The 144,179-nt window shown below is 39.4% G+C and overlaps 1 protein-coding gene across 1 annotated transcript; it reads left to right on the plus strand.

Annotated features, from left to right (window-relative positions):
* Nucleotides 1-13,794: 13,794 nt before the first annotated feature.
* On the plus strand, nucleotides 13,795-86,867 carry EPM2A (EPM2A glucan phosphatase, laforin; the record flags this gene model as incomplete). The annotated part of the gene is made up of 4 exons (XM_084229066.1): nucleotides 13,795-14,095; nucleotides 39,821-39,995; nucleotides 79,080-79,321; nucleotides 86,590-86,867. The coding sequence occupies 4 exons, from the start codon at nucleotides 13,795-13,797 to the stop codon at nucleotides 86,865-86,867; spliced, it is 996 nt and encodes a 331-aa protein (XP_084085192.1).
* Nucleotides 86,868-144,179: the final 57,312 nt, after the last annotated feature.

Genomic DNA, 144,179 nt, shown 5'->3' on the forward strand with positions numbered 1-144,179 from the left:
AGAGATATAAGAAGGACAAGTCCTTGTGTTCTTTAAACTGTTATAGGGGACACTAATCCATGCTATTCTGTTCAGGATGAGAATGTGTCTTCTGAAGTGTACTGCCTGAAGTGAAGCTGTTTTCAATAATACCCACCATTTCCTCCCAACTTTTATGCCACTAAGATTTTACTCCATATATTAGTGAAAGTTCTCCAGAGAAATAGAATCAATAAACACCACTTACACACACACACACACACACACACACATGTACACTCACCCAGAGATATATTATAAGGAGTTGGTTCACATAATCATGTAGTTTGAGAAGTTCAGTATTCTACCATTTGCAAGCTGGAAACCCAAGACACCCAGTAGTATGATGCAGCTCACATCTAAGGTCTGAGATCTATGAGCACCAAGGGCAGGAGATTATGTCCCAGCTCAAAGCAAACAGTCAGGAAGAAACAAACCTCTTTCTTTACATTTTGTTCTGTTCAGGTCCTTGATGAATTAGATGATGCAGACTGACGAAGAGTCTGGGCAATAGAGCAGGACAATATAATTTACTTAGTCCACTAATCAATCGCTAATCTCATCTGGAGACATTCTCAGACACATCTAGAAATATTGTTTAATCTGGGCACCACATGGTGATTCATAAAGCTAACTTTCACATTCTATAGGTCAAGGAAACCATTAAGTTTTACCTGCTCTACCAGCTTCTAGGTACATGCATTCTGATTACAGACTCAAGGACTGGGGAAACCACAATGGATGGTGTAATGGATCCACTGGCCCACTGTGAAATGAACATGGACCAGGACTCTATCTGTCAACTGCCCTCCAAATGACCCTTTATTAAGGGTTGTCCGTGATATTTTGTGTAGCTGATAGTTTCAAGTCAAATCCTAAGAGCTGCTAAAGGATTTAGGTATTCTCCTTCTGACACCACACAATTATTTTTGCATGTACTTTTTAGAAAGATTTGGAGATAAATTTCTTATGATACTGAAAGTCCTTCCTTGAGGGTATTTACCTTTCCTTTACTGGTAATATATTCTCGTCAATGTGCTATGTAAGTTGTTCTCTTCCAGAATCTATATTTCTCATTGACAATGTTAAGTTCAGTTCACAGCAGTCTCTTCCACCATGAGTCCTGGTCTCAAAAAAGAGCTGCTCCAGACAGTCTTAAAAGTGATGGTGGGATGGTATAGTAACAGACAGCTGAAGAGGAGTGACTCTATACCCCTAAATCATACACAATTTTGAAAACACTGTTACAGCTTATAACACAATTAGATCTTAAATTTGAATTTAGCAGAGTCTGCCCTCTGTAGGCAGTGAGGGTCTCTTTCATGCTATTATGGAAATCTGATTTTCGCAAACTGCAGTGAATTGAATTATGTCTGTAAAGATATAATCAAGTCCTCACCTGTAGTATCTGTGAATGTGACCTTACTTGGATTTGAGTCTTTGCAGATGTAATTAAATTAAAATGAGGTCATACTGGATTTGGTGGGTCCTAAATCCAATGATTAGAGTCTTTACGAGAGGAGGGAGACAGAGATTTAGAGACACAGACAGACACAGATTGAAGAGGGGCAAGTGATAATAGAGGCAGAAATTGGAGTAATGCAAGCCAAGGATGCGAGCCAGCAATTTCTGGTAACCTCCAGAATCTAAGAAGATACAGAGGACTGATTAGACTTTATTATGGGAACCATTAGAAACTAATATACAATTCTAACTTCATAATTTTATAATACTGTTTCCCCTGTCTTCAAATGATAGAATTACTATCTAGTGTAAGGACCTAGTCTACCCCTAGTGAGAGTCAGTAACTGTGATATGTACACCAAGAGAGGTGTTCTTGTTGCCCTGGGACTTCTCCAAGATCGGAAACCCATCCTGAAGATCTGCTCACAAAAGCAGCTTATAATATCAATTATCGTAGTTCAGAGTCCCCCAGAAAACGACTATGAAATAAGGACTTGAGTGCCTTTAGTTTATTTGGCAGGTAAAAGAGTAAGGTAGAGGAGCAGGGAATACGTAGGGGAATAAGGAAGGTTAAGGAAGTCAGCTACCGTTGTGCTAACTGGAGAGTCATCCCACCGAGCAAACTCAAGGAGCCAAATTGGAACAGCCCTCTTACTGTTAGCCCACTGGAGGGACAATGGAGCTAGTGCATCTGTCCCGGTTCTCATTAGTCTTCATTTGAGGATGCTCCTGGCTATTTCCCCCCCACCCCCCTGTACTTCTGGCAGTAAGTGAAAGGAAAGAAGTTAGGTGCTGAAGCTGGCATGTGCTTCATAGGAATATGGGTGGAACACCAATAACCTCTGCCATATGAAATTATATTATGGATATGTACGTAAGAAATAAAACTCCAAAGAGAAGGAACTGATTATCACAAAATGAGTCTTTTCAGTGTTCTTGAATAGATATTAATATGAATTATTTACCTAGCTCTAATAGTTTGGATTTGCACAAGCAGTTTTTACATTGGCATCTCAAACCATTGAAGCATTAATTATATTTTAAAGATTAATGACCATGTTGTTGATTATCCAATTTACTTATGAACACATGCCAGCTAGGCAATCTGCAGCTTAGCTAAGAAATAAAGCAGTCTGACCTTTAAGACCTTGTGTTTTAAACATAGACTTCACTGCTTATTCTTATGGCCATACCTCTGCTTAGTTTATGACAGTTATTTCTGAAATCTGAAAATATCAGTCTTATATTCCATGTTATCGATAGGTAGATCCCTTCATTTCTATTGTAACCCTTATTATGAAGGGAGCATTTTCTAAACTAAATTTGCTAAGGAGGTTTGCCTTGGCAGACCTTCTCTCTTAATGAAAATGTAACATTTTAGATACATAGTTTGTTGTTGAAAACAACCCAACTATTGTTAAAAAGTACTTATTTACTTATTTGCTTTTTGTTGGGGTAACCTTGATTTACAACATTGTATATGATTCAGAGGTCTCATGTACTAGGATCACACACCTTCAAATGTATGTTACCAAATCACACCCACTCCCAAGGTACTCTTAACAATGATGATTATTATAATGATGATATTTGCATAGTGTTTATTATCCGCCAGACACTGTTTTAAACACTTTGCCCTAAGCATCTCACTTAATCTTCACATTAACTCAGTGAAGTGGGTTTATTTTTGAGCCTTTTCCCAGGTCATAGATGACCATCTGTAGAATAGTGAATGCTTTATGTGGAAGTGGAATGAGAACTCTGTTGGTCATTGGATCTCGGCAGATGAGCTAGCAAAATAACCAGATGCTTATTCTGAAGGAATTTGAACAAAAACATTCAAGAGAAAGTTAGGCATAGCAAGAGCAGTGCAAAGAGAAAGAGAATAACCGGATTTGTATTGCAATGTCAGAACACCCACCTGAGATCAAAGCTTTGCCAGCATCTCAGTGGGCAATTATTAGTGTACTTATTGAGACCCCAAAACATTATTCAGATCTACTAAAGCAACTGTTACACTTTAAACAATGTTTTTGTTCTTTGTGAAGTAAAGATAGATAGTTATCTCTGTTTCTTGGGAGGGGGTTTCCTCTCAAGTGAAGGTGTTATGAGCAAGTCATCCTTTGGCAAGAGGGGTAAGGAAGAGATTCCTTACCTCAATCCCCACTAACCACCAGGTCCTTGGAGGATGGCAGGCAAGAAGCCTTTTATTTTTTTAAAGATTTATTTATTTATGCATTCAAGAACTGGGGTAGAGGCCAGAGGTATGTGTGTGGGGGGTTAAGAAGATTCCCCAGAGACAGTGTGGGGAACAGAACAGGCAGACTGATTGGAATACACTGCTGAGGGGAGCAGCGGGCGAGGCAGGAGAGGTCTGCTGCGCCACGTGTACGTGGAGGTCCAGGCAAGAAACCTTTTGCTTGGAAGGTAAAGTGACATATAATGAGCATGATGAATTTCCAACTACACATGAGTTGACTTGGGAAGAAGGTATCTTAATAAATTCCTCTGCTCTGAAAGATTTTAAGATTGTCTTCGAAAACTATCTCAGGCCAGGACAATAGAATTTCTTGGAACATCCCAAGGAAAAGAGGGAGGTTTAAAATGTTGATGATACATGAACCGTTACCTCAAAATATAGCAGAAGATTGAGATACCCTATAATTATAATGTCCACAAAATGAAAATATCATTGATGTTTATTTTCTTGAAGCAAATCACTCTCCCAGTGATGGATTGTTTGTTTTGATGGGTTAATTATTGACAGCTGAGGTTATGGCACAGTCCTTTAAGAAAAGGAGTGAGGATGAGTAGCATGAAAATGGGAAGGGTGTCTCCAGGTAATCCTTCGTATTTTGAGAATATAGATTTGTAGATGAAAACAAATAAATGGAAAACTTAAAAAGTAGTGTTAGGAGAGTCTCAATTTCCCCATATATCAAAGAGACTGGAACACAGAGATGTTTCTGATTTTTAAAAAGCTGCATTTCCAAATGCATAGTTTTTTCTTTGGATTTTTTTTAAACTCAGGGCAATATGGTAGACTAACTATATTAAAATGACTGAATATTAAAGGCATTAATCTTATTAAATTATGTTTGCATTTATTATATAAGGAACTTCTAAATTGAATGATAGAATCAATTGCTCTCCATTTGGAACATACAAAGTTAATTAAGCCACAGATTTATTTTTTTTTCAAGTGAATTTAGCGACCTTCTAATGACTATGTCAGAGCTGGACTTTTATTGAAAATTCAAGACTCTGGAAAATCAATCCTTTCCTCAAAGTGATAGTAAATCACATCTTTTAAAAAGAATGTCACTGCATTCCAAAGAGCTTTACTTTAAACAGCAAGCCCTCCTTCAGAAAGTTTGATAATGAATGATATTTTGTTAAATATATATTTGCCTTGCTGTGGTTAATACTGTTTGCCTGGTAAAGTTGTGCTGGCATCTCACATGCTCATTGCTGAGAGAATTGAGCAAGTATACACCAATTTGCAGTGCAGTAATTTATGCTGCCATTTAAAAGCATCACTTAACTCATATCTTCACATTTAATTAAGATGAATGAAATTTTGATTTTAATAAATTTGGTATTCTCTCATTGGACATTAAACATTCAAGACTTTTTTTTTTTTTTTTTTTTGTGGGACCCTCGCCGGCAGCCGGGGATCGAACCGGCTCTGCAGAGGCTGCGGGCAGCCTCACAGCCCAGTGCTCAACCGCTGCGCCACCAGGGGAGGCCCAACATTCAAGACATTTTTTTTTTAATTTTTTAGTCTCCATTTCTTCTTTATAAAACTATCATATCTTCTTGTGTCTTTACCCATTATTTTTATTACAAATTGTGATATGTGTAACATATAAGTTAAAGTGTATAATTAGTACATGTATATTTGAATAAAATGAAATATGTTTGTTGTATAATTATCTTTTAAAAGGCAATTTCTGCAATCTTTATCTTTTTTTTACTCTGCAATTACTTGACCTTAAGCACTGAGAATTTCTGCCTCTTTGTTTTTGTTGATGCAATTCCCAGACTTCATATATACCCATGTCCCCTCACCTCTACTTCTTTCTTTCTTGCTCTCTATCTTAGGTTCTGGTTGCAAGTCCTCCTCACCTGAGACAAGACCCAACCTGTGCAGATTCTGGGTGTTTGAGTCCTCTCCTGACCTTTATAGCGCCTGCCTCTAGCTCTCAGCCATTGCTCTGTGACAAGATATTTAGAATTGTTCGATTAAAAAATATAATGTTTGGAGGCCTCCTTGGTGGCCTGCGGTTAAGTCTTAGCACTGTTACCGCTGTGGCCTGAGTTGGATTCCTGGCCAGGGAGCCACCCACATGGTGCAGCAGACCTCTCCTGTCTCGCTTGCTGCTCCCCTCAGCAGTGGATTTCAGTCGATCTGCCTATTCAGCTCCCCACTCTGCCTCTGGTGAGTCCTCTCACTCCCCATACCTCTGGCCTATACCCCAATTCTTCTGTGCAAAAATAAAATAAATTAATTAATATTTATACTGTAGTTCAACTTTTCATGTGTGTTTTAAGATTAAATTACAGCAATCGCATCATAAACTTTGGAGGGCAATGATCATTTCTTAAATCTGTTTGTGAGTTCCAAATCATCTGACCCAATGCTATAGACTGCAGAGAATTAGTGTATTGATTATCTAATGTGAATTAGTTGTCATTTTTGAAGGATTTGAAAAAATGAGAAGGTTGTTCTTCCCACCCCCACTATAAAATGCAAATTAGTACCCTAGTGTATGCTAAAGGGAGCAAATTCTCCTCTTCTAGATTCTTATGAATCAGGTTTGTGTGCATTTGCCTTTCAAACTCAGGAGTTCAAAATTCAAATGACTACCGGGGGCCACACTAACTGGGGTAATAGTCCACTTGCGCTATTTTGGTATCAGTTTATTGAGGTGTATGTAATTCTTATTCATAATATCATACAAGGCTTTCATTTAAAGTGGACCAGTCAGGGCCTCCCCGGTGGCGCAGCGGTTGAGCGCTGGGTTGCGAAGCTGCCCGCGGCCTCTGCAGCGCCGGTTCGATCCCCGGCTGCTCCCCGGCCACCGGAGGAGGGTCCCACATGGCATGCAGACCTCTCCTGCTGCCCGCTGCTCCCCTCAGCAGTGTACTTCGGTCCTTCTGCCTGCTCTGCTCCCCGCTCTGGTGAATTCTCTCACCCTCCCGCACTTCTGACTGTACCCAGTGCTTGTATAAATAAATCTTAAAAAAAAAATAAATAAAGTGGACCAGTCAATGTTTTTTTGTGTATTTCTACCACAATCACTTTTAGGATAATTTCAACCCATCTCCCCCAAATCTCATATCTTTTCTCAGTGATTCCTTGTTTTTCTCCAATGTCCCCCCTCTTTCCAATATGAGGCAACCATGAAACTACTTCTAATATAGATTTGTTTATTCTGGACATTTTATACAAACGCTGTCCTACACTATGTAATCTCTTGTGACTGGCTTCTTACATTCAGCACAGTGTTTTCGAGGTACTTCATTCTTTTTATCACCAAATAATATTTTATTATGTGGCTATACCACGTTTTGTTGACTCCATCATCAACTGATAGACTTTTGGGTTGTTTCCAAATTTGGCTATTCTGAATAATGTTGCTATGAATAGTCATGTACAAGTTTTTATATGGACATAGGTTTTCATTTCTCATGGAGAAGTAGAAATTTCTCTACTTGACCAGATGACCATCTGTCAACTTGATTTCCAAAGTGGCTGCATTCTTTTGCATACTTCCTCACCAACAATAAATGAGTGTTCCAACATTTCCACATCCCTGCTACTTTCTTTTTAATGTTCCTAGAAAAATTAACAGACAACATAAACACTAGGAGTACAAGGATAAATAGTGACTTGGCTTCAATTTCTGGTGACAACTGGGGCACAGTGAAGACTGGAGAGTCAGGAGTTTAAGCCATGCAGAGGGGAGGCAGCCTCTACTCAGCTCCAGCCCATCATGGCCCTTTTTGCCATAGCTCTGATTCTTCAAGACCACGCAAAACTTAGGACATCTATGTGAAATTTTCCGACTATTATATTTTGGCAGCTAATTAAAAGCTCATGCATCGTCCGGTGTGATCTGTTCTGTGCCCTCTAATGTAGGAAACTTGTGACTCCTACGATCACACACTAATTATATCACAGCCAGGGCTTGCTTTTCTCAGAGGGAGCAGTGATTGCTGATGTTACAAAGTCTGTCCAGTAGAACCCCTCCGCTCTCTTATCTTTTTCTCTTCCTTGGGGGGCTTTGTAAATTCTACAAGACCCCTTTTATGTGGTGGCATGGAGCATAGCACCTTACTCCATTTGGCTACATTTCTACCTGAAATGGAAGTGAAAAGTGGCAAGTTAGGTTAAAAAAACTGTTTGTCTCCACATAACCTGCTCTTGGCTCCTTTTAAGGAAAGAAGCATTGGGATTAGGATTTGTTTCATCTGTCAGAGTTCACTGAGCTATGCCAAAGGCTGGAGTTTCTGGTGAAGTTATTGCAGAGTGCAGTCTGCAGAGTGCAGAATCCCCCACAGGGCGGACTCCCCCCACACAGACAATATCATCAGAGAGAACCTACAGACATCTAGGATACTCTACCAAATGTAGATGCATCTGTATTTGTCCAAACTGATGTGTGTGTGTCTCTCTCTGTCTAGATAGATAGACAGACAGACAGACAGACAGACAGACAGATAGATCTCCTACTTAGAGTTTCAATTTTACTAAAGATCTGTCCCAATGAGTAAAAAATATTGAGATTTGCCAAATTGTCTCTAACAATTGCCATTATTTTTTCTTTTTACACATTTGGACACAGACTTTTATATAATGCTTTTGTGGGAATTGAAAAGTTTGCCTCTGGGAGAAGGAAGTATTGAAATATGTCACTCCTGGGCACTTTCAGCCCCCATGGCTTTATATAGATTACTCCCATTGACTAGGTTTATTAAGGAGCAAGCGTTTTATGAGAAGAAAAGAAGTATGCAAAGCAAAGGGCTTTGCAATTGGAGCCTGGGTTGAGTTTCAGCCCCACTAATCCCTGCAGCCCTGTGCTTCTGTGCAATGCCTGGAGTTGCACAACCAGATGCCGAGTCCTTGACTATTGAGAGGTTATTGGGTGTTTTGGGGTGCAGATCCTGGTGCTGTCATTTATTAGCTGCATAACTTTAAGCAGGTCAGTTACTGTTTCAAAACTTGGGTCATTCTGTGCGAGAGATCATAACTATGTCATGAGAATGTGAAAGGGATAAATAAGATTGGTATGTAAGACACCCAGCCAAGTGCCTAGTTCCTGGTAGGAAGGAACTCAATAAATGGGGGTTATTTTACATTATTTTATGTTGTCAAGTATCCCAAACTTAGAACTAAGGTGCAAGATTGACTGCATGTCCTGCAAGCTGAACCAGTGCCCACCAGGCCTTTAGAGAATTATTTAATTCTCTACAAGATTATTCTTCTCTTTGTTTATCTTATGATTCACTATTGGCTAGAGTCCAACCCCCAAAGTTATGTATTAAATCTTGTGACTGTTTATTTGTTAAAGATGCAAATGACAACTGTCTGATAGAATAGATAAACCCAAAGGTTACTGTTTCATTGTCCAGTTAGAAATTAATCAGCTTTGTTTTAAACTAGTAAACTATATTTTTCAGTGTATCTTACATGGTATCTTTAATTTGTTTTGAACCATCTTTACCATTCTGTGGGTTCTGTCATTAATACGTGAGGGTAATTTTGAAAACTTATACTTGACATTCTCCAAAGTGTTCACCTCAGTAAGTCTCTGTCTTTGCATAACTAGCTGGTTCCACTGCTGAAAATATGAGTTTATCTCCTCCTCCTAAACAATTTCTGCATTTCCAAGGAAACCCAGAGTCCCTAGTAAGAACTAGAGATTCAGGGGAAGCCTAGGGTCTTTATTTAGTTCCTGCTTTATCCTTTCATTTCCCCATTGAAGCAAATAGGATTTCACCACAGGCTTCTCTTTTTCAGTTACTACCAACCTTACCTTCATCGTTAGGATCTTCTTCTTTGGCCAGCTGATAGTGAAGTAAAAGCTTTCAAACCAACTTTCTGCCTGCCCTGATCTCCCTATTTCCCCATAAGCACCCTAAACTGTTTCATGTTTTAACTATTTTTAACATAAACACATATAATGGTGAGGAAATATTAGTAAAGAGATGTACAATTACAGAGTATTTCAATTCTGAATAAGTACTTGTTAGATTTCCACTTGCCCACACATAATCCTCTACTTCATTTAAGTATAAATGATCCAGCTCTGCTTTCAGTTAACCTCTTTTCTTTTTCTCAGCCACTTTGAAAGATCCCTTGGGAGTTTTGAATCATCCCTTCCAGCCACTATTCTTTATTCCTAGGGGTTGAGTTAGCAAGTCCTCTACCCAATTAGAAAAAGGTGTTAACTACCTGCCATTCAAGTTACCCCAGACCTAGGAGGATCTTTTTACATCTGAAGGAAGCTCTAAACTGGTGTCTCTAACTTCAAGGGCCAGCCACCTGGGTTGGCCTTTTTCTTCCCTAGGAAAAGTCACTTGAGGTCACCCCCTAACAACCCGGGTTTGAACCCATGTTACGCAGAGATTCCTGGTTGAGAGGTGAGTTTTACCATGCTGAGAGTGGGGTGGGATGTGCTAGGGAAAGTGTGGCTCAATATCAGTATATTTTAAACAGGCCCATGTTTCACTGTTAACTTTATACTGGGAACATTTTTTAAAAATACTATTTTTATAGTGTAAATTACAGAGAACAAACATGCTAAAACTGGTAGTTGTTCATTCACTGAAAACATAGTGCTTCTCTATAGTGGGATGGGGTGGGAAGGGAATTCTTGGAATCTCCTGGAGATAGGAGATTTGGGTATGTTTCCAAAAAAAGACATGCATTTTTTAAATAGTTGAGAAATGTTGTGGGATTTTTGAACAAAGCTTTAATAAAACTCAAATTGTTTTATCGTTCCAGATTCTCAAAAGATTTCAAGTATCCTAACCTACAATTTTTCCACCCAGAAAAATGTTAGCTAAAATATGCCAACTTTCTAATTTTTTTTCAAATTTTCTCTGAAATGTTATGTTAGTATTTGTTTTGTTTTTAAGCTACACATTTGGAAATAGTATATGGGACACGTTAACTCTTAGAGATGTTTGACAAATAATAAACTATTATTTGAACTATGTGGATGAAATACAGTGATTGTGTGTCTACATGCACAATATTATAAGGAAAGATTTATACTAACTCATTGAATAGTGAAAGTTTGTTTCAGAAAACATAAATCAGAGATTTAAAAGTTTTGAAGACCTCAGGGGACTTCAGAAAGGATTTACAGTAGAATTGGGTCCTGAAACTCTAAATTGGAAGTTATCATTCATTCTTCAAGAAGTATTGTAGTGATCTATAAGATAGTACTATAGAAGTGAAATGTAATAACAACAAATTGGTTTGCTTTTAAAAAATTCTCAAAATTATGTTACTCTGTAGAGTTGATTCTTGTGCTAAATTAATCTTACCCTCAGAGACTCAAAAATCTGAGCTCAAATGGATTTCACAAATAATCCCTCTTAATAAGGACCATGATTCTTTGAAGTGTACAAAAAATGTACATGGAGAATTCAACTCGGAAAAAGAGCTGGAAATAACAGAGCCAGTAATTGGTAAAATCCTTCACTTTGGCCTCTTAAATCTATGTTTCCACCTCCATCAAGACAGGCTTGGAAGGGCAGAAAAATGACTATTGGGTTGTCTGAAAAGTCATGACATATTTTTTCTGTGTTTTTCAAGCAAAAATGCATCATGACTTTTCCAAAAACCCAATATTTTCTAGAACCTGAAGTCAAAACCATTTTAAATACTAAGGTAGTTTTCTCTTCATAGACTCATTGATCAGCTCAGAATGCCACTTGTGATTCATCTATTTCATCTCTAAGTATGAAGTTAGTTACAGAAATAACTGTAGAGAGCTCATTTTTTATTATGAGCTAATGTATAGTAATTTATTTAAATATGCTTGGATTCAAATGAATTTAGAAATCACATTAGCTACACCTATTTTTAGGTATGTATCAATCTCTGTGATTTTTGTAAGTTGAACGGATGTCTTTTAGCATTGGCCTCGCCCCTTCCTTGCTATGGGCGATTCACTGTACTTGTCTGTTTCCTCACCTATCAAAATGGGTATGTTATAGGACCTACCTCAGAGGATTGGTGGAAGAATTAAGTGAGATAATATGACAATGAAAGTCATATATTCGCAAATAATAAGGGCTCAATGACTGATAGAATTTTCATGATTAATAGGTTCAAATGATTGACCATCTGTGGCTGAGGTTTGGAAATACATCCACCAAAATTCAGAATTTTGGTGTTGCTCATTTTTCCAATTGCATTTTACTTGGCGCACAATGTATTAGTCATCGAAATTGTGCCACATTTAAGTCCTTATTTGGGGGTCTAGTGGGGGATGCCTCCAATTGTTAAACTCACTTAGCTTTATGCAGAGAGAAGAGGAAAATAATGTCTGTTGAATAAATATATTGTTTTTGATTTTTTGGTGATTGTTTCACGGACAGAACTCACTTTGGAGTTGCTGGTGGGAACAATGCTGCCTGGACAACATACAACACAGACACAGTGGCCAAAGAGAAGAAAATCCTGAACTCTCAGCTCCAGGGTCCTTACATGGTCAAATGACTGTTTTCCTAAAATTGCTCTCAGAATGTTTTGTAACAGCAACTTGAACAAACCGGACTCACATGCCACTGTGATTTAACGTCTGTTTTTGCGACTGAATCAGCAGTGTTTGGCCAGCCTTGCTGTCTTCACATTTTTCTTTGTGTTTATTCTTAATCTTAGCAACTAACCAAACACTGAGTGGAATATCAATATTTAAGAGTAAAATGTATTATGTTTACTAGTTGTTCCACTGAGAGAGTGAATTTGTATAGTTCATACTGTGTACTTTTTTTACTTGAGATATTTTGAATAAAAGAAATTTTGGCTTTCCCTTTATGATTTACAATACTTTCAAATACTGGTATAAATGTGTCTTTCTGTCTTTAGCTCACATAAGAGGTAGATATGTGAAGTACTTAATAAAATACAAATATAAAAACAGAACAATTATACCAAAGTACCAAAAAGCAACAAACATGTAAACAGGCCAGCTAGTTTTCTTATGGAGTGACAAAAATTAAAGCCACCCCTCCCCATGTAGTTTTCTTCTGACGAAATAGTTAAAAGGTGTTTCTACACACAATATTGTACGTTGAAAAGTGATTCCTACTAAAAACACATTTTAAGCAAAAGGATTTAATTTGACACCATTTAAAGTATTATGAAACTGTACCTTCATAATGACAGAATTTTTGTTTTGTTTTATTTTGGGAATAACCTGACGTATTTACTCCAAACCTCTTTTGTACATCGAAAAAAATTTTTATTTGGGAAAAAAAGGTCATTTCAGGCATTGACTGGCCCTAGTACTGAAAAAGTATTAAAGTATTTTTGCATTTGCTCTGGGTTTTTTTTTTTTTAAAGATTTATTTATTTATGCATACAAGAACTGGGGTACAGGCCAGAGGTGTGGGGGCGGTGAGAGGATTCACCAGAAACAGAGTGGGGAGCAGAACAGGCAGAATGACTGAAATACACTGCCGAGGAGAGCAGCAGGAGAGCCAGGAGAGGTCTGCTGTGCCATGTGGGTAGTTCCCTGGCCGGCTGGGGCTCGAACTTGTGCTGCAGAGGCAGCGGACAGCTTCCTAGGTTTCGCCTTAACCCCTTGCGCCCCCAGGGAGGCCCTGCTCTGGCTTCTGAACCTTAGAGTGGGCAGCGTTTTTAGAGATCATTGTGTTATGGCCTCATTTTACAGGTAAAGATCCTGAGGCCGGAGAGAGGGAATAACCTGGTTAAGGAGCTTCCCGGGCTCACTGCTGCCGAGGCTGCTCTCCGCAGGCCATTCCCTCCTTCCACCCTCCCAACATAATTTCCAGGGGCTCTTAGAAAGCAACACGGCTGGAAAAATCGCGGGGCTCGGGAGCTGCTTAAATGCCCGCCCCAACAGTCTCCCCTTTCGGCGCGCGGAGCCCGGCCGGGCCGCGGGGGAGGCGCTGGGGCTGCGCCCCCGGGGCCTGGGGCCTGGCCTGGCGACGCCCCGGCTCGGCCGCGTGATCGGCTCCCGGAGGGGCCGCGCGCACGTGTCCCCGCCGGCTCCAGCCCCGGCCCCGGCCCCGGCCTGCGTCCAGTCGCCGCGTCCGCCCGCCGCCATGCGGTTCCGCTTCGGGGTGGTGGTGCCGCCCGCCGGGGCCGGGCCCGGGCCGGAGCTGCTCGTCGTGGGGTCGCGCCCCGAGCTGGGGGCCTGGGAGCCGCGCGGCGCCGTGCGCATGAGGCCGGCGGGCACGGCGGCGGGCCCCGGGGCGCTGGCGCTGCAGGAGCCGGGCCTGTGGCTCGGGGAGGTGGAGCTGACGGCCGGAGAGGCGGCGCAGGACGGGGCGGAGCCGGGCCGCGTGGACACCTTCTGGTACAAGTTCCTCAAGAGGGAGCCGGGAGGAGAGCTCGCCTGGGAAGGTACTGGGCGCCCCAGAACCAAGCCAGCCGGGCCCCTTGGCGGCCGGGCTCTTCCCGGGTGCTTGTCCCGTCTCCCTGAGCTGACCTTGCTCCGTTGGCCAAACTGTCTCCTGCTCCCAGATCCCTGGATGCGGGCTCTTGGCCCCACCCTTGCGTCTTTGGAGACTCCCAGTGCCCTCCCATTTGGGGTTGTTTCCTGAGCGGCACCCTGAGTGTCCTCACTGCTCTCTATCCCTCACCTGACACCCTCCCATCCCCATTTCATGGTTTTACTCCTTAATTCTGCCTTAAGTGTTATTGTGCCCTGGTTTTCTTGCTCTTGTTAACTGCACATAGCCTTGAAGGTGCAGTGTAATAGATAATCAAAGTAAGGACTCAAACCCAAGTAGCCGTCCAGCGCAGTGCACTGTCAGAGCTGTTCCAATAAACGCCAAGTTTGAATTTTGTTTATTCAGGTAGGCACAATGAGGCATTGATATTAACAATGTAGTGATTCTTGGCAGGTGAGCTTCTGGTTCTAAGTTGTTCTGACCTAAGAACAACGATGCAGGATTTATTCTCTCCCTTTGAATGAATGCCCTGCAAAGATGCAAAGTCCGGGTTCCCGTAGTTAAGTCTTTATCTGGCTCCTTGGACATCGGTGAGTGTGAAAAGACTGATTACCTGCAGGCAGTAGATTTCTGCAGACAGGATGGGGCCTGTGAAGATGATTCTGCTCAGAGGTGGGGCCCACAGACAGTTCTACAATATGTTCCTCCACACCCTAGCTCCCTAAAAAAAATGATCTAACCAGAGAAGCCAGCCTCTTTGCTAAACCTAGACTGCAACATGCTTATCACTGCGTTTTTTAAAAAGATATATTTATTTATGCATACAAGACTTGGGGTACAAGCTAGAGATGTGTGGGGTGAGAGGATTCACCAGAGACAGAGTGGGGAACAGAACAGGCAGACTGACTGAAGTACACTGCTGAGGGGAGCAGTGGGCGAGACAGGAGAGGTCTGCTGTGCCATGTGGGTAGCTCCCTGGCCAAGGGCATCAAACTTCTGCTGCAGAGGCTGTGGATAGCTTCTTAGGTTGAATCTTAACTTCCCCCTGTACCACCTGGGAGGCCCCTAATCACTGTGTTTTTAAAATATTTTTTATTACTCAGATTTGAGCATGAGCTAATGGAAAGACATTGTTTTTATTTGGATTTTTCTAAATCCAATCTTATCTAATTGGCAATTGAGGCCTTGTCTGATTTCTTAAAATACTGAAACAATACATGCTGGTTGTAAAAATAAAACCAGAGAAATATACAAAGTAAAAACAGTGTTGCCACCAATGCATCTCAGTGCCCAGTGTTGTGGCCTGGCCTGAACAAGGGACACTGGTGACCTTTGCCTTGATCTTTAACCTGGCACTTTAGTTAACTGTGTCACATTCCTCAGAGCGGTGGTTGCTTAATGCTTAACAGGATATTTTGTTCCTTCTGAGGATGCTGATGACATCAGTGCATGATGAACATCCGCAGGGCATTTTAAAACAGAAGAGAGCAACTGTTCCAGGAATGTCATTGATCATCCTGTGACTGACTGCCCCTGACTGCAGGTGCCCTCCCAAAGCCAAGAATGAAGAGACCATCCCCACACCCTTCACTCCTCACATTCCTTTCTTTCCTGTACAACCTCCCTTTACTCACCACTCCAAAAGATGAATTCTTTATAATGGTAACTGCTGCCACCCTCCATGCTGGTGCCATTCAATATAAGGCAACTTTTGTGGAAACAATTTCATGGGCCAGAGTCTGGCTTTTTGAGCTTGAGTAATATTCCCTTCGGTAGCAGTACACCTAATTAGGTTGGTAACAGTGTATGTGTGTGAATACTCTATATCACAAATTATATAATAAATTATTCTGTATCTTGCTGTTTCTTGCTTAATAATATGCTGTGGGAACCTCTTAATGCAACCATAGCATAAAGCAGATATATTTTATTTTTTGAATGGCAACAAGATGTTTGGCATCGATGAAGGTGCATTTAAGGTTACTTTTCCTCTACTATAAACAGCAATGGCTTAATTGAAAACCATCTGTACTTACCTTTGCACATTTGGGAGTATTTCTGTAGAGTAGATTTTGAAAAGTGAAACTGTTAAAGCGTAGCCATATTTTACAATTCAATGAGAACTGCCAAATTATACCCTGAAAAGGTTATACCAATGTGAGCTCCTGCCAATGAGGTGTGAATTTAGACAGCCCTTTTTTTAAATGAAGTATGGGTGGATTGGAGTATGTATGACTCAATGATTGTTTAAAGCTTTAGAAATGAATATCTCTTTAGAAGTTTATGTGACAAAGATGGGTCATTTAGTCCAAAATGATGTGGAAACAAAGAATCAGAAAAGCTGAGTATTCTGGAATAGGTTTATATATCACCCTTGTGCCTTTTTTTTGTACCTGACTAGGTGTTGTGGTCTGGCAGCATTTATTGTCCCTTTGTATTACCATGCCAGAACTGAAAGGCGCCCTTCTTTGTAGGATACTATATTACTAATAGTGTGATAAAAGTTTTTGTAATGCAACGATGTCTGACAACTTTTACAAAAACTAAAATGGTTAACACTTCCCTGCCTCTATTTTAAGTTTTCCTGAGTGCTTTTCAAAAATTTTAATATTTGCTTATATTTGCTATTTCTTAATGTATCAGCCATAACTTTCCCATTTTTAGGCTTTCTAGGTTACCATGTAAGTTATATATTGATTTACATATGAAATTATTACATTACACATTATTATATTTGATATGGAACATTTCATATTAAAATTAGGCAGTATCTCTTGATAGCTGCTATATACCCATAAAATTAAATATTATGTCTTCTGTGAAATATGAGGAAGTTGTCTTAATTTCATTATATCTTTCCTCTCAGTATAATGACAAAAACACAGTGACTTAACTATAGGTTGAGTTATTTAGTATGTATTTTTTCCTGAATAGAGTTGCCTTTCAATTTTTTTTTAGCTCCAGTTCTGTTGGGTGGGTTTATAGCTATCTCAGGATCTGTTCTGCCTAGATCTCTAGCCATTAGCCCACACTAGGAACTTTCCCAGGAAAATCTTTCTCTGATGTGTGTAGAACACTGTCATTTCATGTCAGGGATGGTGTGGGATGGAAGTAGCTGGGTTGTGATTTGTTTATTTGTTAGGTCTTCTCTTAAAAGTTGTTTTTTCAGAAGTCTTCCCTAACTACTGCCTTATTCTTTTTCATAGCACCTTTTTCTTCCCTTATACCTCTTACTACAGTTTAAAATTTCTTTAGTTGTATTTGCTTAGACTCTTAGATTGCAAGTAATAGAAACTGAGTGTGAGCCAATTTTTAAAAGCTGTTTTTAACTTATATAACCAAACTAAACGAAGCATGGATGCTAACCTATATTTTCTCACTTGTTTTCTAGATCTGTCTCTTTTTCCCCTAGGGTTTGCTTTGTTCATGTATTACCTTCATTTTCTTAAGCTAACTGACTACCAGGATATACTTTCCACAGGGAATTCCAGGTTTATCTATTGTACTTAAAGTCAGAGAAGAAAAAACATTTTCCCCTGTGAGCTCTAGTTAGAAAAATTTGGAGGAAGGACGGCGTTCACCACACTTGAACCATCATTGTTGCCTGGGAGGTACATGTACAATGATGAAAATTCTTGGAGTAGGAGGGGGACACTTCCTCCCCCCAAAGTATCTACTTCTTCAGAAACAGAATGCATCAGGCTGCAAGTTAACAGGAAATAACACAGACATTGATTAAACAAATGAGGGTTACTTTTTCAGCTATAAAATGTTCATAGGTAGGTGGTATGGGTGTCAGCTCACAGCTCTTGGATGTTAAGTGAACGCCACTGAATATTCTTGCCCTCAGAGCAACAAAGTGGCTGCAGTTCTAATCATCACATCTGTGTTCTGTGGACTGAGGGAGGAGAGAGGAGGTTAGAAGGGTCAGCCATGGGTCTTTTCTTTTACTGGAAAGTAAAAACCTTTATCTCAAACACATACACATGCTTATATTTCTTTCCAGGTTTAGAATTGACGAAAGCTATGGTGCTGGACTACCTTTACTGCAGATGAGACTGGGAATTTGATTGGGATTATGTTGAATCTATAGATCGAGTTCAGAAGAATTGACATATTGTTAATATTGAATTGTTCAGTGTATACACATGGAATATAATTTCTATTTAATTACATCTTCTTTCATTTCTTTCATTCATTGTTTTCTCCTACAAAACCTATAAATATTTTGTTAGATTAGGAGCTCCGGTGACTCAGTCGGTTTAGAGCATGGTACTTACACATATTTTGTTAGATTTACACAAAAAGGTCTTTGGGTGCTATTTTAAAGTGTATATCTGATTTTTTAATTTTTAAATTTCAATTGTTTATTGCTGGTATGTAGGAAAGAATTTGACTTTTGTATCTGTTTGTTTTTGGATGCCACACATAATAGGTTTACATTGTTTCAAAAAATTTTGGCGATTAGATTTTGAATTTTATCTTGAATGTTTATAAGGGCAGGTCTATAGTACCTTTTACTGTAGGGCTAGGTGAGCTCCACAAGCAAGAACTCATCACTCCCTCTGGTTGAAACTCCACTGTTTCTAGCTCAGTGTGAACTCTGTCAATTCTTTGGCTTACAATTTTCAGAAATTGTTCTGACTTTTTGAGCATCTTTTTGCCTGTCAAATTCCACCTTATGAATTCTAAGGTCGATATGTAGCCAAAGAGGTTAGGAGACCTTTGTGCTGGTTTATCGACCTTTTTATCGGCATGGTTTTCTCATTAGGGATTTGGCTCTCAAACTTCTAGTCTTTTTTTTTTTTTTTCCTGTCCAAATTTGGATTTCTGTTTCCTCAATCACTGAGAACACTGGGCTGGATTTAGGTCCCATCCCAGTGTCTTGGTTCAGAAATTACCTACAGACAGAAATATAGGGATTCACTTTGCACACATTGTTTGATTTCCTTCTCAAAGGGATTATAGTCCTGCAGTGCCTTTTGTTCAATGTCTAAAGACATTTGTTTCATATATTTTGACATTTTCCTAGATATTGCTTTCATAGGCAGAAGAAGCCTCTGGCTCATTTTTTAAAAGTTTGCAGGTAGATATTTTTCCAGCATAATTATGTCAAATAATGGTTCCTTATTTTGTTGTTTAATGCATTTCTAATATTTTTCTGTGTATGTGTTTATATAATATAAATATATGTACACACGTATATATGTTAGACTGTAGTTTAACCTGTATTCTTCTTATTAGAATTAAATTATTTTCTCGGGGAGTGTCTGTTTTGTGCTTATAATTCTTAACTCTTTTTTTTTTTTTAAAGATTTATTTATGTATGCATACAAGAGCTGGGGTACAGGCTAGAGATGCAGGGGGTGAGAGGATTCACCAGAGACAGAGTGGGGAACAGAACAGGCAGACTGACTCAAATACACTGCTGAGGGGATCGGCGGGTGAGGCAGGAGTGGTCTGCTGTGCCATGTGGCTTGCTCCCTGGCTGTCCGGGGATTGAACTTGTGCTGCAGAGGCTGTGGATTGCTTCATAGTGCAGTGCTTAACCCCTTGCACCACCAGGGAGGCCCCGATTCTTAACTCTTTAATTAGTATTTTGTCCCTACTCGGCAACACACTGGATCAGTTAGAATTCTAAAATCTAGAATTCTGGAAGTTAGAATTCTAAAATCAAAGTATTGTCAGAGTTGGTTTCTTCAGAGGGCTGTGAGGGAAGCAGATGTTGCAGGCCTCTCTCCGTGGCTTGTAGATGGCTGACTTTCCCTACATCTTCACATCATCATCCCTCTGTGTGTGTCTCTATCCAAATTTCCTCTTGTATTTATAAGGACACCAGTTATATTGGATTAGGGTCCACCCTAATGATCCCATTTTAACTTGATTGCTATTATCAAAACCCTTTTTCTAAATAAGGTCACCTTGGAAGATAGGATTTCAATATATGAATTTTGGGGAACACAAATCATCCTATAACAGATAGTAAATCTTCTTTAACATTTCATTTATCAAGTTGTTCTTAATCTCCTAAATTATTAGAGAGGCTATCAGTTGTCTCTGGGTGGAAAAACTTGCCCTATACCTACTTCACTGTGGTCTGTAGTCTAGCTAAAAGACATCTATTTGAATGGCAATACAATATGGTATGTAAGAATAACAAGTTTTTAAATAGGATAAACCCAGATTGGCCCCCCAGTTTTGTCTGATTGGACATACAGATTTGTATGACCTTATTCAAACTGCTACTTCCCATGAATTTGTTTCTTCCCTTTTTTTTTTTTTTTTTTTGACAAAGGGTTGCTTTATGGTCACATTTGTTTTGTGGTGAGGACTAGTTTATAAATTAGAACAAATGAGAAGGTATAACTTTAAGATAGACATTAATTTACAGCAGTTGAATTACCTTTGTCTTTCCATTTTTGCTAAGGTGAAGTTTATTGATTTTATTGATTTTGGTGGAACAGTTTTACCTAATATTGAACTAGTCCATACACTGACCCCAAATGGCACCAATATTGTCAATATATTCTACACCAGGCTGCAGTGTCCAGAGTTACCCATTTCTACTTGTGCTTTTACTCAGACTGTCCTTTGCCTTGTGAAGACTGGCACTGGAGTGGAGGATACTTGGACAATGACTGCATAAGATAAAACATCTACATTGCAGCCAGATTTTGTGAATACATTTCACTCAATTTTATTATTTTATTTTTATATAATGTATTTGTATAGAAGTAACAACCATAATTTCAAACTTGACTTATGTCTAAGTGTTCATACCTCTGTTGAATGATACAGGGATCTAATAAAAATATATACTTGTCATAGGTGCTCAGTAAACATTTGCTGAAAAAAATATTCAGACTTTTGCCGTATACAATCAGTGTTTTGTTTCATAGGCTGACCAATGTAGAACAGGGTTCACTTCCCCGTCTCCCCAAATAATGCACTCAATTTTAATTGCATAAACTTTGAGCAGAAGAAAGGTCCTTTGTTTCATCCAGTATGAGGTGTGAGTGTTTCAAGTATGTAACTATACTTACTGCACTCAAATGAGCAGTCACAAGAATCAAGAAGGGAATATACATAGGAGGACCTGGTTGAGAGTTAGATGAGAACAACTTAATGAGTAGTTATGAATCCACAAGTACAGAGAATATTGAAGAGTGATGTATGACGTGGTTAAGGAAGAAAGAAATCTTCATTTGACAACAGTTTATTACTGTTGAATGAAAAATTCTAACTACAAATTACAATAAATGAAATTTTACTGTCTCTTGATCAGCTGAAATTATCCCAAGAAACCTCATTTATGTTGAGCCATAACATCATTAAATTAAACCTCCTTGTTTCATGATGGGAAGAGGTTAAGTGGATAAACTGAGCTCATACATGGCTGTGCACGCAAACTTGGATAGAAAGTGGGTGTCATGAGCTAGCACTTTTCCTTCCATACCATATCCATCACCTTTAGCACATATATACACCACGCTGAGCTCTGGGACAACATGGATGAGAAGGAATTGATGGTGGCTGTGTAAAATTCATAATACTCTGTATCATCAGAGAGAAGGGAATTGTTAGAGAAAATGGGGAAAAGGTGGAGAGATGGGTTGACACAATTCCACATGGTTCTTTCTTTTGACTTTCTGTTAGATCCTCTCCCTGCCTCTTTTTCTTCAGAGTATTCTTTTAATGGGCTGTTTCAGCCCAAATAATCCTAAGTTTTTTTTTTAATTTTTTAAAGATTTATTTATTTTTATACAAGAGCTGGCGTACAGGCCATAGGCGCAGGCACCAGAGACAGAGCAGGGAGCAGAACAGGCAGACGACAGAAATACACTGCTGAGGGGAGCAGCGGGCACGACAGGAGAGGTCTGCTGCGCCATGTGGGATTCTCGCCCGAAGGGATCAAATCCTCACTGCAGAGGCTGCGGACAGTTCACAGCGCCGGTGCTCAACCTGCTGCGCCACAGGGGAGGCCCCCAAATAATCCTAAGTTTCGAGGACACTAACAAAAGGTATTTAAATTAAAATAAAATGTGTGTTTTCTCCCATATCAAAATAAATTATACCAGACTAAGATAATCCAAGCATAAATATTTCTGCGGTTTCTCATTCTGTATCCTCCAGTATCTGATCGTTCATTATTTGCAAGAGTTAAAGGGAACCTAAATGAAAAGTGCTTATTGCTTTTAGATGACTTGCTCATGTCCCCTCAAAATAGAATGAAGTTCTAGCATTAGGGAATATTAAAAAAATATTGTTGTATGCTTATGTGGAGAAGAGGGAGAAAAGTTGTGGAGTGCTTTTTTTCTCCAAAGGTGATAGAGCCACACTGTGATCTTAGAAATGTTCCTATAATAAATTGAATAAGACATTAGTTTAAACCAGTAGAACATATTTTATAATGTGTTTAGAGAAATAAAATGCTATGGTAGAGATTTTATACTTTGTTAGATATGTTTCATTATGTAAAGGTAATTCTCATGAATTTTCGGGAGGTAAGAGTGAATGAGGAAAAGTTTTATGAATTGGAATTGTAGAAGCCAGAGAATGGATACATGAATGAGATGAGAGAATTCTGAAGGAATGCAACTTTCTGTGAAATAGATGGTTGGGTTGGCAGGTCAGGTCTGATTAACCTGGGACTCCAGTTGGTGTCAGACATGGTTCTACGTATTGGTACCAGCCTTGGTACCAGAACTTCCTGTAGGAGTAAGCTCATTAAGTGCCCTGTTATTTCAAGAACCATCATTAGTTTTGTATCCCATTAGCTGAAACTTTTTCTGTCTTCTGCTCTGAGGGTAGTATGTTAGGCTGTGGACAGCTAGTTCAGCTCTGAAGCACAGCCTATATACACTGGAGCGAAAAGCTTAGCATTTTTAATTCCATGACCTTCATGTTTTTAAATGTTAAATTATAATGCCACATTAACATAGAGCTCTATCCTGAATTTTAGCCACTTAAGTTCGCGAGAATCAGAGGAATGATTGGTTACTATGAAATAATTTTCTTTTTCAGTTCAGTTGTAAAAGCCTATACTATTTCCATGAGCAATGGGAATTTTTATCATCCCTTTGACTGTTATTGCCAGAATTTCTGAACATAATATTTGTAGATTTTATATACCTTTAATAAAAGTTATTATTACATTTAAATTCATGTCTTCTATCATATATTACCAATATTAACTTCTTTAATCAAAATCTCGATTAGCTATCCAAAACAGCTCCAGAAAATTCAGACTCCCACACAGGAAAAATGATATGTGAGTATTCCGATATTATTTCCATGATCTTAGATTCTGAGCTATTCTAATATAGTCTACTGAATTCTGAAGTTGTACAAATGTTGAATGAAGCACAGAAAGACATTGATTGATTTAAAGTGTTCCTTTGGCACTTACTAGTTCAGAATAATTATGAGGAAGAATTAATATACATGAACTTTTTTTTGCAAATGAAAGTAAAAATTGTATTAAAATATCGATAAGATTTTCTTATCGGCTTATTGATGTTTACTATTTTTTTGATCATATCTCACATTTTACTTGTAATAAAATATTACACAAAAATATTTAGAAAAGTACTTTACTTCAGTTGTATATAATTTTTTGCAGAGACTTCATTCTTTACTTACCTAACAGGTTTAGAAATTTGAGTCAGAAGTTTTCATTTGCTAACGTTGTCTTTTAAATGTGTTTGAAGAGGTTTTATTATTTCTCAGCGAGATGTACTTAGAATTCATTAGTGAATCAATCTAATTAGGTGTGAGAAACATAGAGCAATGTAATGCAAATCAAACTTTAAAAAAGAACCCCCCTAGCCTGCTATCACAAAAGGGGAAAAGGTCATGGAAATAAAATGTATTAATTTCATTAAAATTCAAATTTTAGCATCGCTTAAAATCTTATTTTTGTAAGTAACCTTTAATAAAGGACCTCTTTGACTTTCCCTCCCTCAATCAGAGGGAAAACAGAACTGTTAGAAATCACAATCAGTATTTGATTCATTTGTTCAACTGATTTAACAAATTATTTTAAGATTCAGTCATCTACTTGTAATTACGACAGGTGCTAGGGTACAAAGATGAAAAATTCACAGTCCTTGAATTGCGAGATTTATAATCTAGCTGGAGAAAAAAGGTCATAATCTAGTAAGGGCTCTAGTGAATGTCTGGAAATCTGTGTGCAGTGTAGTGGGAGTGAGGGCCAGCCCAGAGGGGAATTCAGAAAGGGGAGAGGAGCTGGGAAGGATTTACAGAGGGCATAGTATTTTGATCTTGGTATTTAAAGAAGAGAAGAATTTTCCTTTATTTATTCTATCTCTGTAAATTATGGGACTAAAAACACAATTATTCTAAAAAACATCTATGTGACATGAATCCAAGAGGAAATTCGTGTACTGACTTTTAAAGTCCACGAGTGACAGGTGGTTTTATTAATGTTATTACTGAAGCCAGGGTCTAGCTGCCCACTGCTTAAAAGTCAAAACTCAAGAATCAAGAATTGGGAGAAGAAAGCAGGTGTAATCAGGAGCTGGCAACCAGAGGACGTGACACAATACACTCTCAGGCCATCATCCTGATTAAGAAAGGGAGTGAATTTACATAGGTTCTGGGAACCAGGGTGAAGACCACTGGGAGAAATTATGTAGTTGAAATATTTCAATTCTACTTGCCTCTCTCCTCCTCCTTTTTCTAGTTTTCGTCCTCCTGCCTTTGATACAGTTGGTTCCTCCGGACCTCAGTGGCCTCCTTGAGCTACCTGCTTTGTGTCCCTTCTCTAGGTAACCCTTCCTCCACACTGCTACCAAAACTATCGCCCTGAAACACAGATAGGATGTCACATGCATGATTAAAAATTCTTTGGTGATTTCTTGTTTCCCTTAAATAAGTCTCAACATCTTAGTATGACCTTTCAGGTCTGGCCATTATAAACTTTTGCCTGTACTTCTGCCGTTCTCTAAAAGCAATCACATCACAGCCACCTAGACTCTTATTTCCCCCCAACATCTCCTGCAACCTTTTTAGTACTGTGCCTTTAAAAGCAATCTGCAAAACCATGGCAGTCTTAGATCTGCAGTGAAATATGCAAATTGCAGTCATGCATCACATTCTGAAGGGGTGCATTCCGAGAAATGAGTCATTAGGCAATTTTGTCATTGTGTGAAGGTAAGAGAGCTAACAGGAAATTCAGCATTGTTGTTGGGTCCAGCCTTTTCTTTCAACATCACAGCAGACTTTTGGTTTGCGTTGTGATCATAACGATGCTAAGCAGGATGCAGCTCCATATCTGGTCTTCAATCTGGGTCATTAGATGTTTCTTCATATCTGATGTAGGCTCTTCTCAATTTTTTGTTAATCTTGTTATTATCAGTGAAGCAGATCCTTTAACGGCTTCTGTTACTTTGTTCTTGTTCTTTAACATAGTAGCTCTATTGAAAGAGGACATGGCTGGCTTGGGAGCAATAACCATCATGGAGTTTCCATTTTTGTAGTCCTTAGTCACTTTTAATTTTGTTTTTATATCAGCATTTCAATGTGACCGCTTCCTGGCAAAATTAGAAGTGGATTTCATATGCTTAGGAGGATGATGAACAAAGATGAAATCAAACACAAAGGAAAATAATGCTATTAAGAGATGCTGTAGACACAAGATATACGAACATAAAATCCAACCATGTTGTAATGAATGACTTCAACATCACGAGGCAGTGGGAATTTGGGGGACCACTGTTGCATATGTGGTCCACCAGCATGCCATTATATGGCATAAGACTGAATTCCATTTGCTCTGGTGTAATAATGTAATAATATGCAAAAAAATCAGAGGTGGCTTCTTCAAATAGTTTGTTATACAATTCTTAAACACAACAAATGATTACATAATACAGAATTATTTAATGTATCTGAAAATACATAATAACACATAACACACACATGGACAGACACATCTTTTTGGATTGGGGATCTGGGGGCCTCGTATCTTAATCTCTATGGGATGTCTGCCAGGGTCCATTCATGGCATAGTAGGTAAGATTGTGATCTTTACCCTCTGGAAACTGCCTAGGCTGTCTGTATTGATTTGATGCAGTGTGAAGACTTTCATTAGAGCTCTGGTCAGACTTAACCTTCTATCATTAGCAAAACTAAGGAACAATTATACACCCCTTCAGTTGGAGTTATGAAAATAGCGTGTGATTTAATGCACTCACATATTTTGGTTATCTTTGTGATAGGTGCAAATGTTGACTCTTATGTCCCCACTCACCTGTGGGTTTTGTATACATGTAAGTAATATAAAGAAATGCTGGTTTATTGGTTCTAGATGTAATTTGTGCACCTCTAACTCTGGCCCCCACCCACCTGGCTAAAGTCCTGTGTATATGTGCATTAAGCAGCGTTGCCAGCTAGTCTGATAAGATGTGGTATCTCTCACTGGACACAGCAGCTCCTGATTTTGCACTGATAACTGCTGTGTTCACAACTGGCAGAATCGTGATTCATGTTTATAAACATTCTAAATGCCTTTTCGCGAAGTGTCTAATATATACTCATTTTTGTCTCTTAGGTAAGAGTCTGCTAGCCTTCTGTGATAATCCTTTCTTTTAATTCTTAGTAAAATTCTTGAATTTCCATCCCACATACCAAGGGATCTGACTTCTTTCTTCTAAGTTACCCAGAACCACTTTTCCTATGTAAAAGTTGGGGTGTGGCAGGCTATCATTCTTTACCAACATCCACATCCTCTCCCCAGGGAGGAATGTTCTTTAGGCTATTGAAGAAATGTGTCTTTATCACAAGGTTTGTTTTGGCCAATAAAACGCTAGAGGAAGTGTGTGTCACTTCCCATTGTTTTGCCTCACTCTCTTTTTTCTCGCCAAGAGAAGGTCATGATTGACAAGCTGAAGAGCCTTGACCCAAATAATGAATTCGACGTGAGCTAATTCATGTCACTAACAATTTGGGCTTGTTTGTTATCATTCAGGACCTAAAACAATGCCTGGCATTTGTCAGGTGTTCGTGAAACACTTCATGAAATGCACTTTTGGGTGCTTCAAAATGGAATATTTATACATTTTGTCTTCTCATCTTTAGTGTATTTCTGGGCTTGTGAGTTTGTAACACAGAATAGAGAGGCAACATTATCTTAGCGCCACAACTTTTCTAAAAAACATTTGAGGAAAAACATTATTGGAATTAAAACAGACATGTAATTGTAGAGAATAGAACACAAACATCACAAGAATTTTTAAAGGAAAAATAGAGTATTCCAAAATTTTTATGACAGAAGGGTACTGCTTCAAGCTATGCTCCCAAGACCCTTGGAAATGTTTGAGAGGAGTTGATAGTTCTCCGGGTCTTGCTGGGGCAAGAGTAGCAGTGTCACAGAGCCTTAGAGGATGACACGTGGTGTGGGCTGCAGTGGAAGGCCAGCCAGCCACCCTGGTTTCCAGAGCTTGCTTTGCAGTTAAATAGGAATGGAATTCTGTCAAGTCATTTAAAGTACTAGTATCTGAGACTCAGGAAAAAAATGTCCTCATGTGTCTGCTCTCTGTCCCACTGGATTTTTGGGGAATAATGTAAATGGAAAGTACTTTGAAAATGATTAAGCTCTACTGTTCCAATTGATAAGTAAGATACAAGTCTTGCCATCTTTGCAAGTTTGAAGATTTTATTTGTAATTCCACTGGGTGGCAGCATTTCCTTTATACTGTAGTTTTACAGTTTTTATATAAACTCATAGAATATAATTAATCACCATCATCTCATCCTTTCCCACCCATCTCTTTCCTCGTTCCCATCCTACGTACTCCTTTGCTCCCTGGCCCATTCTGAGAAACTGTTCACATTCACTTGCAAAAGATCTGATGACATAAATGTATAGACAGCCTCCCTAAGATTTTGCAATTTAGCTAGAACTTCTGTATCATTTGGGAAGAAGTCTTAGATAACTTATTATGCATAGATGTGAGAAGATTATTTTGATGTAAATAGTTAAAATCAGTTAAAATCTCCTATAAAAATTGGCTTTTCTTGGTGAATTTTTTAGAATAAACTCATATATACATTTTAAATAATGACTGCTTATTTTTTCCTAAGTATCATGAGATCATAAAGTTGTTATGTTGAATCTCTTGATGTCTAGCATATGTTTGAGAAATAATTTATCAAGTTCCATATCAGTTTGCTTTGAGTCAGGATTTCTTAAAGAAATAATTTAACAAGATGAGTTAAATAAGAGAAGTACATTTGTAGAGCTTAGTATGAGAGTTCTTGCTGACTTCTGTTGACATTAAGTCTTCAGATAAGTGATGTTGTAGTTTTATTAGTCTTGTCTCATAACAAGAAAAAAAATTCTGTGGTAGCATAAGAAATTGCTAGTTTTGACTTGTAAGGAGATCATCAATGCAATTTATAAACTGTCATAATCACCACATTCTAGACAAGTGGAAGGAGCACTTTGAATATCAGGCAGTTCAAAAGATGGTCATAAAATTTGATGTACATAGAGAATCAATTTTTATTTTATTTTTATTTTTTCGAGAATCAATTTTTAAATGATACAATTTTTGAGAAAAATTTTCATTGTTTTGTACCAAGTTTATCTTTGCTGTTTCAGGGAGGAAAAGTAGAAAAAGTTAAAAAAAAGTTAAAAAAAAGAAAAGAGTGATGCCTAATATTGAATCAAAAACTTCTTATCTTCCTCTTACGGTCATCAATATGAACCCCATCTCCTCTCTTCTGATATGTGGAATCATGAAAAGCAGCACCTATGCTATTTTGCATGAGTTGTCACTGATTTTTAGAGGGACTCCTGGCCCACATAAAATTAAAAACAAAACAAAACTGACATTTTTGTCATTGCATATTTTTGAAGTAGGTTTAAAAATTGAATTAGACATTTTACCTTTTTAAATATCAATCCTCATTTGTACAAGGGGAAAATGTAGTAACAATAGAGGTTTTTAGAAGACACTGTGCAGTTCTTCATGCACAAGGTAGCAAGTATCTGTCTGACTAACAGTAGTTAATGAATTCATTGCAAGTTGAACAACTAAACCTGAAGTGGTCTGATTGATAGGCCAGCACAAACCTGAGGGTGAGTGCAAATGGCATGTCCAGTGCTTTATTCCAGGTCCTTTCCTGCTAACTCTTTTTATTAATGATTTAGGAAGCATGCTTATCAAATTTGCTGATGAAAATAAACTGAGAGAGATTTTGTTTGAGAGAAGCTGTATTCCAAATATTAGGTCTCCAAAAGAGGAACAAACCTATGAGAAGAAATTAATAAGTCCACTTATATTTGCATTAATACATTATTTTATAACAATAGTGAGCAAGAAAATACATATAGAAAATAATATAAACATCAGCTTTGAGTACAGTTCAAATGAAAAATATTTGGGAGTTCCAATTAGTTTTAGTTTTTAAAAAGGAGCAGTTAGCATGGTTTGGGCAGAGATTGGTCAGAATTTGTAAAGTAGGTGAGTTGCTGGAAAAATCAGTGGTCTTATGTTTGAAACATTTTAGCTCTTGTGGAATTACTATTATTGTGATGTTGGCTCAAAACAAGTACAAAGCTGTTGTTAAAAAATTATGTTCATTTTAATGGTATGTCTGTTTTGAAAGTCAGTGTTCAGGTTTGTAACTTTCAGGCTAGAAGAACTGGGAGAGATGCAAGAGAAGAATAGTAGTTGTTATTGAGTTGTTGTTGGACACCCACTGTGGTTGGTCCTGTGTTAAATCCTTTAAATGGATTATCTAATTGAATTCCCTCACAACAACCCTGTGAGGTAGAGCAAACCATGGTCTGTTTTTCACAAACGAGAAGGCAGAGGCACAGATTGCTTAAATGACTTTCTCATTACTAATAACAAACAGCAAATAGTGTAACTTGGGCCCGAGTCTGAGCCTGGATCTTGAGCCCATGCACTTAATTACTATAATACACTTGCTTCTAGGGGAAGAGGACTATGGAGCCAACAGAGGTGAGCCTCAGCACAGAGTGACCACTATCATTAAGTGCTCAGGCAGGTGAAAAAAGATGGAAAGTGAATCTGGCAGTAGATGACCTCATTTAGAGTATTTGCTTCAGTGGAGTGTTGAGGGCAGATGCCAAATTATTGCACACTGAAGAACGAATAGGGAAATGAGCGCTCAGGGAGGAGAAGACTAGTTAGAAGAAAGATGAGGATATAAAAGATGATGGTAGAGCAGAGACAACAAGAAAACTGAAAGGAGAAGGACTGGGGAGGTTGAAGACTGGAAATAGAAGGAGTGATTCTGAGAGAAAAGAGCTTGTACAAGCCAAACACAATCAAGAACTGGACAAATTACCTGCACTCTCTTTTGGTAATTTTCAAGTATATTAAAGTGATTTCAACTTGCCTGTTGATTTATTTAAATAAAAACAATTTGCAATTAAAAATTTAATGCATTGGGGCTTTTGAATTAAATCAGGTAGGATATGATTCCTAAAGAAATGTGGATTATCTTCCAAAATGGTTTGCTGGATAAAGATGGTGTCCTGAAACCACTACCAGTTTCCATCAGTCGCCTAATTAATATTTGTTTCTACCAACATTGTCCAGCTTACAGAATCTAGATTTGCTTGGTAACAGTGGCATGAATCACTCTGACCAGTGCTGGGAATCTCGGTCCTCAAGGATGCCAAGGGTCTGAAGATGCCCATGTCAACCAGTGCAGGCTAACGAGATGTAAGAAGCCTTTTGGGTGAGGTTCCCAGGAAGCATTCACTTTCTCATGAAAAGGAATGTGGACTCCTCACACTTCTTCATGACATTGGTCCAGACATGAAGCTTGGCAGTCACCTCTGAAAGTGAGGTGACAAAATGACAAGTCAATATGTGAAGGATGGATCACACATTCATTAATTTAATGAAACAGAAATGTTTCATTAAAACTTTCAGTTCATTTTCTAAAAGACCCAGCAGAAGACATATTTTACCCCAAAACATTTATCTACTATGAACCTGCTAAGGTACAAGTCTGCTGAGTTGGTTGGGTTTAGGATGGGTGTTAAGAGTGAAGTAACCCAAATGTTCATCGAGTACCTTGGCGAAATATGATTATTCTGTGTTTTTTTGCATCTAAATGTTGAACATTCTTGAGCTATGGCTATGAAGGAAGTTATCTTCTTGTTTATGTATTTATTTATTTATTTATTTATTTTAAAGATTTATTTATTTATACAAGAACCGGGGTACAGGCCAGATGCATGGGAGGGCGAGAGGATTCACCAGAGATAGCAGGGAACAGAACAGGCAGACTGACAAAATACACTGCTGAGGGGAGCAGCAGGAGAGACAGGAGAGGTCTGACGCGCCATGTAGGTCCCTCACTGGCCGGCTGATATCGAACCGGCGCTGCAGAGGCCGCGGACAGCCTCACAGCGCGGCTCAACCACCTGCACCACCAGGGGAGGCCCAGAAGTTATCTACTTCTGTCCCAGCATTCTTTGACTTAAGGACAGTGATGGGTGACATGGCAGCTAACTTCATGGGCTCACTGTTTTTCACATGAAGTAGTAAAACCTGGCTAGAAACATTTGTCTTATACACTGAATCCAATACTAATATAGATGCTGTATCTTTTTATGCTGTGACTTGGCTTCGTGTTCAGACAATGAAACATAATGAAATTCCTCATCAATTCTGGGAGTGCTGTGGAGAGAAAATAATGGCCTGCCAATTTAACAATGAAAGTCTAGTTACTACTATAAAAATTGTTTAAATGACAGGAAAATCAACAGTAAAAATCATTAGGGTAATTAAATAAAAAATTTGTCAACACATACACAAACATCTCTGCAGGTGACAGAGTAAGTAAATGCAGTATCTAGCACATATATCTAACTATGCAGACCATTAATGTGCTGATCATCTTGTTTAATCCCATGAGTCAAGGCATAATTAGCTACCAAAATCTTTGATCACTTAAAATCAGGTGGTCAAATCTTTTGGCTTCACTCTAGATTATTATCACATTGCATGAATTATTAATGACTTAGTCTTATTGCTTTGAATCAAGCCTATTAAGAACAATCTAAGACTCAGATTTTCTCTACAAATTATATAACGAGAGCTCTGTTATTGCATTTCATTTCAAATGTAAGTATCATTATCTGATAATGCCATTGTTTCGGATGTTACTCAAGAGAATTTTCAATCTTTGAGATTCTTCCCATTTTGAGAAGTATGCATCATCATGAATCACTAATTATTGTAAATCTTCTGCATTTAAAAGAAATCTCAGTTTTTAAATGATGGGTAGGGAAGTGGTTGTTCTATTCTGTTTTCCAAGTCATGAAATCCAGTTGTTTTATGGTGCTTGCATTAGAATTTGGTAAGTAACGTGGACCACCTCATGAGTCCATATTATGTTGTCACTCTACCAACTGAAATAGATTTATTTTTACCATCCACGTCCTGCTATGAATCATAGTCATTCATACATTGTTGTGCTCTTTGTTATGTATCTAAAGCATAGCCTGTTGTCTTTCGCAGCTTGAGACCTATCCTCTCCATCACAAATGCCTTCTCTGTAATTTTGTCTCACACGGATGCAGCTGTCTCCATTTCCAATCTTTAAATCTGTGTACACACCACAAATCTATCATAGTTTTTTTTTTTTTTTCCTGGTGAGTCAATTGTTTCCTAAATGCATCTCAACATAACATTCCAGTCTTTATTTAACATGGCATTGGAGGTGAATCCTTTTTGCTATCCTTGAATATTCTCTTCATGCATCAATATCTTATAAGTTTTAAACTTATCCTCATCAGTTAGTTTAGTTTTGTCTCTTTGATCAATTGCTTCGTGTAGCCTTTGTGTAATCGACACTGGCCCATTCATTTCGGGAATCATGTTTCATATTTTATCTATCTCATATTAGTGCAGAACTGGATACATAGTGAGTTCCCAGTCAAACTTTGTTATTAACAGAATTAAACTCTATAATATTTTGTACCTATGATTGTATTAGTCTGCTCAGGTTGCTATAACAAAATACCATAGACTGGGTAGTTTGAAATGACAGAAATACAGCAGATTTGGTTCTGGTGAGGACTTTTTGCCTGGCTTGCTGATTGGCTGCCTTCTTATGTGCTCACATGGCCTTTCCTCTGTGCATGCAAAGACAGACAACTGTGTGACTCTTCCCCTTCTTATAAGGATACCAGTTCTATTGGATAAGGGCCACACCATTAAGATGATTTCACTTAATCTTAATTGCCTCCCCAAAAGACTGTCTTCAAATATAGTCACTTTGGGGGTTACAGTTTCAATGTAGAAATTTGAGGTGACCATAATTTAATTTGTACAATGAGATAATAAATGACTAGTAAATCTTTTAAGAAAGGAACTACTGAATTTTCCTCTTCTCACAATTTTTTTTTCTATTATATTTCCTCAACCTGGCTTTAAGCTTCCATTTCATCCACATCTTTCTCTAATCATGGGATTTTCCTTCTACTATTTTTTTGCTTTGTATGATTTGGTAGGTGCTAATTAAGTCTTTTCTTAAAATTCTGAGCTGGAACTGATCTAGGCTCTTGAGGGAGTTTTACCTGAAAGATTCCTCTGGAGGCTTAGTGGAGAGGGAATCCAATGCTAAGCTTTATTAATCACTTCTGCTTTTTCTTTTCTTTTCTTTTCTTTTCTTTTTTTTTTTTTTTGCACACCCAGGCTTACTTTTACACTAGCTGCTATGTCAAAGACTTTTGCTGATTGTCTCATAGAGTTGGAAACATATGTGAATGACTTTAGGTCTGATTAGTAATGTCAGCAAATGAGGCCAGACCAAAGGCATGAATGAGCCCACTGACTTGTGATTTATCACATTATTGTCTTAGGCTGAGTGTATCATTTATATCTAAAAGGGTTGGACATGTTCACATGTACTCCAGATGTACAGGAAGGATGATGCTGGACATCCCTTGTTTCAACTTACTATTTGCATAAAAGCAGTAATAACCAATAGTAGTTTTTACCCTGAAAGATAACCACACACATATGTATGCATGAGTGCACACTCACACGTATACATGGTTATGCATGTGTACACACTCACACATACACATAGGTATGCATGAGTGCACACACATATACACCCCTACCAGATGTTTGATTCATTACTATAATCACCATGTTGTATTTAATATTTCCTTTGTGATCCTCCAAACTCTAGCCTCCTTTATAAATAGTATTTTCCTATTACAGAAAATCCTTATTATCTCTAAATCTGATTCCTGTTTTCATCATTGTTAAGTGGATTACTTGTTTATCTTTGTAGGCATTATTATTTGAAAAAAATAATAATAAATTCCTGATTTGCTGGGTTTTTCTTTTTTATATTCGATTTTTTCTAGGTGTCACATCAGCTGTAACTCTAAGTGTAGCACTCTTAACTATATTGAAACTCCTATTATTTTAATACAGGATTGTTATGCAGCAACTGATCTTTTGTTTGCCTACCTATCTGAGTTAGCACAGAGCTTTCTTCATAACCCCAGGAAGTCACTGATTTTTACTAGCCTTATTTTATTACTTTTGCCATTAGGATGAAATATCTATTTACACTTAAAATTTGTGCATTCCTTCAAATAAGTAAAAATTTTGTAAATAAAAATAGTCTCTATTAAGACACATCCTCTGTCTTGTATTATTCATCATTTTCTTGTTAGATTCCATCTTTTCTTCTTTAACACTTTATTCTGTTACGTATGTGTAGCTTCTGAAGGCTTGTGAAGATTGCAATTGCATAGGTTATATTGTAACTGTGCCCTTCTTTCTTGTGGTTGCTCTATTTCCAGTCCTTGTTCCTATGGTTTGGAAAAGGAGAACCCTCTCTAAGATGCTGTGTGTCAGGGAAGGTTTGCATCTTCATGGTTGTCCTTGGCTTTTTTCTCCTGCCTCTGCTCTGCTCAGTAGACATGCCTTCTTGTGACTTTGCTTTGGCTCTTCTGTTCTATATAAAGTCAACATAGGCAAAGAGTTTAGTTTTTGAAACAGTTTTCAGTAGTATAGCATCTTCTCTCAACCTAAGAAATATATGTGAGCGAGCTGGTTATATTTAAATTTAAAGGGTGAGGGAGGATTATTAGTGAAGGGGAAGCAACTTCAAATTAAATACTGAAATGCTTGCCTCTCTCTGCTCTTTGGTGTTCCCAAGACCAGGGTGTCTTGACTATCCGCTTGACCTTATCAGTCTTCCATCTGGACCTTTCTCCTTCCCCTCTTTTTTTCCATTTCAGTTTTCTTCGCCTCAGTTTCCACACCCCTTTCTCACACATCTCCTTCCTCAGTTGCATCTGAGTCCTCTATTCCATGATGCAGGATAGTTCACCTCTTTCCCTCCATTTGCATATTGCAGTTGATCAAAGTACCCCGTTGGGACAAGATCCACTCTCTCAAAGAGGCAGTTGGTTGAACAAAAAGATTTTTTGTTTTTGTGGGTTTTTTTTGGCCAGTAAAACAGAATATTAAAATGCCAAAGAGTTTGTAAGGATGGCAACTGTATGCATCAGTAGCTTCTGAAGTAGTAACAGATGGGGCACAAGAGAGACCCGATTTGGATGAATTACTACCTAAAATTAGAGATTAATGTGTTATGTTCAGAATTTATTTTCATGTGCTAGAAATAAACACCATAAAGTAACTAAACTCCAAAGAGGATATATTTAAATAAAATAACATGAATAATAAGTCCAATTTTAATTTTAAAGTAGACTACACAATCTTATAGATACTTCTTATCCAGTATAATTTCAAAAATTTATTAAAAATAAACTAATTTGACCTAAACTTGAAAATTTATAAAATAATTTCATAATTATATTAAAAATAAGTGTCAGTTCTGATTTTTTTTATTAATTTATTTATTTATACAAGCACTGGGTACAGTCAGAAGTGCAGGAGGGTGAGAGGATTCACCAGAGACAGAGCAGGGAACAGAACAGGCAGACTGAGGAAATACACTGCTGAAGGGAGCAGTGGGCGTGGCAGGAGAGGTCTGCTGTGCCATGTGGGACCCTCGCCAGCTGGCCAGGATCAAACCAGTGCTGCAGAGGCTGCGGGCAGCTTCGCAGCCCAGCACTCAACCTCTGAGTGCACCACCAGGGGAGGCCCGAGTTCTGATTTTTTTAACTTTCAAGATTTCTTCCTCCTTTGGCTTTAGCTGAAGTGGCAGAAAGTAGGCCTTTTATTCCTTCACACTTACTCACTTTATTTTAACTTATTTATCTTACCTTGATGATCAAATGGTGTAATGGTCACATGAATGCTAAAGGAAAGAGGTGCTTATCTTTCACTGAAGCAATCCTTTTGTGTTATACCAATAACTCAAATTAGCTCATCCCACCTTTGTGAGTGGTTTGTATTAATGCTAATTAATACAAATTAATTTGTATTTTGAATTAATGCTGATGAATAACTGGCAATGGCCAGCTCCAATCTGATCTGGTTAGATAATTGGCTCCTCCTTGCCCTCTCCACTCCACCATAACCTTGTCTGAACATAGCCAGATGAGTCTTTCATGAGGTAGGTGAGAATTGGAAAAGTCAATTCAACTTCTGGGTGTAAAGGATCACTGTGGTAGTAAATAACGTGTTATATATTGTCCCCTTAGGGTGGCTCTGGGAACAGAAGTGTATCAGAAAGCTACAAATTTTCCATTCTGTTTGAGAAAAACCCACAAGACTTATTTCTTAATCAAACATTTTACTTTACGGTAATGTTATATTTCTATGCAATTTTAAGAGACATTATGGAATGATTTTGTGCAAGTTTTATTGTTTCCCTCAATAGTGACATTTCATTACCCCAAGGATCTCCTATGTTGATTTTTTCAAGTCATACCCACTTTTCTTCTTCCCCCAAACCCTCAGCTCTTGGCAACCATTGAAATCTATTCTCTATCCATATATATGTATATATATGTTCATATATGAGAATATATTCTCTATCAATCATCCATTCATCTATCTACCTACCTACCTCTCTATCCATTTTCATTTTAATAACATTTTATAAATGGAATCATACAGTATATAGTTTTAGGGGTTTCACATTTTTTCACTAAACTTAATTGCTTGACGATTCTTCCAGGCCATTGCATGTAGTTATAGTTCATTTTTTTATTATGGCTAGATTGGGGTAAGGATGTATGTAGGGTAAGGTAAAGTATCAGGCTTTTCTGTCCTCATGCCATTAGGATTGATGATGGATCCCTGTGGTCCTGAATACATGCCTGATGGAGGTTACCTGGAGTGGGGTGTGGGCATGCGTTAGTGGGTGCACCTGGGCTGAGAGACTGGGCTTATAAGGGTGGTGTCATGGGGACGCCAGCAGAAGCAGAACCACAGGAGAAGCAGAGAGAACACCGGAGAGCCCAGAGTGAAGACTTGCTCCTGGCCCCCCAGCACCCCTGCCTGCTGTGTACCTGGTAAATCCCAATAAAAGCCTGGAAAGCCACTGAGGGCTCCAGGACTCTCTCCTCTTTTACTCCGTCTGCTCGGTTCATAGAAAACCTGCCCTTTGTCATTCCTGCCCTTACAATGTACTACAATGTCTTAAGCCATTCACCCATTGAAAGGCATCTGGGTATTTTCTAGATTTGGACTATACTTAATAAAGCCACTACACAAATTCTACAAGTTTTTGTGGGAATAGAATTTTAGGTTCTCCAGGATAAATGTCAGGAGCACAAATCGGGGTGTATGGTACTGCAAGTTCAGTATTTTTAAAAACCTGCTAAACACTTTCCCAGAGTGACTGGACCATTTCACATTTGCATCAGCTATGTGTGAATGATTCAGTTTCTCTATATCCTCACATCCAGCATTTGGTGTGGTCATTTTTTTTTTTTTTTTTGGCTCCACTTGCATGGGTGTAGTGCTAATTCATTGTGGTTTTAATTTGTATTTCCCTAAGTCTAGTAATGTTGAACATCTTTTCATGCCACCTGTATGTCCTCTATGCTGAAATGTCACTTTGTTTTTCACCCCCATTCTAATTAAATTGTTTAATTTTTGTTGAGTTTTGAGAGTTCTTTAATATTCTGTATACCACTGTTGAATATATAGTTTGCCCAAATCATCAACCATCTTAGCTAGATTTCGTGGATACTTACTGCAGTTTCTACATCAGCACTTGCTGCTTCATCTGGCATGTTTATGTTATGGAGACCTTTTCTTTCATTAAGCCTCAAAACACAACTTCTGCTAACTTCAAACATTTCTTTGCAGCTTCCTACCTTCTCTTGGCCTTCAGAGAATTGAAGAGAGTTAGGAACTTGCTCTGGTTTAGACTTTGACTTAAGCAAATATGGTTGGCCTGATCTATCCAGACCACTAGAAATTTCTCCATTATCAGCAACAAGACTGTTTCATTTCAACAAGACTTATCATTTGTGTGTTCACTGCAGCGGCACTTTTGTAACTAATTTGGCTAGCTAGCACAAGAGGCCTATTTAGGACTTTTCCAGCAAAAGAGAAGTCAAAGGCTGACTTCAAAGCCTCAAAATTCAGGCTAGTGCATCTGGTCACTCTTAGCTGAAGCCATGTTCATTTGTATGTCTTTCTCACTAAGCTTCATCTGTAACACTATCAATTTTCCGATTTTCCAGGAATGCAGCTGGACCCAGTTAATGGTTAGGGGGGTTGGGGAAGAGGGAACAAAGGGTAGAGTTTAATTCCACCTATTTCTAATTTTTAATCTAGGGGAGTTTTTATGTTGCAAAATACAGGGGATCTGGCTACATAATGACAATACATAGATTAGGCGATTTAAGGAAAGGAATGATTTTAAGTGAGTGGTTTCCTAAGGACTAATAAAAGTAATGTATGAATTATAGTTTCCATAGAAATAGAGGATTAGTCTACTAGTGTAGTTGCTGGGAGAATTGTGATGTAGGCAAATCGTGTTGTCAGTGGCCTGTCCTTCTGTTTCTCTTTTGCGCCACTCCCTGGAAAGAGGATTGTGTGTCTTGTGCTTGTGAAGTAGGCAGAAAAGCACAGGAAGGTATCAGGTGCCTGACAGGTGGGGGATGAAGAATATCAAGTTACTAATAGCTCTCTACTTACTAGTTCTGTGACCTTGGGCAAGCTGGTTGATCTCTGATACTTAGTTTCCCATCTAAAAACAAAACTATCCACTGATTTACATGCAAAATAGATTGAATGCAGATCATTTGTTTTATTATTTATTACTGTGTTTATTTTTTAAAAGTTATTGTTTGAACTTAAACTAAAATACTTTATTACTGATTTGGTGATAAATGTGCACACCAGAAAAGTCAAAGTTGCAGGGACATTAATGATTGACCATGGCGGTTTATCAGACTGCAAATTAATTCACAATGGATTCTGAGGACACTAGAAGAACCATAAACTTTTGAGTGTTGTGGTGCTTTTGGAAATCTCCCCTTGCTTAAATGAAGAAAAGAACTCCATGACATTCATAACCAACTCTAAAAATTCCTACTGCTTTCCCTTCCACGCTAGCCTAATTTTTGTTCATACTGAAATGTGTAGATGAAGCAGCTTTGTATTTATTTTCATCTTACTATTAATTTTGCATCAGCTACTTTTTGGCCAGTTAAGCAAAACATTGATTTAATTGCTCTGTTTGTCATTGCTTCTCATTCTAGGCAATGGGCCTCACCACGACCGTTGCTGTACTTATAATGAAAACAACTTTGTGGATGGTGTTTATTGTCTCCCAATAGGACACTGGATCGAGGCCACTGGGCACACTGATGAGATGAAGCACACAACAGACTTCTATTTTAATATTGCAGGCCACCAAGCCATGCATTATTCAAGGTAAAAATAGTGTCGTATTTATAGGCATAGAAGTAGGACAAGAGGTAGCATTAGGATAACGGAAGTATTTACTGTGTGCAAAACTGCAGTGTCTCCCTTGGGAGGGGTGCTAGACCTGCAGGGTTTTGAGAATAATTAGTGAATCACTATGTGGGTTTTTCTGGTTCTAGAAGTGAATGATCCTTTTCACAAAATTTTTCCCTAAAATACATACCCTGGGATCAACATGTTTTGACCAGACAGTAGAAAATCGATCTTTACATTTACATAGTAGATTAAAACTAAAATCTAGACTAAAATAACCAAGATCAGCATTTTTATCTATCTCTTAGACTACACTGACCAATAATGAAACAAAATTAATGTCTTCTTATAATACCTTACCTAGGTATCATAACATAAATGTGTGAAAATCAAGACATAAAAATTATGTTGGATATGATCATTTGCTCTATTTTTTATAATTGTGCTCATTTTCATTTATTTGTTTACTATTATACCAGCAATATATGATTGGATAAAAATTTAGACACTTAAGAGGATGCTAAGTGAAAATTAAGACTCACTACACTTTCTGTCTTCCCACTTATTAAAATCAGTTCTTTTAGTTTTGGGGGGGTTAAACCCAAATCTTAAATGATATACATATATTTTATTTGCTAATATATCAATTAAAAATACTCACAGGTTCTCCTGTATGACATGAGAGAAATTTAGCTGACTTACACTGTTCTCTCCTTCCATTCTCCATCATGTTCATTTAAAAAATATTCTCTTTTATTTCTTGATCCATAAATTTTTGACAGTGTCTCTTGATTTCCTGCTATGTAAGATAAGATCTTTATTGCCCCTGTGTTTTCCTCCAGTTCTACCTCTGCCTATTAACTTCTATTTTAAAAGTACTTTTACATTTTCAATGTTTATAGATGATACATTTAATTGAATGGATATGAACAAATTTTTCATACTTGGATGATTTAAAATTTATAACCAATACCCAAATTTAAAATACTTTGTAATATTTATTTACTGGAGAACATACAGTTTGTACCATAGACAAAGAGATACATTTTTATTTTCTTAAAAATTATATTGCTTTGAATTAGAGATTTAATTAATACTAACAAGGTTGGCAGGGGTGGGAGATATTGAGAATACTTATCATAGTGTTAGGGAATTAATATTCTTCTTGGACAAACTTTTTTTTTTTTGACAAACTTTTCTTATAAATTCGTGCGATATATTAGCCTTGAAGTGGACTGTATGCAGAGAATGAGGACTTAAGCCTGGCTTAAGTCCATGTATTAATGGTTTTGCTATTTACTGAGACGGGGAAGCTAGGAGATGACAGATTTGGAGTAGGGATTGAGATAAAATTCTATTTTAAACATACTGTACTTGAAATGTGTATTAGATGGCAGGAAGGGAGTCAATTTGATATGTAGAGTTTTGGGGAAAAGGGTGGAAATGGAAAGATAAAGTTGGGGTTATCATGTCTGATGCCATTCTGATGAGTCTAGGCGATATCATTTAGAAATCAATGAGTAACAGAAGAGACAAGGAGGAGGGAAAATGCTGAGCCTGTGGGCCCATGAAGTTTAGCGATCCAGAGTAAAGAATAAGGAGCACATATCCAGATGCACTGGCATGTAGTGAGGATGGCTTATGGATTCCTTTTATTTTTTCTGAACCATGTTTGCTGAACTCTCTTATATGAAGAGTCACGACTTGAGCTCTAGGGATTTTCTTCTACTATTTGATTATTTCTTTCCTTTCATTGTCTTTGTTCTATCATTAATGACACTCCCTTAGATAGATTTAGGACTTCTTGAATTTATACCCATATTTTATTTATTTATTATTTTTTAAATTTTTTAAAAATTTTTTTAAAATTTTTAAAATTTAAATTTTTTTATTTAAATTTTATTTTTATATTCCCCATACAATTACAACCCCCTTATTTTGACCCCAATCCCTCCTTTCCCCGCCCCCCACCCCCCATAGAGTATCTCTGGTTCATAGTTGTTTGTTGATTTTGATATTTTCTTTCTTATAGTTATTCTTTTTTCCTGGTCCTTTATTTAAGTTTTCTAGATTCCTGCTATGAGTGAGACCATCCGGTATTTTTCTTTTTCTTTCTGGCTTATTTTGCTGAGCATGATCTCTTCCAGCTCCATCCATGTTGCTGCAAATTGCATGTGTTTATCTTTTTTTGAATGCTGAGTAATATTCCGTGGTGTATATGTACCACATCTTCTTGATCCAGTCATCTATTTTTGGGCATTTGGGTTGTTTCCAAGGCTTAGCTATGGTAAATAGTGCTGCTATAAACAAAGGGGTGCAGGTGCTCTTTGGAATTGATGTTTCTGTGTCCTTTGGTATACCCATATTTTAACTTATAAAAATATTTTTTATCTCCTAGTTTTATTGCTTCACTTTATGAGCAACTTCATTTTTTCTTTTTGTTTTGTAATTGTATGCTTTTCATATATTCTTGATTATTCTGTCATTTCTTTTTTTGTAGACTTGCTCTGGTTTAGAAATGGATATAATTTTGAGTCTTTCTTAGACTGTTAATGAGAATTATTTTAAAGTTCTTTTCTCTTCTGGAACTCTTTTTAAATATTTTATTTTATTATTATTTTTAAATTTTATTTATTTTTTAAAGATTTATTTATTTATACAAGAACTGGGTACAGGCCAGATGTGCAGGAGGATGAGAGGATTCCCCAGAGACAGAGCAGGGAACAGAACAGGCAGACTGAGGAAATACACTGCAAGGGGAGCAGCGGGCGAGACAGGAGAGGTCTGCCTTGCCATGTGGGCATCTCCGTGGCTGGTGGGGATTGAACCGGCACTACAGAGGCTGCAGACAACTTCACAGTACTGTGCTCAACTGCCTGTGCCACCAGGGAGGCCCTTTTCTGGAACTCTTCTTGTTTAGTTGTTCTCTATTCATTCTGATCTTTCTATTTTGTATTGTTAATTTCTTTAATTAACTGGTCATTCTTTTTTTTTTTTTTTTTTTTGACTTATTTTTTTTTTTTAATTTTTTTCTTTTATAGAGGCATGTTTTTTTTTTTTTTTTTATTTATTTATTTGCTCGTTTGTTTCGTTTATACATGCACTGGGCACAGTCAGAAGCGCGGGAGGGTGAGAGAATTCACCAGAGCCAGAGCAGGGAGCAGAACAGGCAGAAGGACCGAAGTACACTGCTGAGGGGAGCAGCGGGCGGCAGGAGAGGTCTGCGCGCCATGTGGGACCCTCCTCCGGTGGCCGGGGAGCAGCCGGGGATCGAACCGGCGCCGCAGAGTCCGCAGGCAGCTTCGCAACCCAGCGCTCAACCGCTGCGCCACCAGGGAGGCCCTAACTGGTCATTCTTAACTCATTTATTTTATGGATAGTAGGTACACATATACCTTTAGTTATTTCAGCACAGCTTCCCTTTTAATTCCAGCTACAAGTAAGTCTAAATTGAAACTGGACAAGATAATGTGAATTCAGTTGAAAAGAATTAAAATTCATGTATTTCATTATTAAATTGAGAACATGTAATTGCTATGGTGGTCATGTTCCCTTGACTATGGATAATGCTAAAATCACTTGTGAATTTATCTGATCTGCTAAAATAGATACACCATGATAGATTATATCCTTGAGTATATATAATAATACAGATATCTAACTCACCTAATAATTTGTAATTTGTATCACTCTTTAGTAGGCCTGCACCTTTTTTTTTTTATGATGGCATAAATCTTATCAGAAATGAGTTGTCATTAAGTTTTCTTCATGATAATGCTGTCAAAAATATAAATATCTAACAATTAAAATTAATTTAATATGGCAAATTCAGTGAGAATTGTGTGGATTGCTCTGGGTGGCTCTGAATTCAGTGCTGAACAATTAGAGATGGAGTGGCAGCATCCCTGCCCTCAGGATCTCTCATGTTCTTATGCAAGATAAGCACATAGACAGCTGTAGTGTAGTGAGATAATTTCTGTAACAAGTTTGCACATTCAGTATAACAGGGACAGGAGGAGAAGTCTCTGATTCAAGGACATCTTTATGAATAGAACTTGAACAGAAATATGAAGGTTTGTTTTTTTTTTTTCTTTCCTAGGAGGGCATTTGGAATGCCCAAAAGTCCAGGTAAGGAGAATGGCATGTGCAAATATAAGGGAGTCTTAAGGAGCAAAGAGAAACTGATCAAATAACTTGATTCATACACAATAATTTTGAGAGTAAAAAGAAGCAATTTCAATAATTGGAATGCATGTAATACAATGGATGTAAAAACAGGACTGTTCTGGGGATACTAGACCATATGATAACCTACAGAATGAATCATATAGAAGAGAACATGCTCATACATCTCAACATTTGGAACTAGAGAGATAAGCAGATACACATTCTGCCCCAGTGGAGGGACAATGGAGACCCTTTAGTAGAAATTCATATCCATTACTTGGTGGGACCATGTTGAAGAGTTTTTGTGGCACATTTTGGTTTAAAATTTTATTCAAAGTATAGATGCTTATGTTTAAGGAATCTAGTGTTGTTGTTTTTTAATGAAAAAGAGAAGTTTACTGGCTCCCTTTACCCCTTGGGTCTTTCCGTGGCAATTCACATTCAATGAAAGTTGATTTTTTGCTATAATAGTAAGATTTTATTGCTTCTTCTGGGTTTTAGTTACAGTTATTGTCCATTGGCTTCATATCATGAAATATGTAGAACTAGATTTTTTTCCCCCTTGTCCCCCCACAAGCCTCAGTGACATCCCATCTGTCATTCAATCCTCCCAAGATAGTTGATGAGGTCTGCATTCCACAGGTTCATTCATATGGCTCCTGGTCCTTTATATTTGAATTGGCCTTTCTTGCCACCTCTTTAGAAGCCTGTAGATCTTTTCATTTAAAAAAGTATGAAATTTCATGAAGGTTCAGTCTTGGTGTGGGTCTTTTTATCCATTTGCCAAGGTCTCAGTGAGCAGACTTTTTAATTCTGCAAACTCAGGTACTTCTTTCAAAGTAAATTTCTTGAATTATTTCTCTGATGATTTCATTCCTCTCCTTTCTTTCTGGAATGCCTAGTATTTAAATATTGGAACCCTGGTCCAAATCTTTTATATCTTTGACTTTTCTTCCACCCAGCTTACTTTATCACCCAATAGTACTATTTAATTTTACATTCGGTTACCCCTCTTTATGTCCTTGGAGCTCTTCCTTTAATTCTGATTATCTCCAAGTACAGATTCATTTAACTTTCTCCAGAGAATAAACTTCCAGTTTTTGTCAGGATTGGGGAAGGGAAAGTTTCCTACCTAATAAGGATGGGGAAAATGAATCTGAGGATCTGGCTGCTTTTCAAACAGACTAGCAACCACTTTTCATTATTTCCTTCACCCACATCCAGAAGTACCTGACAACATCAGTTGGGGTTCTGTAGTACAATTCCAGACTGTCCTTAGTTTTTACTATTCCTGGTTTTAAGATTTAGCTTTATTCAGGTATGTCAAATTATTAGCAACCAATTGCTTTCCAACTCCCTCAAATTTTACTGTAACCTTTCCTCCTGTTTGCTGATTTCTTGTGATTTTGTGTGTTTAACTTTTTATAAAGTCTTTTTATGTTAATGAAGTTTGGTGGAAAGGTCAAATTAGATGTGTGGAATCAATCAGCCTGCAATAAAATTAAAGTTAAATAAGATATTCAAAGCATCTAACATTAAATTTGATAAAAAATTCAATAAATATTAAATTCATGCAGTATTTCTCATATTTAAATTATATTCTGTCCCCCTGACCCAAATAAGGTTCTGCTATGCTAGAATGAGATTTAAAAAATCCCAACATGCTCTTCCATATTCAGACTGTACTTGGAACTAAACTAAATCTCCCTCATCAATAGATTTTTTTTTAAAGGTTTATTTATGCATACAAGAGCTGGGGTACAGGCCAGAGATGGGGGTGGTGGTGGTGAGAGGATTCACCAGAGACAGAGTGGGGAACAGAACAGACAGACTGACTGAAATACACTGCTGGGGGGAGCAGCGGGCAAGGCAGGAGAGGTCTGCTTCACCATGTGTGTTTTTCCCTGGCCAGCCAGGGATTGAACTCGTGCTGCAGAGCCTGCAGATTGCTTCATAGTCTGGTGCTTAACTCCTTGCACCACCAGGGAGGCCCTCAATAGATTTTTTTTAATATAAAAGAATGAATGTTTGCATTAAAGACACAGATGACTAATTTAATGAGACTTTAGTTGAAAAGTACTGTAATTTCTGTATCTTAAAAAGGCTTATTGCCAATTAAACACAGTCAAGAGACATCAGTTAGACTCTATGAACATCATACTTTACACTTCAAAAATGTTACAATTTAGAAGAAAATATATTGTATAAGCACACTTATACTTTGTAGTCACTTTGGCTTATCAAGGAAAGATGTAATAATTTTCAAAACTCAAAATAATTTTAAATGCTGCAGAACAATAATTTTGTACATTTTAAAACATTGTTTTAGCTACACAGTTTCTAAAATGAATGAAATTAATTACTTTGGAGAGAGAGCGAGCAATTTGGGTATCCACCCATGTCTTTCATTTACCATTGGGTAACCTTGGAACAATCCCATATCAGTTCTGGATTTCAATTTTCCACTTTGCAAAGTGAGCTGGTTGAACTAGATGGCTACAAAAGACAGTTTTTGAAATAATCAAGGATTAAAGTTAATTTTTAAAAAGTAAGGTTTAAGTAATATTTTCCCAATATGTTATATTGATTTAACAGTGAATGCACTATTTCAGCCTCTTGGTTTCAGAATCAGGGAAAATTGCCTACAACCTCATGCTAACTGTGTTGGCTTATTTCCCTCATTTTTGTAGTCCACATGTACATTCAGCCCATCTTGACAGATGCTATAATTGAAAATACACATATTTTATAGTCAGTATACAAATAATCTTTGATAAGTTTATATATAAGCTTCTTATATTATGCTGTTTTCCCATTGCTCGTATTTATAACAAAATTTTGACAAGAAATAGCTTTTGGAGTAAATAAAAAATAGCCACAAAATTTTGTGTGCAGCAGGACCTAATTATATTGACCTACTTCTGTAGTTCACAATCAAGACATTATTGGGCAAAGGAAGAATCTAATTTCAATTGGTATTTACAGCTGATTGAATGATTTGACATTTTTCTAAGCAGTAAAACCAAGATTATAATTGTCCATGCTAGAGTAGGAAAGAAAATAGCATAATTCTCCTTCTTGGTGAGTTCTTCTGATTAGGCAGTGATTTTTATCGAGTGTTAACTGAGTATATGAGATTCTTGAAAAGTTTCTTTTCCCTATATAAATATCCCTATATAAATAATGCTGTTCCTAGTTTATAAAATAAAATTAATGGATGATGTCTTTTCCTTATGATAATATTCTTATATGGACATATACTAAAATGGATTATATATTTTATATATTATTAAAATTATTGGGATTTATTTAAAAATCATATAAAACATTAGTGATAGATATTAGTATCCTAATGGTAATATGAACTAATGCAAATATGCCCCTTTCATTCTTATTTCACAGAAATCATTTAAAACACTTTTGCTAACATTATGAAGAAAGCAGTTTTGCTGAAAGTGTTGTTTTTGAATTAGTACAGTTATAAAGGAAGCATCTGGATGCTGTGCTGCCTTGTGTATTATCAACAGTATTGTTGTTTAAATTATAATTGAAATATATGGTCACAGGTGGATGAGCAGAAAGTTTACTTGAGAGGATGTGGTTGTCAGATCTCAGGTTGCGTCTACAGAATGGTAGGAAAGAAGAGAGAACAGTCCATTATATAAATCAAGTAAATTGGATTCCTATGTCATTATGGGGGTAACATGCAATTTTGCTATAAAAATAAAGGTTTTTACAACAAAAGAGAACAGAGAAATGGATAAATACATGGTGGAGGATGAGAATTACGAGATGGGTGCAATGATAATATCTTAATGGTAATAAAATGACCACACAGAGTGGAGAAAAATCAATGACTAAGAGAACACAGGGGAGTAGTGTGAGGAAGATGGCACTGAATCCAGGACAGACAGTGCCTCCATGGCCCCTGGCAGAAGGCCCAGTGCTGGGCATGGGGGCAGCTATGTCAGTGTAGTGCCCACTGTCTCTGTGACATCGAAGAAGGGGCATCAGTAGAGAGAGGGCCTGAGGTGTCAGTGGGGTATAGACAGCTGACTAATGGAAGGTAAACATTCTGGCTCCTGACCTCTCTGGATTCTGACCAGATTCTCCCAATTCCATTATTACAGTGGTCATGACAACTGAAGAAGTTGTTGTCTCATTTTAAATGACTACAGAAGACAGGATGTTTTAGACCAGCTAAGTAGCCTATTTCTATGGTTTTTTGTAGGATGCTAGTCAGACCAGAAAGCAGACTAAGTGGCACACTAGATGGAGTCTTGGTAGGTCTGGAATTATAGACCAGGTTTTCCGTGGCTAGAATTAATTTCCCTGTGCTAGCCTTCATGGAAGGTCCACTGCAGGAAGCCCTGTGGTTCTGTTTGTTAGTGAATGCATCAGAGGACATTTCTGTCTTGCTTTCAGAGGGTGACTATATTTACATCACTTTGCCGGTTATTGGTTATGGTTGGCTTCAGCTGTCTAGTTTCTTAGATCACAGCCTCATCTTTGGCTTATCAGAATGGAAAGATGGAGGAGGGAGCAATTTAGAAACAACCGTCCCCATCCTCATCATGCATACTATTTATGAGGATCGATTTTACTGTGGGCTATTTCTGTATTGTAAAGGTCTGCGATGACTTTTTCTGAAAAGTAAGATCTTTATTTCATGCTTTGATAAATTGTATGACATCTTTCACATCCTTTTTATCCTAAACCCTTTTAATTGTTCTCTTTGAATGTCATGAAGTCTTCTTGTCCTGATAAATGAATGAACAGTGATGAAAATATTAACTTAATTGATTAGTATATGTAAACATTATTCTGAAACACACACACAGATGACATATACTGTATACTCCATTTTATAATGAAGGATTGTTTTCTGCCTACAGGCCCCATGGTGGGTTTGACCCAGTGCTGGGGCAGGATTCTAGAGCACAGGCTAATGAAAGCAGGGAGTAAATTTTAGATGTACAGAATTTATTGGGCAAGTAAAAGCACAGTGATGCTTTGTAACCACCAACTACTTCTGACCCTGAGAGAAAGGGAGTCTTCCATAGCATCCCTCATCTTACAAAAGAGCAACATGGGAAGCGAAGCTGCCAGCAGGAATCAAAGCCACAGCAGTCCTGCTCTGAGCTTGCACATGACTTACTCTCGGATTCTTCACCATGTGCCTCTATTTCCTCTTCAGCCAGAGCCTCTACTTTCTTACATCAGTACTTTGTGCCATCAACTTCTGATCAAAGCAGACATCTGATTAAAACAGATGACAAAAAGCTCAGCCTATTTTCACTAGTCAAATTTTAAATTTCATTTAGTCCATGTAAGTCTGCATAAGTTGAATTCATTATAAGAAGGACCTAAAACCTTTTTCTCTCTCCCGAGACCTTTGTGTCAATTTTTGAAAAGTGACAATTATTCAGGCATTTGCCTTATAGTTGAACTTGCCTCATTATCCTTTCTTGCCATATAATTGTGAACATTTTATATTTGCTTTCTTTCTCCTTTCTTTAGATGGTGCATTCTGTCCCAACACCCCATTCTTCTATGAGATACCTCTGATTGTCCTGCTTTGTTTTTCTGAAATAACCATAATCCTCTTACTTTTGTTGCTGGTGTTTATCTTGCTATGCCCACTCCTCAAATGTGTGGCTCCTACTTGCCAGAGTGAATAGGCACATTTATGTAGAAGGAAGCATTAATAAGGGGATCTTCCCATATCAACTAAGTCATATTGATTTTCTACTGCTTCTCCAGCTAAGTTATGCTAGGAGTGACTCCTCTTGCTAAGTTTTATGGAAACTTAACACATTAAGCCCCAAAGCTTAGAGACATGCTATATGGGAAGTCACCAGATAATTTATTTAAATAGTGACCTCTCCAAGAAGTTGAGTTTATGCCCAGGTTTTTTTCTGTTTTGGTCTCATTTTAGGAGGGAAGAGAAATCTAAAGCTAAAATTAGTGATCAACCAGGAATAAAAATTGAGTCTCTCAAAAATGATGAATTGATAAGAGGTATGCTATGTTACAAAACTAGCAGGTCAGTGCAAAGCATCAGGAACCAGTCTGTTATACATAATGAAATATACCTGCATCTATAAAGCTACATGTATGTCTATAGCTGGTTATTCTTCATATCCTAGAAAAATTAGAAAGGAAGAAAAAAAGAGGAAGGATGAAGTAGAAAATGGAAGGGAAGGAACATATACTTCTCTTCTGTAATTGGCTACTTTTTCTGCAGCTCCTCTGTGATAGCAGGTGGTAAAATGGGTTATTTTTTAAATCCCATTTCTTTCTGACTCATTCTCTGTCTCTTAAGAGTTCACTCTGAATAATCTGTTGTTTTTGATGTTACCAGAGTTTTGGAAATAGGGCTTCTTGTGTCTCATTGCTTATAGCCATGTTGAATTTTTATTACTTTGGATCTTTTTGAAAAAAAAAAAAAAAAAAAAAACCCAGGGATGCAGTGAAAGGGAAAGAAGCATTCTGAGACATCAGGTTGGCAGAATTTATTAGCAGCCTTCAGCCAGAATAATAGCTATTTACAGATGACAGGGTTTCATGAATTATCCTTTAATTCAGGACATTTAAGTCAGATATTGTTAAGTCAAAGCAAGTAAAATGGACAGTACAGGTGGATCAGAGAAGTTGAAATTCAAGTATTCAGTTGATTATAGAAATTGAGTTGGCCATAATATTGGATTGAAGTCCACATCTAAACACATATTTAAAGCATTTTCTACTTTCTATTCTTAATATGGCCATCAGTGACTTCGACCTCTCTTCATTCCATCTTTGCTTAACTACTGGGTTGTCAAAAGTCATGACTTATTTTTTGTCTTTTCTAGGCAAAAGTGCATCATGGCTTTTCCGACAATCCAATACTTTTTGAGCACCTGCTTTTTGCCAAGCTCTAGATAGGAGGGATACAAAGTCAAACAAGACCTCATGTCTCTCCTTGAGAAACTAATAGCCCCAGAATATAGACAAATAAAATATATGCTACTGTGAAAATCTTAATACAAGTAAGTTACTCTTTATTTACCTATATTTTCAATTTATCTTCTTTATACATATACATATATATTTATTTATACAATAGCTGGAGTACAGGTCAGAGGCACAGGAGGGTGAGAGGATTCACCAGAGACAGAGTGGGGAGCAGAACAGGCAGACAGACTGAAAGCACTGCTGAGGGGAGCAGCTGGAGAGGGCTCGCACACCATGTGGGAATCTCCCTAGCTGGCTGGGAATCGAACCCGCACTGCAGAGGGTTTGGACAGCTTCATAGCGTTGTGCTCAACCTGTTGCGCCACCAGGGAGGCCCCTCAATTTATCTTCTTTAAGTGGTCTTGAGTGGAGGAAGGTCTTGAATTCCTGTTGAAATATCTAGGTTTAAACTGTGATTTACTTATAAAATTTACTTAACATACAATTTTCAGTACCAACTTTTTTAATAAGGGGAGAGACCATGGCTATTTAAATTTTTATGAAATAAGGAAATTCATAAAAGTTTTACTTGCCTCATATTCTTATTTTCTCATTTTAATAAGTCTTTTCAGTAATTATAATATTGAAGTACAGGAAAAATTGGGTAATGTACCATGAAATTGTGCTTTAGACTTTTATCATTATTAAATAAAAATCTCATATAGATCTGAGTACAAGACCTTTGTCTTACACAAGTACAGTACATAAGATTTTATAGTTGTTTATGTAAAACCTAACCCCCTGCCCTCAAAACTTGCCCCCCAACTTAATCCAAGTAGTAAAAACTGCCTTGCTATAATGTGGCAAGTCAGGTTGGGTGGAAATCTATTTGGTGGACATTATAATCTTTTGGATTGACATGAACTTAAAATTTTTATAGATATTTTACCCACAATATAATAACTGCTAAGAAACTTCCTATAGGAATCTTTTTTTAGTTTGTAAGTCAAGTGACTGATATTCCATTCCATCTCCTTTGGGACCAGGAGTGACTTAAGGCCTTGCCTGTTGTTTAATCTTCAATCATACATGTCACAGTAATGAGGTTTATAACCCCAAGATATAGCTTCTTGACATATTATTTAAGCTGAAGAAAATTGAGAAATAGCCTGTGTAGGCAGTGCTTTCTCATTGTACTCTGAAGCAGGCAGTAAGATCTTCATGTGAGAGAGGTGCTATACCCAGAGGCCAGGGGCATTCTAATCTCTGAAGATGGAGGAACACGCCTTGCCAAATTTCCTGAGCTCATATCCTTTTGTTCTGTCATTCTACACCCCCCACCCCCAGACATTCTGTTCATCATTAAACTAGTATAAAGCATTCAGTTTTTACTCCTTTCTGTCCTCATTCCTTTATGAAATGTAAAACTTTTATTAAATAAAGTTGTGTGCTTTTCTCTTGCTAATATGTCTTTTGTCAGTCAAATTTATAGGATTTCAGGCAATCTAGAAAGATAGTATGAAAATGAATTTTTTTCTTCCACAAATCTGAAATTCTTTGCTGGAATTTGTATAAACCTAGAAACAAGTATTTCTGAACACAATAGGAAAGTGGATATTAAAAAATTTTCATTGTATGAAGAACTCTAATCCATTGGCAAGATTAACAGTTGACATTAATTTCATTAAAAATCAAAATCACCTTTGGGTTTGAAACTTAGAAGAGTGTTGTGGTTTTCACTCTCTTTTAACTTATAAAAGAGAAGTAGATTTTTCTACGTATCTGGGTTTCTGTAATAACCTTGTAAGGTGTGTGACATCCCAGAGTGGATTTTTTAAATTATCCATGAATTGAATTTAAATTTAAATGAAAGCCACATAACTTCTACCTGGAATTCAGTTGACTATGCTGTTATAGAGTAAGACTAAAAAACAAACAAACAAACAAACAAACAAAAACCAAAAAAAAAAAAACCCACCTTAATTTAAATGAGAAGAGTAGGAAAGACACCTGCTGGTATTTCTGCTTTTAGAAATAAAATTAAGGAACAACTAACTCTCTAACAGAAACTATCCCAGAATCTGAGGAGTTGCAATGAGAAGGAAAAATGAGTTTAGGAACAAAAGTCCTCTTTTGTGCTGTAAATGGGTGAATCCCAACTACAGATTTTCATTAAAAATAAGAAGCGTATAAATTTTTAAAATGCTATGGAGTGCAGTGCAGGCCAGTCACTTGATGGAACACATCTGTAAATAAAATGCAAAATAAAGACGGTAAACTGACTGCACATTTGGGAAATGCAGATGGTATTCACTACCCAACTTTGACTTAAAGTATTTTGTCTTGTTGACTCGACTAATTTCTTCAGCTTATTCAAAGATGTCTGTCATGGGCTGCTTTCTTGCTAGTGCAAATAGGTTATTTTTGAAAATGAAAATATTAAATATAGAGTAAAGGCAGCTAGTCTACTGAGAAAACTTCAGAAAATGAGGTTTTACTCCAGACTGGAAGAGCAGACTGTCCTATGATATGCTGAGCTGATGGGCATTCGGAGTCCTCAGTGCAGGCAGAGTTGAAGGGCATATAGCCAGGTGCATCACCTGAGAAGCTGGGTGTCTGAGGTCAGCAGGCTCTGAGGCCAGAGTGTATATCTTTTGCTGTTTCAGGCATGAAATGATAATCTTTTGATTAGACCATGAAATTGCTCCTTAAAATGAACTTGAAAATATTAACAAAATGCTGCTCCTTGTTCCTATATTTTGTTTTTTTTTTTTTTTTTTTTTTTTTTAATAAATTTTATTGTTATATTCCCCATACAATTGCAGCCCCCCATTCTGACCCCAATCCCTCCCCTCCCGCCCCCGCCCCCCTAAAAGTGTCTCTGGTTCATAGTTTTTTGTTGATTTTGATTTTCACTTTCTTATAATTATTCATTTTCCTGGTCCATTATTTAAGTTTTCTAGATTCCTGCTATGAGTGAGACCATCCGGTATTTTTCTTTTTCTTTTTGGCTTATTTCGCTGAGCATGATCCCTTCCAGCGCCATCCATGTTGCAGCAAATTGCATGTGTTTATCTTTTTTGAATGCTGAGTAATATTCCATGGTATATATGTACCACATCTTCTTGATCCAGTCATCTATTTTTGGGCATTTGGGTTGTTTCCAAAGCTTAGCTATTGTAAACAGTGCTGCTATAAACATAGGGGTGCAGGTGCTCTTTGGAATTGATGTTTCTGTGTCCTTTGGGTAAATACCTAGGAGTGGAATTGCTGGGTCATATGGAAGCTCTATGTTTAGTAGGTCCAGAAATCTCCACACAGCTTTCCACAGTGGTTGGACCAGTTTGCACTCCCACCAACAGTGCAGAAGAGTTCCTTTTTCTCCACACCCTCGCCAACATTTGTTGTTGCTAGTTTTTTTAATATGTGCCATTCTCACTGGTGTAAGATGGAATCTCATGGTAGTTTTGATTTGCATTTCCCTGATGACAAGTGATGTTGAACATTTTTTCATATGCCTGTTGGCCATTTGCATTTCCTCTTCAGAGAAGTTTCTTTTAAGCTCTTCTGCCCATTTTTTGACTGGATTATTTTCTTTGTTGCTGTTGAGTCTCATCAGCTCTTTGCAGATTTTTGTGATCAGTCCTTTATCATTAGTGTTGGGTGCAAAAATGTTCTCCCAGTTGGTGGGGTTTCTCTTTGTTTTTGTTATTGTCTCTTTTGCTGTGCAAAAGCTCTTTAATTTGATATAGTCCCAGCTGTTTATCTTTGCCTTCACTATCACTGCTTTGGGTGATGTGTCTGTAAAGATGTCTTTGATGTGCAAATCACGTAGTGTTTTGCCTATATTTCCTTCTATATATTTTATGGTTTCAGGTCTTATGTCTAGTTCTTTAATCCATTTTGAGTTGATTTTTGTGTATGGTGTGAGGTGGTGGTCAAGCTTCATTCTTTTGCATGTAGCGACCCAGTTTTCCCAGCACCATTTATTGAACAAACTTTCTTTGCTCCAATGCATAGTCTTTGCTCCTTTGTCAAAGATTAGTTGACCATAAATCTGTGGGTTTATTTCTGGATTTTCTATTCGATTCCATTGGTCTGTATGTCTGTTCTTGTTCCAATACCATGCAGTTTTGATGATTATGGCTTTGTAGTATAGTTTGAAGTCTGGGAGTCTGATGCCTCCATTCCCTTCTTTTTTTTTCAGGAGAGCTTTGGCTATTCGGGGTTTTTTGTGATTCCATATGAATTTCATCAATAATTGTTCTATTTCTTTGAAGAATGACATTGAAATTTTGATTGGAATAGCATTGAATCTGTATATTGCTTTTGGAAGGATGGCCATTTTAATAATGTTTATTCTTCCAATCCATGAGCAGGGGATGTCTCTCCATTTCTTTGTGTCTTCTTCTATTTCTTTTAACAGTGTTTTATAGTTTTCTTTGTATAGGTCCTTTACCTCTTTTGTTAGATTTATTCCCAAATATTTGATTTTTTTTGTTTCAATAACAAAAGGGATGGTCTTTTTGATTTCTTCTTCTTCAGATTTATTGTTTGTGTATAGGAAGGCTACTGACTTTTGCGTGTTGATTTTGTATCCTGCCACTTTACTGAACTGATTGATGAGTTGAATTAGCTTTTCTGTGGAGTTTTTGGGGTTCTCTATGTATAATATCATATCGTCTGCAAATAGTGATAGTTTGACTTCTTCTTTTCCTATTTGGATTCCTTGGATGTCTTTCTCTTGTCTTATTGCCCTGGCTAGGACTTCCAGTATTATATTGAAAAGCAATGGTGAGAGTGGACATCCTTGTCTTGTTCCAGATCTTAATGGAATTGCTTTCAGCTTTTCACCATTGAGAATGATACTGGCTGTTGGCTTGTCATAGATGGCCTTTATGATGTTGAGGTATGTTCCTTGTATCCCAAGAACTTCAAGGGCTTTTATCATGAATGGGTGTTGCACTTTGTCGAAAGCTTTCTCAGCATCTATTGATATTATCATATGGTTTTTATATTTCTTTTTGTTGATGTGTTGGATAACGTTGATTGATTTTCGGATGTTAAACCATCCTTGTGCCCCTGGAATGAATCCAACTTGGTCGTGGTGAATTATCTTATGGATACATTGTTGGATTCTGATAGCTAAAATTTTATTGAGGATTTTTGCATCAGTGTTCATTAGGGAGATTGGCCTGTAGTTTTCCTTTTTTGTGTTGTCCTTGTTCGGTTTTGGTATTAGTGTAATGTTGGCTTCATAGAACGTGTTTGGTATTGTCCCTTCCTTCTCAATTTTTTGGAAGAGTTTGTGAAGGATAGGCACTAATTCGTCTCTGAATGTTTGGTAGAATTCATTTGTAAATCCATCAGGTCCTGGGCTTTTGTTTTTGGGGAGGTTTTTGATTACCATTTCAATTTCGCTAATTGTAATTGGTCTGTTTAGGTGTTCTATTTCTTCTTTATCTAGCTTTGGGTGATTGTAGAGTTGTAGGAATTTGTCCATCTCCTCTAGATTGTTAAACTTGTTTCCATATAACTGTTCATAGTAGTTACTGATTATTCTTTTGATTTCTGCTGTGTCCGTTGTGATTTCTCCTCTTTCATTGATGATCCTGTTTATTTGTGCTTTCTCCCTTTTTTCCTTTGTGAGCCTGGCTAGGGGTTTGTCTATTTTATTGATTTTTTCAAAGAACCAGCTCTTGGTTTCATTGATCTTTTGGATTGTTTTTTTAGTTTCAATTTCATTTATTTCTGCTTTGGTTTTTATTATTTCTTTTCTTCTACTGGTTTTGGGGTTTTCTTGTTGTTCTTTTTCTAGATCTTTGAGCTTCGAGATTAGGTTGTTTCTTTGCGTTCTTTCTTGTTTCTTGATGTGAGCTTCTATTGCTATATATTTTCCTCTTATTACTGCTTTTGCTGCATCCCATACATTTAGGATATTGGTGTCCTCCTTGTCGTTCAATTCAAAAAATTTTTTAATTTCTTCTTTGATCTCCTCATTAGTCCAATGGTCTTCCAGTAGTGTGGTTTTTAATCTCCATGAGGTAGGAAAGTTCCTTGCCTTCTTTTTATGGTTTATTTCTAGTTTGATGCCTTCATGGTCAGAAAAGATGGTTGATATGATTTCAATCTTGGTGTATCTGTTGATGTTTGTCTTGTGCCCCAGTATGTGATCGATCCTGGAGAATGATCCGTGTGCGCTTGAGAAAAATGTGTACTCCGTTTTTTGGGAGTTTAGTGTTCTATAGATGTCTGTTAAGCCCAATTGCTCTAGGTCTTTATTTAGAGCTTTGGTTTCTTTACTTATTTTTTGTCTTGTTGATCTATCCATTGTTGATAGTGGTGTGTTGAAGTCTCCCACTACGTATGTGTTTTCTCTGATGTCTGTTTTCAGAGAGGACAACAGTTGTCTGATATATTTTGGTGCTCCTTCGTTTGGTGAGTATATGTTAATGAGTGTTATTTCTTCTTGAAGTATTGTCCCCTTGATCATAATGTAGTGACCATTGGGGTCTCTTTTTATCTTTTTGAGTTTGAAATCTGTTTTATCTGATATAAGTATAGCTGTTCCTGCTTTCTTTTTTGGCCCATTTGCTTGTAGGATTGTTTTCCATCCTTTGACTTTGAGCCTATTTTTATCTTTTGTAGCTAAATGTGTTTCCTGGAGACAGCAAAAGGTTGGGTTTTGTTTCTTAATCCAGGCTGCAACTCTGTGTCTTTTTATTGAAGAGTTTAGTCCATTTACATTTAGAGTTAATATTGATATGTTAACATCTGTATTTGCCATTGTGTTTGTCTTTCCTTTGATTTTATTTATTTATTCTTTTAATAACTTTTTTTTTTTTTGGCCTTCTTTCATTGTTATTCGTCGCTCTGAGGTTCTGGCTTTAGGACTCCTTGTAGTATTTTTTGGAGTGGGGGTTTAGTTGCAATGAAATTCCGGAGTTTCTGTTTGTCTGGGAAGGTCCATATTCTTTCTTCAAAGAGGAAGGAGAGCTTTGCAGGATAGAGTATTCTTGGTTGGCATCTCTTTTCTTGGAGTCTGTTGACTATGTCCCTCCACTCTCTCCTTGCCCGTAGTGTTTCTTCGGAGAAGTCTGATGTCAGCCTGATTGGTTTTCCTTTGAATGTCATCTGTTTCTTCCCTCTTGCCAGCTTCATTATTTTTTCCTTGTCCTGGATTCTTGGGAGCTTTACTATTATGTGTCTTGCTGTATTTTTCCTTTCGTCGTGGAAGTTTGGTGTTCTTCTTGCTTCTTGTATATCAATTTTCAGCTCCTTCTTCACATTTGGGAAGTTCTCTTCAATTATCTCTTTGAATATTTTCTCTGTTCCTACATCTCTCTCCTCTCCTTCTGGTATTCCTATAACTCTTATATTTCCTTTCCTCATGGAGTCAGATAGTTCCCGAAGTCTTTCTTCGTTCTTTTTCCTTCGTACTTCTCTTTCCTTCTCTGTTTTGGTTCTTTTTATTTCTGTGTCTTCAAGACTACTTATTCGTTCTTCCATTTCATCTATTCTGCTTTCATTGCTTTTCCCAGAATTCTTTAGTTCTTCCATTAATTCTTTGATCTCCTGCATTTCTTTTACTTCCCTCTTTAGGGACTCAATTTCTTTCTTCTGACCATTGTTTTCCCTCTCTAGGGACTCAATTGCATTCTTCTGATCGTTGATTATTTTTCCCTTATCATTGTTTTCCTTTATGACTTCTGTCAGTTTTTTAATCACGGCAATTTTAAATTCTCTTTCTGGAAGGCTCAGAAATTCTTCCAAGTTATTGTCGTTGCAATCTGGGGGCTGGCTTTCTTTTTGTGGTGTGCTTTTTCTCTGGAGAGTTGCTAGGTTGCGTGTGGTTCTTCTCCTCCCTACTGTCTGTTTTCTAATTTGCCGTATGCGTTGGGACACTGTGTTGTTGGGACTGGCCGGCATCTTGGGTGGGCTTCTCTGTTCCCCTCTGGTTCTTCCAGGAGTCATCTGTCAGTTTCAAGCAGCCTTTACTGGAGAAAGGTCCCTGTTCTAAAATGCCGATGTGGGGACACACTCCCCTGTGCGCCTGGTCTGCCCCGGCGGTGGGTTCCTGCTCCCCTCTGGGCTTGGACTGCAGGCCAGAGGGGGTCTGGCGTGGGCGAACTTCCCCCGCTCACCTCTGGCTCCTGGGGAAGCCTTCTGCAGGTAGTCTTTACTGAAGAAATGTCCCTGTTCTAAAATGGTGATGTGGGACACACTCCCTGCGCTTCTGGTCTCAGGCACACTATTCTGCGCGCCTGGTCTGCCCCGGCTGTGGGTGCTCGCTCTCCCTGTGGGCTCAGACTACTTGTTCAGAAGGGGCCCGGTGTGGGCTAACTCCCCAGCTGGCCACTAGCTCCTTCAGTAGCCTGTGCTGGGGTCAAGTCGCTAGGTGGCACCAGAGATCTCTCCTAGAGCCCTTGGGGAGCTGATTTTCCACGCCGTGGGACAGGGAGCAGAGCGGGGATGGTAGGGTACACCTCAACGGCTTTGGGGTGCTGTGTCTGCCTTGTGCCCCACCGTCGTGGGGAACCCACGCCCCTAATTTCGTGCCCCGGGTCTCAGTTCCAAAGCCCTCAGTTCCAGGACGCGGGCTGTAGCCCAGATCAGTGGCGCGGGAATGGTGCCTTTTGAATCCCGCTCCCCTGCCTGGGCGCCTTGTTCCTGCTCACTCAGGGGGGGCCTCTGCCCGGGTCTCAGTTCCAAAGCCCTCAGTTCCAGGACGCGGGCTGTAGCCCAGATCAGTGGCGCGGGAATGGCGCCTTTTGAATCCCGCTCCCCTGCCTGGGCACCTTGTTCCTGCTCACTCAGGGAGGGCCTCCGCCGTCTCCCCGCAAGCCTAGGTCGTAGGCGCAGGGCCCTGGGCAGCTGCAATCCGAGCGCCGCTTTCGCGCAAGCTTACCGGGCGGCCGGGGCTGTGTGCTGGTGCTGGTCTCCTCCTGGTGGGCGGGGCTCTCTTTAATGGCGCGTGGAGCTCACCTCCGCGGCGGATCCTGCAGGGTTCGCCTCAGCTCCCGTTCACGGGGTGTGGTGGCTGAAATAGTTCCTTTCCACTCACAGTCCCACTTGCTGCGTCCGTTTTTCTTGTTGGCCGTTTTGTTGTTTCCCTCGGCTCTGCCGGTCGGAGAGTGCCGCCTCTGTGGGCGGGGGAGGGGAGCAGGGTTCTGCGCTTCCCTCCCTTCTCATCCTCTTTTATGGCAACTTTCTTCTTCGGGCAGTTTGCTGGAGTCGTCCGTTTATCTTCCGTGTCCCAGTTCTCACTGGGACCTGCCGCTTTTCCTCCCTATTAACTTTTTTTAATGGGAGATCTTACTCGCAGCGTCTCCTCGCCGCCATGTTGCTCCGCCCTCCTGTTCCTATATTTTGAATAGGAACCTTCCCTATAGCAACCTGAAGCTCCATGTGACCAGACAGATTGTTATAAAAACACTAATTCTATTGAAAGTCAGTCATGATTATGGAGCAAGTGGTTAAGAGAAGCTAGCATAGAAAGAGAAGGAAAAAATGGAAGAAAAGGACTAGAAAAGAATACAAAGGAGAAAAAGCAAAGGTCCGGAAGAAAAACCAAACACATCCTAATGTTGAGAGTAAGTCCTGTCAGATAGGAGACATTGCTTTTGTAAAAATAAATTACAATGAAGAAAAAAAATTACAATGTATGTCTGGAAAGAAAAACATCAGAAAGAATACATTTCTCAAATTAAAAAAAAGGTGGCGTATACTCTTCTTAATTGTAATTTCTCACACTTCAAGTCTTTTTGTTGAATGTAAACCTATTATAGATATTCTCTCTCCCCTGGTTATTCGGGAGGCTTTTAGAGATACTAGACAGTCCTGTGGGAGGCGTTCTGTATGAGAAGTCTACATTTTGCTCTTCTAGAGTTGCAAGACATACATACCCTATGTCTCCATGCCTCTGTTTCTGCCTGTATATTAACAAGTCCATGAACCCACCCAAGTAGGCAATTTAGCTATATAAGTCCATTTAGCTATATAAGTTAGATAGTTGTCCTTGTAATAACTAGAAAGGAAGAGCCGGAATGCCATCAAGAGCCTGTAGTTCTATTTTGGACTTAGGTGCTGGCTGTATGAATATATTCAGTTTACTTAGCAGCAGTATTTACTGGACAGCAATTTATTGAGCAGCACAATATATGTATGTTCTAAATCTGTTTAACAGAAAGTTTTTAAAAGCTTAAGTTCTCATTCTTGAACATATTTTTTTTTAACAAATGAAAACGTACAAAAATCCTAATGTGTTTCAAAGAGAAACAACCAAAATACTTTGTTGGAACATTTTCCTCCAACGGTTTCCAACAGAAAATGAGATTTCCAATAATGGCAAACAAAAAACAATGGTAAAATATAGTTAAAGACAAAAAAAAATTTCTTTAAAGACCATTGACTTATTTTCCCATAAATCTTCCATGGTTTTGGTTTAGGTCTTCTGTACTGTACTTATTTTACTTGTTGACGTTCATCTGAAGAATGCAGCGAGGCCAAATGATTGCATTTGTGAAAGTGCTTTTTGATATTTCTTAAAATATGATGGAAAAGCCAAAGCGATAGTAGTATAGCATACACCATAAAGGGAACGGATAAAGCCTCTTAGAAGTATATTTGAAGTTTTAGGGTCCTAGTCACAAAACAGAATTATTTAGAAATTCAATAAAGCAGTGGGACCATCTTCATTTTATGAATCAAAACTATAATGCTGATCATTTGCTTTTAATATCAGTAAGAAGAGGGTGGGTAGAATTTTCACATGCATAATTATGTTTGAGACAATAACCTTTTCTGTATATGCTCTTTATCCCATTTTGGACAATAACTAAGTTAGGAGATTTTTTGTTAATGCACCTGAATCACCGACGAGGAGTCTTAATGCAGCGATGCTGGTCTCTGTGGTGGACTCCAGGATCTGGTGGCATTCTCAGCTATAGCCAAACTTCCTCTTCTCTGTGGTTGTTTTACATTCAGGATCATTCTTCTCTCTTTATGTAAATATAGAAGAACACACTACATAATTCCTGGTTCTCCTTGCTGGATAGGGAAGGTGGCTAGCTCATTAATACGTCACTCACTATTTCTGGTTGCACAAATGCTGTGCATTGCGAGGCGGAGGAAAATGCTCCCAGGAAAGCTGCTTTCCATCGATAGAAACAGGTGTTCTCTTGTTCTTGTCAAGTCAGCTCCCTTCTGAGAATCTCAGATAAGTGGTCCAAATTACATCTAAGAGGAAAATTCACCAGAGCATAATTACTTTCCATCAGGGTGCCACAAAGAAGGAAAAAAAAAGAACACTGGAAGTATATTGTCATCTACTTAATCACCATCATTCAAAAAAGCTGATGTGAAATTCCTTACTTCAAGACAAATCGTATAGCTTTGGTGACAAATTAGGCATATTTTCTAAACACTAAATTATATTTCTTCTAATTCACATTTGGCTAAGAAAAGCTGACTAGTCTTTGTAGCAATGGACTCTAAGAGATAAGGTTTGCAGCTGCCATTTCAAACAGTGCATTTTGTCTATTCTTCAATAGCTTCTTCCTGTGTTTCTATTCATATTGAATGAATCCCCTTCTTTATCTCTTTTGGTAAGCTAAATTTTGTCAGGATTGCTATCTCTGCAGGAATCAGGCATTTTCCTTACATTACCTTGCCTCTCTTCTCCCTTCCCCCCAGTCCCTACCCGAGAGCTAAACTTGTGGAAAACAATGGATTATTACTGTAGATAGAAATAGTAAAGCTTAGCCTCATGATAAACAATTGTCTAGCTCAGTGCATAAGACATCATTGCCATCAGATTTTATGGTGTATTTCTCTGCATTTACAAAAAGCACTAGAACTGGAAAATGTCACTTGAGGTATAAATGCAAAATCTGAGACCAATAAAACTAGATGTGACTATAAACTCAACCACTGATTAAATATGGGGAGGTTGCTTAAATAAAATATGCTATATATTGACCTAGCTATCTTATATCTTAGAATATCCCAGGATTGTACCTGGTTCATGTCAGTCATTATAAAGGAAATAGAATATTTCTGGGAGCTGTGTAGACTTTTGGGGATTTGATGTACAAGTGCTGATCCTACATCTACATCAGCACCTTTACCTGGGGCCCAGGCCTTCAGTTTGCCTCATGTGTTCCTAGTTCCCCATCCGCTGCTTTCCCTCTGTGACCCTCCTGTTTATCCTTCCAGCCTTATCATGGAGAGCCTGCTACCCTGATAGCTGCTCTTTGCATTCCACATTTGTTTTTCCTTTTTCCCTTCAGTCCACTGACCAGTGGGATAGACATGCCCAATCACAGAATAAAACTTGCCTGGATGATGATGTTACTATGGGATGGACTTCCTAGCACATTATATATCTAAGGCAATGATCAACAAACCTGTCCTGTAAAGGGTTGGACAAAGTATGTTTTAGGCTTTATGGGTATATGGTCTCTGTTGCAGCTACTCAGCTCTTGCACTGTGGCGGTGTTCCTGAAAACTTTATTTACAGAAACAGATATGGGGCCGGATTTGGCCCAGGAGCCAGTTTTCTGACCCTCTAAGAGGTCAAGATGAATGTTGGAGTTTGAAGGACCATAGCCATCATGAAGCCCAGCTCTCCCCACAGGGTGGGCCACAGAGAACTGTTTCCCCATAATCAAGGTTAACTGATGAAATATGTTTTTGAAATGCTGTGTGACTTGTCCCTACTCCATGGCTCACTACCACATGGGCATTCTAGGGGCTTTGACTTATTGAGGAAAGTGTTATTAGTAATCGCAACAGTGATAACTAGTACTGTAATAGTGTTAGCTATGTATCAAGAACTATTCAAATGCTTTTACCATATTTTCTCACTTAATATCACAACTCCATAACGTTGGCAGTTTTATTGATGTCACCTATAATCAGTGAAACTGAATCACAAAGAGGTGACTCAACCTGCCCAATGTGAGGTAATTATTGGAGCTGGGGTTCCCAATGGGGGCAGCCTGGCCCCAGGTCTGTGTCCTTAGCAGCCCTCCACCCCCAGGTAAATCCAGGACACCTCTGGGAAAGCCCATGAGCTGGAATGTACTTTTTCAATCCATTGTCTCAGTTTACACATTAGAAGGTGAGGTCTAGAGAGACTCCAGTCTTTGCAAAGGTCAAAAGTGTAATTAATAACTATGATAAGTCTACAAATCAATTAAATCACTACCTGGTACTTGAAGAAATGCTTCATTTAATCTTTTATAAAGACAGAAAATCCTTAAAAAATGATTAATTACCTCTAGTTTCATTTTTAAATTCAGGTTTTTATAACTAGTTTCATTTCAGTGGGGTGAATATACAGTTTGATTTTTAAAAGGGAGAATTATTTTCACCTTTAAAAATCTGCTAGGCAATCCCCTGTCAAGGGAAGGATGATGAATCTTTATCTCCACTTCTGATCTCTCTCTCTAAGTCAGTGACTTCCAATCCTCTTTAGAATCACTTGGAGTGCTTGGAAAAAAAATGATTGTCAGGCCACCCTGCCACCTCAGAAATTCTGTTTTAATTGAGGCTCTGGCATAAGTGTTTCTAAAGATATCACCAAGAAATTCTAGTGTGCAGCCAGGGTCAGGAGCCACTGCTCCAGAATCAGATTTGTTATTGTCTGCTAAATGTATCCACCGGCTTCAACAGCTAGCATTTAAAATACTACATGGCATGAAATGAAACTTATGGCTATGGTCCACAGGTTGTAATTAATAAAAATGTGATCACATTCCAAGCATGAGTGGAACTTTATTATTGCAGATAAATTGTCCCAGAGGCTATAATATTCAATCAGTTTTATGTGAGTAGGACCTTTGATTTGACATGCATAGTTGCAGAACCAGGCTGACCAAAAAAACAAGCAAGCAAGCAAGCAACCTCAGGGATTTTGATAGGTCTCTGCAAATGTATAGGCTGAAATCGAGCTGGCCTCTGCCTTTTGTGTGGCCTTTAATGCCTGACATTTTTTTTTTTTTAAGATTTATTTATTTATTTATGCAAGCACTGGGTACAGTCAGAAGCACAGGAGGGTGAGAGAATTCACCAGAGCCAGAACAGGGAGCAGAACAGGCAGACTGATGAAGTACACTGCTGAGGGGAGCAGCGGGCACAGCAGGAGATGTCTGCGCACCATGTGGGACCCTTGCTGGCGGCCGGGGATCGAACTGGTGCTGCTGAGGCTGCGGGCAGCTTCGCAGCCCAGCGCTCAACCGCTGCTCCACTGGGGAGGCCCTGCCTGACACTTTAGGTAGAAGAAACAAGTATTTTCAAGGACTAGGTTTTGTCACCACCTTCACCTACTTACAAAATATTATAACCATTTATAATAGAATTTAGAAAATGAAATCATGCAAAGGAGAAGAATTTGGGATAAAAATAACCACAGATGAGAAGGAGTGGAATAGAAAACCAGGGACTTGAGACGGTCTAATTACTACTATTGAACTCTAAATTTGTCTCTAAATTCTCTGGCAGTTAAGGCAAAAAAAGGAAACACGTTGAATTACATAGCTTTATGTTCTGGCTAAAAACAGTTTTCACATTTATCTAGCAGAGAAAATTGTTATTTTTGAACTATTTTTAACCAGTAATTTAACACATATATCTTTGGGACAACACAGTTGAAAGATCTTTCCCACAGTTTCCCAAAAGTCGTAGAATTGGTGGTAGTTGAATGAACCATTATATAGTTGAATGAACCAAATATCTTGAGTTAGTGAATTCATTTCTCTAGTTTTTCGTTCACTCATTCATTTACTCATTCAATGACCTTTTTTTTTCCTGGTAACTTTTTAAAATTGAGGTGACATTAGTTTAAAATATTGATATGGCTTAGGGGTGTAGGTTCACACCTCCTTGGATGTATGTTACCACATCACACCCTCTGAAGCCTCATAATCCTCCACCATTCATTTATTAATCCTCCTCCCTCTTGTGTCCTACTCCCCATGCTCTCCCTCCAAGGACCTCAATTCTAAAGTCATATTTCTAAATGATACATTTGTTTTTAAGTCTAACCTGATGCTGGATCTGCTGGTAATTTGGGTACTGTGGTGATCAGTAAGACATCACTGTTAGTCCCTAGGAACTCAAGGTTACAAAGGAGGAAATGCTCAGGAAAACCACTGTTTCACATTGAGAAAGGATAGGACCTAAAATAAGGTATGTGGTCATTCATCTATACCTTTGAGAAAGATGACATGTTATAGGAACACAAAGAAAAAGGAGCCAAAAGATTTGGGGCATCAGGAAAGACTGGGTGTGTTTAATTGGATAGATGAGCCATGAGAATGAATTCCAAGAGGAAAACCTCTCTTGTGCTTCAGGAGAGATATAAATATCTCCCCTAAATTGGAGGGCAGGGTTAATCTAGGATATGGGGTTAGAGAAGATGTAGGGCCAAATCCTAAAGGGTCAGGCCAAAGTCTTGAAAATTCTTTTTTTTTTTAAAGTAAGTGATCTATGTATATTTTACATTATTAGGCTTGAGAATTCATATAAAATTGATAGGTAGTCACTTTTTGGAGAGACACATGATCATATTTGTGCTTTAGAAAGATCACTCTAGCTAAAGTGTGGAAGGGAGACAGACTGGGAGGGCACTTAGGCCACTGGTGTAGTTCACTTTTTGAGTGCTGAAGATCTGAAGGAAAATAATGGTTAAAGAGAACGGGGCAGAGATTGACTTCCATGACTGGCTTAGTGACTTTGGACAAAGTGGGAAGTTACATTTCCTATTTAGGCGACTGGGAAGCTTGTGGCACAATTCATGCAGATGGAGAGCAATAAAGAGACTTAGTTTGTGGGTTGGGATCAAAGTGGAAGATGGTGAATATGACTTCACTTGAATCTTAAGGAGTAGTGAGCAGAGACTTCTATCAGAGCAGTGAAGTCTGAACTGAAAGGAATAGATTAAGAAGTTATGAGCATGCATGGCCATTATAGATGCCAGTGTATATTAGTGAAGTAACTAAGAGTGTATAAATTGAAGAGAGGTCAGAAAAGGCTGGAAAGGACATGGGGTTTATGAAGGAGAAAGAAGCATGCTAAGAATATACTAAGAGTATATGGTGTAATGGAAGTGCTCAACAGAATACTTGCTACCACCCAGAGATGTAATTTGCCACAGAGCTAGAAAGTGTCCATTAAACTGTCACTGTGAAATGTCAATTGCACCAGATACGACATTATAGGTGTTGTTTCTCTGGCTGCTGAACTGAAGTCTCTTAACGGAAGGCTTTGCATATAGCTTATGTTGTTTCAGGGACAGATGATTTAGATATCAGATGTGTTTCAAATCTGGGAGACCCAAACATAACTCCATCTACTTAAATGCAGTTGTGAAGACAGAATAAGTTTCTTCAAAGGCACATGTTGAGTTACTCCATTCTCTCTACCTGTAGTCCAGCCTGATTCTAAGTCATAACTATCCCATGAGTCCTCTCTTTTTCTATATCTTCTGTTGTACCTCCTGCCTAATCCATTTTCTATGAAATAGCAAGAGTCCCCTTTTAAAATTCTAAAATAAGTCAGTACAACTCCTCTATTCAGAAATTCATCATTATGTCTGCAATGGTTTTTTGTTATTATATAACTTCCCTACCACATCAGCTAAGGCCTGGCTTGGGCTTCTCAGGCTTTCTCATGACACATATACAGTCCTTGTTTGCCTCACTCCACATCTCTAGGTTTCTCTTTAAAAGTACACCTCACCTCTTCTCCACACGAGACTATTACACATCTCACCCCTTTTCCTGTGTCAGATTTTGGTTTTAATGTCGTTTTTCAGAGAGAACTTTCCTAATCATCTTATCTGAAGTCTAGTTATCCTCTGATTCTCCATTTAAACTCCTTGTTTATGTCCTCAATAGCACATCACAAGTTAATTTAATAAACTTTGTACATTTTTTAAAGATTTATTTATTTATACAAGAACTGGGGTACAGGTCAGAGGCATGGGAGGGTGAGAGAATTCACCAGAGATAGAGTAGGGAGCAGAACAGGCAGACAGACCGAAGACACTGCTGAGGGAAGCAGCGGGTGAGACAGGAGAGGTCTGCCATGCCATATGGGTTTCTCCCTGGCCAGCCGGGAATCGAACCCGCGCTGCAGAGGCTAAGGACAGCTTTACAGGGCAGCGCTCAACCCGCTGCGTCACCGGGGAGGCCCACTTTGTACATTTTTATTTTATATTATTACTTTGTCTTCTGCCTGTCTTCTTCAAAGAAAGTAGGCTCATGTTAAGCCATATCTAACGACTAGCTTGCCTCATTGTTGGGAGGCTGACAAAAAGTAGGCTTCCTGCCACATTTGTCAAGTAGATTAAAACAAATACAAAAATATTCACATGTTAAATTTTTTATTGCTTTCTTGATCTTCTGTGGTTCCTAATTCATTATGCAAGTGAGCAATTTTAAACAAATCCGTTCAAGTTCATTATGTGAAAAAATTGTTAAACATGCTGTTTAATTCTTTCAAGGAATGCTCCACACTGGAAATAAAATTAACAAGCCAAAGAATATTTTAATGGAATATTTTGTTGAAATTTGAATCAAGGTAGCCAGTGGAGGCTGCAAGCTTAGTTATTTCTCTCAATTTTTGTGATACTTTGTGATTCACTTTTGAGAAAGTGAAGAATGCTTAGTTTCCTTATTCACTGCAGTGTCTGCCAGTATGGCATATCAGCCAAACAAATGCTCAAAAACAAGAAAGCCAAACTCTCTTGGATTCAAAGTGTGAAGGAATTATGAGTCTGAGAAAGAAAGGAAGAAACTGTGAGTCTCGCACATTTCAACTGATTCTTCACTGAAGTCCATTCTCTGAACACCAAACAAAGGGGCACAAGACTTACTGTATTTATCAAAACTAGTCATCTTAGAAATGTACAACCGAGTAATTGGGTCAAGAAGGAAGCCCAAATACCTCATCTAGGGGACCTGATGATCTCTTCTGTCACGTTGGAGGTGCTCAGGTGATGGATTGAAGTACGTGAGTAAAGGGGGTAGGTGGGTAGTATTGTGTATAAGAGAACAACCAGGGAGTCACAAAACAAGTTAATTATATTTATTTATATTTATAGAATGTCAGATATCATGAAAGTTGAAAAATGTTAAAAAATCTTTCCATAGTCACCCTATGGGTGGATATTTGAAGAGCCTGCATAACTGGATGCCTATATTTTAAGTCTGATATATAGACCTTGTGTTATTTTCCTGGGGTTTCTATTACAAAGTGTCATAGACGGGGTGGCTTAAACAACAGAATATTGTTGTCCTACAGTTTTCTGGAGGCTGTGTATCTGAGATCAATGTGTCTGCAGGGTTGATTCATTCTGTGGCTACGAGGGAAGGTTCTGCTCCAGGCCTTTGTCCTTGCCTTGTAGACTTATGCTGGCTTTTCCTGTATCTTCAGTTGTCTTCTCTCTGTGCATGTCTGTACTGAAATTCACCCTTCTTATAAGGACAGCAGTAATATTAGGGTATAGCCTGCCCTAGTGACTTCCTTTACACTTGATTCCCTCTGTTGAGACCCTAATCTCTAAGTACTGGGGTGGGGAGTTGTGTGTCACAAAATCAACAAACATTTTTGGAAAACCCAATTCATCTTATAATACTTTCCATAATTAATTTAATGAAATGGCATTTTATAATACAGAAAAATTAAAGACTATAAGTCAAAGATATTTGCTTCACGTGGCTATATAACATCAGAAAGTCTAAGAAACTCTACTGATAAAAATTAGTATGTATATACTCAATCCATTATGTGACCCATGAGCAAACTATCACAAAACTATATTTTAATAAAAAAGTTAATTAGTACCACTCTTTAAATTAGAATTTGTCTTTGAGCAGTTAGTTATTCAGCCTTAACTGGAGTCTGTTACAGCACACCCTTTTGGGGTAGAAATTTGACATTAATAATGTAACACTTGACACCAGAGGACAAGTTTCTAGCAGAAGGAGCTATCTGTGCTAATGAAGCTTGGTGCTTAGTGAAGGTTGGTTTTAAAGTTTCTCTTGCTTTCCCACTAATGAGATCTAAATTACAGGGCTGATAGACTTTTTTTCTTTACCCATTATTTAAAAGCCAGATTTTAATTTCACATTGAATTGCTCATAAAATATTAAATAAGGTAAATGCAGCATAATTATCTAACTTAGGAAATATGCTAATCTTGTTTTTTGCTCTGACATTCATAGCACGATTTTTAAAAGAATCTCAGCAAAATCTATTTTCTCCATCTTTGAAATGGTGCTGTGTTTGTATGGCTAGAAAAAGGGTGCTAAATTCACTTGTTGTCTCTTGGAGAGATAATAAACAAAAACCTATGCTCATACATCGATCCCTTCATCCCTGTGGTTGTCTTAACTTTTATAGTTTATATGAGCAAAAAATAATGCTAATTTTCACCTTTAGGAAAAGGTTAATCTGCCATTTCTCATGGCTATTAGTGGCGGGAACTGTGATGTGGAGTCCATGAATAGTCTTGTTTCCTGATCTTTTTTATCTTTTCCACACCCTCCTCCTGTAGATACCCTGTGGTGTTTTTTGCAAAGTGCTTGGATGCTCTTTCTGCCTGATGTACTCATATTGCCAGGGAGGCATCCTTTGATTGACAGCTGAGATGGAGCAAGTGGGCTCTGATTCACTTGCCTCAGTAGCTGTTATATCACAGGCCACGGTCTGACAGGTGAAACAAATGGTATAGTGTTGTGATGTGATTATCTGGAACCGCAAATCCAGATTCACTCAAATGCAGTGAATTGATTTTTTTTTTAAAGATTTATTTTATTTATTTTATGCATGTAAGAGCTGGGGTGTAGGCCAGAGGTGTGTGTGTTGGGGGTAGGGGGTGGTGGTGAAAGGATTCACCAGAGACAGAGTGAGGAGCAGAACAGGCAGATTGACTGAAGCACACTGCTGAGGGGAGCAGCGGGCGAGATAGGAAAGGTCTGCTGTGCCCTGTGGGTTAGCTCCCTGGCCAGGATTGAATTTGTGCTACAGTGGCTGTAGATAGCTTCATAGTGCTGAGACTTAACCCCTTGTGCCACCAGGGAGTAACCCCCACCCCGTAGTTAATTGAATTTTGACTTGCAGTCCAGTTTCCAGAATTCCAGCCACCTATTTCTTAAGACAGCAAAATTTTAATAGAATTAGCATGGATTTTATTTAAATTCCATCTTGTGGAGTCATAGCAAAATCCAAGTTAATAATTTTTTTTCCTACAAAAGTACATTCTTTTTTTTGATTTGTTTTATTTTTATATTCCCCATTTTTATATTCCACAATTGTACCCCCCTTATTTTGACCCCAAACCCTCCAAAAGTACATTCTTAATGTATATTAAATATTTGTCATGACTCAGAAGTAGATTTAGCTTTGACTTTTTAGAAGAAAATAAGCATTAAACACATGGACACACATTCTTGCAACTAGTCTCTCACAACAAATAGTTTTTCATTCCTCACTCTGTCTATGAATAATTTGTATTCTTGAAACTGTTTTTGGAGAAAGGCAAAAACTTGACTTTGCATGTACATGCACAGAGCTGAGCAAGTTCACATCTTCTCATATCTATATTTTTTACTGCTATTAATAGTTATTAACATATATAGATTGGGCTTCTCCTTCCTATTTATTGAGATCTACTAGGTTAGTGGTCCTGAAATATGGTCAAATCTGTGTGTATATGCTAGTATGCTAGTATGTATGTAAGCTTACATACACACATAGGTACATACCACAAAATCTGTTTAGTTTCTCAAAAAAACCAAAACAATACCAAAATTATGATTCAGGCCACTGAATCGAATGACTCACTCTAGAGCCAGTTTATAAGTATCTCTGGAGTACATCCTGGTAATAGACGTTTTCACGTAAGTACACCATGGGACTTGGATGCAAAGCCAAGCTTGGGAATTTTTGTCGTGGGTTGACTGAGTGTCAATAGCCATTTGATAGAATGGTTTTCCTTTGCCATTTCCAAATCTGTGGTGGAGCTACCCAAAATCTCTGAGATAACTCAGGATCAATAAATTAATTCTCTGGAAGTTTTACAGTGTAATTTACAATATAATTGCAAGCTTTATTTTTTTATTCCATTATTAAGTCTTTGAAGTGTGATACGTATTGCATTAAAACTACAGGGGATTTTTATTCCCTAAATTCTATATTTCAATAACTTGTTTCCATCCTAAAAATATCTCTTGATTTAAAAAATTGTTTAAAGTATCATTGACACCAAAAGAAGATTAAGACTAAGATGAGATGAATAAAAATTGATTTTTACTGTTGTCAAATTGCTCTCTTTTGAATAAATAAGTAAAAGTTTAATTGCTATTTAGAAAGTACATCATGCATCTTGTTATAACCAGGGTATCATGTAAGCAGAAATATATCACCTACTACTAGAGACACAGACTGAAATTGGATGGACATAAAAAGCTCTTTAGCTGTCAGAGTAAGCAGAATCCATTGATTTGTGTGTTTCCAGCAAGTCCAGGTTCTGTCTTCAAACCACACATAATGGTTCAGTACAATATATAAATTTTTTTCCTTCAATACAGTGCTTGTTTTCATAATTTGTCCTCAGTTATCTCTAGCATAGACCATCTTGATGAAAATGTCAGGTATTATTTTATACTCAGGCATTATTTTATATTTCTTAAATATGAACTCTGACTTCCAACATTTCTAGAGGAGGAATTAATTATGCTGTAAGGAAGTTGGAAATATTTGATTCAGAAACTCATGTTTATATGTGTGGGTATGGATTTCAAGGGCTCATTTCCATCAGAAACTTGGTGTGGGAAATATATATGTTAATGTACCAACTTTGGGACCATTTTGCTTTGATTTGTTCTTTGTCTCCTGAGGTTTCTAGGTAGTTTAAATACACTTGAAGGCCAGGAAGGAATATGATGGTAGAATAACATCTTGCAAGCAGTGTGTTGTGATTCTCTGTTTGGAATTCTGACTCTAGTTTGGGATTCTGATTTCTTATATTGCAGGCTCAAATGTCCTGATTGACCCTTTGGATATCTCTATGAACTATTCTTTTGTCCTTATGCAAGAATCTTGCATGCTACCATTTTTTTTTTATTACTAGCTAAACATTTCAATGCTCCTTACTCATAGAATATAGTATTTAAGAGAAATCTGGGTTATATGTGGAATTTAACTTGTGTGTCATGAGTTTTTAATTTTAATATTTTACTAGTCCACTTTACGATTTTGCTAATAAAAATCCATTCCTGTTCAATGGGTTTTATTTCTTGGTTATGTAACTTTTCCAGCTTAGGGTACTTGAGTATGCTTCATTAAACCTCATCGTACAGGTATTGTAGTCCAACACTGCCTCCTACTGGATTACTGGAGGAGGAATCTAGGGACGAATGTAAGAAGGGATGGAACATTCAGATAGAGGTTATGGCTCTCATTCAAGGACGAGAGAGAGAGAGAGAGAGAGAGAGAGAGAGAGAGAGAGAGAGAGAGAGAAAGAGAGAGAGAGCAGTGACCTAGAAGGTGTGAGTGTTTATTCTACCAAGACTGAATACTCAGCTAACAATGGCCAGATTAAGCACGTCCCTTGGACACTCTTTAATTAAGTATTCCTGCTAAAGGTCTTTCTCTTAGAATAGAGAATTCCCAATGGAGTAGCTGAGGATTCTCTGAGGTCAGGAATAAGGTGAAAAGACTTTTGTGTTTCATGTCCCTCTTTACAACACCATGAAGTCTTTCTTGGGTTTCTAGCCTTTCTCTTTATTTAAAATTTTATTGCCTTTATTTTTTTCCATCATAATCCTCAGTAAGTCACAAGAACATTTCTAGTAACCCATTAGATTAGAGCCCAAAAAGCAATAAATCATTTCTTTATCCTCTTCTGGAGGGTAAGTGGGACTCATGATTTAGACACAGTGCTAGACCTTGTGACTTATTTTCGTTGAGTATAGGTAATACCCATATTTGAGGATTAGTCAGTTGCTTTCCTATTAACATCAACATTGGAAAAAAACAAAAAAAAAACTCAAGTTAGATTTCATATAAAAATAGGGAGAATATTCTTTATTTTGCAGCATTCAAACAAAGGGTACACAGAACAATGAAAAATTAGTTCCATAACCATTACAAAACAAAGTAAATTATTAAATAAGTAAGTTACAGTAACTAGACCAAGACCCCACTTACATTTATTGTGCATCCACTAACATCAGTCCTATTCGAATACCCTAATTGTTATTACATAAAAGCACTTTTATTCAAACCAAGCAGATAATACCTTTATAAACTTTATGATTTTTCAACTGAAATATATTTGGCATATAACACTGTAAATTTAAGGCTATTGAACAGCAGGTTAAATTGATACATTTTTATACTATAATATGATTGCATTGTAGCAATTCACACATCTGTCACATCACTAAATATCCTTTCTTTCTAGTGATTGACATAACTAAGTTCCATCCTCTTAGCAAATTTGACATGATAAAACAATGTTGTCCATATTCACTATGCCTCTAATTAGTTCTCCAAGTCTTACTACTTGTTGCAAGTTTGTATCCTAAAGAGCTATCTGTCCTGTCCTTCTGGCCCCCTTCCCATGGTAACCACATTTTATTCTCTGTTTTTATGAGTCTGGCTTTTTTAGATTCCATGTAGAAGTGAACCACACAGTACTTGTCTTTTTCTGTCTGACTTATCTCATGGAGCATAATGTGCTCAAGGTCTATTGATGTTCTTATAAATGGCCAGATAGTGTCCTCGCTAATGACTGAGTGATAGTATTTATAAACATTAATTAATATATTATTACATATAGTATATTATTATACATAGCATATATAGTAGTATATAATATACACATACATATATCTCTCACATTTTTTTAAAGCTTTATTTATTTATTTATACAAGCACTGGGTACCGTCAGAAGCACAGGAGGGTGAGAGAATTCACCAGAGCCAGAGTGGGGAGCAGAACAGGCAGACTGACGAAGTACACTGCTGAGGGGAGCAGCGGGCGCAGCAGGAGAGGTCTGTGCAACATGTGGGACCCTTGCTGGCAGCCGGGGATCGAACTGGTGCTGCAGAGACTGCAGGCAGCTTCGCAGCCCAGCACTCAACCACTGCACCACCGGAGAGGCCTCACATCTTCTTTATTCATCTTTTAAGTCTTTGATAGGTCTGAGGTTGTTTCCATAACTAGACTATTGTGAATAATGCTACAGCTAACATGCATTTGCAGATATCACTTCAAGATTCTGTTTTCATTTCCTTTGAGTATATATCTAGAAGCGCAGTTGCTAGGTTATATGGTAGATGTAGTGTTAATTATTTGAAAAACCTCCATATTTTCTTCCACAATGGCTGAACCAATTTACACTCCTCCAGCAGTGTCCAGGTCCTCCATTTTCTCCATATCCTCACCAACACATTATCTCTTCTTGTTGACAAGAGACAAATCCATTATTTAATGGCATTTACTCATTATAAAATTCCTATGAATTAGTTATTTTTATATCCATTTAAAAGATAAGCACATCAAAGTCTCAGAGATGAAAAATAACTTGGCCTGATGCCAGACAATTATTACTAAGTGCTTTAAAAATATTGTGCTAGAATTGGCATGTGAACTCGACTTTTCTGGCTTGTGTCTAGTAACTTCCCACTATACACACTAATGATACTGCAGTGCTAATATTTGGGCCTTTGCTTCATTCTTTAGATCTCTTCATACACATACATAACATTATTTTGAAATATGGCACGGAATATCATATAATCATCAAAATGGCATAATGATGAGCCACAAACTCTGTGTCACATATGTTGGTCTAATTCCTGCTCCACACTCCCTTTCCCCCTATAAATAGTAGGAATGCTGTGCCACTGTAATTATCCTAAGCCAAGGCTTCTTATCTTTGGTACTATTGACACTTTGGATTAGAAAATTTTTTGTCGTGAGTAATGTGTGCACTGTAGCCACATTCCTCTGTCTGCTTCTTGCCAGTAGGTTCATCCAATGTGTCAATTAAAAAAGTCCCCATAGTCACTGCTAAATCTCCCTGGAAAACAAAATTGTCCCTGTTGAGTATGACTGCTCTCTATTCCATATGAAAGTAACTACATTAAAGTGTAGCCCTCTATTTAGTTTCTCTCCTGCATACTAGGGAGTTCAAGCAATGAATTACCTTGGTGTTATATAGTCAGAACTAGTCAGGCTACACTGTGGTAACCAACAGTGCCCAAATTGGTTGCCACAGCCATGAGCTTTCCAGGGAAGCTGTCTTTCTGAGTTGATTTAGCATTTCAGGTAACTCAAGACTCCCAGCAGCTCGGCATCCACATGTGCTTCCAGACAGAGAGAACATGGAGAAGCATATGTAAGGTCTCTGATACCTCTGGAAGTAACACAAGTTGATTCAGCTTACTTTTTTTTTTTTAAGATTTATTTATTTATACAAGCACTGGGTATAGTCAGAAGCGCAGGAGGGTGAGAGAATTCACCAGAGCCAGAGCAGGGAACAGAACAGGCAGACTGATGAAGTACACTACTGAGGGGAGCAGCGGGCGAAGCAGGAGAGGTCTGCGCGCCATGTGGGACCCTCGCCGGCGGCCGGGGAGCAGTTGGGGATCAAACCGGCACTGCAGAGGCTGCGGACACATTTGCAACCCAGCGCTCAACCACTGCGCCGCCAGGGGAGGCCCATCAGCTTACTTTTTGACAAGAGCAAATAAAATGGCTGTGACTAACTTTGAGGTGAGAGGAAGTTGAGTTCTTTGTGCTGGACAGGGGTGATGTGGAGAACCAGTGATCATCCGTGATGTCTGCATTGTTATCTGATAACGTGCCCACACGCCCTATATGGGACCTGCAATGTTCTATGTGACATTGTTAGTGTGCAGGATGAGAGGTACCCAGGGACCCCCAAATCTGCACACTGTAAAAAGTTTCTGCCACCTACCACATAAAGACAAAGCATACTCTTAGTGTGAAAGAATATTAATAGGATAGTGTGCATAGCAAGAGAAGAGAAGAAAGAATAATAGTTTCCTAAAGAAACACCCAAAGTTTCCCATCCCCTCCTGAGTAAATGCCCAGCCAAAAAGGGTTGACCCAAAGTGGGGCCACTGAGGCCCAAAAGCTTCTCCCAAGTCTTGAGGCACCTTCTGGTGGGGACCTATAGGAAAGGGGCGAAAGGGACCAGGCAAGTCTGGGGTAAAAGGAGCAAAATCAAAGTGAAAATCAAGGTAATGGGTTTCTCCCCTATGTCTCTTCTGAGAGTCTCTACCTGTCTCTACTCCATGTGTCTCCTTCCATGTCCCCCAAGTCCCTGGTGCAAGTCCAAAGCGCAGAAGCAAGTGGGTCTTCTTCATGTGTCTCTGCTTCCCATGTCCCCGCCAGTCTTCTCCTGAAACCCTGCTTCCCAGTCCCTCCAGCTTCTCCTCCTGGCTCAGCTCCATCCTAGGTGGAGGTAGGTAGGGCCAGAACCTGGAACCACCCCATTTTATGGAGATTACACAGTTACAACACAATTCAAATAAAATTTGAATAATAATACCCATTAGTTCTTGAGATAATGTACAGATGTGAAAATAACTATTGAACAAAACAATATATACCATATACAATAGATTATTATGAAATGCATTAATTTACATATTTATTTAGAAATATTTACATTTTATGCTTTTAAGTTTCCAATTAAAGAGTGTGGCGGGCCTCCCTGGTGGTGCAAGGGGTTAAGTACTGCTCTATGAAGCAACCACAGCCTCTGCAGCACGAGTTCAATCCCTGGCCGGCCAGGGAGAAACCCACATGGCGCAGCAGACCTCTCCTGACTCACCTGCTACTCCCCTCAGCAGTGTACTTTGGTCAGTCTGCCTGTTCTGCTCCCCACTCTGTCTCTGGTGAATCCTCTCACCCCCCACACCTCTGGCCTGTGCCCCAGCTCTTATATGCATAAATAATCTTTTTTTTTTAAAGAGTGTGGTATGTCTATTTGTTGTTGTTGTTTTTTTCATAATGTTTCCATTAAAATTTCAGGGTTCTTTCTGGTTAGATGTATTCTTAGATGCTTTATAGTTTTGTTATTTTTGAATGATATCTACCCCTCTGCCTCCCCCACCCCCATACATGCCCACGTACACTTCGCTTTTCTCTGGCTAAGGTGAAAAGGTATTTGATGTTTGTATATTTCCCCCATCCAGATAGCTTAGTCTTAATACTTTGAATACTTTGCATAGCTTTTGCAATTGAATCTTTAGGGATTTGGCTTCTAAACCAGCAGGATCAATATTACCTAGAAACTCATTAGAAATATAAATTCTTGGACTTTCCATCCAGATTTCTTCTTATCTTGTATCATTAGAGGAAACATGTAGAGCTGTGCTGAGTACTAATGGAAATAATCTTGACTTTGATTTTACTTGAAAGAAGTTTGTGGCATGTCAGTTGCTGGTATTCAGCATGTTACAAAGGTCTCATACTACTTAAATTTTTATATAGAATTTTTAACAGGAATGACTGTGGGATTTTAGCAAATGTTTTCCAGAATGTACTGATATCATCATGAGAATTTTGCCTTTAATTTGTTATCATTTGAAATATATGTTGATGACTTCTTTAATGTTGAATGATGTTGAACCATACATTAATTGAAAAAAGAAAACTGTTATATTGTGAGACTTAGTTTGCTTATACTTCTTTCCTGTCATTCTTGTTAACCGGATTATTTATTTTCCCCAAAACATTACCCACATTATTTTCTTTCAATAATAATACTGGTTCTCATATTGTGGCTATATCTTCTTCTGTGCCAGATTTAAAGGTTAATTGCATTTTAATACTATATGTTTTATGCATCTCTTCAGACCTCAAATTATCACAACAATAATAGTTGACTCCATGTGTTCTTATTAGAATTCTACCAAATATCTGGCTAGGCAGCTGCCCTCGCCAAGTGGAACATGTAACCATCAAATTGAAGCATGAATTGGGGATTACAGCTGTAATGAATTTCCAGACCGAATGGGATATCGTACAGAATTCCTCTGGCTGTAACCGCTACCCAGAACCCATGACTCCGGACACTATGATTAAGCTCTATAAGGAAGAAGGCTTGGTCTACATCTGGATGCCGACACCAGACATGAGCACTGAAGGTGAGTGAGAAGAACCTGTTTGGCTCCTTGCTGAGTGTGTTCCAGCGAAGTCCTTGCTGTTTGCCTGCCTGGCTCTATCTATCTATCTATCTATCTATCTAGTCTACCTACCATCTCCCATCCCCCTCCCTCCTTTCTACAATCAAAAGACTGAAATATAAATGATAGAAGTGGAATAAAAAATGCTTTAGGTTTAATATGTCTAATATATATTTTTGACACCTCGACTGAGATTCTGTTCAACTTTGATTTGTTTACTCAAGAATATATTTATTGTGTATCTACTGTGTGTGTGGCATTGGTCTGGAAGCTGGGAGTAGAACAATGCCAAAAAGCAGAACAACTGTATGTTCCTCTTGGAGCATATAGCCCTCCAGAAAACACAAATAGTAATCAAATGGCTATAAACAGAAATTTTAAGCCATGATTTGTTTTGGTTAGAAAGATGCATAACATTGCTGAGAGCACGTGCAGGCAAACTCAGCCTAGGAAGGAAGGTCAGGGAAGATTTTCTTGGGAAGTAATGTTTGAGGTAAGATGTGAAGAGGGGGTGGGGGTGGGGTGAGGTCAGCTCCTGGGCAGGGGGAACAGCTTGAGGAGACTCCCTTTTGTGTAAAGCAGGGAGTGTTGTTGGAATTGAAAGGCGGCCTAGCTGTTCCTGCTCAGGGGGTGAGGGAAGAGGGAAGAGGGTGTCACAGGCCGGGGCCACATTATGGACATAAGACCATCCTAAAGCCTGGAGAGGCAGGTGGAAGGGCAAGCGTTCGGGAGATGCCAAAATAACCTATTTTCCTCCCAAGTGCTCTTTGACTGCACTGTGGAGAATGGACTGGAGGGGAGCCCAGAACAGATTCGGAGAGCCCAGGTGGGCTGTAATAGTCACTGTAATAGTCGCTGAGCGCTCATGAGACAGGTAAGGCAGCTAGGGGTCGGAGGCCCACAGGGGGCCTGTTTATGCCCAGTACAGGCTGAGCTTGTCATTGTGAGGAGGGAGTATGGTGGGTGACGTGGGTGCTGTCCGGGCAACAGAGACAAATAAGGCATCATTTTGATCTAATTCGGTTAGACAAGTTCAAAACTAATTGCAGAACAGAGAAGCCTGTGATGAGAGGAGTGAGTCATGTGCTCGAGGAGGGCCTGGCGTGGGAGGAGTACTTTCTGTGCTACAGGTTACAGGAGAGGTTACAGGAGAGGTTACGAGAGGTTACAGGAGTGTCATGGCCTATGGGGTGAGCATAGCAGGTCGATGTGGGGGGAGGAAGTGCATGCCAGGTGGAGGAAACAGCATAGGTCAAAGTTCAGAGGAATTTTAAAGGAAAGATCTGTGTTGCAGCTGGTTCAAGAGTAGGGTTCAGGGAAGGAATGGAGATAAATGAAGCCAAGAGAACCAAGCTACACCAGTAGTATCAACCAGCTGTCAGCAGAGGGCAGCAGAGAGCCATGGCACAGGCTGCGGGAATCTGGTGGTTACCATTCTGGGGGAGAGGTGGCAGGAAACGCTTTTATCATCACCCTCTTACCCCCAAAGTTCATTATGCACTCACTCATTTAATTTCCACAATACTCAGGGCAGATGTTACGGTTGTCCCCATTTTGCAGAGGATGGTACCCATGCACAAAAATCTCAGGTGGTCCTCCCTGCAGGCTGGACCTTACCTGTCACTGGGAATGAGGCACAGTTGTTTTTTTTCCCAAAGTGAGGATGGCTGGTCACTCCTCTTTGTAACACTGACCCCAAAATGCTTGATTTAGACATGAGCTCTGTCTTTTTTTCAAAGAAAACAAAAGGAAATTTTATTTACATAGAAGAATCTAGATCATGTTTGCCCTGTCCAGTTTGTTCCCCTGGTTTCAAAACAGAGAAGTCTGTTGGGACAGCGAACTTGTGGCTTCCAGAGTGTTTCGATTTCTGCTTCTGTGATTCAGGTTGTCTGGCATTGTTACCCTGCTGGAGTGATGTGAGCTGCTAACTATGGTGCTGGCAGTGACTGCCTTGTGAGGAGGGGTTTGCCTGATAGTCTGGGTATGTGCAGAAGCTGGAGGGGACGTACCATCCCCAGAAAACCCACTGCAGTTGTGTTGAAGCCTTTTGTGGGGTCACAGAGTGACCAGGCCCCAAGGTAAGGGTGGGACATCTCCCATGTGGAGGCACCAGGAATGACAGCAAAACGAAAGCGTCACCTCAAAAAAGATGAACTCTAACACTGAACACAGGGTGTCTTTGCTTCAGGATGACCCAGAAGAGTCATCAAAGGGTTAAAAGCCACAGGGGACTATTTGACCAATAAATCAATCTACATGGCTCACAATATTAGCACCATGAGCATATAGATGAATTCAGATGAATATTTTTAGAACCACAGAGCAAAATCCATCTGGAAGTGCTTGGAGCTGCCGCAGAACACTGTCAGAGTCGAGGAGGGAGACAGTTTGTTAGGCCCGACTGTCACCGCTGGTTGTCACAGACCCGTTACAATCAATGGTGCTATCGATCCGCACTGTTGTACATTTTGTCACAGGCAGTGGGGTTGGCTAGGCTTTTATCTTGCTCTTTTCTTTTTTAAAAAATTCTGTCTATGTCTTTCACCTGAGAAACCAAAAGCTCCCAAATGTAGCACTCACCTGGAAAGAGCAAATCTGCTCAGTGACATTCCATCTTCCCTCATGTTGGGGGTACTAAGGCCGTGCCTGACCTGTGTGGGTGCAGCGCCCTCCATAGCTAATGTCCTGTCCTCCTGCCTGAGTCCTCAGCCACCCCTTACTCACCACGGCCTCAGTTCTCCCTCTGACTCAACACTCTGAATTCAGCTCAGCCAGGAAGCAAAGTCATTGACTTTGGAGCCACACATCTGGGCCCAACGTTGTTACCACCCAGTAACTATGAGGGGGACAGCCTCATTCCTGCACTTGGAAAATAGGGGTGATAGGATTATGACTTTAGAATAGGATTATTGATGTGAAAGCACTTGGGAAAATCACAGAGTTGGGACTGTATTATTAGTCCCAGATCCTTGAGTTTCTACCAAAGGATAGTACAGGTAACATGGACCTTATCTTTATTATTTTGTAAAAGTGGAAAATTCTTTGCTCACATAATAGATTCAACTGCAAATTTGTCCCTGGAGTAAGAAAGGAAAGGGGTGTGTGTGTGTGTTGTGTGTGCAAGAGAGAGAGAAAGAGAGAGAGAGAGTTTGAGAGGGAGAGAAGTTGTATCAGGAATGATTTCTTCAGGGCCAATCTCAAGTAAACTCTAGCTACCCTTAGGGTCTTCCCCCAACCCCTTATTTCAGGCCTTAATATCTTAGGCTGCTGCCCCCACTGCTGTGTCTTTGTCTCCCTCTTCACAACCTCTGCTTGCTTATTGCATGCCTTTAGGAAACTAAATTACCCTGAGTTGGATTAGCCTGAGAAGTTGTGGACCAGAAGTTAGATTAGAGGGGTCTAGTAGTATCTTAGATCAAATTGATATTATGGGTTTGTTTTTTTTTTTGGTTTTTAGTTATGGATTTAACAAATGGTATTGAGCATCTACTGACAAGCACTGTTTTAACTCTAAAGTAAGCATCACAGAAGGTGGCGTGTACTGTTCAGCCTGCACAGGGTTTAAAATTTTCAACCAAATTGCCAATATTTAAAACATTTAAAATTTTGAATATTTCACATTAAAAAATTTGCATTTTCTATCTTACTTGAGATATTATTAAGAGTGGAAATGCCTTATCAAATTAAATTCTATATGGAAACTAAATATATAAAGCATAAAATTTAGGGATTCTGCTTTGACATCAGTTTTATTTTGTGAGCCCTAATCCTGGAGCTCCTCTTTTTCTTCCTGGGTGGGACTATCATGCCAGGTGAGTGGGGTGCAGAGAGAAACTGAGACTTCAGATTGACAGCCAGGGTGCCAATGACCTGGTAGGTTAGGAAGGGACACTGGCATAGTGGTGAAGACCAGAGGCTTTGGAGTTAGCTAGCTGGCTTTAGTGGCCATTAGGGAATAACCTTGGGCAAACCTCTGTGTCTCTCTCCCTCGGATAGAAATAAAGGGTAATAACAATAACAACCTCGTAGTTGTTCAGAGATGGCTGTAAATGAGCTATCGCATGCAAAGTGCTTAGGCATGTTAAGACTGTCAATAAATGATATCATGAAAGTAAGGTGATTTGCAGTCTCTGGATGTCGAAAGAAAGAAGGGCTGTAGCTGATGGGGGTGGGGTTGATTGCCACTTCCCTGGTGCCCCGTTATATTACTTATTTATTCTTTATATTATTTAAGTCTCTGTTCTCCTGTTCATACAGGATGACTGAGTGGTTCCAGGAGACCACACATGACCCTTCCTCCTGGAAAGGCCCTTTCCTCCCGGGTGAAACCTGTGTTTAAGCTGGAAGCCTCCTGGAGCTTTACATGGAAGCTGCCATTTTTCTTCCAGGAGTATGTGTCTGGAACCTTAAACTAGCACATATCCCTTTGCAACTTCCTTGTGTGTACCTATTGCAGAAGCTTTCCAAGATGCAAAGGAAAGAGGAGATGTTGTGTCATTTGGGCCTTGGTGCAGACCTTCTTCAGGGCGCCTCTGGCTAGAGCATGTTGGGAGAAGGAGTCCTGGTGGGTCTAGGTGAGCCCTGACTTGGCCAGGTCACCACACTGATGCTGACAGCAGCACACCAGGGCTGAGGCTCGACTCCTGCATGGCCCCTGTGGCCTGTTTGTGTATCAGGCATTTGAAAAAAACTCACACTAAAGACACTTATGTTTGTTTCCTGGCAAGGCACATGATAGCTGGAGCTGCATTGCTAACAGGGAACTGGGGCAGGAGCAAGAAGAACTTAAAGCTTCCCAGATCCATTCGTGGGCCTTCCGATCCCAGCCGGTACTTTTTTAAGTCCACAGCCTCCTGGTGGAACAAAAGCCCTGCACAGGCAGACCTCACTCCCAGCAGGCAGGTCACTCAAACATAGCTTAGAGGCCTGCATTCACTGCTCCCCCCACTCAAATTGTGGATCCACGGCTCACTTCTGTCCTTGAGATGCAGTGACACTACCCTCTGGTCCATGTGACGTCTGCACACCTTGTGGCTCCAGCGATATTTTACTGTCTCTGGGAGAGTCCATGAGCGAGTGACACTGTGGTAGGTGCTCCCAGCTGCAACCACAGTGCACGCTGAGACCCATCATGGAGACAGAAAGAGTTAAAGTCTGGGGCTCAGTTCAGACTCTGAGAAATCAAGGAACACATAGGAGCTGCTGTGTCTTCACATCAGAATCCCTGGGGACCAGGCAGGGAGCAGGGCTCGATGACAGGGGGCACTAGGAAGAGATGGACTCTGAGGATCTGCAGAGAGCCTGCTGCAAGGCTCCAGCTAGACACCTTTAAGCTGCTGTGTGGAGCCGGCAGCCTTGGACCTGTTAGTTAGAGGGGTTCACAGAACACCAGCAGCAAAAGCAGAAATTACCCTGGCAGATTCCACTTAGTTCTCTGCTCCTGTCACAGAGTGGGGTGAGCCACAGCAAAGGTGGAACCCCTCTGGATGTAGAGGTAACTAGAGGGTCTTCAGACCCCAGTGGGGTTGTTGGTACCACGTGTCCTAAGGTGTCCTAACCCACCTGAGTGCCTGGGTTGTGCTGGCTCCTTCAGCCCTTGCATTTTAGAGAAGAGAAGCAGAAACTTACTTGAGTGGCTCTCAAGGGAAAGTTCCAGGCTTCGGTGAAGATATTTACCGTGGTGACGGTGTGAAGGCTGGATAGGGCTGGTCCGTGTGGCCCCTGGAGGATCCTGTCAGGGTCCTTGTGTCCCTGTGTGGTTGAGAGCAGAGAGGAGCTAGAGACTGTCAAGTCACAGGCAGTGGTTCTAATCCAGTAGTCTCTGTAGTTCCCCTCCTTCTGCCCTTACTGAAGCAGTTTATGCTGACCCTCAACCCCACCCCAACTCCAGGTAATAGCTTTGCCCTGAGAACTTTGAGCAGATCTCCGGGGGTCCTGGAGTTTGGTTTGAGGGAGGACGAGGGAGGCTGAATCTGACAGGCCTCATGTCCCTTCACCCTCCGTGTGATGAGATTTGTGGGTCTAATGATCATGACCAATCATGAAGTGATAGTAACTATGTGGACAGTAACAGCTCTGAACCCTCTTCAATGCTCAGTGCATCGTGAGGGAATAAATAAGCCCTCGGTTACCCCATGTGTCTCAGCCACTAGGTTCGTTATATGGGACGCATGTTGAATGAAGTGAGAGGACTGCTTTCCAGCCATTCTGTTTCACATTCACCCGCAAGATGCTTTTGGATCCAGGTGACAAAACCTGTCAGTTCTCTTTGAAATCCTCTAACCATCCCTCAGATGCAAAAACCCTGTCTTTTTTTTAAATATTTTTTTCATCATTGTTCATTTTTAACAATGTTTGCTTCCCCCCACCCCCTCAGTTGCAGTCCCCAGAGAATTTACTTCAACCAGTGCACCCCTGCACCATCACCTCAGTCTTTTGAGGACCAGGCCAGGCCAGACTTTTCTGTGAGGGCAACCGCATGCAGAAGCTACTCAAAGGCACAGCAGGATGCAGGGCGGACTGGGAACTGACCCCTGGGGCCATGCTCTATCTACTTTATGGCTAGCGGGTTTGTTTTTTTTTTTTCTTTGTATACTTTTATTTATTTTATTTTTTTATAATAAATTTTATTTTTATATTCCCCATACAATTGCAACCCTCTTATTTTGACCCCAATCCCTCCCCTCCCTGCCCCCTATTCCCCATAGAGTGTCTCTGGTTCATAGATTTTTGTTGATTTTGATTTTCACTTTCTTATAGTTGTTCATTTTCCTGGTCCCTTATTTAAGTTTTCTAGATTCCTGCTATGAGTGAGACCATCTGGTAATTTTCTTTTTCTTTCTGGCTTATTTCGCTGAGCATGATCCCTTCCAGCGCCATCCATGTTGCTGCAAATTGCATGTGTTTATCTTTTTTGAATGCTGAGTAATATTCCATGGTATATAAACATCAATTCCAAAGAGCACCTGCACCCCTATGTTTATAGCAGCACTATTTACAATAGCTAAGCTTTGGAAACAACCCAAATGCCCAAAAACAGATGACTGGATCAAGAAGATGTGGCTAGCGGGTTTTGAAAGCGTCTCACGCTGTCCTTCAAATCCGAGGCACAGAGCCAATGCCAGGCTCCCCGGAGGGACCTGCTCTCCGGCTGGGGCCCAGCGCAGCTGCGGGCGGGCGACTCACGCGTGTGCAGGTGACTCACACGTGTGCTTGCTTCCCCGCAGGCCGCGTGCAGATGCTGCCACAGGCCGTGTGCCTGCTGCACGCGCTGCTGGAGCGCGGACACTCGGTCTACGTGCACTGCAACGCGGGCGTGGGCCGCTCCTCGGCCGCAGTGTGCGGCTGGCTGCGCTACGTGCGGGGCTGGCCGCTCCGCAAGGTGCAGTACTTCCTCATGGCCCGGAGGCCGGCCGCCTACATCGACGAGGACGCCTTGACCCGGGCGGAGGAAGACTTCTTCCAGAAATTTGGGAAGGTCCGCTCTTCCCTGGGCGGCGTGTAGGGGGCCATCTGCCTCCGGAGGGAGCCGGGGTGATGCGAGGCCAGCGACCCGCCACTGAGATTCTGCAGGAGCTGAAAAGACTGGTCTCCCCCAGACCCCTCTGGCATGGAGCTGGCTGCTGTTAGGCTTTGGTTGAGCTGCGCCTTTGAAATGTTGTGCAAAGGCAGTGGAGATTGACATGGGAGAAAAAGCTGGAGCCTGGAGCAGGCCTGGGGTCTGGCACCAGACAGAAGGCTAATGCTGGGCTCCTGCTGCCTGCAGGTGCCCGGCCCTTGCTCTGCAGCCGCGGCCTGCGCGGGCTTCCAGGTGCCCGGTTGCACTGTCTGGTGGTGTGATGGGGCAGAAGAGAGGAGGGGGTTTGTGTGGATTTCATCACGCGTGCGCTCGCACTTGCAGACATGCACACAGCTTTTCTGCTAAACTGAAAGGAAGTTGGAAAATGAGAACTGTCACTTGCTAAAGAAGGAAATGAGGGCAGAAGCCTGAACCCTGATGCAGCTAAGAGCTCGATATAATCAGAAAACGATGCTTTTTCTAGACTTTGCTCAGCACCGCGATTTGCAGTTGTGATCATGCTTTCCCAGGCGGCCTCTGCCTGACCACAGCCCCGAGCGGCTCAGAGGAGGGTTTTCTCTCTAGTTGTTGGCAGCTGAGGCGGGATGGGCAAAGATGCTGTTTCAGGCCAGGGCTAGTCGGGCGCAGTCCCTAACACAAGACTCCTTGACTCAGTGCTTTTTCGACTCAATTTGTTTTTCCAGCCAATCATGGTGAATTCAACTTCTCTCTTCTCAAAGTTGATACTCCTGCAGAGGTTCCTACGGTGAGAAATGAAGTGTTCCTGTCAGGTGTCAAAGATTTTTAAAAAGTAGATTGTGTCCCACCTAATTTGAAGGTGGTGGGTAGTCTCCTGGCCAGCTAAGTCATAGCTCATGGCTGCCCATATTATCAGAAGAGGGGACCCCACACACAATTGCTGCACAACCCAGGGATGATCCTCTTCAGCCCTGATACACCGCACAGCTACTCTAACTCTGGATGTGCACTTCACCCCCCCAGCTTCTGCAAAAATAGAGGTGAATGAGAGTTTGCCTTCCAAAAGCTCATAGCCTAGAAATAGCCCTGAGCGCAGTCAGGAGGGCAGGGCTGAACTGTGGATGATGTGCTGAACTAGGGAAGAGAGGGGATCGCCTGTTTTGGGCACTTAGGCGCTGGGTGCTTTACAGTCTTACCCAGTTTAAACCTCACAGGATATTGTGAGGAAGGTTTTATTTTCTCCATTGTATAAATGAAGAAACTAAGACTCACAGAGATTAAATCATCTGCCCAGACCAGATGGCAAATAAATAGATGAAATGAGTTACAAAGCTAACGTTGTTTGACTCCAAATCGGTACATTTCCTGTTAAAATACAATGCTTATTTATTTTTTGTTCCTTCTTTCCTTCCATAAATATTTATGGATAGAAATGAGAGGCTCTGATTTAGAAATTGTGGGGGATAGGAGACCACAAGCTGAGTTCTAGAGGCATTCAGAGGAGAGTGTCTTACAACTGTGGGACTCTGGGGACATGCCTTGGTTCTGGACAGAGAAGGCCGGCTAGAACACATATTTCCCTACAATTTTACAAATTTAGATTTATAAGCTAGGTTTGAATAATGTGAAGTCTAGCTCCCTTGCTAAAAATAACTGGAGAAAACTATTGTATTCAAGTAGCAGATTTATAGTAACAATGTGTTGTGTGAAATTTAATCTTAAGAATGGAATATTTCTCTGTGTGTGAATTTCCTCAAGGTCTAAGAAAGCCAACTATGTAATTTCTACAAAGACATTTTGGGATGAACTTTCTTTTTGCTGTTAGGCAAATCAGTAAATCAGTTAAAGCTATTAAGGAATGTTTGGAATACCCTTTCTTTCCTCAATAAGTGGACTGTCCAATGTATTTCAGAATCACCTGAAATTTTTGCTAAATAAAAGCATTAGAATTGACCTCTGTGTACAGAATTATTTTAAATGATATTCATCTTGTCTGAAATCCAGAAGAACAAACTCTGTTCCCTTATTTGTAAAGGGGGCAGCCAGCTAAGCTAAATTGTTTTTTCCTTGTCACTCTTGCTTCCTCATTAGCTGATCAAAATTGTCAGTTACAGGACAAAAGGATGTCAAGTGTGAGGACACCACAAAGAAGTAAGGGCGAAACCTCCAGAGTGTGTCAAAGAAAATCAGAACAGATATCGGGTCATTAGCTGCTTGTCACTGCCATTAACAAAGTTTCCAGTCACAGGTTTTTCAGAGAACAGGCTGATCAAATAGGGATGGAGGGATGTGCAGTGGCTTAATATAGAAAAAAAGAAAACCATATAATAAAGATGGGATGAAGACTAAAAAGGAAAGGTTGACAAGCTTCTCTCTCATGATAACAACAATAATGGCAGTATTAGTAAAAGGAAGAACAACCGTGCAAGAACTTCATTTTTTTTTCCTTCCCTAAAGCCTTCTTCCAAAAACTCCCAATTTTGCTAATGGAAATATACTTCAGTTGCTAAGTTTCTAAACCTGTCATTTTGAGCTCCTTTCTTTCTTTCAAACATCACTTTTGATCCATCAGGAAAGCTGTCATTTCTCCCATCAAAATATCTATAAACTATGTTTTCCTCCACTGAGCATCCATGGTCAGAATCGAGGTGACCACTAGAAAGGACTTCAGAAATAGCCATTTTCCTGGTCTCCTTGACTCTCTTCTTGCCCCTCTGCAGCTCCCGTCAATATCAAACCTCTCCCACTGTGGCCGGTGCACATCAGCTCATGCCACTCCTGTGCTCAAAACCACCAGGACTTGCCAGGCCTCTCGGGGTGGACGCGCTTCAGGTCCTGCTGACCCTGGCCCACTGCGCAGCCACACTGACCTTCTAGTTCTCTGAGTTTCCACATAGGCCCTAATTCAGGGCACTTTTGCTTGCTGCTGTCTCTGCCTGGATCTTGTTTCCCAAGCGTGCACATAGCTCATTCCCAGACCCTTTCCATGATTTCTTTCTGTTAAAAATCGCTGTGCCCCCCTCAGCCCACCCTTTTCTCATTCTCTGCTTTATTTTTTTCCATGGAACCATGCCTGGCCAAGGTGTTACAAAATTTGCTTGTTTGTTTCATTGTCTGTGTCTTCTCACTACATTGTAAACTTCATAGAGACAAAAACAATCACTGGCTCCTGAATTTATGCATTGGGTTTTCACATTTTAAAATTAAAATTCTCAAGCAGGAGTTTAAATGAAGGATACTTGAACGATGATTCGTATGACGATCAGTGCATACTTAAAAATGGATTAAATTCTTGTGTAATAAAATTTAAATTCAAAAATCAAATACAAAACACATTTAATTTTTCAAAATATTTATTTATTTATGGATACAAGAGCTGGGGCACACGCCAGAGATGCGGGGGGTGAGAGGATTCACCAGAGACAGAGTGGGGAACAGAACAGGCAGAATGACTGATATACACTGCTGAGGGGCGGGCCAGGAGAGGTCCGTTTCACCATGTGGGATGATCCCTGGCTGGCTGGGGATGGAACTTGTGCTGCAGAGGCTGCGGATTGCTTCATAGAGCAGTGCTTAACCCCTTGAGCCACCAGGGAGGCCCACAAAATGCATTTTAAACATTCTTTGGTGGAATGAGTAGCTATGTTTTTTTATATAAGATCATTCAAAGCTTGGTAAAAAGGTATTTCTGTGTTTCATTTTATCAGTGTTCCACTGCAAAGCTCTTTTTTTTTTAATCATCATCCAAACATGTCCATTTAATCTTTTTTTGTTTATCTTTGGTTCCTTTGCATTAATTTAATGTTGACCTAAAATATGTGTTTAGTAGCCATGATGGTAAGAAAGTACTAAACTCTGGATCTACTAGCTAGAGGATAAAATAGAGAGTCTACTTAAGAAACCATAGAATGTGGAAAGCTTTATGCTTAAATACGTTGTGGAAGTTATCAGTCAGCCCAAAGGATGGAAATCGTATAGCACAGTGGAAAGACAGCTGAAAGAGTAGTTGGAAATGGAAAATGTGGGACATTTCAAGTAAGAGACAGGATGAATTCTACCTCTCTAATTACACCAGCCACTACATCAATATCACTGGAGGCAATCCTGCTTGCATTCAGGGAATAAGATTTCTGCCATTTAGTACTTAAACTATAAGCAATTGGTATAAAATGATGAGGATAGCATCAGAATGGCATGGATTACAAAGGAGAAAATCAGAACAGGACAGTGAAAGACTAGAGAGCTGGATGGAGAACCTAAGAGATAATTGTCACTGACATACTTATCAACACTTGCGTCACTTTCTAGTGAGAGTAAACTCAGAATTCATTGAAGGAAATTTAGTTTGCTGCATATGATTGTTTAAAAAATGAAATATATATTTTATGCCATAGAGACCCTTACCATTGCCTTCTTACATCTAAATGACAAATCCAAAGATAAATTCATGGTCTAGACAATTTCCGTGAAGATTTTGTACCCACTGTGATAAAACAAGGTATCTACCATTTCTTTTTTGTAAAAAAAATATTTATTTCTGCATAAAAGAGCTGGAGTGTTGGCCAGAGATGTGGGGGTGTGTGTGTGAAAGGATTCACCAGAGACAGACTGGGGAGCAGAACAGGCAGATCCACTGAAATACACTGCTGAGGGGAGCAGTGGGCGAGACAGGAGAGGTCTGCCGTGCCATGTGGGTATCTCCCTGGCAGGGGATCAAACTCGTGCTGTAGAGGCTGCAGATTGCTTCATGGTGCTGAGACTTAACCCCTTGCATCACCAGGGAGGCCCCCATCTACCATTTCTTATAGAATGGTGTTCAGACAAAATTTATGCCTACCCATCATCTCAGTGGGATAAGCCATTTCTGTTTATTGTGTTTACTGATATATTTGGACATGCTATTCTTTGTTCTTTATTTCAGGGTGTTTCTGCTTTTTCATACCTTATTTTCTCCTTTCTTGTTTTCACTTTTGCCTTTTATTATTTCTTCCCTCTTACAAAGAAAGTGCTTTAACACTGACTTGTTGTGCAGTGGTCGTTTTCCCTGTCCATGTTCAGATGATTGCAGTTATAATTATGAGTTGTTTTGAGATACTTTCTCTTTTCCCATGAGTGCCTATATTTTCTCTTTAAGCTTGCTAGGAAAGGTAAAGAAGATATTGGTAAATCTGTGCACCTTATTCTTAGACTTATAATGACCACCCCATCCCATTTTTTTTTTCTTGTCTCGCCCAGCTTCTATCATAACTGAGACTATTAAGTCCAGCCACTGTCAAGGTTCCAATAGCCCATTTTTGCCCACCTCCTTGTAGTATTGCATCTCCTAATTGGGTGTTTTGAGCTTCAGATTTCTTTGTTTTAGCATATCCACACAATTCTTTCATTCTGCTGCTCTTGAAGTCTGTAACCTAGTGCATTTAACACCCTTAGGTGGGCACAGTAAATAGTGCTTAGCACTGCTCAAATATTATTTAAGTACTTCCTTGATCTTGCACTCAGATCTAAGATATATTTAAATCTAAAGAGGTATGTAAAGAAAGCACTTCATGAGTAACTTTTTTTCCTCTAAGTTAATGATTGGGGTAACTTATTCAATCAATTACTCTCAAAGGCTTCCTTTTATTCCCTTTTTAAAAGCACTTTAATAACTAGTTCTGTGTGTCCTACTAGGAATTAATGATATTAAAATATAGCAAACATCAGATGCAACATCATAAAGTGACAATCCTATAAAATGCTTGCATGCACATTCAACCCATCCTGTCCTCTTGCTGAACATTGCATTTATTCAGTCCCCCTTTTGATACTGAATTCTGGTCTGGCTACATGCCACTTGTGTGACTCGGTGGCAAGGGTTGGAGTGAGCAAAACAAAGGTTTCAGTACTCTGAGGAGATGGCTGGATGCCTGTCTCAATAAACCACCTCAAGCTCAGAGTCAGGGAGAGCGGAAGGAAGAGGGGGTGAGGGGTGAGCTTCTGTTGAATTGTACACTGCCAGTTTTCCTTGAGGTCACCTCTGGGCACCTCCAGCGTTGCAGCTGCTGGCCTGGGCTTGTCACCCCACTGTCAAGGTCTCGGTGGAGGTGTGTAAATAAAAACCTCAACGCATTTTTGTTGATTTCACGTCACTGCAAAAACGAATTAGTATAACAACTTTCGGCACTTTTTTTCCCCCAGGAATATTTGCTAGCAGGGGAGGAGAAACTAAGAAATCAGTGAAGCAGCTACTGCTTTCTAGAGTCTTTACCTCCAGGGGAGGGAGGTGTCTTGATCGGGGCACCTTCTTGTACTTTGGTCTGCTATCATTGGCTAATACTGATGGCCTTCGGGAAAGAACAGTCTGTGAAATCCATTGCTATGTGTATTAAAATTATTGTCAGTTGTGTTGTATTGCAGTTAGTGCGATCACAGATCACAGTGAGATGTCATGGAAGAAATTTCCTTCTGTCCAAGGAGTTACATTTATGTAACTCACTGTGATGACTGTGCTCGTAGGGGAGGGTTACATGGATGACAACAGAGATTGGAAAGAAAAGCACAGTTGTTATTTTCCTAAGCAATAAGAACATACTGTGTGCAACTGTGAAGTCTCCATAATTGATTGTTTTCCTCTACTTAGTTACAGTTATGATAAGGTAATAAAGTTTCTTGAACTGTTCTTCTTCTGCCTTGTATTTCTTGTTTTGCCTTGTATTTCTGCTCATTTTTTTTTACCCCAGTGCATCATCTTTCTTATGTAAGTTTTAAATTTTTCCCCACTTTTCTGTATTGTTTGATCTGTTATAAAATGTCACATTTCATTTCTTTTGGAACAAACAGAACAGGTGCCATGTTGAAGCACTTGCTTGTTACAGAGGCTGAATTATGAATGCTATTGATATCAATGTCAAAAAGAGGTGTACTTTTGTGAAATGTTATATTGTATCAGGGTAAAATTTTATCCTTTGGAAATGAAGATGCTCTAAAGATAGTTGTCCTATATCCTTCATCTCATAGACACAAATGTCAGAGAATGGTCTCAAATCTGCTGTCACCAGACCTGTGTATTGAATCGATTGATAGATGTATTCTCATGATTCAACAAGAAAGACCTAGAATGCAAGTCATCAACACAAGTTTCTTGTACTTCTAAAACTTTGCAGGTGGAAAAGCATGTTTTTGTTTTTCTCTAATCTAATAATTTGCTTACTTTCCATAGTTTCTCTTAAAATCAGTGGAGTAAATAAGCTGATGTGGCCACCTGTTCTTTCCCTCACGTGTCCTGTTGAGTAAAAGACAGCTGCAGGCCTCACAACTTAAAGATTGGGCAAAGCTAGGGACCTGTTATGTTTCAGATGTCTGAAATTTTTTCCAGAGAAAATTGCAAACTTGATAGCCATTATTGTTGTAGTGGCAGTGTTCCTTTTGAAATTAATACCAAGTATTAATTTCTTTTTTGGTTTATAGTATATTGTTTTCTCCAAGAGTCATCAAAATGTGTTAACTCCTTACTTAAAAAGATTTATATTTCTGTACACACAGAAGATTCTGGAGGTTTGTTAATATTTAAGCTTATGATTAGAAAGTAGAGCTGGCACTCTTTGGAAGGTATTGGATCATCACATATATAAGCCAATGAGATAGAGGAGCCTTATATATGATCACTGACAAGCAGTGATTGGAGTTGTGTAAAGAAAATTTGTTTTTAGCATTTAGTTCTGAATATGCCTAAGGAACAAAAACGGATGCAAAACCAATTTCTTTTGCAAGGTGACTTTGAAAAGTCTATAGCAAATGTCCTAGTTTAATTTGAAACTTTCACTAATATTCTTCCTCCAGGAATTACTTTCACAAAAATATTTTTGTTACAGCAGAGTATATTTTATGCCTTGGTGGTCTGTCATTTTTGGATCTGAGAGAATAACCTTGGTCTATGGCACTCAATTTTTGATTATCATTTGTAATAAAATCCGTATTTTAGCCAGGATTCAGACTTCCTACAGCCTACCCATAGCATAATATAAATGCTATCAAAGAAGGTATTTTGTAAAATAAAAACAGGAGGAACTTGCTTTAGTAGTAGTTCAAGTGAAAATTATTTATGATATTTAAATCATTCAGCAATTTTCTTTGCTGCTAAAAAGGCTAACAGAATAATGGGCTACTTTGTCCCATAAACTATGCAATCAAATTAGGAGTGCTCCGTTCTTGGCCACAAAGAGTCAGTGCAATTTCTTTCTTTTTTTGAATGAATGTTTCTTCTTCTTCTTCTTCTTTGATTTTTGCATAGAAGAACTGGGGTGTAGGCCAGAGGTGTGGGGGGTGAAAGGATTCACCAGAGACAAAGTGTAGAGCAGAACAGGCAGATCTACTTAAATACACTGCTAAGGGGAGCAGTGGGTGAGACCAGAGAGGTCTGCTGTGCCACATGTGGGTAGCTCCCTGGCCAGGGATTGAACTCAGACTGCAGTGATGATAGTGCTGAGACTTAACCCCTAGACTTCCAGGGAGGCCCTGAGTCAGTGCAATTTCAGTTGAAAAATTATACTCACTTCTGATCAAATTTGAAGTTTGAAATACTGAGATGAAAAAAGTGTTCTAAAGAGAATTTATGACTTCTTCAGAAGCATACATGGAGAAAACAAAATCCAGAGATCTTTTGGTACTAATAATTTCATTGTTTGAACAGTCATGCAAATACTTAATATATTCCAGGTATCATAAGGGACTTTCACTCACACTCAGAGTGTCTTTGCTAAGTGGATGTAATTATTGAAATCTATAGAAAGGAGCTGAGGAAGATATGCTTGGAGGAAAGAAGACTAGGGAAAGAAATGACATTTTTTAAATATTTGAAGGATTGATATAAAACTAAGGCAATTACCTTCCTTTTGCTGTTCCAGAGGGCACAAGTAAGATTCATCACTTGGAATTACACAGTAGTAGCTTTTGGCTGTTTTTAAGAAAGAACTTCCTAAGTTGAGTTGGAAAATGGTGAAACAGATGACTGTGTGAGATAGTGAGTCTCCTGCCACTAAAAGATTTTAATCCGCAAGTTGAAAAACTTACCTCCAAAAGTGTTTTACAGAATTGATTACTGGAGGGCAGACCTGACCATGTGACTTCTGAGGTCCCCTCCAAAGTTATCAATCTATACTTTTAATTATTGATTTAGGACAACTTCCAATGTCCCCTTTCTCCCTTGAACATTGAAAGCAGCAAATTAGCATTGATCAAGGTAACAAAAGAACATGAGAGAACAAAAGTCCTTCCAGAAAACTCAATGCTCACTTGTCTCTTCCTGTGATGTTGGAGAATGGGTAAAGGAAATGTACTGTCTAAATAAGTAAGTACAAAGCTCTGTGTCTATGCAGGGGCCAATGTGATGTGTGTAGGGCAAGGGATTCAAATGGAATGAGCTGAGAATAGCTTCTTCATTGAGAAGAATTGTAAAGAAATAGAAGCATAGCCTGTAGGAAAGAAGAGGCCATCTTTGTTATAAGACTCAGTCCCTGAAATCTCTTGGTGTTTATGTAATTGTCTTAATTGTGTTTAAATTATCATCTTCCCCATGTACTTTCCATGTAAGATTTCTTTTTTTTTTTTTAAGATTGATTTATTCATGCATACAAGAACCGGGGTACAGGCCAGATGTGCAGGAGGATGAGAAGATTCACCAGAGACAGAGCAGGGAACAGAACAGGCAGAATGACTGAAATACACTGCTGAGGGGAGCAGCGGGTGCGACAGGAAAGTTCTGCCGTGCCATGTGGGGATCTCCCTGGCCGGCCGGGATTAAACCTGCACTGCAGAGGCTGTGGACAGCTTCACAGCGCTGTGCTCAACCGCCTGCGCCACCAGGGGAGGCCCTCCATGTAAGATTTCTATGCAGAATTCTTCATAAAGATTTCACTTTAAAATCTCTCTGACAAAAATCCAATGTCAGATGGTGTCAGTTAAACAAATTTAAATTTGTTCACTCCTGGAATCAGAAGTGGTAACATTGTGCTCTGTGTTGGATTAAGCATATTGACCAGTCAGTCAAGTCTTGCTTCCCTATTAATTTTTATTTTACCTTTGAACCAAGCATAGAGTCAGATCAAATTAATATAAAATATTAATATAAAAAGTAATATCAAGTCAAATAATCGGGGCACCACTCAAACAAAGCAAGTACGAGGCATGCCAGGATTTTACTAATTACATAGTCTTCTGGCTAAATATCATCTCTCCCTCCCTCCTACTGGAAGAACTTTCTTTCAGAGAACGAGAGCTGTTTGCTGAGGCTATGTCTACCCAAGTACATTAAAGAGAAGGTACTTGCAAATATGATCACTTTTCTCAAATAAACAATCTCCTGAGTAGTTTTCTCCCTATTTCATCTGCTCTTTCTTCCCTTTGACACACTTTGCTCCCTGTTCAGTTAAAGTCATTAAATATTTGTATTAATCAGATGAAGAAGACCAGGTTCTTCCTTGTGATGGGAGCGAGCTTGATGTCCAGGGTTCATTCTGAGATTTTTTTTTTTTTTTTTGCAATTTTCTCCACTGCATGCTCATATCTGTTTCTTTAGTGTTGTGTATGAGTCCTTGAAAATACATCAAACTTAAATGGGCCCTCATAGCAGTACTTCTTTTGTGCTGTCTGATGTTTCAAAATGTGTTGATTATGCTGTTTTCTTTTTTAGTGCCACTAGAGAAAAGAAACTACCAACTAAGGAGGAAAGATGAATATTTCCTCTCGTTTATCAAGGCCTTGAACTGTTCATAAGGTTATATGTGTAAAGCAAATGTAAGGATTAGCAAGGAGATTTTTCATATGAGAAAATGCAGCAAGCAAAGTCATTTTACAAAAGGAAATAACATGAAAAGAGGATGTTTCTGCCTTAATTCTGGTACTGTTTAATTCTGACACTGTTTTCTAGCTTAGGATGGCATGTGTGTGTGTGTGTGTGTGTGTATGTGTGTATGTATGGCTGCATGCTTCGGCGGTGTGTACATAAAACAATTCTTATTTAAAGATTTATTTATTTATGCATACAAGAACTGGGGTGTAGGCCAGAGGTGTGGGGGATGAGAGGATTCACCAGAGACAGAGTGGGGAACAGAACAGGCAGATTGACTTAGATACACTGATGAGGGGAGTAGGGGGTCAGTCAGAAGCCTGTTGTGCCATGTGGGTCAGCTCCCTGGCTGGCCCGGGATCAAACACATGCTGCAGAGGTTGCAGGTAGCTTCAAAGCTCTGTGCTAACCCCTTGTGCCACCAGGTAGGCCCCGAGTTCTTGACTGTTGATTGATATCTTTGCCCTATTCTCGGAAATAGCAGACTATATGCCCAACCACTGGTAGTGACACAGGTTTCAGGATAGGAGAGGAAAGAAACAGCAAAAGATGGTTGTGTGGACCTCAGAGGACAGCAAGAGCTTTAAAATTTAAATGTCATTTTCCTTATAGAACAGGTTGGATGGAGTTGCCGTGTCACTGAATGTGCATGGACAGAGCAGTATCACCCCTCTCAGCCTCTGCTCTGCCTCACTGTCCATGGGAGCAGCTGGCCATCATCTGTCCAACAATTCAAGCCACAGACCTGTGTCATTTTAGCCTCACCTTCATTCTTTATTCTGTTTATGCATTAATTGCCAACCTGAGCTTCATTTTATTTCATTCCTTCCTTTCATATTTGTTCCTTTTTATTCACTCTCAGTAGCTCCTGCCTACTCCAAGTACCTTTCAATCCGAATCTTGATCAGTTTCATTCTCCTGCACTCCCTGCCTCCCTCTGTTACATTGTCATCCTGTGGTCAGCATTGTTCTCTCATCAGTCCCATAATCCTAAAGGTTCTTCCTAACACACTCTTGCTTATCTCCCCTCAAAGTTTTAATTGCATTTTCTTGTCACTGATTATGTTCTCCAAACCTCTAAGATCCACAAACTGCCAGGGGCGGTCGGAACTTCAGTCCGTTGGTTTCTCTTCCTTTGAACAGAAACCTTAAATTACATGGTCTTTAATTGTTAGACTATCCTGTCCCAAACTCTCGTGATATTGTCATTCCAGTCCTACTGCCAGGTCTTTACGGAACTGATTTAGAAGCCTAAGTCAGGTTCTTCACTTACAAACAAATCCACCAAATTTTGTGTTTCTTGGCATCAAAATGTCACGGTTACTGGTCTTCTATGAAGACTTTTAGCTTAACCTGAGGAAACCTACACTTTCCCCTGTAAAATACAGACTTCCCCTCACTTCCACAACTATCTCAGTAACCTTTCCAATTACATATGACCTTGTGATGTTAGCATAGCACAACCACAGATGAAGTTCTTAGTTGGGTATTGCAGAGTTCCAGACAGAATGTTCTGTTACAAGGGGTGTTTGTGTGTGTGTGTACATGTGTGAGTTTGCAAACTTGGACAGGACTCAACAAATGGACTCATGTACATAGTGTGTAGCAAAGCATCCTGTGTCCATAAGTATGTAATTGATTGTTTGGGATTGATGATGAAAGCTTTACCCATGGGTCACCTTGCTTGGTGCTAGACACAGCCGTGCCAGTCATATTTAACTGAACAGGGTCCCATAACAAAAGAGGCAAGTACTATGTCTGTCCTAAATTACTGACAAGGAAACTGAAGCCCAGAGAACTTAATATCTTGTATAAGATGACTCAGCTTGTAAGGGATGGAGACAGAATTACAATCAGTCTGCCTGTTCGCATGGCCCCCCACCCTCACCCAGGGTGCCATGTTGCCATGATGGCTGTTTTAATTTTTAAATTTATATTGAAGAAAACCCAGGGTATATTCATGGTTTTTTAAGTAAAAAAAAAAATTGAAAATACTCAATAAAAACTGTGAAGCAAATATTTGTGTCCTAACCTAGCTCAGATGGATTCTGGTTAGCAATTTATAAATGTTTTCCCCATAAGATCATTAGTATATAATTATTTAATATGAAAAATTAATACAAAATGTAAATATATGATTTAAAAAACATAAGAATTTCATTTATTCCCAGGTACCATGTAAGAAGTACTTTCTATATGTCAGAAATACACATGGGGAGAAAGAATGGCAATATGTAAAATAATAAAATAAATCATCATTAAGAAACACCAGATTAAATTATTTATATGTCTTACCTACACAGGTTCATGCAGGGCACTGAAATAGCTGAACTGGGAACACAAGAACCATCAACAATTGATATAATTTCATATGGAGTTAAACCTTTCTGGGTTTGCTTCTAGATTTCATTTGATTTTCTTCCTTTTCTCTTTTGTGGATGTGAAATTGAATAAGAATTTATACCATCATTAAGGGAATCATTAACTGGCAGAGGTAAATTTCCCTAGGTCCTGGGTTTGAGAAGTACCCTCTAGGGTAAAAAGCTGTAAGCTCCATCATTGGATTACACATGGCTTCCTGATCAATGAATCAAGGTGTGATGAAAATTTCCTGTAGATTCTTTTCACAATTTCTTCATGACCACAGGCCATTGTTTGATGTATCACTTTAAAAAAAAAGTTTATTTATTTATACAGACAAGAACTGGGGTATAAGCCAGAGGTGCGTGTTTAGGGGGTGATGAGAGGATCCACCAGAGACAGAGTGGGGAGTAGAACAGGTGGATCTACTGAAATACACTGGAGCAGCAGTTGAGACAGGAGAGGTCTGCTGTGCCATGTGGGTTAACTCACTGGCCAGGGATCCAATTTGTGCTGCAGTGGCTGTGGTTAGCTTTTAACCCCGTCAGCCACCAGGGAGGCCCCCCTGATGTATCATTTATTTTGAGTTATTTCTTCTGAGTCTGACAGCAGATTTTTAAATTTCTTGTTGACCATTGAGTTTTTTAAATTTTAATTTTTACTCTTAATTTTTAATTAACATGAATGTTAAAAGATAATATAAAACTGGAAAGCAGCATGAAAAGTGACATGTCTATCCATGCTGGGAACATTCTCTCTTTTTTTTTTAATTAATAATAAATTTTATTTTTATATTCCCCATACAATTGCAGCCCCCCCATTCTGACCCCAGTCCCTCCCCTCCCGCCCCCACCCCCCTAAAAGTGTCTCTGGTTCATAGTTTTTTGTTGATTTTGATTTTCACTTTCTTATAGTTATTCATTTTCCTGGTCCCTTATTTAAGTTTTCTAGATTCCTGCTATGAGTGAGACCATCCGGTATTTTTCTTTTTCTTTCTGGCTTATTTCGCTGAGCATGATCCCTTCCAGCGCCATCCATGTTGCTGCAAATTGCATGTGTTTATCTTTTTTGAATGCTGAGTAATATTCCATGGTGTATATGTACCACATCTTCTTGATCCAGTCATCTATTTTTGGGCATTTGGGCTGTTTCCAAAGCTTAGCTATTGTAAACAGTGCTGCTATAAACATAGGGGTGCAGGTGTTCTTTGGAATTGATGTTTCTGTGTTCTTTGGGTAAATACCTAGGAGTGGAATTGCTGGATCATATGGAAGCTCTATGTTTAGTAGGTCCAGAAATCTCCACATAGCTCTCCACAGTGGTTGGACCAGTTTGCACTCCCACCAACAGTGCAGAAGATGGGTACATAATCTTTTGAATGTCAGTTTTTCTGAATTACAATGATGTTGGTCTCCTGCTAGGCCTTGTTGAGATTTCAATATGTGTAATACACCCTTACATTTCTCTATGGTTTAACCTCAGAAGGAAGAATTCCTGTATAGTACCCTTGTTTTGGAGAAGAAAGGAGGCTAATGAAGTCGTCTGAGCTTATAAAACACACACTTCATGGCATAGGACCTTGTCTTAGGGCTTGGTGATATCAAAGATAGGGGACAGAAAAAATCCTTTAAATACTCAGATGAGAAGATGCCAAACCTAAATGTATTTTACTTACCGTGGACAGGTCTTCTTGTAAATGTTCTATTTGTAATCATTGAATAATTGTGGTCATTGGAAGTTCTGAGCACTCTGTTGAAGGAAGATGAAGTACAAGTTGGCAGTTAGAGACACTCTCTGACTTTAGGAGCAACTTTTCTGTAATAAGTAGAACATAAAACATAAATCCCTGGAAAATTATAAACGTAATTTTTCCATCTCCTTCCTATTTCTTTAAGTATTATTTTCTCCTCGCCATTCCTCTGTGCTCCCCACCCACAGTGATGCCAGTGAGTCAAATGTGAATGCCAAGGTTGCCCACTCAGGCCCAGGCTGCCCTCCTGAGTTGTGCATCGCCTCTCCCCGGCTCCCCAAATCTAGCTGCTGTTACACTCTGTCTGTCACTTACTTTCATGGTTGGACAGTGACTGGAATCTAAATTCTGGATGCAACATGATTGAATAATGAAAGTTTTATACTATTTAGTGTCACCCCCAAAATGTTAAATGCCAAAAAATGGACTTGCCTACACACTGAGAAATGCCTACAGAATGAATCCCAAATAGTGGAAGTTGTGATTCTGGGACGGTCTAGCTGAGCTCATCATTATTTTTTATTTTTTATTTTTTATTTTTTATTTTTTTTTAATATAGAGGCATGCTTTATTTATTTATTTTATTTGTTTGTTTTTGTTTATACATGCACTGGGTACAGTCAGAAGCGCGGGAGGGTGAGAGAATTCACCAGAGCCAGAGCGGGGAGCAGAGCAGGCAGAAGGCCCGAAGTACACTGCTGAGGGGAGCAGCGGGCGGCAGGAGAGGTCTGTGCGCCATGTGGGACCCTCCTCCGGTGGCCGGGGAGCAGCCGGGGATCAAACCGGTGCCTCAGAGGCCACGGGCAGCTTCGCAACCCAGCGTTCAACTGCTGTGCCACTGGGGAGGCCCTATCTTTAAAGGCAAGTGGTTCTCCTTAGTGGTTTCAACCTTAGGTCTTTTCGGCAAACCATCTACACTACATGGAGGCTTCTCATGATCATTTGGAAGGGAGGCTGAAAGGAGTTGGAGGTGATAAGCTTTATTCTGTTTTTCCAAAACAAAGTATATTGTTAACTAAGGGGTGTTTTTGCATGAAGGAGTTAGAGATAAAACAGCGAGTCTCATTTATCCGTTTTCTTAAATTTTCTTTTCTGTTTCTTTGAAACATTCTGATGAATTATTAAGCTTATGGAAATTACTTTGAGGCTTTGGAGTAAATGTCACTAAATAAATAAATAATATGTGATTTAAAGTAAATTAATATTGTTATTTATATTAGTTTTTAAACATTCTTGTTGGATGTTTAGTTTTTAAACTTTTGTTTTTCACAACATAGATTTCTCTCCATGGGTGTCATCACCAGAGTAATTATTTATTTTAAAGATTAAAGTAAAATTCGCTGGGGGCAGTTTTCTTCCTGGGGAAACTATTTCATGTTGAATAGAGTTTTAAAAGGTATTATTCTATGTCTGGGTTATATTTTTCCAGTAGTTGCATTTTGAGGATTCAATATAAAATTTACATTTCTAAAAACAAGGTGAAAAATAAAATTAAATCATTCAAATATACTTATGCCTTATTCTTTACTACAAATCAAATTTGTTAAAAGAGAATTTTCTAAGTGGTCTATTGTGCCCAAATGTATAATATGCTTTTCTTGAATCTGATTGTAAATTTCTAGAGGAAACTGTCAAAACTTTGTATACAATAACATTATCCAGCTGGAATAATAACATTTTTCAAATTCTCAAGAAATACAACTACCTTATTTTCTAAAACAGCAAGTTTTAAAAAATATGCACACATCTTTTGCTTGTACCCAAAGAGCATAAGCTCTATGGTTATCCGATTTGGTTTTTGTGTATAAACATTTTATTATTTATAGTTCTGTGGGTAAAAATCAAATAATTGACAAATTTCTCTCCTACATATTTTAGTGAAGTTTCTCCTCACATCTTAAAATTTACCCTAGAGACTCCCTTTTTCCATTATAATTGACTAAAGATATTGATAGTGGTAAGAGATAGGAAACTGCAGTTTCTATTTAGGATCATACGACTTTTATATTTTTTGAACTGGAAGACATTCTAGGACGTTATTTCTAGAATAACTTCACTTCTCAAAGAAGCTGCCTTCTGAGACATGGCACAAATACGGATGCCCAGGGTAAGGCACAGGGCCATTATCAAACACTTATTATTTCCTGGGGATTTTTAATAAACTGAAAATTGTCAACCCTCTAGGAGCTTAAAATCTAGTAACCTGTACAGATATGCAACTAGATAATCTAATGTGCTAATAAAGCTAAATGAAGGATAAAAACTTAAAAGAGGAAGAAATGATTCACTTGATAAGTATTTTTATTTTTCTTGACCAAACATTTATCGGGAGCCTACTAAATACCAGGGGTAAGTCCTGGGAAGTAAAGCAGACATCGTCATTGATCTCAGGATTCTTGGTCTTTTGGGATGTCAACGTAGCCACATAAAAATGTATATTAAAAATTAATATACTCTGAATGGAGTTTTAGAATGGGACAGAACAGAAGAATCTGTCTCCACTGAGCACAGGGGAAGGGCTTCCCTCTCATACAATCACTGCGACGAATCCACAGATGAAGAGACCAGATTGACTTATTTCTAACAGCCATGTTTTTGAAAAATTTGGAAATAACCATGTCTCTTCTAGGTCATTTCCTTTGTGGGGAGAACCCACACGTGCTCATCAGCTAACTACAGGACTGGCATGCCTGCCTCTCCCTCAAGCTCCTCCTCATGGGGACAGAAGGGGAGGTTCTCTGGAGGGTCTATAGGGGGGCGTTAGCCATGGGTTTGGAAGCGCCTGTGTTCCTCACCAGAATGCTCTCTCCATTCTGCCCTCTCTCCTGTTGTTTTGTCCCCTGCCACATGCTCCTCTCCACAAGTTTGCTTGTTCAAGACTAACAGGAGCATGTCTGATACTTCTGACCTCTTTCTTTTCCTCAGTCTATGTCAATAGACTCTTAAAGGACTCACTGGTTAGACCAGGTCCGCCCAGGACAATTTGTTTTGGTAATTAAAAGTCTGCTTAGGAGACTTTGCCACTGCCATGTCCCTTGACTTTACCCTATAATGTAACCTAATCTCACCATATTCACAGTTTAGCTCAAGGGGGAGAGGCCATGATGTAGAGGATGCATGCTGAGGGGGTGTAAAGGAATCTTGGAGCCCACCTTAGAACTTTGCCTACCACACTCAGTGCTCAGTCTTTTGCACAAGTCTAAAGTTGCAATATTTTGAAATTGGGGCATTTCATAAAAATCCCATTTCTGGTTGTTTTTGGAAAATGGCAGACTTGGCACCCTGGGACTTGAACTCCCACAGAGCTACATTTGATTGATGTTCAAATCATGTCACTTCCCTTTCCTTCCCCTCTGGGCTTTGGCTGGCATTGAGCTTCTGTACCCTGGCACGTGCAGGCCAAGGGGTGGATGGTTCCGTGTATTCCTGAGCCTCATGTCCTCATTTGTAGGACTGGAACAGTGGTCCCTGATAAGGGTCAGGGGGATTAAATCAAATGAACGACATTATTCCTCTGAGACTTTGGCTGACCATGTGTGGGACTGTCCAGTTCATGGGGCTCTGGACTGTGAGATGCAGATCCTGACATGGGTAAATCCTAACCTAAAAGGTGCTTAGCTCTCACATTTTTTGAACGTGTGACCCCTGTCAAGGCACGTTCTGGTTATAAAACCACACTGTACCAGCCCAATCAAGATTCTAGACATTCTATCCCACCCTCACCTTGTCCAAATAAGAATAGTCATACAAGTCCTAACCTCCTTTAGAAAAGGGAGACAGTGCTCTGAGGAACATGAAATTCTGTTGAAAATCTCCAACTTGATCTGGCCAGTTGGCTGACACAGCCAAGCAATATTTGGTGATAGGTCCCCCTGTTCCCCTGATGTACCTGACATCGACAGCCTTAAGCATGCCCTGTCAAGCTCCCGAGGCATTAACCCCATGTTAGGCTGGAATTCTGGCAGCCAGTTGACACTGCCCTTGTTGGCTGCCGTTCACTTAGACTCCTGCTAATCCTTTCACCTAGCTGGTGGCTGACTCCCTGTTCAGGTTTATTTTATTTTAGTTTAGTTTAGCTTAGTTTAGTTTAGTTTTGGTTAGTTTAAAGATGGGAACATTTGTTTCCAAGCTCTTCACATGTCAGAATGGAAACTGGGAGTCAGGGTTGCTTTTTTCAAGTTTTATTTTGCTTTTGTCATCTTTTTTATCTTTAAAATTTGAATTGCACAGTTACTACACATTGTTCAAATAACCCAATGTCTTCCCATTTATGTACATTGACTGTCTTTTGACTTACCATCAACCAGTACCTGAAACTCAGACTCTGCTAGTTTTCACACGAAATCCCATCGCACCTACATTCTTTTCTATTTCTAACTTTTGTACTCCCTGCTTAAGATTAATGGAGGCACTGGAAAGGGGCTGCACACACCAGGCCCCCTCGACAAATCCCATTAATACATCACTTACAGGGCCTCCCCGGTGGCGCAGCGGTTGAGCGCTGGGCTGCAGAGCTGCCCACAGACTCTGCAGCACCGGTTCGATCCGCGGCCACCGGTGAGGGTCCCACATGGCGCGCAGACCTCTCCTGCCGCGCTGGCTGCTCCCCTCAGCAGTGTCCTCAGTCTGTTTGCCTGTTCTGCTCTCGGCTCTGGCTCTGGTGAATTATCTCACCCTTCTGTGCTTCTGACTGTACCCAGTGCTTGTATAAATAAATAAATAAATCTTAAAAAAAAAAAATACATCACTTACAAAGTCCCTCTGTCCAGCAATTCTACACCACTATCCCCTAGACACCTTGCAAACACCCACCAGCAACAAGGCTCAGCTTCCCTAATGCAAGTTGGATTTTTGTAGGTACGCACATTTGTATGAGAAGTGAAATAATGAAACACCCTGTCGCTTCGCACACTGGACCTTCCTCTCTCACCAACAGTCACCTCCAAGTAGCTCATCCATTGATATGCTCACAATATAGGGCTGCTTCTACAAACCAACTCCATATTGCCCTACATGCCAGAAATTCAAGTTATGTCTCCAGAACAGCACTTTTTCCCTGGGCAAGTGTCTTTGACACCTGCAGATTTTGTGTTCTTGTCATCGACTACCCTGGCTGAAGAATCTGGTTGTCAGTCTTGGTTGGGGGTAGGTCCTCTCCTGTCATTAATTCCTTTATTTTTCACTCTTCCTTAGTTTGCACATAGTAGTTTTTGCATTTACTTTTTGCATCTGCTACTCCTGGACTGCTAGAGTTCATCTCTTTTAGTGTTTAGCTACCTTCTGCTCTGAGTAATTCATTATAGCAAAATTTCCTTATTCAAGTAACAGCAGTTTCTGTATCCTGATGGAGCCATATGTCACAATACATTGTTCTTGAGTTGTAATTGGCCTGTTTCCCTCTTACCTTCAAACTTTAAGGTTATAGACTATAAAACATAAGTTATAAGTTATATTTTAGTTATCTTTTACATTTTAACATTTTGTACCAATCCTGATCTGCAGTAATTGCTCAAAAATAGTTCAGTGAATAGATGGATAAATAATCATGATGATTTTTATCAATAAAATGGGTGGGGAAATTTATATGCATTTATGATACAAAAGGGAAAACAACTTATAGCAATATATGCTAATTAGTAGGATTTACTTAAATTTTCATACTTTGAAATTTTTCTTAGTACCTTCCTAAATTTGAATCACTTTAGATTAACTTTGGGATTAGTAATGAAAACTGGGATTAAGTTTCTGAAGGACGTTTTTCAAAAATAACTCAATTCTCCACATTAAGCATGTTGCACATGAGTGATTTTAATTTTGTTCTCTAAGGAATTAATTCATGAACTGCATGATGTGTCCTTTCTTGTTAAATGAAGAATAAATAAGCCTCTCAAGTAAAAATAATTTATTTTCCCTCAGCACTCAGTTTTTTTTATTAGGTTCGATCCATTATTAAAGAATGTTAAACTGTGAGATTATATTTTTTTTCTCCAGAAGATAAACATGTCAATACCATACTCAATGAGGTCTACAAAATCTTATATTTGGCAATAAAGACACATTATTTAAGCATTCCAGTCATCTGTGTAATTCATTATGGTTCAGCAGAGAAATGTATCCTGAGGTTTTTAGTGTTCATTGTCAGCAATTGATAAGCATCCCCTTAATAGATTTTGCAACAGAGTGAATGACAGCTAAATTTGTATGTGGTTTTCCAAACAGATGACTCTCTGATTTGTGCTTGTTCATATATTTAATTCAGAAATTTTATTTAGAAATTTCATCAATATAATTTTCCAAATATCTTGATAAATTGAATTTTAGTGAATAGAATAGATGTTAGAAAACTGGCCACCCTTCAAGGTTTTAAATATTTTGTTATGTTTTATGCCTCATCACAAGTTCCATTAGGTCAAATTCTTGAATTTCCCCCCCCCCTTTGTCTTAGCGATAATATGAATTGGACTAAGTGATAATTATGCTAGGTAATTATGATTAGAATATATGCATTGTGTACTCAATTTGTTTCATACGTTGCAAGGATGCAAGGAATTACAAGTCATATTCTTGTCCCGGCTTCACTTTTTTGTTGCAAAAATGAATCTCTTCTTTTTCCATCTCGCTGTACCAGGAGAATTCTTATCTACAGAAGTCAAGGAGCAGCTGTTTACTAATGTATCACAACGGGAGAATAAACACAGCAGTCTGGGCAGAGGATATTTTCTACTCATGCAACTTGTTCCTCAATATTTGTCCTCTGTTGTAGATTATAAAGTGTGGATGTGAGAGTAAACATCAGGCAATCACTCTTACTCTCCCTGCATGAAGAATAACACTTGGAGGCATATTAGTAATTCATATATTCTGAACCATGTGCAAGGCAGTTCTTTGTTGAATCAAATGAGTACAAAATAGAAACATGGGTTGGGTTTATTTTTCTCATTAATCATAAGAACCACATATTAGGATGGGAATGTTTCTTTGAATGGGGACATCCCTGATTTGACAGTTTCTTTTTTGAATTATGTTCTGCTATTACCAATTATTGCATGCTTCTTATAATTACATGGCTGTTGAAATAGTCTAGGTGAGATATTATGAGAGTGAGTCAAAGGACAAGTGATTGTAAAAGGAACGTTTCAAGAAGATAAGAGTTTTCAAGGGTTTTAAATATGTGAAAGTGTTCATGTATATGGAAGAATGAGAAAAGAAAAAAGAAAAAAACCCATGATACTCAGTGGAATTGATAATTAGGATGAGGGTTTTTTTTTTTTTTTTTTTTTTTGGTGACATTGCCTTCAGGTTTGGAGCTCTGCTAAAAAAGTAAGAACTCGCTGGCTGGTTATTGGTCTTTCTGTCAAAAGTCCATTAGGTTCACTTGGAGTTTTGCTTTAGAACAAGCAGTAATCATGTTGTCGTAGTGGGGACATAACTAGACTGATATGCTAATTTCTAAAATTTTCTGTTTGGAGGTTGGGTTAGGGTTGTGGAAAATGATTCAAAATTACTATTAAATAAATATGAAAGAAACATTATTTTGGAATATATATGCAAAAATGTAAATAAAAGAATGCATCTTTCAGTGTGTGTATATATATATATATGCCTTATAATTACCATATCATTTTAACTCCAAATTAATGATAGTCACTGCTCTCTTCTTTCATATTAATGCTGCCCAAAAATAGATTAAGCTTTATACTCAGTGACTTAGATAGGTAAAATAATTTCCAATCATAACCAGCTCTGAAGGTATATTTTGATGTCTGACAACCCCTATTCTCACAACTGTACTTCTTTCTTCTTTCCTGAGGGTAAACCCCATTCTGAGTGCCAAAATTCAGTTCAGAAAAATGGTAGAAAGACTAAGAAAACTGTAATTTTGTAAAAGATCTTTTTTTAAATAAAAGACTGTGGAGTTGATATAAAGGAAAAAAATTTACTATTCCACAAACAAAGCACTAGACAAAATATATGAACAGATGATTTTTTTTTTATAAATTTTATTGTTATATTCCCCATACAATTGCAGCCCCCCATTCTGACCCAATCCCTCCCCTCCCGCCCCCGCCCCCCTAAAAGTGTCTCTGGTTCATAGTTTTTTGTTGATTTTGATTTTCACTTTCTTATAGTTATTCATTTTCCTGGTCTCTTATTTAAGTTTTCTAGATTCCTGCTATGAGTGAGACCATCCGGTATTTTTCTTTTTCTTTTTGGCTTATTTCGCTGAGCATGATCCCTTCCAGCGCCATCCATGTTGCAGCAAATTGCATGTGTTTATCTTTTTTGAATGCTGAGTAATATTCCATGGTATATATGTACCACATCTTCTTGATCCAGTCATCTATTTTTGGGCATCTGGGTTGTTTCCAAAGCTTAGCTATTGTAAACAGTGCTGCTATAAACATAGGGGTGCAGGTGTTCTTTGGAATTGATGTTTCTGTGTCCTTTGGGTAAATACCTAGGAGTGGAATTGCTGGATCATATGGAAGCTCTATGTTTAGTAGGTCCAGAAATCTCCACACAGCTTTCCACAGTGGTTAGACCAGTTTGCACTCCCACCAACAGTGTAGAAGAGTTCCTTTTTCTCCACACCCTCGCCAACATTTGTTGTTGCTAGTTTTTTTAATATGTGCCATTCTCACTGGTGTAAGATGGTATCTCATGGTAGTTTTGATTTGCATTTCCCTGATGACAAGTGATGTTGAACATTTTTTCATATGCCTGTTGGCCATTTGCATTTCCTCTTCAGAGAAGTTTCTTTTAAGCTCTTCTGCCCATTTTTTGACTGGATTATTTTCTTTGTTGTTGTTGAGTCTCATCAGCTCTTTGCAGATTTTTGTGATCAGTCCTTTATCATTAGTGTTGGGTGCAAAAATGTTCTCCCAGTTGGTGGGGTTTCTCTTTGTTTTTGTTATTGTCTCTTTTGCTGTGCAAAAGCTCTTTAATTTGATATAGTCCCAGCTGTTTATCTTTGCCTTCACTATCACTGCTTTGGGTGATGTGTCTGTAAAGATGTCTTTGATGTGCAAATCACGTAGTGTTTTGCCTATATTTCCTTCTATATATTTTATGGTTTCAGGTCTTATGTCTAGTTCTTTAATCCATTTTGAGTTGATTTTTGTGTATGGTGTGAGGTGGTGGTCAAGCTTCATTCTTTTGCATGTAGCGACCCAGTTTTCCCAGCACCATTTATTGAACAAACTTTCTTTGCTCCAATGCATATTCTTTGCTCCTTTGTCAAAGATTAGTTGACCATAAATCTGTGGGTTTATTTCTGGATTTTCTATTCGATTCCATTGGTCTGTATGTCTGTTCTTGTTCCAATACCATGCAGTTTTGATGATTATGGCTTTGTAGTATAGTTTGAAGTCTGGGAGTGTGATGCCTCCATTCCCTTCTTTTTTTTTCAGGAGAGCTTTGGCTATTCGGGGTTTTTTGTGATTCCATATGAATTTCATCAATAATTGTTCTATTTCTTTGAAGAATGACATTGAAATTTTGATTGGAATAGCATTGAATCTGTATATTGCTTTTGGAAGGATGGCCATTTTAATAATGTTTATTCTTCCAATCCATGAGCAGGGGATGTCTCTCCATTTCTTTGTGTCTTCTTCTATTTCTTTTAACAGTGTTTTATAGTTTTCTTTGTATAGGTCCTTTACCTCTTTTGTTAGATTTATTCCCAAATATTTGATTTTTTTTGTTTAAATAATAAAAGGGATGGTTTTTTTGATTTCTTCTTCTTCAGATTTATTGTTTGTGTATAGGAAGGCTACTGACTTTTGCGTGTTGATTTTGTATCCTGCCACTTTACTGAACTGATTGATGAGTTGAATTAGCTTTTCTGTGGAGTTTTTGGGGTTCTCTATGTATAATATCATATCGTCTGCAAATAGTGATAGTTTGACTTCTTCTTTTCCTATTTGGATTCCTTGGATGTCTTTCTCTTGTCTTATTGCCCTGGCTAGGACTTCCAGTATTATATTGAAAAGCAATGGTGAGAGTGGACATCCTTGTCTTGTTCCAGATCTTAATGGAATTGCTTTCAGCTTTTCACCATTGAGAATGATACTGGCTGTTGGCTTGTCATAGATGGCCTTTATGATGTTGAGGTATGTTCCTTGTATCCCAAGAATTTCAAGGGCTTTTATCATGAATGGGTGTTGCACTTTGTCGAAAGCTTTCTCAGCATCTATTGATATTATCATATGGTTTTTATATTTCTTTTTGTTGATGTGTTGGATAACGTTGATTGATTTTCGGATGTTAAACCATCCTTGTGCCCCTGGAATGAATCCAACTTGGTCGTGGTGAATTATCTTATGGATACATTGTTGGATTCTGATAGCTAAAATTTTATTGAGGATTTTTGCATCAGTTGAACAGATGATTTTTAAGACACTTCACTTCCGACAATGATGGCCAATGACCCCAAGTGATGAGAAATACTGTCAAGTCCAATGCCAGCCTCTGTTCAATGCTTTTAAAGGGTTTCAGCCGTAACTCGGGGATAAGAAAGCTTGGTGAAACCTAGAAGGCTCTTTGAGTTAAGGAGACAAGGAGGCGAGTATTTGGAATGACTGAAGGAGCTAGAGTTACCAGAATAGAGTATTGGAGAGATGAGAACTACACAGAGAGACCAAGAAGATGTGAAAATTCCCAGAAAGCACACAGGATTGGGAATTGTGACTGTTCCTACCAACCAGCAGGAAAAATGGGTAATAATTCATGGAAATATGGGTAAACACATAGAAAGACTTTGCATCAGTAGTGAGACAAAATTAACCTTAACTATAAGCCATGTAATATATTTCAGTCAAGATCCAAAAAGGTCAAACTGTTTCTAAGTAATTCAATTGTGTACTGAAACAAAACAAAACAAAAATATTTATAGATGCATTAAGGTCAGACAGTCAACTCTCACCGCATGAAGTATTGCAGGAAGACCTGCACACAGAAGGACAGTGCTTCTCTCTGAAGGGACAGAGTTCTGACAATGCTAACTATGTGGGTAAACTTCTAAGAATTTTTTCTTATTATTTAAATATTTAAAAAAAAACTATTGATTCTTTAAGAGTAACAATGTAGCCTGGGCTATAACCTTATGAAGGTTAGAAGACAAATATGATAGAAATAGAACTATAGTATTATAAGGTTATTATGTTGTGGGTAAAATGGTATAATATACACCTGAAACATCAGTTATAAGTGAGAAATGTCTATGATAAGCCTGAACCACTCACACCTCCCGTTCAAGGAAGCCCAGTTCCCGGCATGCCAGGTGCTGTCCTGTGGAGGCAGGAGGTAGGAGTGGGGTGCGAGCCTGCCACCTCCTCTAACAAATACACAAGGAATGTTTTATAAATGTTGAAGGGCGTGTGCAGCAGCGCCTGCTGGCGCCTGTGGACTCTAGGCTCTAAGTCTGTGTCTTCAGCCACTGTGTTCAGATGCCCTTGGGCCTGTTTCAAGGCCTGGGTCAGGAGTTCTAGACACAATCTGCGGTTCTGGGAATATTTTTTAAAAAGATTTATTTTTTCATGCATAGAAGAATTGGGGTACAGGCCAGAGGTGCAGGGATTGAGAAGATTCACCAGAGACAGAATTAGGAGCAGAACAGGCAGACTCACTGAAATACACTGCTGAGGAGAGCTATGGGTGATACAGGAAAGGTCTGCTGCCCCATGTGGCTTAGCTGCCTGGCCGGGAATTGAAACTCGCCTGCAGTGGCTGCGGATAACTTCATAGTGCAGAGACTTAGACCCTTGCTCCACCAGGGAGGCCCCTGGAAATATTTTTTTAAAAATTAGCCTCACTGATCACATTGGGACATTGAGACACTACTGGTCTTGCAGCCATTGGAGAAGAAGGCAGAGGTGAGTCTTGGCTGAGAATATGAATTTTCTTTCTTTCTTTTTTTAAAAAAAAAAATTTAAGATTTATTTATTTATACAAGCACTGGGTGCAGCCAGAAGCATGGGAGGGTGAGAGAATTCACCAGAGCCAGAGCAGGGAACAGAACAGGCAGACTGACGAAATACACTGCTGAGGGGAGCAGTGGGCGCTGCAGGCGAGCTCTGTGTGCCATGTGGGACCCTCCCTGGCGGCCGGGGGGATAGAACCGGTGCTGCAGAGGCTGCGGGCAGCTTTGCAGCCTAGCTCTCAACCACTACGCCACCAGGGAGCCCCTTCTTTCTGACTAGCTATGTGATCCTGGGCCACATACCCCATCTTCTCTGAACCTCACATTTCCTCATTTTTAAAAAATGGGACCAATTATATGTGTCTAATCTCCTTTGTAAGCTTCCTGTAAGGGTCAAATTAGACATTAAATTCCAGCTGTGTAAGAGCCAAAACTATCAAATGTAAATAATTATTGCTCTTCTGAAAAGACGGACTACATAAGTCAAGGGTTTGATACTGTTAAAAACAAAATTCACAAGTTTAGATTTCTAACTATATTAAAGATTCAGGAATTGGGGAACTTTTCATCCAAATATTTGGAGGAGTTATACAAAATAGAAAGTATTTAGACATAAATGGGTGAATTAAGGTTGTTAATAATAGATAAGATTGTTTCAAAAAGCATCTTCCCTCAGGAGCAGGCAGGGCTGTTTCATCAGGCTGATTTGCAAACTACATTGGGAGTGATTTAGATTATACTTGAAAGAAGTTGAAACTGCAGTGGGATTAAGTATTATATCTGGAAGGAGGCCAGCATGATGGACTCCATTTTGGGCCTGTTCTTTCTATTTTTAGCAAAATACTGTATTTGAATATATGTTTTTGAATTGGAGCAAATGGGACTACTTTGCTTTCCAGAGTGATCCAAGAACTATATGAAATTGCAAGACTACTATGCAAATTCCATTGCTTAAAATCAATCCATTTGTTTCCTATAATGCATCTGCCATTGCCACTGAATTTTCCGATTTGCACAGATTTCTCCTGATGTCCTGATGTAACCTGGGGTCTGATTTTGCCACAATATAGGGTGCTGGGATTTATGAGGTCCCCTGAGAAGTTCAATCCTCACGTCGTCATGGACTTCCCAGAGGTTATCACAGAATGATTGTACAACCAGTGCAGAATAATCATGTTTATAAAACTCACAGTTGCTTAACGAAGGTTTTTAAAAAATTACCTGTCTAGGCTATTATTACAAAAGTGCGTGTTGACTATACCAACTCTGCAGGGGTCAGGACAGAGTCAGTGCAGAAGCATTATTATGCCTTTTCATTCTCCAAGTGTAAAGCTTTTAAAAATGTGTAAATTTTCCTGAACAGCATTTCAGCAATTCATATATCATTCATTTTGAAAACTCCATGCCTGTGGCTGCCTCCTTCCTCTACAATTCCATTGTGTTGGCCGCAGCGCACCTCCAGTGCAAGCTCATTCATAGTCTGGGCACCAGCAAGCTAGATCTGCTTGAACACCCCACGGGGAAGCAATTATTCCATCAGAGGCCTCTTATTGTCCTCATCATGCCACTAATTTCTGCATGATTTAAATGTGCTTTTACCACTGCCTATTATTTGCCTGGTGCTGACACCACAGGTGCTATTATCAGAGACTACCTGGCTGTCTATCTTTTTCTTCCCCGTGGTGTCAGGCTGGTTTCTGACATTTGAAAAGAGAAAGCATGGGGGAGATTGGAATCTAATTCTTGGCATGCCCTTAATAAAGCACTTTGCACTGGATTAGAATGTACAGGTCCTGAGCGCTCTGCTGGCTTTGCCATTTACAGATCACGTAAATGCATTTGAGTCACTCTGTCTGAGTCTCAGTTTCCCATTTGAGAGGGAGATAACATTACGAGAGTTTCAGCCTAAAGGAGAATTCTTATAATGTCTAATACTAATATCATCTCTCCCCATGTCCCCTAGAAATATCTGCAATGCACAACAGGTACACTTACTGCGGAGCTTTAATAAAACAAATTAAGGATTTTAATTAACATAAAATGACATTACTTTATTATAATTTAGTCTTTTTTTAAAAAAAAGATTTATTTATTTATGCATACAAGAGCTGGGATACAGGCCAGAGGTGTGTGGGGGGGGGGCGGTGAGAGGATTCACAAGAGACAGAGTGGGGAACAGAACAGGCAGACTGACCAAAGCACACTGCTGAGGGGAGCAGCGGGTGTCAGGAGGGGTCTGCTGCTCCATGTGGGTTGCTCCCTGGCCGGCCGGGGCTCTAGCTTGTGCTGCAGAGGCTGAGGATTGCTTCATAGTACGGTGCTTAACACCTTGAGCCACTAGGGAGGGCCCCTATAATTAATCTTTTTCCTGGTCCCTTATTTAGGTTTTCTAAATTCCTGCTACGAGTGACAAGCAACTATAAACCAGAGACACACTACAAGGGCAGGGGAGGAGGGAGTAGAATCAAAACAAGGGGGGTGGGTGGGAATTGTATGGGGACTATAACCAAGAGGAAAATGCATACATTGTGCAGAAATGAAAAATGATGTAAACTATATATAAAATCAAAAAAATGAAAAATGAAATAAAAACATGGGTTAACACTAAAAAAAATGACATTGGTGATGTGACTTCCTTCTTTCATGCTATCCATTCTTGGTCTTGGAGTCTAGAGGTACAAATATGAAATGACTCCAGTCAACCATGTATGAGTGACTAGAGAGAGTGCCACCATGTCCTCTTAACACCCAGTCTGTATGGGTGTCAGACTTGGGGAGGGAATCTGCGTGATCAAGAAGCACCAGCCATTCAGTATGAGTAAATGAATCAAATCATTGCGCTGGCTCATTTTTCCAGTCACTGTGTGTCAGGGGTGAATAGGGCATTGTAGGGTAAATGAAGTTATTTATTTATTTATGCATATAAGAACTGGGGTGTAGGCCAGAGGTGTGGGGGGTGAGAGGATTCACCAGAGACAGAGTGGGGAGCAGAACAGGCAGATCTACTGAAATACACTGCTGAGGGGAGCTGAGGGCGAGACAGGAGAGGTCTCCTGCCCGTATGGGTCAGCTTCCTGGAGGGGATCGAACCTCTGCTGCTGCAGTGGCTGGCAATAGCTTGATAGCACAGAGACTTTAACCACTGCACCGCCAAGGAAGTCCTTGACTTGCACTTTGAATGGTGGCCTGTTGCCACTTCAGAATGTTCTTTACTGTTGGGTTGTTAGACCTTTTTGCTGTTGTAATCTCAGGCATAAAGCAAGTCACCTTCAATAAACTTTTATGGCTCATGCTCAGAAAGAGAGTTAACATGGCGGTCAAGGCGATCGCCTTCTCACAGATAGAGGCTACTGTTCTCACCTTGAACAGGTCTGCGAGGCATCAGGTGGGTGAGAGATCAGGCTGGGAGTAGCACAGCGAGTGAGAAGAAATTAAAGAAAACAAGTAGTGTGAAAACATAACGTCAAAATAAGAGAATGTGCTGCCAACAATCGAGGTACTGTCCAGGGGACTGCTAGCATTTCTGTTTTAAGCCAAACCAACTTTACAGAAAGGAATAGGTTGTAATGTGCAAGACAGAAGAAGTTTAAAGCTCTTCTATACCACCTTATCCAATTTTCAGGAGTTTGAAAGACAACAAAGATATGAAGTGATTCACCTAATGTCACAGGGTTAAATGGCAGATCCAAAATGGACACTCAAGCCTTCCAATTTTTAATCATTGCCATTTGTATTAGACCAATAATATGTTCTGTAGAGATGTACTATGTAGATCATTTTTTTTTTAAGATTTGTTTTTATTTATTTATACAAGCACTGGGTACAGTCGGAAGTGCGGGAGGGTGAGAGAATTCACCAGAGCCAGAGTGGGGAGCAGAGCAGGCAGAAGGACCGAAGTACACTGCTGAGGGGAGCAGGAGCAGTAGGCGGCAGGAGAGGTCTGCGCGCCATGTGGGACCCTCTTCAGGTGGCCGGGGAGCAGGCAGGGATCTGGCAGCTTCGCAACACAGCACTCAACCGCTGTGCCACCGGGGAGGCCCTGCAGATCATTTTTGATAAAACTTATTCATCAAAGAAAAACAGCCTCACATTGTGGTGTTACTACCATACTTGTTCATTTGTTCATTCATTCATTCAACAAGCTTCCATTCTTACAAGGAAATAGTTCACCGACCTAGTCATTGGTTTACATATTCTTTTTCTTATTAAACACATCAGTGTTTTATAGGTTTATGTCTTAAGCAGCAGTGTCCATGATGTACCCCATTCCTGCTTTGTTTTTCAGGGCATAATGGTTAATGCTACTCTCTTTGCCTCATGAATGAATCATGAGGACTTGACTCATCTACACCACCCTAGCCCAAGGAAGATGTCGAGTTCTCCGAGTATCAATGAGGCATTGAGGCACCATCTTCAGGTCTATGTGGATTTCAAGGATTTGACTTCTTTCCAGGAAAGGCAGTGCTCCCAGGCTCTCCCAGGGAGTTTCCTTCCTGAGACTCTGGGCTTCTGTTTGGCTCAGAGGAGCCTCTCCTGAGCCAGGCCCTGGCAGCCATCTTGCTTGGGTCAGAGCTGTGTGGGCAAGTCCATGTGCTGTGACCCTGGTTTTCCAGGAGAGTCACTTGACTCTAAAGTTTAGTTCCTGCTGTTTTTTATTATGTGGGCATTTCCTCCACCCACTTCACAGTCACCTCATCTGAACTTGTAGCTCCATGCCTGGAGATCAAACTCATGCTGCAGTGGCTACAGGTAGCTTCATCGTCCTGAGACTTAACCCCTTGTATCACCAGGGAGGCCCAGCCAAGGTATTTCTTAATGCTTGCCAATTTTGAAATGTAACTAAAAAAGATTCTGGGTGATGACAATGGAAAGGAGTGGGGCAAAATAGGTACTGATTTGGTGCTTATTTATTTTAGTAGACTAGAAATTCTGAAATACTAAGGCATTAAACATACATTTAAGATATAAAATAAAACATAATTAGGAAAAATGAAGTGGTAATATGTAAGATACAAGTGTAATATGTAAGATACAAGTGGTAATATGTAAGATACAAATAGATCAATTGCTTTTAAAAGCAAAATTAACAAGTTTCCCAAACAAGTTTCCCAAGTAGCACATTGAATGGACATGTCTCATCACTGAGGTGGAATCTGCACATTTCTAGGTGCAAACGCTTGAAAGTAATGCTGCTGTTAGTGACTCCTTGTTGCCTTGCCTAAGTCACATGTGCAAAGGCAATTTTGTGATAATAAGGAATATAAAATGCAATCACTTTGAATGTTCTGGAAATCATTCTAGTCACAAGTATTTTCTCCAAATGGGAAATTAAATGAACAGGAAAATATTACATTATATTCCTATTAAAGGAATAGTGGGTTTGAACAACAATTGCTTTTGAAAACAAATGGGCAATTATTGCAGGTTTGCCACTATAGGCTAACTGTATTAGCTAAAATTAAGTGCTGTGAGTTTTGTTGTAGAGGTTTCTGTCAAAGAAGCAATGGTATGTGATTTCCTCTAGCAGGTTCAAACTAATGATCTTCCAGCTCCAGAAACTTTCTTTTAACTGCCAATCACTCTTCTCTGAGAGATACTTGATAGACTGGAGTTAAGGAATGTAACCAGACAGGGGCCAAGAATCAAGAAATGTTCATCTTTTTAACAAAAAAAAAGTGATGGTTTAAGTATTGCTTTTCTGTATTACCTGTTTTTTTTTTTCTTACTTTCAATGTTCATGTTTAACTATGTATTTTATTCAGCACTTAGAAAGTCTTGTGCTCATGATGGGTAGGGTAGGGGCAGAGTAGAGATTTTTCAGGAATTCAAAGCCTGTCTTAAACTTTAAGCTAAACCCTTTGGTCTAAGAGGGTTAGGTTTACTTGGGCACATGATATCTAATAAAATAATGTGAGAGGTTTTTCAGTGATTTGTCTATTTTTCCTCTTTTACCATATGCAGACATCAGGTCTTTTTCAAGTTTACAATACAATTCTGATCTCATCTCTCCAACTTACCAGCTTTTAATCGTTTTCCATTGTTCATGCTATCAAATCCAAGATAAATTTATGGCTAAATCCATGCCTTAGTAGGCTCTGGATGATGTGATCTTTTGGCCTTTTAATCTCATCTTCCTTTGCTCACCATGTTACAAGTGTGCTGACCACTCTCAGTCCCCACGTGTTCAAGACCAGTGACAATTTTGAGCTTTTGCATGCCTTCCCTCTGTTGAATTGCTCTTCCTCCAGCTCTTCCCTTCATTCTTCCATGTGTGCTGAAATGTTACCTTATGTTTACTAGTCTGAGTCCACTTGTAACCATAGGTAGCATCCAGTGAGAAAGTTTACATACTCATGCACTCCCTTGACACAGATACAGGTGAATATTCCAAGCTATGCAGGCTCCACCCATTCACAGGGACACAGCCCAGCCCACCCTGTAAGCACAGCCAAAAAACATAACCAGACACTGTTCTTGCTGGAGCCATTTGAACTGACTGAATTGAACTAACTGCCTTGCTCTCCCCAGAAATCCTCATTATATGAGTTGTCAACCTACCAATACACATTTAGTGCCTGTGTGACTTCCTCTGTCTTCACATTGAAACCAATTTTGAATTTTCCCTGTGTTCTGTAAAAGCTCGATTCATTGGATTGATTTTATTAGTATCCTGAAGGAGGGAGGGAGCGCAGGAGGGGGAGAGAGAGAGGGGGTGGGTCTTTCAAAGGAAGCTGAAGAGGGTGAAGTGTGTCTTCTGAAATGAAACAGGAGAGAAAGCTAGATACAAGTGAACAGAGATGGGACAGACATTCTAAGGCAGCATCGTAGATTTGGGGGGAAACTGGCAGGCAGCTGTGGGCGGTGCGGAGTAAAGCAGCAATCTAGGCAGCAGAGATTTAGCTTCTCCAAAAACTTGCCAGCCCCAACGGACCTTCAAAGTGGCAGAGTCTTGGGGTCTGAAAGGCTCATGCAGACTGCACCATGGTTCTTCAGAATAAAATTCGTGAGGGCAGGGGACTGGTGGCCTCCCCTGACATAAATGCTACTATTCAGGAAGGGGAACACTTGGCATTGACTCAAGTTAAGTTTCCTTTCCATCTGGGCCCAAATTAGGTTGATTCAGAAAAGAAAGACATGTGATGTTTCTTGCCTACCTGAGCTTGCACACTTACTATTTTATTCTTGCGACTTTAGGGGTTTATTGAACTCACCAGATTAATATGATGTACATTGCTGTGTTCATGTTTCTTTTGTATTTATATTTATCTTCCCAGCTCTATCAGATATTCCTGGAGAACTCTGTAACTTCAGACTCTAGAAGAAATGGCTACATGTAAATAACAGTCAGGTTTCTGTGTGCAGGAAACTAGACACTGCCTGGCAGAAAGACTTTAATTGGTCTCGGGGTAACCATTGTTCTCATAAATGGTCCAAGTGCTGGGAGGTAGTTCACAAACATTCAATAACCTGGAAGTTGTTATAGAAATAATAGAAGATATGTGGTCAGGGAGTGGGAGAATGAACAGATAGGTCAGCTGTTAGGGCTTGCCTGACTCACAACTACCATTTATAATAATATCTACCACAGGTGTGTCCTCAGAGGGGCATGACTCTGAGGCAATCATCTCTTGCTCTGTGTTAGTAAAATAAATAAAACTTCAAAATAAAATCTGCAAGAATGTTTATTAATAAGATAAGGCAGGAAACAAAATTGAATGTAGAATATTATTCTGTTTTTATTGCTTATTTATACATATGTGTATCTGGAGAATATATACACACAAATATTTTCGTGGATAGGCATGTTATTATATCTATCTATACCTGCTCTATTGTAGATTGATAAACTTTAATTCTGGTTATCAGTAGATGGTGGTGAGATCCTTAATGGTTTTCATTATAGTTTTTATAGTTTTATGTATTTTCTAAAATTTCCACAATGAAAATGAAATTTTTAATAATCCGAAAAAAAGGAGTGGTTCAATTTTTTTAAAGGGAAGTGGATAGAGAGGCAATACACATTTTGGATCAATATTTTATTTATAACATAGTTAACATTGTTTATCCACTTGACATGGAGTTGGGAAAAGACAACCAGAACAATGATAAACACTTAATTATTGTTATACCACGATCAGTGTTCTTCAGAATATTCTTAGGGAAACATTTTCTGAATTGTATTACTAAAATCAATGTTGTAAATCAGTAGCACTACTGTTTAGAAAGTATAACAATTTGCTTATATAAAGACAAAATTCAAACTGGTTACTTCAAAAATGAAACCCACAGACAGTTGAAATTATTTCACAACACTGACTTTTTTTAATGTCTGATTTTATTGCTGAACTAGCATTAACCATAGAATCAAAGGCAGAGATACCCACATCTTTTGCTCTTCAGATCTGACTGGAAGCTCCATCTCCCCATGCCCTTAAGAGCAAGGAGCTGTCATGTCACCATCCGTCAGTGGTGGGCAGTGGCCTTATGTGAATGTGAAACCACATAAGTGCTTGAGCATTAGGTGGGCGCAAGCTGGGAATTGGATCTGATTGGATTTGCCCTGGTTTTTTTTTTTTTTTTAAATAAAGTTCATTTAAATAAGAAATGCAATGATGAATTTTTACATAAAACTAGATTTCCAGTCTCTTGATTTTCCAAAGACTGATAAATCTAGGCTCACAACCTGCTTGATGTCACAGGGACCAGGTACCGCAGTCCCCTCCTGCCTTGCTTCTTCTAATTCATGATCTGTTTGACTCTTGTAGGCATTTAAATGTACAACCTATGAAAGTTCACTAAACCCAAGACACCAAGGTTTGCAACTTTGCTTTACAATAAACATCAGAAAATCTCCTACCATAAAGTTGCCTAAAAAGCCAATAGCTCCACATCTTGAATTGTGACATCAAAATGAAAAGGCTTTTGTAGGACTCCACTGGAAGTTAAATTTGATCTCAACTGATGTTCACCTTTTTTTAGCAGTTATCTGATATTTTCGTCTCAACTCCTTTCGTTTAAAAATTATTGGGCCCCAAAGGTCTTTTGCTTATGTGAGCTGCATTTGTCCAAAGTTACCATAGTTTTTATCTACTAGTTATATAGTATTTATCCTTAAAATTTATTCATAGGAGGTTAAAATGGAAAGTTAAAATATGCTCATTTAAATTGTGCTCATTTAAAATAAGTCCATTATATGACATTTTATGCAAATAAATATATTTTTCCCCAACCAAAATTTTAATGACAATAGTGGCATCATTTTGTATTTGCAAATATCTTTATAGCATGGTTTATCAGATGCAATCAGATATTCATCTCTATTCACTCCACACACATGGAACCCCTGCAAAGCTTTACTATACCCTCCTAAGAGGATGAGAATGAAAAAAGTTAATGTCTTAGTATTTTTATATGAATAATTTTGACCTCATGAATTCTCTGAAAGATTTTGGGGATCCCCAGGGATCCCTTCACCATACTTGGAGAATAGATGGATTATTATAATCTATGTTTATCCCACTAATATGAATATTCATGTTTCACTGGCAAAAACTTTTGGTTACATGGTGTTGCTCAAACTTTAAAGGATTTAGGAAAATATAATGTAGTATTTGTACTATATTAACATGAAAAATTGTAAAACATGAAAAATTCCCCTCAAAAATCTATCCTTTAGATTTTAGATAAGTAATTATATATACTGCATCATTTCTTAAACAAACTAGCTTCATGGTAACAACCCAAACTGGCAAAGAATAAACACAATAATATGTGATATCTTTTATGTGATAAAGAATATCTTAGTATCATACAGTGGCCGCTGTCTAAATTAATTGTAGTAACTCAGAGATACCTGGAAAAATAAGGTGATGAGTGTTCTATGACTCATATGTTTTGAGGTATCTCTGACGGTTTCAGTTCCTAGAAAAGTGTGTGTTGCATCAAGATTCTAAGTCAGTGGAAAACTTCCTGTACAGACATGGTTTACTGAGAGGAGTATAGTTGAGGCAAATCACCATTTCTAGATGAATTCCTCTGCTGACTTCACTGTTGCCTCCTGGGCTAATTTCTGAGGTCAAGATCTACTCTTAGCAGCTTGCATTTCTTTGTCCAGGTACTTACTGTGGATGAACACCTGCCAATTGGAATTTAATGTTCTAGAAGTGGCCTTCTTACTGGATTTCCAGCTTCTTGGACTGGGGTGGAGCTTTGAACCTCTCACTGAGTCAGCTGGATCAAGCTGTACTCTAGCTAGCTTTCTCCTCTCCCCTTCCCCTCCTCTCTTTCTCCTCTTCTTCTACCATCTCCTTCTCTATCTACCACCATTTTAAAAAACTTTCTCTTTCCTGGAGGTGATTATTTTATTTATTAACACAAGTGATACTTTCTGACTGTACCCAGTGCATGTGTAAACAGAACAAACAAACAAACAAATAAATAAACATGCCTCTATTAAAAAAAAAAAACACAAGTGATACTAAAGATAACTATAAGTATTGTAAATCATCTCAAATTATTACAATGTAGTCCCTAGCCATCATTTATTAGTTCCATGAAGACATATGATATCTTTAATTCTCACAAGAGTATTATTTTATCTATAGAAATGAAGACTGAGAGGGTCTCCCCGGTGGTGCAGTGGTTGAGCGCTGGATTGCGAAGCTGCCCGCAGCCTCTGCAGTGCCGGTTCGATCCCCGGCCACCCGCGAGGGTCCCACATGGCGCGCAGACCTCTCCTGCCGCCCGCTGCTCCCCTCAGCAGTGTATTTCGTCAGTCTGCCTGCTCTGCTCCCTGCTCTGGCTCTGGTAAATTTTCTCACCCTCCCATGCTTCTGACTGTACCCAGTGCTTGTATAAATAAATAAATAAATCTTCAAAAAAAAAAAAAAAAAAAAGAAATGGAGACTAAGAAGGCCAAGGGACCTGATCCAAAATCACATAGTCACAAAGCAGAAATTGGGATAAACCTAGGCTTTTTTTATTTTTTAAATCCCCAGCTCTATCATCCATTGACTGTCCATGACCTAGCCACGCTGGTCTGCTCCTCTTTGATAAGTACCCAGGCATTACCTGTCTACTTCCTCTCACTATTTCCCACCCCAGCCAGTGCCCAGAGAGATTGCTGGTTGTCAGTGATAAGATAAATTAATTCACATGGGGACTGATTGTCACGATTCATTTACATTTTTTTACAAAGAGTTCTTGATGAGCTCCCTTCACCCATTGATTTGCTGCCTTGGATTCTAAAAATGAAAACAACATCCCTGCCCTCAAGTTGCTCCTGACTCACAGACCTCCTCATGGGCAGACAATGAGCGTGTAATATGTCTTCTCTGTATTATTCACTTTAAGTGACTAGAGCTGTAATAATGGAACTTTACTTTTTTTCTTGGATCGATGTCCCTTTAACATCTCATTTATTCAATTATTTTTCTTTACCCCCTTGTTCCTTCCCGTCCTCCTCTTTCTTAACCTCAGAGCTCTCATGGTGTTCATTGCTGTCCACAAGTCTTTGTATTTTATTTTATCAGATCAACTGTGCAGGGGCAGGAAGGGCACGGAGCAGATTTTCTAACAGTTGAGCAGACCGGGGTAAAGGAGAGTCCTGGAGTCCTCGGAGGCTTTCTCAGGCTTTTATTGAGCTTTTACATGTAGTGCAGCAACCAGCTACATGGCAGGCATGGGTACCAGGGGGCCAGAAGGCTGGTAGGCCTCCAGGTCCCCAGCAAGTCTTCACTCTAGGTTTCTTTCTCCCCTTCTCTCTCTGCTGCCTCTTTTCCTGCTTCTCTCCTCTGGGTGCCTATCTCAATACTCTTCCCATGGCCCACAGAAGTAAACAACACAACAATGTAACAACTGCAGGTGCCCCATCAGGCAGGGCAATCTTAATGGTGGGAGGGCAGAAAAGCCTGAAAACCATTTACCCTACAAGCTGCTATGTAAATATCCTGTATTTGTTTTTATTGCTGACTTCCTTTACTAAATGTAACTCTCTCACACCCTTTCCACTGTACTGAAAATGACTGCATTTCATCTTCCCTTAGGACTGAATAGTAGTGTGGATATGTCACATCTTCCTAAGACAATTCTTTATTAATGAGTACTGAGGCTCCTTCCATGCCCTAGCTTTTGTAAATAGTGCTGCTATGAACATTGCATAATGTATTATTTTTTTTTACATCAGTGATGTCATATTCTTTGGAGAGATGCCTAAGAGTGGGATTGCTGGGTTATAAAATATTTCCATTTCACTTTTTTATGGCAATCCAGATTGCTTTCCATAATGGTTGTACCAGTTTACATTCCTCCCACCATTATAACTGGATTCTTCTTTCTCTGTATCCTCTCCAGCGCTTCTTGTTGGATGTCTTTTTAATATATGACATTTTTATCAGTATGAGATGATTTCTCATTGTAGCTTTAACCTGAATCTTTCTTTTCTTTTTTTTTTAAAGATTTATTTATTTATTTATACAAGCACTGGGTACAGTCAGAAGCACGGGAGGGTGAGAGAATTCACCAGAGCCAGAGCGGGGAGCAGAGCAGGCAGAAGGACCGAAGTACACTGCTGAGGGGAGCAGCGGGGGTCAGGAGAGGTCCGCGCGCCATGTGGGACCCTCCTCTGGTGGCCGGGGATTGAACCGGCGCTGCAGAGGCTGTGGGCAGCTTCGCAACCCAGCGCTCAATCGCTGCGCCACCTGGGAGACCCTAACCTGAATCTTTCTTACTGGAAGTGATGATGAATGATTTTTCATATGCCTATTGGCTTTCTGGATATCCTCTTTGGTAAATTTTATCTTCAAATCTGCTGCCTATTTATTAATTAGTTTTTTATAGTTGAATTGTGTAGTTTTTAAATATACCTTGAATATTAACCTCTTATCAGTTAAATAATTTGTAAATATTTCTCCCATTTAATAGTGTGTTTTTTCATCTTTCTACTTCTTTTTCAATATAAACATTTTTTAAATTAAGATAATCCCAGTTGTTTATATTTGATTTTTATTTCCTTTGCCATAACGTTTGAGTCATCCAAAACATTTTTATTGTCATTGTTATGGAATGCATCACCGATGTTTTCTTCTCTGTATTTCATTGTTGTATGTCTTGTATCTAACATCTAACTCTTTAACTAATCTGGAGTTTATTTTTGTGTTTAGAGTTAGAAAATGATCCAACTTAATTCTATTATGTGTGGCTTTCCAGTTTTCCCAGCACCATTTATTAAAGACACTGTTCTTTCACCATTGTACAGTTATATAGTTGCTTTATCATAGGTCAGGCACTGCTATGTATATTGATTCATATCAGTGAATGAAAACTTTCATTACAGCAATGATGAAAGTTTAGACATCAGTCCACTAGCCTTTTAAAATAATAGAGGGTGGTTGTAAGAGTCTGTGAAACCCCAGCAGTCTGCTTCTACATAAGACTGATTCTATTAGGAAACAGCCCAATAACAGACTTATTATTATATAGAATACTAGTAATTGGGAACTTTATCATTTCAGCTCTTATGTATATGTAAATTCTATAATATAGCCTAAATTATTTCTTGTTAATGAAATTCAAATGAAAATTTTGGCAAAACAGGAGGTTAGGTGACCCTTTAATCTCGAGATTTTAGCAGTTCCCTGTTATTTTCTTTCTACTTCTTACTCCAACTGTGCAGTTGTGATGACAGTTCAATCTGTCTAAACTCTGAGGAGTTTAGAATGAGATACCCCACAATACAGCACCCTGGCTTAGTGACTATCATAAGCTAAAGAAGTGTGAGAAAACCAAAGAAAGCTGAAATGCACTTTGACCAACGACCCTTCTTCCCAGAAGGCAAGAGCTAAGTCATCCATGTGAAAGGTACCCCCCATATTGGGTGAGGAAGACATTTTTATTATCAGACATGGGGAGTTGGGGATGGAGAAATCTGTAGAAATAAACCTTGCTAAACTAACCCTTATCTTCCCAGTTTTTCCTAATTCTGAATTAATTATTCCCTGAACCCAAACCTGTTTCTTGTCAGTTTTTCAGAAATTGATTGTTATAACTTGTCTAAAAGTTATAAAAGTATCCTGCTCTGGTCGCTCCTTTGGGTCTCCATTCTCTTGTGTATATTATATGTAAATGTGTATACGTAAAAATTCAATAAATTTTCACGCTTTTTTTCTTTAATCTGTTTGTCAGTTTACTTTTCAGACTCACCGAGGAATCCTAAGAGGATGATTGAAAAAATTTTCCTACCCTAAAGGTCTATGGAACTCCTGCAAGAAAATGAACTGAGAGATTACTTTTAAAACACGTAATTTCTGTATGCAAAGATTCAATAAAACAGTGTCATAAAAATATAATGCATACACAGAAGCATTTTTTGGTGTAATGAAATACACATAGATAATTTGTTAAAATTGCTGTATTTTTATTCTATTTTTGTATGAATGTATATCACTGAAGGCAAAATAGCATCCAGGCATAATATGATCTTCTGTAAGCTGTAGGTGTCTGTCTTGCTTTTCTATGTGACAATGTACAATATTTGCAAATATACTACCAGAGTGTCTTGAACGATTGCTGTGAGCAAATATAAGCACAAATGCAAAAACTCTCAATAAATATCATTTGTAAATACTTCAACTATGTTCAAAGAAGGAATGGAAATCAGAGACATAACATTAATGTGATATGGTTGTATATATTATTAAGGAGAGAACAGTCAGCTTTCTTTAGCAAGCAGGTGGCGATCATTCAAGAATCACACTACTTGAGAAGGTGAGCTTCAGGCTGGTCTGCTTCTCAAAGGTTCCCAAGGAGTCTTCATAGCTGCTATGAGGAATCAGCCTTATGTGCCAAAAGCAATATGGGCCGACTTAATTTCCGGTACAGTATTATCTTTTATTTATAAGTGTTTCTTTTCCTCTTGTTACCTCAGTTCTTGCAGTTCTAAAAGCTTTCTTCCTTCTAAAGACTCCCTGATTAACCTTAAAGCTGTGGTGACACCAATGGGGGAGTTTAAAAGGGTTATTCATCTTCTAAGCTCAGAAAATTCTGTCACATCAGGGTTAAGTAACTTTTGCAAGATCTCTGCTCAACAGAAAGAAATTTGAACCTTCTAACTTTGCATAAGGAAGTGAGGAAAAACTAAATACATCATCAATACATGTAGGGTAAGGTAAAAGGTATCAGGCTTTTCTGCCCTCCCGCCATCAGGATAGATGAGGGAACCCTGTGATCCTGAATGCATGCCTGATGGCAGGCACCTGGAGTGGGTACACCTGGGCTAAGACTGTGCTTTTAAGGGCGGCGTCACAGGGATGGCAGAAGCCGAAAGAGAAGCCAAGAAGCAGCAGAACGAATGCCAGAGAGCCCAGATAGAGTGAAGACTTGCTGGGGGCTGGGAGGCTGGCAGACCTCCAGTCCCCCAGCCAGCACCCCTGCCTGCCATATGCCTGGTGAACCCCAATAAAATACCTGCAAAAAACCACTGAGGACTCTGACTCCTTTACCCGGTCTGCATGGGATCAGAAAACCTGCACTGTGGTCATTCCTGCCTTTACAATACATCAATACTCCCATGTTCCCTGAAAGAGTTGGGGTGTTCTCCAATCTGTCAGTTGACAGTAGCCCACAAGGATACAGTTTGAGTCCTGGGGTATTTGGATATGCGTTTATATGGTCTACTCACAAGTATTAATTATTAAAAATATAGTTCCCAGGGCTAAAAAAAATTGAAAATTTAAGTTTTTAAAATTTATGTAATAGAGTGGCATTAATTGTAGAACACAAAGTGTAAGTGAATACAAATCAGTAGTGGAGTCTGGAAATTATGTATGCATAAAAAGCTATGAGTGCAAAGAAGGTTAATGTCTAACTTAATTAATTTTCTCTATCACAGTCTTTGTCTTTGCTCGGTTGTGCCTTTGTTAGGTAAGCACAGGTTTGAGCTGTTTACATCTGAAAGGTCAGGGAACTGCTTTTAGGAAAACCAAACAATAAATTCAGAAGGTATGAGAGGAGGAAAAAGAAATATTAGAGACAGGTGAACCAAGGCTAGGTTAGAGAAACAGACTGGGCTACTGGTCCAATATATAATATATGCATATGTCTGAATGTACATTGTAGGGTAAGTGAATTAATCAGGTTTTTTACTCCACTAGCCTCTGTGGCTATCACCTGTGGCCTTGATCATGTTACTGCAGAAGTTGCATGGGGGCAGGGCACAGGGCACATGAGCCTGATTGTGGACACCCAGAGCATGGGTGCATGTGTGTGTGTATGTGCATATGTAAGTGTGCACACCTGAGCCTAGAAGCTGGGATAAAAGTGTGGGACAATCAGTGTGACTGCCGAAGTGGCGATACCAGAGAATGCCAGAGAGAGCGCAAAGAGCACATAGAAACACACAGACACAACTTTGTGTGTGCCTATGTGTGTATTGAGAGGCAGACAGAAAGAAAAGGAATTGTGGAAATATCATTATGGATTAAAAATTTAATTCCTCCACTTATTTTCAGTAATATTTGGATGTTGGCCTGGTGTTTCTTTTTAATCTATTCTGATGGTGCTACAAGTTTGCTTAGTTTTTTAAAGCTGAACAACATTAAATTACTGATCTTGATATATCAAAGATGGTCAAATATGGCTGCTAGGTCTTGGTGCAACCTAATTGTTGGCCCCTGCCACACTTGGAATTAGCTAGTTCATGCACAAAGACTGGTTTAGATGTTCTGAATGCAGGAAGCCACATGCATATGGGTTGTAAGGGGAGGAAAGACTGGGCACCGCCTGAACCTTCTGCTCTGGGGCTGGTATAGGATGCTGGGGAGGATGTGAGGAGAAGAACAACAGATGAGCTAACACTGTTCACACTAACATGGTAGTCCCTAGCAGGGCTTCCTTCCATACACCCCATCAAGCTCTGATGAATTAGATCCCACTACCTCCTCACAAGGATCCTATAAAGTAGGTCTTGTTCTCATTTTAATGATGAAAAAAAATTAATCCATGAGGGTTAATTTTATGTGTCAACTTGACTAAGCTTAGTTGATGTGATTAATGTATAAACTGTTAGGCTTTAACGAAAGCATACTACCCTCCAGAGTATGGGTGGGTCACGTTCAATCAGTTGAAGGTCTTTTTATTTATTTATTTATGTATTTATTTATTTATTTACACAAGCACCGGGTATAGTCAGAAGTGCAGGAGGGTGAGAGAATTCACCAGAGCCAGAGGGGGGAGCAGAACAGGCAGACTGACGAAATACACTGCTGAGGGGAGCAGCAGCGGCAGGAGAGGTCTGCGCGCCATGTGGGACCCTTGCCAGCGGCCGGGGTTCGAACTGGCACTGCAGAGACTGGGCAGCTTCGCAGCCCAGCGCTCAGCCACTGAGCCACCAGGGGAGGCCCTCAGTTGAAGGTCTTAAGAGAAAAGATTGACAGTCCTTGCTAGGGGAATTCTGGTTCTAGATTGCCCTTGGACTCAAGACAGCAACATCAACTCCTGCCAGAATTTCAATTTCAGAGTTGTTAGTCTGCATAGTTGCATGAGTCAGTTCTTTAAAATTCTATTTATCCTCTATTTACAGAACATGCAACAATGTATCTATCTGTCACCTATCTATGTAACATCTATATATCTATCTACCTACCTACCTACCTACATTTTATTGGTTCTCTTTCTCTGGAGAACTCTAACTTATACAAAACCTTAGCCAGGGAACACTAAATTATAGAGGAAAATAGTGTAGGGGCAGGAACTCAGATTCTTTTGCTCCAAATTCCTTCACTACCTCATACTTCCCCCTCCCTTGCTGTTCATTTTAGAAAACATCCAGTATTCTCATCATTTTTTTAGTTGTTTGTTTCCCTACTAAGCTATAAGCTCAAGAATTTTTGAATGCCAGCATCTAGCACAGTAACTGTCACATGGCTTTGCTTATACATATTTGTTTTAGACTTTGGATCAAAAGTCTTATGGTAGTGTGTGGGATCATTAGAACACCCTTTTTCTTGGGGATATTGCCTTGGGAGACCAGAGTTCCTGCTTGGCAGCTAAGTGTGCAGGGGTCCTCTCACCAGGACAATATCCCCCAAAACAAGGGGGCTAGGATCCCACAGCAGTGTGCTTCAAAAACTGTAAACTAAATATATCTGAGACATTACTTTGATGTAGCAAATATGCATTCTTTGTACAATTATATAACAGCAAATGTAGAATGTGTGTATCTAGAAGTCAAGTTCTGTGTGCCTAAGTCATTGTGAATTTCTAAGTCAGTGTTATTCAGCAACCAGGGGTGAAGGAATATTTCTAGGACAAAAAAGTTGTATTTCTCTCTGTATCAACTGAAGAAAGAAATAGCAATTAAAGTAGTCACAAATCCTTTTCCATCTAAGATGAAGTTAATAGCCTTTAAGTTGGGAAAGGCATTTGATTTCAAGGCATAGAATTTGATGTCAAATTCTAGCTTTGAGCGATTGGTGGTAGTTGTTGGTTGGAGCACTTGAGAAGATTGTGAACCTATAATTGGTCCTTAGCAAAGAGTGGAGTGATGAAGGCAAGGTCTGCCCTAGACAGAGGTTGGGAGTAGACAGCCAGAGTGCCATTTTGTCCTCTACCCTGATTTAAGCAACACATGACTAGTCCTCTTAGTGTTTCTGTGATTAACTAGGTTTCTATTGGGAAGGAGATCAAAAATACAAGATCAGTTTGAAAGGGAGTCAATAGATTTCTTGAATTAGAAATAAAGCATTTAATTATCTAGGTGAAGATTAATCTCCTCAGGACTCTTTCTAACATATCATTTTTCCCTTTCATCACCAAATCAGATAAAATTAATCAACAATTTTTGGGTATATTTGCTAATGTAGAAGGATTGTTGTCAGGGCCTATGTCCTAGACTCACCAACATAGAAATATATATGTGAAGGAGAGTTTTAGTTTTTGCCTGTATTTCACCCCAAACTAGACAAAATTTCACAATTTTATAGACACTGTAGAATGTGTGTACCTAAAAGTCAAGTTCTGTGTGTCTAAGTCAAGGTGAACTTTGAAGTCAATGTCATTTCCTCACATATTTACTGGGGTCCTTGCACACTGCTTCTGTGGCATGTCATGTTGTAACAGGGGGGGGTCCCCAGGAAAGGGGGAGGTTCCAGATTTCCTGCCCCACCCAAAAGGAGGGTGGAGCTGAGCAGGGAGAGAAGAAGCTGCAGAGGAGACTGAGGAAGAAGGAAGCATGATGGAGAGACAGAAGGAGACCTGGAGGAGGCACATGGAGCCGAAAGACATGTGAAGAAACTACGCTTGCCTTTTGGTCATGGACTGGGTGACGCAGATGTGGGTGAGAGACCCGTGGGGAGGTGACAATGACGTTGTCTTGATTTTGATTTTGCTCTTTTCCCTCTGGACTTGTCTGGTTGTTTCTGATCCTTTTCTGTGGGTCCCCACTGGAAGATTCTTTAGACCTGTGGCAGGCTTTGGGGCCTTGCTCTGGGCCAATCCTGCTTGGGTGGACTTTTACCCACGAGGGGACGGGTTACTTTGGGTGCTTGATTTAGAAACTAGATTCTTTGCCTTTCCTGTATTGTTTCCTAATTGTATTAAAGTTCCTTCCCATTAAAATCTCATATGTTTTGTGTTGATGCGGTGGATGGCAGAACCCATTTAGAGAAGGCAGGTTTGCGGGGTCTGGGCTGCCCCTCTCCCTGCCCTGTAACAATATCTTCCATCTGGAATCACTTTCCTTCTGTTTGAAACACCTCCATTCTTTAGAATTCACCCTTGTAAGGATCTGTTGGTAATAAACTGATTTAACTTTGTTTATGTCTGAAAATATCTTTGTTTCATATTTGTTTAAAGAAAGTTTTGCTGCTGTTGAAATCAAGGTTGACAGTGATTTTCTGTTGGTCTAGTTTTTTCTTCAGTCTTCCAGTTTCTGTTCTTTATGATGTAGATCAGCAATCATTTCCATTGTATTCCTTTCCAGGTAATCCTTTGCAGCTGGCCCTGGGCATCATTTTACTAAGAAGCTAACAAATCAGAAACTCAAGTTTTTCATAAAAGCAGAAATTCTTGAGGCAAAAACCAGCTTTACTTCCCAGGGTTACTGTTTTGCCTAATGTTTGGTATCTTTGGATTCCACAATTATTTTTGTACTGGTTCTGCAGTACATTTTTAAGTAACTTCTGATTGCGATAAACTGTTTTTAATATACATCTTCAAATAATATCAACCTGCTATGTTGAAAAAAGAAGTCAAGATCAAATTTTATCTTACCATTTTACTCAGATTTCTATTAGGGACATTTGAATTAAAAGCGTGAAATCCTATGGAGAGTCACACACAAGAGAGCTAATGGAGTGTATTGAGGGAGTTCTGTGATTTGGGGGTAAAAGATATGACTATAGATTTTACTTCATGAGTTTTCTGTGAAACTGAACTGTGCAATGAATGAATAAAGGAATAAAGGGGAATTTACATGAACTCTAGTTAGAGGCTCCTTGACTTATTCTAGGTACCATTAGCTCTTACCTGCACATTATATCTCACATCAGGGTAGGGAGGAGAAATATTCAAGTGTGCAGGGTATGAGGTAGGGGCAGAGAAATAGGACCAGATGGTTTTGAAAAGCTTCCTAAGACTATCACATGACATATACTCTTTCTGGGCTCGAGGACCCTGTGGCTATAAGTCTGTGCTGGGAAGGGCAGGCTGCACCTCATAAGGCACCATCTGGGACAACTTATCCAGATGTGATTTCCATTGGCATCTCCCCTAAGCTGGGCTCTATTACAATAATGAATAGATTTCTATCATTTGTTCCTTGGGGATATTTTGTGAAAATATCACTTGTTTACAATGTTAGGACTTCTTTTTTGGCAAGAAACTAAGAAGAACATCAATTTTGTCAGTGAATTTGAAGAGCGAAATACTCCCTTGCTCTGAGCTCTTAGGTCAGTTCTGCTCATGAATACACTGCTCAAGTTCCTTGTGTCTGAAGTCAACTGCAAGAAAAGAAAAATTTGACATGAATTATAGCACTGCAGATAAAATACCCTATTTAAATTATAAAAACAACTTGGGGTTTCTAATTCTTCAAAACATTACCATATTGCTCTCTATATTTTAGCAATGATAAGCAGGCTTGCAATTTTTAAATGAAAAACTGAGGATAGTTTTTTACAGTGAAATAGCCTTTGTCTTTAAATCTAACAAATAATAGCATGTATATACTTGATGGGGGGGAGGGTGAATCTCAGTGACTGTAACTGGTAACATGCACTCTTCTTATTTCTTAGGACCATCATGTCTTACTGTGTAATTTTGCCCATAGGGTCTTAGGTTGTTTTGAAGAATTTTTGTGTACAAGAGTATGTTCTACTTAGAGAGGGGCCAAATCAGGCGTAGGTGTCTCTATTTGTACAAATTCTTAATATAATTTTACAAAGTGAGTATGTAACATATTATACTAGGGTTTGGATGAGAGTTTATCCATTTAGATAAATCAGGGAAGGCTTCCTGAAGGAAGTGGCAGTTAACTTGATCTTTGAAGGATGAACACTAGGGTGGACAAAACATATTTTTTCTTAGCAGTAGATTTTTTTTCTAGGAAAAGTCTTGTTTTATTTAATGTTGGGAACCTAGGCTTATATCCAAACTTTTCATTCACTGAGTAAAGCAAACAGAATTTGAGCCTGAGCTGAAGTTAGCTCTCAGGAAAATAAAGAGGACTTACAAAGGCAACAGAAAGCAACAATAGGAACAGTGTCTTTGGGGGAAAGATTTTATTTTCAGGGGACAAAGAAGTGCAGTCAATGGACAATCACTTTGTGTTTTGGGTAGGGATTGCTACCATGCACATCCTTGAACTACGTATTTAGTAAAATAGCTACTGATTATTAATGTGTTCTGGAACTAGACCTACCAAGTCCTGCTTCAAATCTGTTACGAGTTAAACACAGAGGCTGGTCCCAGGGTCTGGTCACACTAGTTCCTGATGGGTCAGACTATTGACAGTTGTAAGGGCAGGACTTGGACACGGTGCAGGTTTTCTGATCCCATGCAGACCGGGTAAAGGAGGAGTCAGAGTCCTCAGTAGTTTTGCAGGTTTTTTATTTGGGGTTCACCAGGCATATGGCAGGCAGGGGTTCTGGCTGGGGGCTGGGAGGCTGGCAGGCCTCCCAGTCCCCAGCAAGTCTTCACACTATCTGGGCTCTCTAGCGTTCGTTCTGCTGCTTCTCGGCTTCTGCTGCTGCTGGCTGGGGCTGCTGGCGTCCCCCCGTGACGCCGCCCCCAAAAGCAGTCTTAACTCAGCTGAATCCCATCTACCTATGCCCACACCCTATTCCAGGTGTCCGCCATCAGGCATGCATTCAGGACAAGGATCCATCATCTATCCTGATGGCGGAAGGGCAGAAAAGCCTGACATTTTCTTTACCCTACAACAGTGAAGGGTAAAACTTTTTATTTGAGATCTTAACAGAGGTTATAGAGCAGATGTTTGAGGCTATATTTTCTCACGAGAGCTTAAAGTACAAATAAACTAAGTTCTTAATTGGGAATTCATTAGCATCTTATGGAGGACACAGAACAGAATAAAGGCAGCATACCTTGTAGAAATGGAGGAGTCTTGCCAAAGTCATAGGAATGGGTGACCATCTCAGTTACATATGGAGGGAGAGAAAAAAAAAAAGACCATGAGTTAATTGCACTATGGGGAATTATGAAGGAAAGTGGTAAGAGACAAGGTTGGAAAAACAATCTGGAGCCAAATCATGAAAGACCTTGAAGGCCAGGATTAAGTATTTGGTTCTCATTTGTTAGAAAAAGACAGTCATACAGTATTTGCTTTGGGGTGGCAATCTGGATTTATAAAATAAGTTTCTTAATTCTAATAAAATGCATTCTTGGCATACAAAATCATGTACTGTAGAGAAAACATGAAAAAGAAAAATAGGTTTCTTGGTGATCCTACCACCTAAATTTTGTTGGATTCTTTCTAGACTGTTTCTATGGACAGACATGGGCTTAAAAAATGTCGTTACACTGCTTATACTGCTTTGCCAATTGCTGCACTTTGCTTATTATTAAAGTCTTTTGATTAGAGAACTACTCTAGTTCAATTAACGAGATTGCAATGAGGTTCTGGAGTATAGAGAACAGAGTCTGGAGTACAGGCAAAACCCAGTAGAGGAAAAGTCAAGGTCACTACAGAGAAACTAAAAGATCAAGGAGAGCTGGTGGGTGTGTTGCATCATGGAGGATATGGCAAAGGAGGGCTTGGTAAATAATAATTTTCAGCATTTGAACATGCACCTATTGGAAAGCTAAATAGGGAGTCAATGATTTGTCAGTTTTGATAGAAAGTTGATAGGTTTGATTTGAGGTATATACAATGGTCGGCAAATCCAGGTGGAGATGTCCAGTGGAAATTGGAATATTCAAACCTGAGAACAAGGCCAGATGTCAAGTATAGAGAAGGGAATGAAGGACCTGCAGATGAAGGGAGTTGAAGTTTGCTCATGAACATCTCATTTAAATCCCCAACCTTGCAAAGTTGGAATTATCATCACCACTTTATAGATAAGGAAAGACTCAGCAAGATTACATCATTCTGCATTACAACTATCCAAATGGAGAACGGAAATTTAAACACAGCTCCAAGTTGCTCACTGCTCCATTTTGCTATGTAAGGAGTATAGAAAGGGTAGGCTGAATGGAGGAAATTATTAGAGTATTCTAATTCTCTAATCATTAGGGGATTCTTTCTGTATGGAGTAAACACACGTGTTTATTATGACAGAACACCGAAACTATGAAAACAACACAGTCCCTACACTTCAAGATGCCTTCAAAATTGTGGAGCTTAGATTTTAATGATGGGCGCAGTGATATTCATTAGCCTATTAGTTATCAGCTAATTACCCTGTGATACATGGGATGAGAGCGAGAAGGGATGAAGAGAATCCTGCAAGATGGTACAAAGTGAGGACAGTAGGCTCGCCTCCTGCACATGTTCACAGGTAAATTACAACAGAACAAAGTCAACCACCCCTGAAAGATAAATGGATGATGACTGCATGCATCAGGGATGATAGTGCTGCAGGAAGGGCAGGAAAACTGTAATCAAACTGTTTGCAGTTATGAGGGGGCATTGCAGGATGAGAGGCAGAGGCAGCTGCTATATGGAGCTTGCATGTCCTTGATTGTGGTTACCTCGGGGGCCCAAGCCCACTCAGAGACATTGGAGACAGCGGCACATTGGCGAAGGGGAAGCACAGAGCTGGTGTGCCGGACAGCAGGTGCTCACCTAGGGAACTAGGGGACTGTGGGGGCGGAGCGTTGACACTGGCTGGAGCCAGAGTGTCCCATCTAGAGCAGTTGGAGCCTGAACTGGTGGGGAGGTAGGGTCTCTTTTGTTTCCTCACAGAAGAGACTGCTATCTGCAGCCCCAGGCCATGGCATTCAAAACACCTGCCTTAATCCCACCCAGACCAAAACTGAAACAAGTGCATGCTCTCACTACCCAGACCTTAAGCACCTGATCTTAATACCCCCCAAGTAAGGCCATGCACTTGGAAAGCAAAGAGGACAATACCTGGCTTGTGGTGCTGTCTCAGCTCTAGTCCTCACCCAGCATGAACTTCCAGTGCTTGACCCCAGCCTGGAGGTTGAGGCTGGTACCAGACTGATGATGATGGTGCAGCTGAGTACTTGGCCTGGGGAGGGGAGAACTGTGCATCCACACAACAGAAATCAGGTACCCGAAGCACTATGGTAAGCTGGCAACTGTGGTACTCACTGGAGGTGAACTTCTGGAACCCCGGTTCCTTCTAACCTACAACCCCTTATTGGCACCAGTGCCCCAGCCACCTGAACAAGTGCAAAAGCATCAGTCTGTGAAATAATAGAAACCTGAAAATCCTCAAATAACAACCTAGATCACACCCAGCGTTTTCTATTACAAACCAGAAATACTAAAAATGAAGAGACAGAAGAATATATCACAAATGCTGGAGCAGAAAAAGTCCTGAGAGAAGTAGCCATTTAGGAGAACTGTGGAATATGCCTAATGAGGAGGTTAAGGTAACTATTATAGCCATCCTTGCCAAATTAAGAAAAACAATGCATGGTCAAAACAGGAATACAATAAAGATTTTGAAATTATGAAGCTGTTACATCTAGAACTATACAACACATTAACTGTGCTGAAAAGTCAAGAGGGCCTCAACAGTAAACAAACTTGAGTAATGGGAAAATGGATGAGTTTGAAAGCATAGTGTGGTGGAGAATAGATAAGTAGAACAGCAAGAAGAAAAATGAATAAAAAATGAAAATGGTGTATGAGCTCTTTCAATAACCTACAGAGACATAACATACACATGATTAAAAAAAAAAAGCAAGTGCTGGAGAGGATTTGAAGAAAGAGGAGCCTTACTATGCTGATGTGGGAATATAAATTGGTGCCACTGTTATGGAAAGCAATCTGGATTTACCTTAAAAACCTGAAAGTGAAATACATTTGACCCAGCAATCCCACTCTTGGGAATCTATCCAAAGAACATGAAACCATCAACTGAAAAAAACTACATGCTCTACAATGATTTTTGCAGCATTGCTTAGAAGAACTAGGTCATGAAAACAACTCAAGTGCTCGTTGATAGAGGATTGGATCAAGAAATGTGGTCTAGCCACACAATGTATCACTGCTTAGCCTCAAGGAAAGATAGAAGTTTGCCTGGTAGGGGGAAGGGATGCTTGGAGGGAATGATGTGTAGTAAAGCAACTCAGAAGTACCAAGACAAATACTGGACATTTATATAACAGATGATTTGCTCAAGCAACGCAAAAACCAGCTACACAAAAATGAAGGGAGTTTTCTACAGTTGAGGGAGAGGGTAAGTAAGAAAGGATCAAAGGGGCATAAGGGATGGTAGTGGGAAAAAAAGATCAGTTCAAGAAAAAAGAAAAAAAAGTAATACAATCGAGTGTGCTTGTGAGTCCTTTAAAAAAAAAAAAAAAAAAGGAATTAAGAAGGTATTTGATCTGGGGACCTGACCCAGCCTTCTAGGCCAAGGAAACTTTGTCCAAAGAAGTGACATCTTTCATGAGTTTAAATGAAAGTTATTCCAGGAAGAGCAAGTATTTTAGGTAAACCTTTGAGGTGGGAGAGAGACTGGTACAACCTAAGTGTGGCTAAAACTTGGCGGAGGGAAATGCTAAGAGGTTAGGCTGGAGCAAGGCAGGGTCTGGTCCTGAGGTCCCTAAGGGCACATTCATTGTGATGAAGTCTGTAAAGAGCCGTGGAAGGAGAATGGCCATTTATTTATGATTGTCTCCTTACAAGACCTCTCAGATTGACATGGAGAATAACTAATAGGTGGTGTGGCAAACTAAGTTATTTCCTGCAATGACACGGCCCCCAACCCCTGCAAGTTAAAGAAAGTTAAAGAATTATAGATTCCACCCCCCCTTCCCCGCTCCCCACCTCCAACCCTGGCTGATAGAGGGAATACGCTTTTTCACCCCTTTCATGATGGGCTTGGCATTGACTTGCTTGGGTCAATGGAATGTAGTGGATGGGATCTGAGCAGAGGCTTTAGATGGGCTGGCATAGCTTATCCTGGCTGCTGCCCTCTATGGGTCTTGAGAAGACCATGTCCATGCAGCCACTGGTCCCCAAATGACATCGAGGCAGACCTTAGTTAAGTCAGCCCACAGACCTCAAATGACAAAGAGAAATGGCTTGTGCTGTAAGCCCCTGAGATTTCATCGCGACTTGGGCTAACTCATAGAGGAAGGTGTAAGAATGAAACAGGCAGGTCCTCCCTGGTGGCGCAGCAGTTGAGCGCTGGGCTGCGAGGCTGCTTGCTTGCAGCCTCTGCAGTGCCGGTTCGATCCCGGCTGCGGGCGTGCAGACCTCTCCTGCCGCCCGCTGCTCCCCTCAGCAGTGTACTTCGGTCCTTCTGCCTGCTCTGCTTCCCGCTCTGGCTCAGGTGAATTCTCTCACCTTCCCTCACTTCTGACTGTTCCCAGTGCTTGTATAGATAAATAAATAAATCTTTTTTTTTTTAAAAAAAAAGAATCAAAGAGGCAAATTTATGCTCTGGGAAAGAGATAGTGATGATTGGACTAAGATAATGGTAGTACAGAGGTGACAGAAATTGCACAGATGCCAGAGATGTTGAGGTTTTAGAATTGGTAGTATGGATGACTGACTGAATGCAGAGGTAAGGGAAAAAGAAATCGCAAAGATGTCCTGTCAACCAAAGTTTCTTGTAATATTGTTCAATCTTCTGATCCTAAAATCAGTTGAATATGCCCAGAATTTTCAAATGTTGCATGCTATTTTATTTGTGTCTATAGAGATCAAAATTCTGGTAAAAAATAAAAATAAAAAACAAAACCTTAAATAGTCAAGGCACCTCTTCCTGGAAGCCCACAGGGAGGATGCAGGCATTTGGACATTTTTTGTTCTTCTCCAAGCAAGCAATAGCAGTGCAGGCATCAGGGGACCTGCTGACACTGGGCTGGTCAGACCAGAAACCTTTTCTTTGAGGTGATCCATGACCTATGTCCTGTTTGGGCTTTGGGGTTGTCACAGATATGCCAGATTATACTATTAAGAAACACTAAGCCTATCACTTTTACAAGGCAGAAAAAAAAAAAAACAATCACAAAACCAAACACCAAACCAACCAGTTTTATTATATTTTACTATGTATTTGTCAGGCTTTCTGCCTAGGGCACACTTTCTGCCTGAACTTAGATTCACAGCTTTATAGGCTGCCTGTTTCCTGCACAATTTCTCGATTAGTTCTGAGTGATTCTAGTGGTAGTGGCTGCTTATTTTTTTTTCCAAGGAAGCAATGAAGTATTTTCTGTCAGTTAGTGAGTTGCAAGTAGCATGATCTCATTAACAGAGTGAGAAAATAAATGTTAGCAGCCCCGTTGTTGAGAAAATGGGACTGTGGACTCCAGAATAATCAGAAATCTAGGCAGCATCTGACTCATTCTTCACTGAAGGTTTTTTCCAGTGGCAGCCAGAGGCGCTCAGTCCTCGGCAGGGGCTGAGAGTGACAAGCTTCCGTTCCTGCGGCCCTTCTGATGGAGGTTAGAGGATTCAGAACCACCAGTGACTCATTCAGATGATTTAGCCTGTGGGGCCTGATTTTCTGGGCTCTACCGCCTGCTGAATTTGCCTGTTAGATTTAACTTCAGCTAAATGGTTTGTCCATCTTTCAACAGAGCTCAGGCACCATGGAGATTGCTCAAACTTCACATCTGGACCACAAAACTAGGATAACTATTTGGGTTTAACTCTTCAATAAGTGTATTAATAAGTTGGGACTCTTGAGAGATGTAATGTCCCATGTTGGATGTGCATTCAACATTCTTTTTTTTTCTTTTTTAAAGATTTATTTATTTATGCATGCAACAGCTGGGGTGGAGGCCAGAGATGCAGGGGGCGAGAGGATTCACCAGAGACAGAGTGGGGAGCAGAACAGGCAGAGGTACTGAAATACACTGCTGAGGGGGAGCATCAGGTGAGACAGGAGAGGTCTGGGCACCACGTGGGTCCCCTCCCTGGCTGGGGATTGAACTCCATGCTGAAGGGCTGGTGATAGCTTCACAGGCTGCATCTTAACTCCTTGCGCCACCAGGGAGGCCCCTGCAGTCCACATTCTTTTAAGATTTTCATCAGAGTAGCTAACAAATTCTAAAATATAGTGATGTGTATTATTTCATAGCTCTTGGAAGTCTAGGAGCATGGCCCAGTGTGGAGAAAGGATAAACAAACATCAAGGAAGAGTATTGAATCAGGCCTGGGGGTCCAGGAGCCAGAGCTGGACTTGAGGGACTCTCAGCTCTTGTCTCTGAGAGAAAAGATTTTAACATCAAGACCAGAGTTAGGCAGTAAAGCAGGAAGTTTATTGACATATAAGAAGGACAGGAAGGCTCTCTGAGCAGAGGGGGTTCCTGAATGGGTTACTGCTGAGGAGCAACAAGCAGGTGTTTATATGGGTAAAGAGGGCAAGGATTGGGGGTTCAGCTATTGGGTGTCTTAGTAATAGTGTTGCCTCTCTTGCTGATTGGGTGAGGCCGCCGAGTCTCCCAGGTTACCTGGTCTGTTTCCTGAAATGAGCTTTGGTCCATTGCTTTGGCATCGTGTTATTGTGTTGCTGTTCTGAACATTCAATTTTTCACTGGGTTGGTAGGGGGGCACCCACCCTCACTCCAGCCACTGGTTCCTCATTTAGTTTGATACAGGGGCTTGGGCTCTTAATCCTAACTTCCTCATTCAATATGGTCTAGACATCCGTAAGCTTTGTCAAGAAAATCAACATTTTATTCTTTAAGAGTTATCTGGGGTATGTTTTTATCATCCTCCCTTCTCCCATGTCCTGAAAAATCTCCATTTTAAATGTGAAACCAAATATAAAAAATACCTTTTCTCTTTTTCAATTATCAAAACTACTGTTCATGGAAAGGGTAGGAGAGCTGGCCCTGGTAAACCTTATTTAGACAAAATGCTGTGCTCTCTGCTCTGTGAGCTGGCAGGTGACACTAACAGGGATGTATTATTTTCAGTGATATTTTTCTTGTATATGTACCTCTTAGAATTCACCAGTCATTCTTTGATGTAACAGTAGTTTATTTTGACCATATTGATTATTGCAAATGGCATTCATCTTTTGCGATTAAGAAAAAGAAATCCTTTGCCTTCATTTCTGTTGAAATCTTTTTGAGGCTGTATTTCTCATCCTTTAATTCTCATAAATCTAATCCAGCAGTGAAAATTACTAAGGAGAACAAATAGAACAAACAGACAAAAATACAAAGGCACAATTGACTGCATAATTAAGTAACAAAATATAAAAAAAAATATTAGAGGCTGAAAACTGAAAGGGAGATTTAACTATCCAGTGAGACCTAACAATGAAATCTGGTATAAATAACCCACACAATGACACGAGGTGAAGACGGTCTAGCTGGCTTTGTGAAAAGCATTTCGTTTCCTGGCTGTTTTGGCCTTTCAATAAAATTGCTTTCCCTTAACAGCTGACTTCATTATTACAACACCTTCTCCACATACTGCTTTCACCTAAGTTTCCTGAGCTGCTCTCTTTCTGGGCATCTTGAAGGATGTTTTAGACAGAACTGAAGATGACTGTTAGGAGCCCCCAGTCTGGGATATGTGACTATTCATCTACTCCTGTGAAAGGGTACAAATTATGGTGCTTTGGCATGCAGATTATTTTGTGCTAAAGGCAAGTGTTAATTTGCATATACAAGATATCCTCTCCACTATCTTGTGTGAAAACCGGGCATAAATTACCCTTTCTCCTCAAGAGTTTCTCATCAGTGCATTCAGAGAGTCAGCACAGAGACTAGTTTGCATAAAGAAGTTTCTAAATACTCTTCTCTTCCACTAGT

Source organism: Talpa europaea (assembly GCF_964194135.1).
Source record: "Talpa europaea genome assembly, chromosome: 2".
Taxonomy (NCBI): domain Eukaryota; kingdom Metazoa; phylum Chordata; class Mammalia; order Eulipotyphla; family Talpidae; genus Talpa; species Talpa europaea.